The sequence below is a fragment of the Natator depressus genome, chromosome 6 (genome assembly GCF_965152275.1).
Source record: "Natator depressus isolate rNatDep1 chromosome 6, rNatDep2.hap1, whole genome shotgun sequence".
NCBI lineage: Eukaryota > Metazoa > Chordata > Testudines > Cheloniidae > Natator > Natator depressus.
The window spans coordinates 24,522,552-24,638,555 of NC_134239.1; the positions used below are offsets into that span (position 1 = coordinate 24,522,552).

The following is a 116,004-nucleotide window of genomic DNA, read 5'->3' on the forward strand; positions in this document are numbered from 1 at the left end:
TAACCGAGAACTGAATCTGGCACTATTTTTTTTATACTTAGCACATCACTGAACATGAAACTCTGTACTAGAAAAAGCTTTGGCACCCAAACGTAGCTTATTTTGCTCTGCTTCCTACTCTCCCTTTCACACACTCTCCTCATTCCAATTCTTGACTGTAGCTCTTATTTATAACCACTGGGGGGCAGATGTTTACATATAATATTAACCATTACCCAAATCATTACAATATAACATTTACAAATTTAGTCACTTATTTTCTTTCATATTACTCTCCTCTTTCTTGCAGATATCGCCATTTGTATAAAATAAAACCTAATTTCCCCCCTTTTGACTTGCTTTAGTAAATATACATAAGTGCAATGGTAAATAAAAGCCAATAAACCAAGACCCATTTGATATCTGTGAATTACACAGAAATCTCATATCAAATTATAAAATGTGCACTCAGACATGTGAGAAGCAGTGGAGTTCCACAAAATGCTACAGGCAGGTAAATTAGCATGACAACTAATCTTGTATACCGAGCATCTGATTCTGATCTCACACCGGCATAACCACAATGACTTCCACAGAGTTACTCCTGATTTACACTAGTATGAATGGCATTCAGCCCAGAACATTTTAACTGGATGTGTGTCAAACCCAGAGCTGGTTGAAAACTGGAATTTCCATTCCTGGGAAATTCTGAAGTTATGGAAAAAATTAGTTCCAGTTCTTAACAAAAAGCGGACTGGTGAGGAGCCGAGGAGCCATGGCTAAGCTGGAAGCCTCAGAGCTTGGGATCTGGGGCTCCCAGATTTCCTGCCGCAGAGCAAAGAGTCTGGAATTCTGTGAGCCAGAGCTTGAGATAGGTCTCCCAGGGCTGTCAAGTGTCAGAAGTAAGGCCCTGCAGCTGTGCCTCCTCCATCTCCTGACAACCTTAGGAGTCAGCTAGGCTGCCTGATACACCTGATTGGCTAAGGAAGCTAGCGGGCTGGTTCTTTAAGCCCCACAGAGCAGTAGCATGCTGACTACTCAATGTGCACACCCATGGACTCTCTGCTTCCCTGTGTTTGCCATACTTCAAGCTCTGCTCCAGCCTAGACCCCAACCTTCACCCAGACTAGCTCCGGCCTAGACCCTGTCCTGTCCCAGCCTTGCTCCTGCTTCTGAACCAGCTCTGCTCCTGATTCTGATTCTGATCCTTGCCTCCAATTCCTGGTTCTGTCTCAATCCTTGGCTCTGGCATGTGGACTCTGACTACAGTTTTCGCTCTCAGCCTGGTTCTAATTGTCTTGACCTTGGCTCTGGCATACAGGCTCTGACTCCAGTTCTTACACCTGGCTCTGATCACTAGACCTCACTCCTGCTCCGACCACTAGGCCTGACCACCTCTGACCTGGTCTCCTGACACCAGGTTTCTGGCTCCATGGCAAACACCCTGACAGCCCCAGCTCAAGCCATAGGAACACAGGAATTTCCAGACCAGAACAGTTCAGAGGTCCATCTAGTCCATATACAGCCTCTATAATAGTGGCCAATACCAATGCTTCAGAGGAACATAAGAACAGCCATACTGGGTCAGACCAAAGGTCCATCTAGCCCAGTATCCTGTCTTCCAACAGTGGCCAATGCCAGGTGCCCCCAAGGGAATGGAACAGAACAGGTAATCATAGAGTAATCCATCCCCTGTCGCCCATTCCCAGCTCCTGGCAAACAGAGGCCCGGGACACCATAGAATCATAGAAGATTAGGGTTGGAAGAGAACTCAGGAAGTCATCTAGTACAATCCCCTGTTCAAAAAAGGACCAACCCCAACTAAATCATCCGTGCACCATCCTGGCTAATTTATCTAGTTCTTTTTTGAACCCTGTTATAGTCTTGGCCTTCACAACGTACTCTGGCAAGGAGTTCCACAGGTTGCCTGTGCGCTGTGTGAAAAAATACTTCCTTTTGTTTGTTTTAAACCTGCTGTCTATTAATTTCATTTGGTGAAGATAAAAGAAACACCATAATAGGCAGTTATGGCATAACCTGCCATAAGGAATTTTTTCCTAATCCCCATCAGTTAGTAATGGCTTTATGCCCTGAAATATGAGATTATTTTTCCTTATGCATTTTAATGTTATCTAACTATAAGTGCTCTCATATTTTATCAGTCATCCTAATGGAAGTTTAGCCCCATTATTCAGTTACTATAGATAATAAACAGCACGTAATATCTGGTTTGTGCTGAATGGAGATAAATTTAAGTCTACACTGAATGACGTACCTTGTGACAAGGTACAGTTAAGCAATATACATATCTGTATGAGACATCTCCACAGTTCTGCCTGAACTGATCCTGAAGTTTAAGAAACCTTTGTCTTAGGAAGGAAGTTACTGGATTGATAGGTCCAACAATTAAAGACAACCCCTTTTGTCAATATTCCCATGCAGAGTTTCTAAAGCACAATAGGTAACTTTAGATTGCACTTTCTTTTCCAAGAAAGGTAATTTTTCAGCATAAACCATTCTCTATTTCTCAATGTACTTGCTGGCTTTTATAAAGGCAAAAACTTGGCAGCAGCTATGGGGTAGAATTCAAGACAAGCACAAGGATATAATGCGTCAATTTTCGAACAACTCTCCTTGCAATTTATCAAACAGCTATCCCTTCCTATCAGTGTAAAATTGGGAGCAAAGCAAAACCTTTCAAAGTTTTTCACAAAAATACACAGAATATGGACTAGGCAGGTGGCTAGGTCACTCACTTGGATTGTGAGATTCAAGTCCCTTCTCTGAATCAGCATTTCTGAATCGGAAGGGACTAGACCCTGCGTCTCCCACCTCCATGCTTAATGCCCTAACCACTCACCTACTGGCTATTTTAGGGTGGGGGGGGTGTCATAGATTGTTTTGACCAGAAAGTTCATCCCGGACCTGAGACACCTTTCCCAATTAAAGGTTTGTCTAAGCTGATACAGTCCCATAACATGTTTTGGTTTTGAGTCATCTGCATTTTCTGCTGGGAAAAAAATTCATTTGCAAATCCCCAACCAGCTCTAATCACTCAGAGTATGTCGATCCAGAGTGCCTGGTGATTGGACACTTCATAAAGGCCTGTGTCTTGGCTCCAGCAGGTCTGAACAAGAGACATCACAGAAGTAAGCTTCCTGACGTCATCCTCGCGTGGTAAAGGTGCTTACCAGAGACCTCACAGAAATCTGGCCCTTCCCATAAGCCTGGAGGTTGAGGCAATGTCACAGAGACCTCCAATAAGCCTAGACAACTAGATATGCTGAATCAATAACCTTGACATCAAGCCCATCAAGCTGCGTCTGTTAACCAGTAACTCTCAGAGGCTGATGCCTTGGCACCAAACCACATGCTAAAGTTGTATGAAGTAAGGAGCTTCACATAAGGCCAGCAAGAGTGCAGTGCCCTCACAGAGCCTGCACCTGGGCTTCTGCCCACGAAGCTACAGGTGCAAAGCCCCACAGAAATCTGTGCCTTGAAATCAACTCAGAAAATTGGAGTTGCTGAGCCAGTGACCTCATAGTGGCTTATCTCTTGGTATCGAATTTGCAAGCTAGAGGTGACTGAGCTAGTGAGCTCGTAAAGTCCTGTGCTTTGACATCAGCCCAGCACGCCAGCGCTGCTGAGCCAGTAACCTACTTGAGAATTGTAACAATGATCTGAGATTTGACATCAGCTCAGGAAACTAGATATGCTGAACCAGGAAGCTTGAGTTTAGCCCAACAAAATAAAGTTGCTGAGCTAGAGACCTCGCTGAGGGCTGTACCTTGACATCATCCCAACAACTTAGCGGGCCTGATTCATGCCACTCTGTCCCTTCACACCAGAGATGCTAGCTGGAGGTGCTGAGTTACTGAAGTGAGCTCACAAAGGCTGTTGCCTGGACAACTGAGCAAGCTAGAGGGGCTGACTTAAGCGATCTCACAAAGGCTTCGGCCTTGACGTCACCCCAGTAAGCTAGAGGTGCTGATCCAGAGAAGTCACGGACACCTGGGCTTTCGTGCAAACCCAGCAAGCTAGAGGTGTTGAGCCAGTAACCTCACAGAAGCCTATTCCTTGACATCCACTAGAAAGACGGAAGTACCTGAGTGTAGAGGGGCGGTTACCCTGCTCCTGAGATAAAAGGCATGACAGAAGCTGAGGGAGGCTGTCTGGATAGCTGGCCACAAGTGTGGCCAGCTCAATCAGGGCAAGGCTGGCCCTGATAAGAGGGCTGGGAGTAAGGAGCTGTGGGAGTCTCACTTCAGGGCTGAGAGAGACAGGGTACCTTTGACGGAGCAGTGCTGGGGAAGGGGCAGGCTGAGCTGGGGAGCTCAGGCCTGGCAGGAAGGTCTAAGGAGTTACTGGGGCTGCAGGGAGACAGCTGGGGCTAGAAAGGCAGCAGGTCCAACTCCCTTGCCAATGATGAGTGGCCATTACAGACTGCAGTTGGCCCCAGAGAAAGGGGGCTAGATGATGACTGGCAGTAGTCACTGAAGCAACGTGGGCAAAGGGGGAGGAGGGTTCCCCTGGCAGGGAAGACCCAGAGTGTGGGGGTGCTGCTGTGGGGCAGCACCCTAAGATAAGGGGGCCTGAAGTGCCTGAAGTACAGAGGTGGTGGAGATGAGGAAGCAGGTACCAGTAGGGAGAAATGGGCCAGCAGGAGGCGCTCTGAGGCTGGACTGAGCTAATTCCTTGACTGAGCAGCAGGAGACGCTGTGGCGGTGAGTGCCCGCTGTGTTACACTGAGTCAGTGAGCTCACAGAGGCCTTTGACTTTTCAGCAGCTCTGCAAGCCATTGATTCTGAGTAGGGGTTAGAGCAGTAGGGAGTGTTTAGGCAAATAGCTCCCCATCTTCTTCAGAAAGCTTTATATGAATTCAGAAGAAACCAGAGGTGACACATGAGGGAGGGGGAAGGCACACTGGGTCACATGTCCCCCGCCAGATTTCTGCCAGTGTTTATATTCCTTGCCATGAACCCCACTGCATACCACCAAAACCTTTAAATTGTGCCCCCCTCCTCCCCACTCAACAGGTACACATCGTCACTGGAAGAAACATATCTGACAGAAGAAGCTGAGAAATTCACAAGGGAGATCAGTGAGGAACAACATGCTCCAGGTGGTCGGGAAAAGGTAATTTTTTCCTTTCACTTTTTTTTTTAAAGAATGAACAGGTTAGGTATCCATGCACTACTGTACATTCGGCAAAATTGAAAACCTGCTTGTAAGTGGGAACAACTTCTATGGAAACCTCTCAGGGTCAGACTGTCTAACCATTATTGCCCCCACAGGGAATTCCTCTGCATGGATCCTCACCTTTCCCATGGAGGCAGAATTGTGTGTCATCGACCTCCATGGCACCATCCCTGACCCTACCCCACCTTTGATCTTGTGGTCTGGAGTTCGTGGTTGGGGACAGGTGGTCTGGGGACAGTAGGAGGAGAGCCAAGGACAGGGCAGATGGGCTCTCAAACATGTTGAGAAAGCCAACAGACAGACAGTTCCGCCGAGTTTGGCGGGGTCTAACGACTGCCTCTTCTGCAGAAAAGTAAATCATGGCCCCCAATAGCATGATTCAGGGAAACCTCCACTTGGAGCGCCTCATGGAGTTTCTGTTCCCTAGAATTCTGTGACATTGGCACGTCCCTAGGATTGCAAGAGTCAGGCCTCGGTAACTCTACTATAAAATCAGAGTAATTCCATTGTCACTAGCTCTGTTAGTGGAGACGCACACCAGGGTAAATGAGAGGAGAATTTTAGTCTGAGGGCTTGTCTACACCACGCAGCTTTTAACGACAAGGCTGTGTCGACAGCGTGTGTAAACATCAGTGTGTGTAAACGCTCTTTGTCAGTACTTTGTCAGCACCTTTGGCGACAAAATACTTCCAGCCCCGTGAGCGGCATTAGCTCTGTCGGCAGGAGAGCGCTCCTGCCGACAAAGCCGCATTCACACTGCCACTTGTGTCGGCAAAACTTTTGTCTTTCGCATGGGGGCTTTTTTAAGTACCTGAAAGACAAAAGTTTTGTCGACAACTTCACAGTGTAGACATACCCTGAAGGGTCAGATCATCATCATGGCAAATCCCAGAGGGATGTGACCTTTTTTGCAAATTGAGCACCACCTGGACAGATCTCTTGTAAGTTGCTTAAAATGCTCTGGCTGTATATTCAATTTATGTCCAACACTGGCAGTTTTGTCACACCACCAAAGCTTTGGACATCCACGTGACTGATGGTTGTGCAGCAGCATTCCTTGGAACACAACTTCAGAATTCATTGGTCTTCCATTCTAATAATATGTCCATACCAATAAAGTTGCTGAAACTGTACCAGTGCTGATGGAGGCAGTTGCTGGGGCCGGTTTTGGGTATTCTCATTTCTGATCTTGGTCTGCCAGTTGATATGGAGCAGATAAAGATTACAAGAATAAAAAAAAAGTCAATCCAGTGTTCTTCAGCCTTTCTCAGCACCCTTCTTGTTTCACTTCCGGTAAACAGAGTTGGTATAACCATGGTTCTATAGATCCGCAGCTTCATAACAAGCTTGATGTCACAATGACCCCACAGAAGCCATAAAGTGCCCAAAATAAGGCAGCAGCCACTGGTATATGCGTCCACAACTTTCAAACGTCCTCCAGCACTGTCCATGACACTGCCCAAATATTTGACAGCTGCCACCTGCCTGATGTCCCATCCAGACAGGTTACTATTGAGCTGGTAGTAATCTGGAGCTACAGGCTGCTTGATTATAATAACCAGGGACTTAGTTTTATCCAGATTAATAACCAGAACAATGTGCACAGCTTCATCCTGGACCATATCAGCCATCAGCTGCAGCGATTCACCAACCCGAGCCAACAAGACAATATCTGTTCCAGATCTCAAAGTGGAATGGTGTTCAGCTCAACACCACTGACAGCTGCCTTCTCAAACTTATCACCCAATCAGTGCCAATACTGAACAACAGTGCTGAGAGAACACAGCATTCTGAGGGGTCAGAAAGGAACATCAGCTAGCAGAAGGTGTAAGATAAAGAAGGCCTTCCCCAGACTCCACCATAAAGCATTAGATTACACTTTTCAGTTAATGGATTTTCATACTAGACTTACGCTAACAGTCCCTTTGGCATATGTCACACTTCTTTTGTGCACATTCTGGCCAGATCCTGGGGTTCATGCTAAAATTCCTTTGTGATGCCTTAAATGGGCAACTGAGGATTTCCCTGGCATGGGGGAGTTCTTGACTGATGAACGGCCAATGTAACCAATTCTATCTCACCCCACCCCTCTTAGCATTCCAAGCACAGAGGGCATGGCAGGGATGGGATGTGGCCTCTTTGCAAATTGAGTACCACCTGTGATCCTCAGGAGACAAAATAGCCTGTAAGAGGCTGTTATTAATCATTATAAATTCTCTCATGTACACCAGTTTTCCACTGGTGTAATTCCCTGGCCTTTAGTGGAATTGCTTCTGTATTCCACCAGCATCAGAGAGGAGAATCAGACCAGCACATGATTCAAAGTATGCATGATAATTATGCTCATTTTTAAATGCGCATGATAGCTAGATACTGCCAACTTTTTAAAGAAGGATTTTTTCATATCATTTACTAATTTTAAAAAATGTGAAATGAATATAAAAAGTGATGACTTCAGGCATTGAAGAATCCCGAAGCCTACTAGCACATTGCTTCAATCAGAGGATTATGGGTTTTAACGTTTGCTTCATGGATAAACTCACTATAATGCATTAAAAATAATTTCTCTTCTCATTTTATTTAGTCAGATGTTCCATTAAATAACAGAGAGTCAAGCCACATACTAAGCCCAGCGGCATTCTTTCAAGCTGACAGAATTGTTACAATAGCTCTGAATCAAAAGAATGAAATTGAATTAATTTATTTAAATACATTATAATAGGTAGGGCTCATGATACAAACCATTATTTTGTGGTGGGGGGGGAATAACTTTCTAGTTCCTTTAAAGACCATATTTCATTCAAAATATGACAATTACAGTTACAAATGTGCTGAAATATGCTGCAGCTAGAGACTGCAGCATTTCTCTAGGCAGCTAAATTGAATGAGGTCTTGGGATCTGATGCAAAGGCCACGGAAGTCAATGGACTACAAAACTATGGTGAAGAGGGCAATATGGAAACCTATATAGACTAGAAATAGAATTGAATGGAAAGACTCCCTTTGAGTTCACTGGGCTTTGAATTGGCTTTAGGATTATATGATTATTATTGGTTCATAAACTTTTGCAGTAAATGAATTTTAAATTCAAGAAAGCAAGTTAAATATTTTAAAGATCATGGAGGATAGGTCCATCCACGACTATTAGCCAAAACGGTCAGGTATGCAGCCTCATGCTTGGGGCAACCTAAACCTCTGTCTTCCAGAAGCTGGGCAAGGACAACCGGGGTGGCTCACTCTGACTGCCCTGTTGTGTACACTCCCCCTGAAGCTCTGGTATGGGCCACTGTTGGAGACAGGAAACTGGGGTAGATGGACCATTGGTCTGATTCAGTATGGCAGTTCTTATGTTCTAAGATGTTTTGGCCCTCTCTTTTGTGGCTATAGTTTTGATCTGAGGGAGAGTGATTTGTCTAAGAAATTCCAGGGATATGCTTCCTCAGCACTTTGGACTTTGTGTAGTCCTTATTCTTGGCATGGGGGCACGCTGGAAGTGTTCTGGGGATGGAAGAGGGCATGGCTGGAGTGCACTGTGCTCCCATGGTCCCCATTGCCCCTAAGAAACCATTACAAGCTAGAATAAGATAGGTCCTCTCTCTTTTAGGGTTTTATACTGCCACCAACTGTCACAGTATCTAAGAGCCTTCCATGTAAAATTGATAGAAATAGCAAAGTTCCTAGACTTCATGGATCCTCTGGCATCCTCCCTTTTTGGGTAAAAATCTGCTAGGGATAGGGTTTTTCCTTTTTTTTTTTTTTTAAACTTTATTCATTTCTTTTCTCCGCACCCTCCCCTTTTTTTGTTTTATTTTTTAATTGGCAGGGTTTTGTTTTGGGGGTTTTTTTGGTAAAGGGGTGCTAGTGTTACCTCCAAAGGTTTTAGTAAGATTCAAATTTATTCAGTAATTAAAGAGACCTCAGGATCAGTCAGCTTGATTTTGTTATTAATTGTTTAGTTAATTAGGCAGCACATAAGAGAAAGAGAGATACATCGCCACAATTGCGAGAACCCATTCCCCGTGGCTGGGGAAAGTGAGCTTGCACTCCTGTCTGGTTCTGTGTTTAGCTGAGACTTCAATAATCTTCAAGAGGAGCTGATTACAACTTCATCCTCAGTTTTTCTTCTTTTTCATGTACAGACACATGATCTTTTTAGCACATTTTTGGATACATTTCTAATTACACAGTCAGACATCTGTTATTTACTTGTATCTTTTCAGTAAGTCCATCAAATTGGGCTAATGTAATCATCTGTTACTTTTTTGTAAGGACATTGCTAAAAATAATATTCCTTACTTAACAATTCTTGTAAACGCTATAGCTTTCTGGTAATTCTTAGCAAGCTAGCATTTCTCTTCTTAGCATGACTCCCAAAGCATCATGGGAGTTTGGTTCACGGGTAAGCTATAGGGCCTCATGAAAGTTTGATTCATAGCTCAACACTAGTGCTATGACATTTTTATGGTGGATGCATCTTTTGGAAGAGAAAGCATATACAGCATTTCCTACAGACAGACAGATTCTGGATTCACTTAAACTCTGGAACCTTAGTTCGTACCCGGATCGCTATTACCAAGAATGCTTTGTCTCCTGCTCTCACATGTTTTGCCCATGGCTTTATGAGTTGCACTGTCCCAAAGAAGCACAGCTGTCTTGGTGGTTCATAGATTGAAATTCAGCCTTTGTTGTAGCAGAGGTTTGATCCACTAATTGCTTTGAAGATTAGTACTAAAGTTTTAAACTGGCATCAGAAGCCAAGTAGGAGTCAGCGGAAGGACTTGAGCACAGGCCTGATGTACTTATAGAGGTGTAAGTCACAGAGAAGGTAGGCAGTCACCTTCTGCACCATCTGGAGCCTGGTCATTGTCTTCACATTCAGCTTTAGACACAGTGAATTACAGTAATAAATCCTAGAGGTGACCAATGCATGGATCATTGTGGCATTTTTAGATATTGATGGTACCTGGTCATCCAAACTTAGTGGGGCATCAAACAAGACCCCGAGGCTTTGTACCAATTTGATAAATGGGACTGAATGCCTTCAATGGAAGGTGGAAACAGTGTCTCATCTAGTTCTTCAAAGTGTTTCCTTTTTCTAACCGACATCGCTTCACAGTCTTGCCTGGGTTCAGCTTGAACCAGCTGCTCTTCATCCAAGAGTTGATTTCTTGTCAGCATCCTGACATTTTGGAAGTCGTGGTGGTGGTTCCATCACTTGAGAATGAGTTATTTAGTTAACTGTCATTTGCATATTTTTGGCACCTGAGCCCATTGTGTCTCACTCTCTCTCTGAGTGGTCTAATATAGATATTGAAGAGAGGCAGGTATAATGTGAATCCTTAAGGGATTCCACAGGTGTAATTCCCTACATTAGAGAATTTTTCACAAATACAGCTACACTGGTGCACATGTTTCTAATCTGGACAGGGCTTCAGAGCAACCCTGAGGCTGCTCTAAATTACCTATCAGGTTAAGGTGCATTGGTGCAAGACCCATTTCACACCAGTGTGCTGTGTCTACATTACCATCTGTATTGGTGTCGATACATTAGTGCAAATTTCTCTAATGTAGGCAGGACCTTAAAGCAACATTGAGGCTGGTCCAAGTTGCACAGGGGGCTGAATCAGCTGCTGGCATGCCTTAGAATCGGGAGAGTACATCTAAGGCTTAAGGCAATTTTTTTCCCCTGCATAAGCAATGCTGAACTGAACTCTGCCACAGCTAAGGATCTGGGCCATAGTGTCAGTGTAAATAAATATAAGAATTATGGCTGCAAAAAAAAATAATGTTAAGAAAACAGACTCAAAGCCTATCACGAAAGACTGGATCACATCTTTAAGTGAAAAAGATTCGCATGAAAGAATAATGTATAGATTACAAGGAACATAGCAATAAGATTGTATGTGGGGACAATTCCTGCCCTGTCTTACTAAAATAGTAGTTATATTTATTCTGATACCTCTTCTCTTCTTGCAGCAATCTCTCTTTCTTTCCTTCTCTTCCTATCATTTCTTCACTTATTCTATAGTTTAGTTTTACTAATATTTTACTGAATATTATATTGCATCTTTCGTCTTGCATGATATTGACCTTCACAATTACCACTTGCACTTTTTTGAAGAAGCTGAAACCATGTGATTATAATCCCTGGAAGTATGTGTAGTTGCTTTCAATCCAATATATGAAGCTTCCTCCCCTCTATGTATTAAAACTGGTTTATTTGCCACTCAGTAGTCCCAGAAAGAGCAACTGCTTTGTTTCTTGGAATTTAAATTTGTGTTCTAAGAGAAACAAATACGGTGTTATGCTAGAGGGCTACAGACTATTTTGCTCCTTTCTCCCTAGGAATTCTGTATAATCTGGAAAATGACTCATAGATCAGAGATTCTGGTTATGCTGGATAATATACCCTGATCTATATAACCTTTTAGTATATAATACTTTAGCAGTCTTCTAGGGTTAAGATACAGTGAATTTCCCAAAAGGGAAGGGTTCCACAGAGAATGTAAAGATTTGATACCTCTTTGATTACTCTTGATAAGAGAGACTATGTTTAAAATAACAGACTTAATCTGAACTTTTACCTTATATCTTTTGCCACTAAAATCCACCCACCCTGTTCTGCCTCAGACCAAGGCAACTCATATGTTCCTAAATCAGAGCGAGTTATTTCTCAAACTTGGTTATTTGAAAAACTGGAAAAAATGAGCCAAATCCTGTATTCCACTGCTACCAGGTCACCCCACTGAAGTCAGAGGGGTTTCACTTGTGTAACTGGGACAGAACTGGTCCACAGTTTGCCTCTATAAGATAATCGGCTGCAGGAAAATGCTTCTTCCTTTAAAAATGTAAAGACAAGTTCAGCATATCCCTTAACAATCAGTTGAAAGGCTTGCCTACTCTAGGGATATTTCCACTGCTGTAGAGACCCTGATGTACTGTACTAGTGCAACTCTAAAGGGTGGACATCTAAAGGGTGGCATCTAATTGGAGTAAGCCACACTGGTTCAAGTCACTTGTCACACTAGTGCAACAAGTCCACCCTTTAGAGTTGCACTAGTACAGTAGAGCAGTGGGAAAAAACCCTGGAGTAGGCAAGCCTCTAAACTCATTGTTAAGGGATATGCAGAACTTGTCTTCAAAGGATTAAAGGAGAACGAATTTTCCTGCAGCTGATTAAGGAGTTGTACTGATGTACCTACATTAATGCAAAAAGCGTCAATGTTGACAAGACCTAAAAATGTGATCAACACAAGATCTATACACATATATATCAGTAACGCATCTGGCTCTCATGAGGGATTCATCCCAAGGGAGAACTGGCAGTGTTAGCACTGTTGCTCTGTCTCAGGGTTTCTTATGAGAGGCATCTTTAAATTCCTGCCACGGGGTTTCACAGTCACTCCCCTACAGGCAGGCACTGAGTTAGCATGGTCCTTCCAGAGTCATGCTCCCTTCCCAGCCAATGCAAGCTCCATTTTGGGACTGTGCTGATAACCTCTGGCATTAGCATTGGGAAAGTTGCAGCTACTTTGTCCTGCTGCAATCTGGTTCTTCTGTTGCAGGAGCCTCTGCCAGGGATTATGATGACATAAAACTGATGTAAGCCCTGAGTGAATTTAGCCCATACTGATGGTTGAAGTCCTAACGGGAAAAACAGCTTTACTCCAAAGTGCTCCAAAAGCAGGGAGAGTGACAGGAAACAGTCAATGTATTCCTATTAATAAATCTCCTTTTCAGCGTCAGAAAGGCTGAAATATTTAACAGGCTTCACACACACAGAATGCATGCAAAGCAAACAGTCAGACAGACCCTGCTATTGTGGACTGCCCTATATTAGCTTTCAACCTAATGTCTAACACCACACTTAAGGTGTGGCATTGGGTGTCTCCCAGCATGATACATATGCTGTCAAGACTGAGAGCTTTAATGTAGTTACTGGGAGCTAAAACAAATCCCTGTCAAAATACAACCAGCAGATGAAAAGATCACAGTATGAGTAACAGAGATGAACTGTATGCTAACCACTAGAGAGGGGCCTGGTTATCAGATCTGGAGTGGACCTAATGGGTGTGGAGCCATGGTTTTCATTTGGACACATCTCTTGTAAAGACAGAAAGCTTAATTAAAATTACTTTAGGGGAGACAATGAGTAATAAGAAGATGAATCTGTTTCCCCCACACCCAAGTCCCCTCTTAAATTGCTATTTTCCAGATTTCTGTGCCTGATTCATTAAGAATTTTTCTCATTTCTCTCTGTTGTTGGTGGTGTTTTGTTTGGTTTTCTTTTCTTTTAGAACTTGAAACCCTCCTCCTGTTTGAGTCCCTGATACAGCATAGCACTGAAGCATGTGTTTAACTTCAAGCACATGAACTTCAAGCATTGAAATCACTGGGAATATTCACATTTAAAGTCAAGATTGTGCTTAAGGCCCCAGTTCAGCAATCCACCTGTGTTCAGCAAAGCCTTTTAGACCGTACAGTACTTAACTTCAAGCATGTGTTTAAGTCTCATTGCAGTAACCATGGATATGTTTAAGCATGCACTTAAATGCTTTGCTGAACTGGGAACTAGTAGATCAGGGCTTAATTTTGCTTCCATCTCTGTTTATTGCCCTATTATTACTATTTTTAGTTATGTATTTATTGTTTTACACCAGTCACTGTCAGGATCAGGGGCCTTGTGCAAGGTGCTGTACAAATGTAAAATATGAGACAGTTCCTTGGGACAAGAGATACAAGCAGTGTAGAGTGGAGTGGAGTGGAGTAGGCAGAAGACTACAAGAGTGACATTAATAGGAATATAAGGTTTGGTCTGCTATTAGCTAAAGTACTGTGTGGCGATAACTGCCCTCTTTGAAAGTCTTTTTTGTCACTGAATGGTTCTCCAGTGGTTGGTTGCGGAACACCAGACATGGTGCCCATGGAACAGATGGTCTTCATCAAATTTTGGAGCTCAAAGGAGAAGGGTTCTGTTTATAAACAGAAATGCTTCTTAACCCTAGCAAGTATAATGGACTTATCATTTAATTAAAGGAGTCTCCAAGATACAAGGATGTCAACACACCACCTCCAAGACAAATAAAATTCACAAGCATGACGTTCTTGCCATGACTTGCCCAGAACAACAACAAAGAATAGAAATCTTTACAGAAAGGGGTTTAACTCTTTCTGTGTGTCTAATGGACAGCTTCAACTGAGGGCCCAGGGCTGCCTGGAGGTGGTTATCTAGCAAAAGGCATATGCTTTACACCACCCCACATTCACTCTCTCACTTGTACTCGATATCTATCACCAGTCTTTTACATTCTCTCAGACATTCTCTCCATTTACACACGTTTCCCTCAGACACCCCTCCTCACTATCTATTCCTCACCTGTTCTCCTTGTGTCTTCCCACTCCCCGATCCCCAAACCGCATGTTCCACTTTTCTTTCCCTTCTCCCTTCCATCACTCCATTTCCTCTCTCACCTCAGCATCAGTGGTAGGAAGAGGCTACTCAGGGCCCAGTGACAGCAGCAGCAATGAAAGTGAATGGGATGTTGAAGAGGAGGGCCATTATGTCACCACCAGTTAAGCTGGCAGCAGAAAAGAGGAAGGAGCAAGAAGTTGGTGAGACTTCAAGGCCCCAGATCCTTTACCTCAAGTTTTACCCTTGCTAGTGTTCCTCCACTGAGCAGTCACTAGGCAACCATAACCTCTTTTAGCTTAGAAAGAAATTAATGAGCTGGATGTACACATCACTCACACCAGGTCAAGCAGGCAGCCATTTATCTGATGCCTTTGTTTTACATTAACATAAACCCACACTAGCCAAGTGAACAGACTTCTCTACTGAACACTAATAAAGTGCCTTTTCTATTCCTGACCTCTTAAACCCCAAGTGCCTGGCAAAGGGAACTGTCTACACTACCGCGCTACATCAGCGCAGCTGCATGTCTGGTGAAGACATACTATGTCAATGGGAGAGCGCTTTCCCATCGGTATAATTACTCCACCTCAATGAGAGGCGGAAGTTAGGTCGGCAGGAGAATGTCTCCCACCAACACAGCACGGTGTGGACAACACTTTAAGTCAATGTAACATATGTCACTCAGCAGGGTGGCTTTTTCACACCCTTGAGCAACATAAGTTACATCTATTTAAGCAGTAGTATAGACAAGCCCTAAGTTTCTGTTTTACTTCCAGACACTGATAGGTGAATCTCGGAAAGTTCACAGGCTTGATTCATATAAGCAGCAGTCCGCAAATATTTATGCACTTATTGGAACTATCTTGGTCTCTTTGATCGGAAAAACTGGACTGGAAATCTTGTGGCAGCATTAATTGCATGGGCCATCTTAATTGTGGCAGTTCTTAACTTTTCAGTGCTTCATTTTGCAATAGTGTTTTTTTTAAACATAGGTTGTTTTGTGTGTAATTTCCTAGATTTTTAACAATGCTAACTGCAAAAACAGAAATTCCATCATATGGCATCATGTTGACACCCACGTGGAGTGTCATGAGCATGGCTGGAACTTTTAGAGTCCCCCGTCCCCAGACAATTTCCACTTGAGCTAACAGAGTAACTGACAGCAACAATAGGTTGTCAACTTCTAAGGGAACCAGCATTAGAGGGGGATGGTATATTTGCCAGTGGGTTTCACAGATATTTGCTGACAGCAGAGGAATGGTGAGACTCGGGAAGCTTGAATTCCATTCCAGGCTCTGGAGGGCAGTATCCTCTAATGGGCACACACTCTTCAAACTTTTCCATCCAAGTTTGACCTCCTTCTGTCCCATCCCCTCCAAGCTGTCCTTGTCACAGGACTTGTCTCTTCCCATCCCATGGTTCCTTGTCCAAGTCCCATTCTCCTCACCTACCCAGGCCCAGTCTTCACCCCCAGTCTTCCCACCCCAGCCGCAGTCCTTTTGCTCAGCAAGCCTTAGTCTTCCCCCTCCAGGCTCTCCATCCCAGGCTGAGTCTTCCCCCATTCCAAGTCCTTTGCCCATCCATTCCCAGTTCCCTCCCCATCCCATCGCAACCTCTAGCTTCTTGTCCTTAGGCTCCTTTCCCAGCCAGTCCCATTTCCCCCCTTCTGGCTCCTTAGTCCCATATGTGTCTCCCCATCCCACCTGACCTAGTCATCCCCCTCCCCACATCCATATTCTCTGTCCCATTCTCCCTCCCTGGTCTCCTTGACCATGTCTCTGTGTATAACCAGCCTCAGTTCTCCCCTCATACTCTGGATCCTTGTCAGATTTAGTTCCCTTCCCCCTCACCCCTACCTTCCCACCACCCCATTGGTTCCCAGTCTCTTTGCCCATCCAGACTGATTCTCCCTCCAGGGACTCACTGAATTCCAGTCCATTTCCCTCCTGGCTCCCTGTCCCAGTCACCTTACCCAGCCAATCTAGGTCTCATTTGACACCCCAGCTGCCCATACCAGTTTCCCTCTTCCCTCCCTCCACCAGGCTCCAGCCCCAGTCTCCCCAGCCAATGCCTGTCAGTTCCTCCACCCAATTCCCTCCCAAGCACCCACTATCCTTGCCCAGTTAGTTCCAGTCTCCCCCTCAGTCCAACCTCCTTTCCCAACTTATTCCAGTCTCCCTACCAGCTCCCAGTCTGTCTCCCACCAGCTCCCAGTTGCCGTCTCCTTGTCCAGTCAGTCCCAGTCTCCTACCCCAATTCCCAGCTCCAGATTCTGACAGTCTCCAGTTGCAGTCTCCCCTGCCCAAGCTCCTTATCCCAATCTACTCACACTTCCTGCCCACCCAGGTCCAGCTCTTCTCACCTCTGCATTCAAATCGGGCAGCTGCTTCTTCTACACTGCCTTGGTCCAGCAGGGGTTCATTGAGATTAGATGAGAGACAGACTCCCTACCCTCAATTTCAGTGCCTGGTCCCAGCCCGGCCTGCAAAAGCCCAGAGATGCAATTTCAGGAAAAGCCTTGTTCAGCCCTAGGCCAGAGCATCCCAGAATCTTTTGGGAATTTAGCTGCAATGCTCTAGCAAATCTCTACCGAATGTGTGTGTGAACTGTGTTTTTTCAAAGGTTTATAATATGGCCAAATTTGGGCAGATTTTCATGGGGATGCTTAAGACATTTCCTTGTCACAAAGGCCAACCCACTTTGCCAAATTTCAAGTCCGTGCTCCAAAGCATGGGAGCCCCAAGACTTTTCAAAGAAAAGGTCATCAGAATTTTTTAATATGGGCAAAATAATACATTTTTCCCCCATCCTTGTTCTTGAAAACAGCTGGACTGTTTTGGCTGAAATTTAAAAAATAAATAAAAAATCAGCCCACGGTAGACACCCAGCATAGAAATTTTTATACAAATTCTTTAAGTATGGCAAAGTTATAAGAACTGGAAACAGGTTATAATGGGCCGTGCTACCAACTCTGCCTCTGATAAAAAAAGATCTAGGAACAAACTGAGACCAGTCAGCAATGATCTATACAAAATATTACATAATTAATAGTTAGGGACAATAAATCATATCCAATATGCAGGTATGCAGTCATTTAATTCACACAGTCCTTCATTGTACATAAAGTGTACATAGGAATTTTGTTATCCATTTGAGCTGGTAAAATACTTTGCAAAAGGAATAAGTTCACCATACAAGTGTAGATCTTTAAGGGGATGATCAAACTTGCTTGACTTCCACAGAAGTCTTTCCAATGATTTCAGTGGAATTTGAATCAAGTCCTGCGTAGGGTGGACAGAATTCTTATCCAGTTGTGAAGACCAAATACCCAATGGCAGTCACCATCTGGACAGTGGAGGTGCAGATTAAATACCTTATGAATTCCTACAGTTTACCAAACTGGTACCACCCTTGAAGGGAAAAGGAAAGTTTGCATGCATCTGTCCACACCTGTGTCATCACTTTTCACTATGTGGACCACTTTGTAAGAGAAACATCCTCTTGTAGACAACTTCCTCTCCCAACCTCACAAATCTCCAGTAACTGGTTAAGAAAAAGTTTCTGTCTATGAACCACTAGGAAGGGCTCCATATATTAGCCTTTGAGAGCCAATGAGTGAAACAATTCCCTATCAGGCTTGTTTGCTTTAATGAATTTTGATGTACTCATATATATTAAAACTAACAGAATATTATGCATAAATGCACACACATTCCATTAACCTTTCATGAGCAAATATTAGCTAAAATAATGGCTGCATAATGGTTACACCCAAAAGAACAATTTTCTGGTGGTGACAGCTTCCTGACACTTTTACATTTATTTTCCCAGGTTTTTGAAATGTTCCATACAATAACTTAGGCCCTACTCACAATGGGCCAAGAACTAAGTATTGAGTAATGTTTAAACTCAATTTAAACACAGTTCCAGCAAGTTAGGTCACACTATGTTAGAATTAGAGCTTGATCATTAATTTAAAAAAAAAAATCATTCCACATTTTAAGTAAATTCACTTCTACTGTGTTCAGACCCTTCCTTTGTTTGCTCTCCATTGTGACAAGACACCTCCCTTGTCTCGCCAGAGTTAGCACTTCCCCCTCTGGCGATGGCGGGCCTGGGATAAATCAGCCCCACTCTGGGCAGTGTGCCTTCCCCCTTCTGTGCTCCCTTGGCTGTGTTTTCAGGGTAGGCTCCAGAGTCAGCCTAAGGAGTGATCCTGCACCCAACAAAAAAAGGAAACAGTCTCGTAAACCGAAAAACAAAAGGGGGATACCTTTCCCTGCCTCCTCGCTGGGGCAGGGTGTCGTCCTCTTGCTTGCCCTGGGGTGTCAGTCCTTCCCCTAGCAGGCACTTGGGCTTGGCTGTTCCCCTCTGGGAAGGACCACAGCCTCTCAGTGTGGATGATCTTGTTTCCCTGCTGCCACTAGCCTGGTAGTAGCTTCACTCTCTCTCTCTCTCTCTCCTTGCTTTCCACAGAGGAGGGGTTTTTAAAGGCCTCAGGCAACCCTTAATTGGATTCAGGTGTCCCTAATTGACCTGAGGTAACCCCTTCTCAGCTTGTAGGGAAAAGGGCCTTTAACATTCTAGGGCTATTATATCAGCATTCCAGGGCCCTCTTGCAGCCATCTGGCCTGACTTTGTCACACCACAGATATCCTAGAAAGTAAGTTTAGTGACAGCAATATTCACAGAAACGGCAAATTTTCTCGGAGCACTGGAGAGTAAACTTGTATCAGTAGTCACATTGGAAACTCAATTCTGAGGTCTTATTTCTATTTGGGATTAGCCCACCTCAGCAATCAGTGGCCAGCAAATGCTGCACATAACATAAAAACATAAGAATGGCAACACTGGTTCAGACCAACGGTCAATCTAGCCCAGTATCTCACAGTGGCCAGTGCTAGATGCTTCAGAGGGAATGAACAAAACAGGGCAATTTTGAGTGATCCATTCTGTATCATCCCCTCTAGTGCCAGGTTCTGGCAGTTGGAGATATAGAGTCACCCAAAACATGAGGTTGCATCCCTGACCATCTTAGCTGATAGTTTTTGATGATCCTGTCCTCCATTTATTTATCTAATTCTTCTTTTAACCCAGTTATACTTTTGGCCTTCACAACATCCCAAGGCAATGAATGAGTTCCACGGGATCACTGTGTGTTGTATAAAGAAGTACTTCCTTGTGTTGTCTTAAATCGGCTGCCTGCTAATTTATCAGGTGGCCCTTAGTTCTTGTGTTATGTGACGGGGGTAAATAACGCTTCCCTGTTCACTTTTCCCCACTCCATGCCTGAGTTTATAGGCTTCCAGCATATCCCCCCACGCTCACTTATTTCTTATTTCAGAGGCACAGTCCCTGTCTTTTTAATCTCTCCTCATCTGGAAGTTGTTCCCATAACCCTCATCATGTTTGCTGTCTTTCTCTGCTCCTTTTCAAATTCTAATGCATCTTTTTTGAGATGAGGTGATCTGAACTGCACGCAGTATCGAAGATGTGGTTGTAGCATGGATTTATATAGTGGAATTACGATATTTTCTGTATAATTTATCTATCCCTTTCCTAACATTCTGCTAAATTTTTCCAACTCCCACCGCACATTGAGCGGATTTTTTCAGGGAACTACCCACAATGACGCCAAGATCTCTTTCTTGAGGGATTATAGCTAATTTAGACTCCATCGTTTTGTATGTATAGTTGTGATTATTTTTTCCAATGTGCATTAACATTGAATTTCATCTGCCATTTTATTGCCCAGTCACCCAGTATTATTAGATCCTTTTGTAACTCTTCAGAGACTGCTTTGGATTTAACTATCTTGAATCATTTTGTATCCTCTGCAAATTATGCCACCTCACTGTTCACCCCTTTTTCCAGATCATTTATGAATACGTTGAACAGCACAGCTCCCAGTACAGACCCTTGGAGGATCCCACTATTTACCTAGCTCGACTGTGAAAACTAACCATTTATTCCTGCCCTTTGTTTCCTATCTTTTGATCAGTTACTGATCCATGAGAGGGCCTTACCTCTTATCCCGTGACTGTTTACTTTGCTTAAGAGCTTTTTGTGAGGGACTTTGTCTAAGGCTTTATGAAAGTCTATGTACACCATATCAACTGGATCACCCTTCTCTACATGGTTGTTGACTACCTCAAAGAATTCTAATAGATTGTAGAGGAATATTTTCCTTTTACGAAAGCCATGTTGACTCTTCCCCAACGTATGGTGTTTATCTGTGTGTCTGATGATTTTGTTCATTACTGTAGTTTCAATCAGTTTGCTTGGTACAGAAGTCAGGCTTACCGGCCTCTAATTGCCAAGATTGCCTCTGCAGCCTTTTTTAAAAATCAGCATTTTGTTAGCTACTCTCCAGTTATCTGGTACAGAAGCTGATTTAAGCAATAGGTTACATACCATGGTTAGTAGTTCTGTGGTTTCGTATTTGAATTCCTTCAGAACTCTTGGGTAAATACCACCTAGTCCTGATGATTTATTACTGTTTAATTAATCAATTTGTTCCAAAATCTTCTCTATTGCATTGGTATAGCTACAGCAATGCAAACCTCGAGTGTAGACAAGGAAAGCTATGATTTCGCAAGTTGAGTTTACCTCAGTTTCAAGCAGGGGATAAGTTCAGCCAGTGCAAACGACTGCTTTCCTTGTCTACACTTGGGGTTTGCATCAGTGCAGCTACCCTTGTTGCTGACCACTGATTGCTGAATCCCAAGTATAGACAAGATCTAAGGATAATCTTATCTGGGGACAAAAACAGGCCATCAGACATACCATTGACTTTGACATATCTAATGAAAACTACACAACACTTCTCAAATTTTGCACACAATCTACAGACCAATCATTATTCATATAAATCATTTCCACATTGTTCAGGATAATTCGCTAAATAGAAAAAATGCAAAAGTTGTTGAAGAAATTATTCTTTAGAGTTATTCCCCTTTTCCCACAATTGCTCTGTGTTTGTTTTCCACTGCCCCATTTCCATTTTATTTAACTGTTTTTTCCTTTTGCAGTTTTTTTACAGTGAACCAAATAATATTTGAGTTCAAGTCAAACTTTCAAACTGAAGGTTTTCTAATAGTTCCTAGATGAGACAAAAGCAGTTTGCCTGGTCTCAGTTCTTCTACCACAGACACACACCAGTCAGCTACACTATGCCAGAAACCAGTTTGGCTAGAACTATGTTTAAACACATTTCCAGCAGGGCCACCGATGGGGGGCAGCAACATTAAAGCAATGCCGCGGCAAAGGACCCTGCAGTGCTTTAACGTCCCTGCCACTTTTGCTCCCCCACTCACCCCCTGGCTGCTGACAGGCGGGTGAGGGGGAAAGGGAGCAGCTGCCCCAGGGCCAGCGATCTAAAAGGGCTCAGGGCTGCAGCGGCCCTTTAAATCGCCACTGAAGCCCCAGGCAGCGCAGGCCAGGCTGCCTGGAAGAGCTGGCTGGAGGATGCTGACCCACCCTGCCCCACCCCTTCCGCCAGAGGCCCCACCTCTTCCGGGTGCCAGAGCCGGCCCCAGCCCCGTACCGATAAGTGTCTGGAGTTACTTTCACCCCTGCTCATTGCCTAATGCCCATTGTGTTGTTATGGTTTATTGCTATAGTCAAAAACCCCAGCATTCCATCAGACATGCTACAGATAGGTATTGCTTGGTCAAAATCACCCAGATAGTTTTTCTTGTCCTTTATATTTACAGTAAGATATAATGGGGCAAATGGTTGTTTAGATTTCTTTGAGCCCCCTTATTAAGGAAAGGGTTTCTCTTCCACAGAATTCTAAGACAATCGTTAATTGTGCTAGGGGTTTCCTTTGCTGGATATCTCTGGACATTTGTCTGAGGTATTAATGGGATTACTTTAGCTGTGTTTGTTTGGTCAGTGTTTGTAACAGGTGTTTAATTTCATTGGTGAAGTTGGGTATTTGTCCAGGTGTCAGTGACCAATCCACATACAAAAATCTTATGTTACATCTTTTGTGCTTCATAACCTGGATTCTCAGCATGTGTGCCATGACCACCCTGCCCTTACAAAGCTGTTAAAGCACCTGATATGCAAAAGGCCACTGATTCAGATTATAGATTGGATCTATGATTAACATACTGTTGGGAGCTTTTCTTGTCTATTTAGTTCTTGTCTCTTCTGTTAGTGTTGTTAATGAACCATATATTCATAATATACCGTATGGAATCAGGATAGCATCCCATTGATAAAAGGTTTTAAAAAAAACACTCCAGTCACTTAAAAACAGCTTATCCATAAATATGCACTAAGAAAACTGTAAATGTATGGATGTCTATAATTGACTGAAGCATAAAGCAATTCTGCAAGACAATCAGAATACAAAAGGTCAATAGTGGTGCAGTGAACAACTGTAACTCTTGTTCCCCTATAAATGGTTACATTTACGTTAGGCATATAGTGCAAAACCAATAAAGAAAATGTAATTGAATATTATCCGAAGATGAATCCCTTCCTGTCTGAAAATAAATCTGGAATATTGGGTTTGCTTAGATATATATTAATATTATTAATTTTAATATTATTATTGTTATTCATGATATGTTTAGACAATTATGTTTGCCTTTCTTTGTAAAGCACTTTAAAATATACAGATAAAAAGTACTTTGTAAGAGCTAAGTATTACAATTATTATTATAAAAATGACTTCTTTGGCCCTGGCATATATACAACATTATCCAGTCAACATAGCTACAACAGCACTGCAAAACTACTATTTAGGATGTTAGCAGTTAGATTTGCAAAGGGTTAGATTCTCAGACCCATTCTGGCTGTTTTGCACCAGTGATTCTAGCCTCCTGGGGATTCTTCCAGTGTAGTGGCTTTATGCTACCCTTTTGAGTATCCCCTGTAGCATGAGAGATGTCCAGAACAGTGCTGTACTCTACCAATCCTAGCTGCCAGAATGGCCCTTTGGGGCCTGGGGCAGCTGCGGGTAGTTAGAACAGCCCTGAGACTGCTCTAAATTAAGCCAATGGCCAGACTAATCCCTGGTAGGCCCCAAGAATCAGGGAACCACATATATGTCTTACAGCCATCCTTCCCCCTCCCATCTCCTCAGCTGCACAGAGCAGACCTCAGACACAGAATTAAGCCCGCAGTGAAAAATGTGGATGCAGCCTTCCTTTCACTGTAGTGTGCAGCTACATTTGTAGTACCTGTACTCTACACACTGCCATAAATGTAGACATAGCCTGAGTGACTTTTCTAAGGTCACACAGGACAAGCAATGGAGCAGGCACCTGAATCTGAGTCTTCAGAGTCCCAGGCTAACACCCTAACTATTGGACTATCCTGCCTCCTCCAAAAGTACATTCTGGAAACTTTTATCTCAACTACACCAGTGTGGATCAAGAGTGACTGCATTTAATCTGTCCATCTAGGGTCTTATTCTGGACTCCTCAGCAGGGCATCTGAGTCCCAGTGGCTTTGATGGTATTACAATGGTATAACTGAGATCAGAATATGACTTGTGCTGATTAAGAAATAAGCAGTAGATTTTTTCTGCTCCTTTGCTATGCATTTTGGAGTCCAGAAACCAGTCAACATTGTTATTGAATTTGGCCCTAAAATATAAGACACTGCCGGATCTGGGTGAAACTTTATTGTTAAATATCTTGAGGGCTTTTCTCTCTCTGGACAATTGTTATCAGAACTAATTTCGATTTTGTTGCTCTCTGGAGATTTGCAAATAAAATTGGAGAAGCCAACCCCCCTCCCTCCACAGCGATTAGGTTCATTTGCTTTAGCAGATTGCAACGTCTTCCTTTATAGTTAAACTAATAGAATGACATTCATATGCGCACACATACACACAAAGGTTATAATAACCAAATATTAAATACAAATAATGGATGAATTACAGTTCCTCCCAAAAGCAAAGAAGTATATTTGCATGAGAGCCTGTTAATCTATTGTTCTTTTATCAGGCTTTGAAATATCATATACAGTAAGTTAATTCATTTAAACCTAGCATCCATTGCCCTATGCCTTCTTATTTGAAATATAAGGCTGGCAAAGACTTTTTAAGATAAAAATCAGCTCACATAATTACATCACTATATTATTAATTATTATTATTATCTTTGTATAGCACTTTTTATCCAAGGAGATACCAAGATCTTTGCAAATGTAAAGGGCAAGGTTGTGGCTATAGACAGAGTCCTTTGCAAGGGGTGGTGCATACATTGCACCACCAATAGTCCTGAGAGGCATCATGCCTCAGAGACACCTGTGCTTGCCTCTTGCTCCAGAAAGAAAGGAAGTTACTGTGGCCCTTGGAAGGGGCTGCTTACTTTCCCCTCACACCTACCCAGTTACTTCCGCTAGTGAGTGCGGGGGCAGCGAGCAGAATCAAGTTTCCACCCATTCCCTTTCTTCATCCCCTACTTGCTGGCAGTGAAGAGTATTTGGAGAGCAGGGACTGTGCTCAGCACCAGATCTGGACCCAAGTTCTGGGTAGATGGGCCTTATTCCTGTTTCAATAGATAGCTTTCCAACAGGGGACATGATACTGTGATAACATCCTTAACTATATAAGGGCAATGTCTAGGAAATTTGAGAACTATGCTTGATGAGAAAGAAGAGAACAGTATAGGTGGAGGTACAATACAACCTGAATGTTGTACTGTCTTGGCTCTCTCTCTCTGTTTATGCTTGAGCACTGAACATGGTATCAGAAGTGAGTCAGCGCCTCCAGATATGTGAAATCAGAAACTAAGAACACCGAAAACAAAAACAAAGGGAAAACAATAGTCAGGACAGCCTACCAGATTCCTGTTCCCGAGCAGAGGAAAATAAAAGGGACATGTTTAGCAACTGGATATTTTTTAGATCACAGTGGGAAAACTATGAAATTGCAATGGAGTGGGATAAAAAGGAAAACAAAATAACAATAGCCACACTATTACCTGTAATGTGCAAAGGCTGCCACATGCTCCAACGGCATCTAGACATGTCCGCACCACATCAGACTGAAAGGACCCATGTAAAGTCCTAGAAGTGCTCCAAAAGCATTTTCAACCCAGAAAAAATTCATATGAAAGGTATCTTTTCAGCAAATGTAATCAAGAATCTGGAGAAACAATAAATCAGCATATTGCCAAACTGTTCAAAATAGCTAACTCATACGATTGTCAAATCTTAAAAGATGAATTCGTTTATTATATATGATTAGTAGGGATGAAAGATGAAGGAGCTCAAATAAGAATGCTCAGGGAACCCACGCTAACTCTACGAAGAGCTGTGCAAAGCTAGTGAACAAGCTCACATCCAAATGCAGAGCATAAATAGCGTGGGCAAAGAAATAATTCACCAAGTAGCTCAGGAAAAGCATGAAAATATAAGGAAAATGCACAAAAAGTGTGCAAAAGCAAATGCAAAAATGCAAAATAGAGAAGAGAAATGAAATGCAAATGAATATACTGTGGAGAAAAACATGATAATGGAAAATGCCCCACATACAGAATCATATGCAATAATTGTTGCAAGCGAAATTATTATGGCACAGCTTGCCAATAAGAAAAAAAAAAGAGAAAAAATGCACTATATTGAGGAACCAAGCAATGACTCAGAGAATGAGATTTTGCATGGTTATGATATTAACGCAGTGCAAAACAGCAAAACTAAATGGCTTGTAAATCTCAGACCAGCATCAGAGGCAAAGACAAGGCAGCAGCACACAAATAAATAGGAAACTCAGTGCCAAATAAATAGAGCTGCCTCAGTAATTGTACGAAGCTACAAAGACTTCCTCAGCATTATTCAAGAGAAGAAAGTCTAATTACAACCCAGCAAAGCCAAAATAAAATTATACAATGGCACAATCCTAATACCATTAGGACAATGTAAATTACAAGCAGAATAGCAAGGAAAAGTATACCGTCTAAAATTTCAGATAGTTCAAAACCACAGAAGCCACTGCTAAAACAAGTGAATGTGCAACCACAGCGACGCTAAACCTGAGACGTACAATTCATACAAAAGACACACAAGCAAACCAAAAAAACATAATCGGAGCAGACCACGTATCGTGGCCTCCCTGCAGTGAAGCTGTTAAAACGTTACCGAAATGTTTTCAAAAGAATGAGCTATCTTCCAGGCACCTTACACCTGGAAATAGATACAAATGATTCACCAATTCAGCGTCTGCCTTGCAGAGGACCCATTGCATTAAAAGGGGGGGGGGCGGGGAATAATGAGAGCAATAAAACATATGGAAAAAAGAAGGCATCATTGCTGAAGTCCCCAAGCCATAAGTTGGATAAGCAGCCTGGTAGCTTTTGAGAAGCTAGGCAAACTGTGCATTTACATAGAACCAAGCAGTTTAAACAAAGCACTAAAAAGAGTTCACTACCAAATACCTACTTTTGAAGAAATATTTCCTGACTTGGCAAAAGCAAAAAAATATTCTTAGTACTTGATGCCAAAGATGGCTATTGGCAAGTGCTACTGTATAAGGAAAGCAGCTACCTTGCCACACTTTGGATACCACCAGATAGATACAGCTGGTTGAGAACGCCGTGTGGGATCAGACTGCAGAGTGTAAGGCTCCATGGGAGCAGAACCCAGGTCAGAGGAGCCCGGGACAGCTGATGTTTCCACACTGCCACCAGGGGGCCACATAGAGCCATATCCAAGGAGCACCGTGGAGATTAGGTGCTGCAGGAAGTACTGCCCAGACGTAGGGTTGCCAGGCGTCCGGTTTTCGACCAGAATACCCAGTCAAAAAGGGACCCTGGTGGCTCTGGTCAGCACTGCCAACTGGGCCATTAAAAGTCCGGTTGGTGGTGCTGCAGGTCTAAGGCAGGCTAGTTCCTACCTGTCCTGACACCAGGCTGTGTCCCGGAAGTGGCCAGCAAGTCTGGTTCCTAGGCGGTGGGGCCCATGGGACTCCGTGTGCTGCCCCTCCCTGCTCCGCAATCCCATTGGCCAGGAACCGCAGCCCATAGGACCTGGGGGGCGGGCCCTGCTGGCAAGAGCAGCGTGCAGAGCCTCCTGGCCCCCCCTGCCTAGGAGCTGGACCTGCTGGCTGCTTCCGGGGCACAGTGGGATGCCAGGACAGGCAGGGAGCCTGCCTTAGCCCCACTGCACCGCTGCCCGGGAGCTGCCCAAGGTAAGCTTGTGCCCAATCCCTGAACCTCAACCCCCTGCCCCAGCCCTGAGCCCCCCCCAAACCCAGAGCCCCCTCCTGCATCCCAAACACCTCAACCCCAGCCCCACCCCAGGACCTGCACCCCCACCCTAGAGCCCGTACCCCCTCCTGCACCCCAACCCCCTGCCCCATCCCAGAGCCCCTTCCCACATTCTGAACCCCTCATCTCCAGCCCCACCCCAGAGCCTGCACCCTGAGCACAGAGCCCATACCTCCTCCTACACCCCAACCCCGTACCTCAACCTGCAGCCCCCTCCCATGCCAAATCCCTTGGCTCCACCCCCCAGCCTGAAGCCCCTTCCTGCATCCCAAACCCCTCATCCCCAGCCCGACCCCAGAGCCCATACCCCCAGTTAGAGTCCTCACCCCCTCCCACACCCCAACCCCCTGCCCCAGCCCAGTGAGGATGGGGGAGAGTAAGCCACCGAGGGAGAGGGAATGTAGTGAGCAGGGGCAGGGCCTCGGGGAAGGGGCAGGGCATCTGAGAAGGGGCTGGGGACTCAGTGTTCAGTTTTATGTGATTAGGAAGTTGGCTAACCTACCCAGAGGGTCCAGAGGAACAGCACGCTGCAGCCTTCTGATTGGTCCATGCTCACTATTTAACCCCGGAGGGAGCTCCGGAAAGTTGTCTGAGCAACCACACAGACTTCTGGCCTGCTGTGACTCCAGCTGTCACCTCGCGTACTGATGTCTAGCTTCTGACCCCACCCTGACTGACCCTGTCTGATCTCCAGTCTCCAACCCCAGCCTGAGTCTAACTCTGACTCTTGCTTATCTATCCCAGCTCTAGCAATTACTCTGTCCCTGCTCATTGACTTCTGCCTCTTGGCCATACTTGACTTGACACCAGTCCAGCCATGACTGCTAGGCCAGACCTCCTACACCCCAGTCCCCTGCCCAGACCACCTTTCAACCCCATCCATGGAAGCCCCTTAGCAGGATTTGGAAGGAGTGGGTCTACCACAACCCACTGGACCCCATGGGGTACCAGAGCTGCAGGAGAGGATCACTCAGCTACAATCCCAGAACCATAGGCTGCGATCCCAAAAGGCACGGCTCCTAGCAGAAAATCAGACACTCCATGAACAGCTAGCATGCTTCCAGGAAGAGAAGCCCATGTTCCTTGCTCGGGCTGGGCAACCGCCCTCTGAATAGGGTTCCTCAGTACAGCTACCCAAACGTTTTGATGGGAACCACTGGAAGTTCAGGGGGTTCTTGAAGCAATCCAGTCTCATTTTCCTGCTCTTCCCTCCGGTGTATCCCACTGACCAGGCCAGAGTGGGAATACTGATCAGCTTGCTAGCCGGAGAAGTACCGGTTTGGGCCTCTGCCCTGAAAGAGCAGGACATCCCAGGGTTAACTGACGAATGCTTTCCTGTGAGCATTTTCTGCAATTTTTGACAACCCTCTTCACGCTCACTCAGCAGAAGCCACACTATGAAGTCTCCAGCAAGGGCAAGGGCCAGCTACCTCGTACGCTGCCCAGTTCTAGAGACTCACAGCCAACGCTGAGTGGAACGAGGCAGTCCAACTGCCCTGGCCAGCTTAGATGCTTTTATTGATCTCTTTATCTATATCAACAATTGGCTGCATGAGCAAAAAGAGGAGAGAAGGGGAATTGTGTCACCACCTCACCCATACCCCAGGCTGAAAACCCCAGGCCCAACCACCAACGGATGCAGGTTGATCTGGTCTGCCAACGATTGACCCAGGAAGAAAAGGAATGGTACCAACACAATAACTTATGTTTTTATTGTGGAGCGCCAGGATATGCCCTTGCCTCTTGTCTGTTGCAGATTTTGATCAGGAAGAAATCAAGAAACAAACAAGCCCAGGCTATATTGGGGAGAACTAGCCTGGGCACAACCAGGGCACTATACTATAAAGCTCCCCCCCACCCCAGCCCTCAAGGAAAACCTGATCCAGGACATGTATGTACATCCTGCACGTCCACGTACAAATACAGTTATGTTCCATGGGCCGAGCTGATTCTCTGTCAGTGGGCCCTGATCAATTCCAGGGCTGCTGATAATTTCATAGATGCTGAAGCCACTCAAGCCCTAAAGATCCCCCTCTGTTTAAAGCCTACATCCGTTCTCACAGAGATGATAGATGGGTGACTCCTGTCCCTGGCCTAGTGATGCAGGAAACAGTACCCCTAAGCAGCCATACTTAATGGACACTGGGAGGTGCTACAATTCAATGTGATTCATTCTGCACACTTTCCCCTGATTCTTCGCATCACCTGGCTAAAACAGCACAATCCTTGCATCTCCTGGTGCGAGAAGGGGATCAGTTTCCCCTGTGACTATTGCCAAAGGGTCTGCCTGCATGCAGGCAGCCCCAATGCTCTGGTCCTGGGCTTCTATAGCCAATCAGAAGTGACAGCATTTGTAGGGGAACCCCAGATGGCAATGGCCAGCCAAAAGGAACTGCTCTCAAACCTGAGTCCCCACCTCCTTCACAAGTATCAGGATTATACAGATGTTTTTGAAAAGAAAAATGCAGCTATAAGACCTCTGCTCGAGAACTATGACTGCCCCATATACCTGCAACTCGGGGCAAAGGACCCTTATGGATAGATCTATGCATTGTCTGAGCCGGAACTGACAGCCTGTCCTGTGTGCATTCAGGAAAACCTGGCCAAGGGCTTCATTTGGCACTTCACCTCCCCACCAGGGACTCTTGTCCTTTTCAGTAAGAAAAAAGATGGAATGCTACACCTCTGCAAAGACTATCAGGCCCTAAACCAGGTGATAGTCTAAAACCGGCATCCTCTGCCCCTAATCTCAGAGTGGCTAGACCACGTGCAGTCTGCCAGAATTTTTACCAAACTGGACCTCTAAGGGGCTTACTACCTAGTGCCCTTTATGGCAGGAGAAGATTGGAAGACTGCCTTTCAAACCTGCTCTGGGCACTTCAAATATTTAGTAATGCCATGTGGTCTGGCTAATACTTCCACAATGTTTCAACACTTCATGAACGGCGTATTTTAAGACATCTTGGACCAGTATGTAGTTATCTATCTCAGTGACATACTTATGTTTTCAGACAACCCTGAACAGCATTGTTACCACATTCGTTCCATCCTGTTGAGACTACAGAAGCGCAGACAGTATGGGAAACTGGAAAACCGTACCTTTGACCAATCCTCTCAGGAATTTTGGGTTATATTCTTACCCCAGAGGGCCTTAAGATGAACTCCCCAGAAAGTAAATGCTATCCGCAGCTGAGTAGTGCGCAGGTCCCCCTGGGAGTTACAGCACTTCCTGTGCTTTATGAATGTTTACTGACAATTCGTTCCAGGCTTCTCAGGACAAATAGAGCCCATGACTAACCTTCTCTGCAAGGCCATCGAATATGTTTGGATGCCTGAAGCGCACCATCTCTTCAAACAGCTCAAGGATGCTTTCACCTCCACTCCTGTTCTAGCATATCCAGACCCTTCCAAAGCATTCATAATGGAAGACGATGTATCCAATGTAACGGATATCCCATTGGAGCCATACTCTCCCAGAGGCATGGGCCACTGAACCTCTGCACATACTCCAGAAAACTCGCCCCTGACAAATGGAATTATGAACTATTAGATAAAGAATTGCCCACAATTAAATCAGCCTTTGACGAGTGGCATCGTCAGCTCAATGGAGCCCAATACCCAGGATCACATATGTTGATGGGCAGATATACATTCCACTGGGCGCTCCCTGCTAGAAGTGCTTCATCTCTGCCACAACATCTTGGCAGGCCATTTTGGCCACTTTAAGTCTTTCTGCACTACTTTCTGTTTCTTCTGGTGACCTCATATGTGAGCCAAAGCCCAGCACTTCATTGACTCTGTGACCTGTGTGTGTGCACGAAGACGCTTCGCGCTAAGACCCTCGGCACCCTGTGCCCTGGATATCCCATGTAGACATCGGGCCTCTGTCACACTGGATTTCATAGTGGAACTCCCCAGCTCTAACATCCACACAGTGATCTTGACCATTGTAGACCAACAGACTAAAATGGTACATTTCATCCCCTGTGACTGCCTACCCCCTGCTGAAACAATGGCTCACTTCCTGATGGTGCATGTTATCCATTTTCATGGGCTTCTGGACCATATCAATTTGGACAAAAATTCTTCCAAGCACCTTTCTACTGACCCCTGAGATGAGTACTGGACGGAGATGCAGTATGTGTATGGCTTCCTCAACACGATGTAGCTATCATACATATCAAAGATCTGTGACTGACTATTTCATCATAAAATACTACAATGCCAATGAGGAGGCAACTATGCAGTGGGGAGCCCGTGATATGGGACCTGGGGCATCACTCCAACAAAAGGGACAGCAGGTAGCTTTCACATCAAGGCCATTATCCCTAACAGAATAAAGATATGCTCAAATTGAAATGGAATTTCTTGCAATTGTCCTCACTTGTGAAAAATTCAACCAGTATGCAGAAGCACAGGAAAGCCTTTGAGTATAAAGTGGCCATAAGCCACTAGCGAACACTTTTTTAAAAAGCCACGGCTAGCAGACCCCAAACACCATCAGCTACTGAAGCTGCAATGCTCTAATTTAGATGTATGCTACCAGAAAGGGACTGAGATGTACATATCTGACTTCTTAACCAGAGCAACCTCACAGCATGAAAATACTGAAGAAGAATTTGAAATCCTCAGAAGACACAGAAAGACCTAGAAAGCATTCACTAAATTAGTTATATACTAGTTTCATGGCAGGAGCTAGAAAAGAATCCAAGAACAAACTATATATGACAAAGATGTACAGGTGCTCATGTCCAGCAATGTATCAGGATGACCGGACACAAGGGATGAATCCCCACTGGCCTCCCAGGAACACAGGAACTATCAAGATGAGATGAGCTTACAAGATAATGTCATATATAAAGCAGTTGAATCATAATACTCAGGTGACTGAGAACAGAAACTCTCTACGTTGTGCAGTTTGCAGAATGGCTCCAAACTACCTGTCAGAAACTACCACAGTGACTATCATAGACCAACCAATTATGTATTTCAACAGCCACCATATCACAAACTGTTTAACTTCAGAAAACAGACCCCAGATGACCTGCGGTGAGTTTGTGCAATTTAGCTGGCAATGGGAATTCAGTCATAGCCCATCATCACCATATAACAGTGAGTAAGGGTATCTAACCCATAGGATATCGTTCATTTTTGATATATGTAGTTGAATATTTGGTGAATACAGTACTTGTGAATACTGAATATATCAACAGAAATCAGAATCTGTTACCAAATGATTTCCAAACAGAAAAAAGGGCTACATTTGTTGGATAATTTCTTTACAATGAATAATTTTATCAGATTTACTGTCATACGTTAGCAGTGAATGTGTCAGTATCACATATAAATGTTTCATTATGGTTTATGTCAATAGTTTTATTTTAAATAAGGGTGTATATTTGTTTGAGATTTACAGTTTTAATTACAATGAGGAAGTATTCAAGGGTGGACCATGAATTGCTCATCTCTGTATGCCTGGGACACCTTATTCAGTGCAAACAAAGTTGGAGAGTCCAGGCAATACTTGGGCTAATAGTAGTTAACATCCCTAATGAAAAACCTCAGAAAAGACCTTTTGACTTTTTTTGTGGATTTGCCGACCATAGCACGGCAATTTCTAATTTTCTCTTTACAAAATGATTACATGTTTTTTTCAAAAAGCAATGTAAGAAACAGCAGCTGATTTGTGGCTGGCAGTAAGTCCTGGGAGCCAAATGATTTTCACAGCATTTGGGCAGCAACTCCCCTCTTCTCCCTCCATGATCAAACACACTGCAACGTTCACTAAGAACCCACCAAACACTGAGGATAAGAAAGAAACATAACTTTGATGTGGTTTGATTTTGCAAAATTTAAATGACTGGTTTGGGTGTTGCTAATTCAACTGGATTGAACTCAGATCCCATTTTAAATCAATTCCCTTAAGCATCTGCAAGTTCAGAAAAATAGAAGATGGTCACAAATGGAGCTGTTTTGATTTTGTGAAATGTAAACTAAGACTAAGGATTGGTTTGAATCCAAGCCCCATTTATTCAAATTTTTACATTTGAGAGGGCTTGACATTAATGGGCCTTTATCCATTCTATTTACATATGATTGTCTGAGTGAAGTAGTTATGATATACATGGTTTTAAAGGTGATATAAACACCTGAGGTGACTTTTGAACTTTTTTATTAAGTTAGTATAATCAGTGTCTTTTATCTTGTATGTTTTCAGCATAAAGAGAAAAAAATACAGTTGAATCAAGTAGGAGATAGTATGCCAGGCACTGGAACTACTGATCAGATAACAACAGATAATGTTATATTTACTGTTATACAAGCCAATGTTAATTACCAATATTTATTATTGTAGGTTTTAGAGGTTATGTTTAGATTTTAAAGTTCAAAAAAATCTGGACTCAGCTCCATTGGCTTCAATGGAGCCATGCTAATTTACACCTACCAGTGACCTGGCCCAAACTAATTTTACATTATTTTGATGATGAGAACCTCACTCTAAGGCTCTAGGTTTCTTGAAACATTAAAATGAGAAAAATGGAAAGTAGAAGGAAGAAAAAGGAAAAGTTATCATCACCTGGCTGAACAAGTAACATTCCCTTATGCAAACCACATATTTCAGTTTCACTGCCGGCAGTAATACTGGAAAGCAGCCCCTAAGAGAGGGATTCAAACAAGGTGTTGTAAAAAAACAAAGTAAACTTCTGTTACTAAAACACTTTCAACCCCGTTTTCAAGGTTTTTTCCTTGGTAATTTATTATACCATATTTATGAAGACGCCGTAAGGCCCTCCTCCCCATAGTATCTGAGCATCTTTGAGAATCTAAGATAATTTATTCTTTAACCTACAAACATCAATTTAAGTAACTATCCATTTGGCTGATAAACTTTTGTTTTGCTGCAGACTCTTTAGTTGATTTGAGGCCGTTACAATCAGTCAACTCTTACAGCCTGACAGTTTTTGCGTTTCAGTTTCCATCAGATGTAATGAATTGAAATTTCTCCACTCCCCTCAACCATGAGTAACAGGTTTCTGATTCCTCACTGCAGAGGAGACTGGAAACAAAGGTCTACACAACTGGGTAGGGTGGACATTGGAATTTCACTTGGATGTCATTATTTTATGGGAGAGCAAAGATTTCTTCTTAAATCAGCCAAAGGCACTTCATAGCTGATGACATTTTGAGCTGGCATTTACAAGGTAACATACTTGAGCACTTTATTTTTAATACACCCGCTTATGCAGAGACTAATGTGCAGCAATTTAGTGAAACCAAACAATACAGTGCACCGTAAAAGAGCACACTAAAGATTAATGTGCATTCATTTAGCCGCGAAGAGTAATGAAGAGCCAGAGCTGAAGAGGAGGTGCTGAAAAGGAAAGCGGACCACAAGATATTAATGTTCTGCCCAGCATCATCCCCAAATGACAAGCTGTGGTGGAAGGAAGCCAGACCCAATCCTATTGGGGTACCTAGTATTGTTAACACCGTTCTCATCCATGTCCTTTCCCATCTGAGCTTAGAGTGCACCCAGTGGGATTTTGGCTATCGCCTGCTCAGTGGGGGAAGGGCTCTCTGTGTCCCCACCACCCCTTCCCCACCCACTAAGACAAGATCTGTCTACAAGGGTTTAAAGTAATAGATGAATCCCACAGAAGACTATGGGCCTGATGCTGCTCTCATTTACACTGGTGTAAATGAGAGAATGGGCCCTTGTGACTGTTCTGTCTAGTGCTGACACAGTGAGCCCTACAGCCAGCATTCTTTACTTTTTTAAGCTTAGGTTTTGCCACTCTTTTGCTCCTTTGCCAAGTCATTGGGCCAGATTCTCCACTAGCCTGCATCTTGCATTGTCATTTACACCAAGCAAAATGACTGTGCAAAGTGTGTGTAAGTCATTATCACTCTTATTTCATGGCATTTTATCCCACTTTACATATACTCAGCAGCACCATAAATGACTAGACAGGGTGTAGGGCAGGGCAGAATCTTGCCCTATTGCCTGTTTCATCTTCTCACTTCTTAAGATCTCCTCACTTCTGAGCACATTTTTCACTTCTTCCCAAGGGAAACAAGGTTTTTGCTACTTCAATGTAAATACCTTTTAGTGGCACTGAACATTATTTCCTGAATAATAAGCATCTCAGCTACCCCAGTGACATCTGTGTTTGTTTGGGAATCACTGATTTCTGTGATCTTAATTAAAATCTTATGTTCATGAATATTGCCATTATAGTTTCTTACTATTTTCTTATTCTTTGACTCTTATCCCAACAGGGCATCAATGTCTGGAACCCTGTACTCCATGAAGCACTGGCAGAATCCATTTTGTTAGGATAATTTTTTTTTTTTACATGCTATGATTTGAACACAAATTGTCTCCCCGGGGTATAAAAATAGGGTTCCATGCTTAACTATGGGAAGTCGTGCTTGCATTTCCTAGCATACACTGATCACTAGATTGGCCCCAAGAAGGAGTCCTGACTCCTGGCCAGGGTGTCACAAGAGACCAAAGAGGCATCGCTTGATTTCAGCCTCAACTATAGGCCAGCTAGAGCCACAGCTGGCGTGTGCACTGAAGTGCCTAGAGCTATTTTCTATGTGTGTCTGAGTAAATTGAAAATTCTGTTCTTGCTCTGAAGTCAGTGGACTTACTCCACATTTACACCATTGTGAGTACAGTTTGGCCCTAAACATCTAACTGCAGAACAATGGTCCTGATTCTCTGCAGCCACGTACCTCGTGTAGTCATTTACAGCCAGGCAAAGCAGCTGTAAAACACTGCCCTAGTTAGAATGTATACGTGGGTGGCAGCTTTTACATCCGCTTCACACTCCCTAGGTCTGATTCACCACTATGTCCTTCCACTTTTAGCCAGTTGTAATTCCATTGGATTCAGCGGAATGATAGTGTCTTAAAACTGATGTAATGTAGTGGTGCATCTGGTCCACTTTGTAACTGTACCAATCACTGCACAAGTGGAGAATCAATCAGACACAGGACTGGCCCTAGAAACCGATCATATCAGAAGTTGCATGGGGCACCAACATGGAAGGGGGCAAACAGAACTGCCAACTCTGCCGCTTCTGAGCACACGGGGGAACACGATAGATTAACTAGAACTACATGTACCCCAGGAGCAGGATGCCCAATTTGACATACCGTAGATATCTTGTTCAAATATCTAAACAAGCCTAAAGTATATTTATCTAAAACATTTAACCGGTTTGAGCTGACACAAAAATTAGATGGTATTTGCCTTCTCCACATACAGATGTATTGACATTAATTACAGGTACTGGCACAGAGTAAATTAATGTCCTATGGGCAGGAAGTCCAGTTTTTTTTCTTTTCTTTATTCCATTTTCCAGGGCTTCTGAACCATGAAGAGGTAAACAACTTATTACCAACTCTTCAGATGTGATTTCGTCAGACATCCTGGATGTCTCGATCGGGATCATATACCGTGCGTGGTATAATAGAAAGGCTAGCATATTGATCTTATGACTAACACTTGCGCATTTGGCCACCATCTGGAATTCAGTCCAAAAATCTATTAGAATAAAGTTTGAAAGTGTAATAAAATATTCCATTAAGTGCCTCCATTAGGAACCTGTGTTCTTAACATTACATGGGACTGTTATTAAAAACAGCTGTACTAATAGCACTTAATAAAATGTAAAAGGGAGACAAGGTGCAGTGCAGTAACATGCAGAGTGTTATAACTGAGAGCAGTATGATTAGGGAGAATGTGTTTTCATTTATAATTGTAAGCAGAGATTTTGAAAAAAGCCTAAGAGAATTAGATGCCCACTTCCCACTGAAATTCAGCCCCTAACTTCCTTAGACTCCTTTGACTATCTCAGTTGTAAGAAATTACATCGAATCAATATCCCAATTGGTCAGGCAGAAAGGCTCCAGACTGGCCTGTGAGAGGTCACCAGTTTGAGTCCCTCCAGACATGCTGGAGACAATAGTTCTCCTGGAAACTTCCTCTCTCCTACAGTTTACCTGTCTTCTCGCCACTTCCATACACCCTCATCTGCATGTTTTTCCTCCAGCCACCTGCAAGCTAGACACACCCTTGTGACTTCTCCTCTCCCCCTAAACACATCACACATGTGATCTTTCAGCTGCGCCCCCCTCCCCTGCGCACTCTCTCTTCGGTGCAATAGGCCTCCCACCCCATCCCACACAATGAACGCACAAACACATGCATGCACATGGAAAGAGTTGGTACATGGTTTTGACTCCTGGCTCGGTCTGCCAGCTCCATTCTTACAAACTAGCAGGAGATTGAAAATGATAAGAATCAAGCTTGAATATGCTCTCAAAGCAGGAATATCATCAAATACACTCCTCTGCAGGCTCATAAAAACAGAGCAAACAGATACTACAGATAACTGTTGCAATGTTTATGTTATACCTGTCAGGTGTATAACCATATCTGTGATCCTGAACAACACAATGGGCAGGCTTTTGCACGTTGGCTTTTGCCTTTAAAACAGGGTTTTAAAGACTGCCAAAGCCCTAAATTTGAAGTTTGATGGGTTTTTCCCCCTAAATAAAAGGAGTAAATTTTAAAATGGAAGATTTAAAAGGCACAAAGCAGGAGCCCAGAAATGTTGGTGTTGTCTCTTTAAATATAAATTAATTCACATTTTTTAAATGATAAATTATTAATATTGGAGGTAACAACTGTGGAAAAGATTCACAGGTCCACATCTGTGATCAATACATTAACAGGTCCTGACAGATTTCTATTAACACAGAACATACAGGGCCGCAGTCAACACTCTGTTGCACCACTTTCAGCTGTTTTAATTCCAATGATGTGAAAGGAGTTAAGCTGAAGTAAAACTGGAGTAACACATTTGAGATTGAATCCCACAAACATAATCACCCTGGTTCTCCTTTCCCTTAAACTGGTGTTAGGCTGCTTGAGTTCAGTGGAATTACTCCTGATTCAGACTGGAGTAGGTGAGAGCAGATTCAGACCTAATTTCTACTTTCAAACCTTGGCAGCAGAAATCAGCCTTTGATGGGCTCTGGAAGCCTGGAAGATACATCTAGATCCACACAACTGGAAAATCTGAAGAGTGTTTGGATCCAGAGTGCAGGGTTTGGACCAATCTTCAATATAATCAGGATAAAGCATGGATAAAAACAGCTCGAATCTCCCCAGGAAGGTGCATAATGCTTGTTGTCTATGCAGCATGGAGAAGTTCTCACTCTATGTGCTCACAGAGTACCTGTCCTTTAGGGCTATAGGTCTTTTCGTATCACAAAAAAGAATATCCACATCTTGAGGCACCAAATTGTTTCTAAAGCAAGGAGGGTCCCCCGTGCTGAAATGTTGCATCCTCTTGAGGGCTAAGGAAGAACTGGTTTTCACCAGAGAGGAAACTGGTATCATTTACAGTAACTAGAAACTTATAAGGTGACCTGCCTCTCATTCAAAAAACCACCAAGGGACTCAAAAGATCTTTGACTATTTTTTCAGGATCTGCTGTTAATGGGACAGGAATTGTTCTACTGCCATTCATGTTATGTCCTTTATTAGACAGAACCTTTAGAAAAATATACTCCTCCCAAAATGCAAACATGCTTGGTCAGTCCCTGAGAAAAAAAGAGCATCCTCTGTTTATCTATGCATCTGCTAAAATCCCCAAAACCCCACCTTCTCAGTCCATGTGAAACAATCTGGGAGCAAAGCCAAAGTTTCCTGCTATATAAGACCCAGACAGTGCAGGTGAACTACTTCTCCTGACCAACATCTGACTCAGTATCCTTGTGCCAAACTCCACTCAGGATGGGGTTTGGCCAGGGGATATGGGTCTCCATATGGGCCTTTATGTTAGGTGTCTGCTGTGCCCAACAAGGTAAGAACCCATTCACGTTTCATTTTGCTCTGAGAAAAGAAAAGAAAAAGTCTAATTTAATTGGCTCTATACTGATATATTTTAAAGTTTTATTTCTTTTACTTTGCAATCCTTCTAAATGGTTGCATTTAAATGAGATTTCTTTGTGTCTTTTTATTTTTGTACCATTTCCATTAAATATTTAATGTTTGTGCCTTAACTGGACTAATTTAATCATCTTGCCTCAAGCCAATACAATTAACAACATTTGGATGAAGATAGCTTTGAAGGTCAAAACAAAATAATAACTATCCATCTCTTGAAATTTCGTGATTTCACTATCAGTTTAAAATGTTTTAAAACATTTTATTTTTGGTGAGTTTTCCACTAGGATTGTTGTAAAATCCTACATTTTTATGTAATCATAAATGTAAAAATTACCCTATACTTGATCAGACCCATGGTCCATCAATTCCAGAATCCTGTTAATCACACTCTCCAGTACCAGATGCTTCAGAGGAAGGTGCAAGAAACCCTGCAATAGACAGTCATGGGGTAACCTGCACCCAAAGAAAGTTTTCCTCCTCACTCCCAATAGTTAGAGGTGGTCTCAAGCTCTGAAACATGAGGGTTTATATCCTTTTCAAATTATTTATATGTCTGTTACTATCTGTTATTATAACTCTAGTTATTCTTGTGATCCATATAAGCTTTTGGATTCAGCGATATTGTGGTAATGAGTTCCCTCGCCTAACTGTATGTTGTTGAATTTGCCACTTTTCATCTGAGTTTCAAATTTGCAACTTATATTTGCCAATTTATATTGATTCGTCCCTTGTTTTTTTGTATAATCAGACAGGGTGAACTGAAGTACCTGATCTACCTTCTCTCTGTCATTCATTATTTTGTATGCTTTGTTATTATGATAATGTTACATTAATTAGAACTAATCCCAAAAGCCCTTACTCATGTGAGGAGTCCTATTAAATGTAAAGATTACTTGCATGAGTAATTACTTGCAGAATTGCTCCTATTCGTATATCATAATTGTTGCCACTTCTTGATAAATGTTCCCATAATCCTTTGTGCTAATGTAAATTTTCTCTTTCTTGTTTACCATTCTCTAAACACTGACAAGTGTACATATAATCATTTTCAGTAAGGCCAGGTAGCAAATTAAGCCAGGCATAAAATAGAGCAGGCAAGAATTGTACAAGCTTTCACTGAGAGTTCTGCACCTCAGCACTGATCCTTTGCTATTCTGGCCCAGGGCCTCTTCTGGGCAGAGAAACTTATTTCTACTGGATAATGATAACCTGACAGGTGGCCAGGGCCAGCCCACAACATTTTGGCACCTGAGGCGGGGAGCTCAAATGACACCCCCATGCCCCCTCGTTTGGGCCAAAACTTTGAAAGGTCTCAATTCTGCCTTCTTCCTGTTCTACTCCTCTCATGGTACTGCTCTGCTACCTACCCCAATAAAGGAGAACTAACAACTTAAAATGCCTTGTTCAAAAATTTTAACACCTAGCTTTCAAACGCCTGAACAGCAAATGTAACTTTTCTTGTCTGCATAGTAAACACTGGCATTTTTATCCGTTTGAATAATCAAAGTGGTGATTTCCATGCCTTCTTGGTTGCAAAGATTTGAACTGCTTCTTGAAGGTCCACAGTCTGGGCCAGCTCATGCTCTATTAAGATGATTGCAAGGCCAACCAGCCTGTCCTATGTCATTGTGGAGCATAGATGTGTTTTTATTAACTTCAGTTTGGAGAAACTGTGTTCTCCACTGGCAACTGTTACAGGAAGCGTTAGAAGCATGTGCAGAGCAACAAAAGCATTTGGAAAGAGGGTGGTCATCTTATTTGTGCACATATATTCCCGAACAGCCTTTGGAGTTGATCCTGCTGAAATGTATCTTGAAAGGGCTTTCAGGTCATCACCTAAATCACTTGCATCAATATTGTACATGTTATCACATGTCAACACTGTCTCTAGTGCCCTGCATTGCTGGTGTAGGTCTTCTTCAGGTATAGTGAGGAGTTTTGGAATATCATACAACATCCCAAATATACTGCTGTGTTCCTTGAGCTGCATGAAACGTTCTTCAACTGACTGTATTGCACAATCTAGCATCTGGTTAAAGAATTCAACTTGGAATTTTTGTTTGGGGTCTCTTATGGGATTATCCCATGCCTCGTAATCAAAATGTCTTCATCTTCGGTGACTCCTGTATTCTTGAATGAGTGGGAAAATAGTTTCAGTGTCAAGTTCCTCTACCAACTTCTGTGCACTCTTCAGAACGTTTTGAAATCCCTCATCTGACCGGTAAGACTGTAGGTATGATTTTGCTTTGTCCAGTTGTTCCATTGTTCCAGATATATCAGGTCAACACCTTGGAATCTCTTGCTTACAACATTTATTTCAAACAGTATGCCACAACACTAAGCCACATAGAAATTTGAAGTTATGTATGTTTCTGCTGATTCCATTTCCCTCTGCCACTGTTCTCCCATGACAATTCCTGTCATAGCATTATCCTCCATAATGACAACTATGGCATCATCTATCTTCCCAGTTTGGTGTTTGATAGGCTTTATCACCTCCACTCGACTTTCCCGTCGTGTGGCACTCAGTGCTTCCGTGTCAGAGAGGATGTTCCCAGATGTTGCTTCAAAATTTGCCATCGATGAGTTGATGCAAAGAAAAATACCCAGATGCTTTGAATTACATTAAAAAATTCAGCAGCCTCACTAGAAACTGATGCTGTATCACTGACCACCAAGTTCAATAAATGAGAACTGCATGGGACAAAAAAAAGCTTGAGGGTTTAACTCTCGGATCCATGTCTGCACTCCTCTGTTCTTTCCTCTCATGTTGGCACCATTATCGTAGCCCTGACCTCTCGTGTCAGCTATCGCAATTCCCGTATCTTCCAGCTTTTTAAGAAGCACATTTGTCATACCAGCTCCTGTAGTATCATCAATGTCAATAAATTCTAGAAAATGCTCTCTGACAGTCACCATTGCAGGGACATTTTCACTAGGTTCTGTTGTTGTTACAAAACACACCATTAAAGTCATTTGTTCCGTATGGCCGATGTCAGATGTGCAGTCCAGAATAATATCTTGCTGACTTCAGATCTGCCACAATCTTCTGTTTGACTTTTGTTGCCAGTAACTGTATGATCTTATTTTGAATTGTTTTTCCAAGGTAGTGGTGTGTGTACATTTCTTGGGTGGTGACTCTTCTTAGATGCTCCTGGAGTACAGCATCAAACTCGGCCATCAGCTTCACAATTTTAGGGAAGTTTCCATTGTTTGGCACATACAGCTGATCTGAAGTGCCACGCAGTTCTAGGTTTTGGGTAGCAAGCACTCTCACAATGGCAATGAGCCTTTTCAGAACATTTTGCCAGTAAAGGGACTTTGATGCAATCTTCTCTTGATGCTGATCATCTATGGTGGCCTTTAACCTTAGTCTCATCTCAAGCTCTTTCCACCTATGGAATGCTCTCTGGTGATTTACTGCCTTCTCATGGCATGCCAGATTTCTAGCCAGACTTTTCCAGTCCTTTGTTCCTGTAGAACCCAATGTGGCTGGAACATTAGGCTGGAAGAGTTTGCAACAAAAACAGTATGCAGCATTCTGCGTTTTTGAGTACATAAGCCATGGCCTCTCCACTTTGTCACCATTGGGGATTTCACGCCAGTAATGTGTTGGATGGAAACTTCTATTTTCATTGTCTTTGGGGAACATGAAGTTTTTCACTTGCTGTGGCCCATGCAGTACAGGGAAGTCCCTCAGGCAACTGCTCAAGTGGGTCCACAGTCTTGGATCATCTAGACTTAAGGAACTAAACTCAGCAGCAGCTGTTTTTTGCGCCTCCACCACACTCTTCTCTGATCTACGCTTTTCTTCAGGAATGTGAATGGTGACATCCATTTGAGATGGAGATGCCAGGTCATCTGCACTCTGACTAACTGGAAGATCAGGCATCTCCTCACCACTCACATCCTCACTGTGGCTAGAAGGCTCATTTGTGCTACATTTGTGTCTATGTATCTCATGAGAGCTCCTTTGTGCTTAAACAGAAAAGCTTCCTTTGCTTTCTTTCTATTTCTGAATGCTGCCCCAGAGGGGTGTTTTTTTCTTTCACTCATGACTGCTGTTCTGTGCCAGCTATAGTAGCTCTCAACACTTAGTTGAAGGAGACAAATAAGCAGCCTGGTAGCAGGGCCTGAGTGAGGGAAGATATCAGCATCTTAAGGGCCTAACTGGCTCCTACTACTTCAGTTGACTGCCTGTTCTCCTCAAGTGGGTCCAGGGAAGCAGCAGGAAACAGGAAGCTCCCTGAGAAGCTGTTGTTAATCCTCCTCCTCTCTCTCCCTGCAGCTCCTGCTGCTTTCTGTTATTCCCTCTCACCTTTTCTCCTGCCTGTCTGTTATGTCTCTTGTGCCCTCCTTCCTCCAGCACAGCACTCCACCATCTCTGTGCATCTAGAGCAGAGAGAATACATATGCACCAGCAGCAGACACAATTTTCTACACTCTGGGTCCTAGTGGCGCCCCGCCTCCGCAGTCTGGCACCTGAGGTGGCCGCCTCAGTTCACCTCATGATAAGGCCAGCCCTGCGAGGTGGTTTCGTGATATGGACAGGTGGAGACTAGGCTGAGGCCACCAAACTCCTTTTATCTTGCATCTTACTGTTATGCAAATGTCTCTTTCTCACATTCTCTGAACAGAATGACTGCAAAATAAGGGTGCAATCCTGCTTGGTTAAACAATTTTAAGGCAGGTGGATTCCTCCCACAACTACCACCCATAAACTTTCTATACTAACTGATTTTTTTTTCTTATTTGTCTGAAGCATTTACTACTAGTACTCCATCTGGAACAGTGAACTTCATCCCGCCACTGACAACAAGCCCAGTAATAACATGTAAGTTAAGCAAATAGTCTCAAAAATTCCTCCATCCTTCTGAAGTACTGATCAGAAAGTTAAAATAAACAGGGAAACAGACTGATTAAGGGGAAAAAATGGGTCGATCAGTGCTGTAAGGAACAAATAGCTGGATAAACATGACATGATGGCAGAACTATGCGTTGATTGATAGGTAGATAGGTGAGCAGACATATGATAGATAAGTAGAAACACAGAAATATAGATAGGTTGGTACATTATACATGGCAGACAGTAGATGGGTGGAGCAACAGAGATGGGTTAAATAAGTAGGTGGATAGATGGACAAATTGATTATGTCACAATTGATAAATGGACAGAAAATAAATGGAAGGGGACAGAGCAATGAATAAACTAAAGAAATGAAGGTTTGGGCAGACTGATCTAATAATATTCACGTTAAGTCAGGGAATTCTCAGTGAATTCTTACAACGAGTTTTCAATCCACAGCCTTCAACCCTGCTCACAATGGCCGCGTATGCAGTACGTGGGGCAATTTCCACTTCAAGACTTTTGATGGGGACATCTTTTACTTCCCTGGGCTCTGTAATTACATCTTTGCATCCCACTGCAATGCTGCCTATGAGGACTTCAACATCCAGATCAGGCGCACTGTGGTGGAAAATGCTCCTACAATCAACCATATCACCATGAAGCTCGATGGGGTGGTTTTTGAAATGGCAAAGAACTTTGTTGTTGTCAATGGCAACAGGTAGGTTTAGACATATCTCTGTGTGTGCTGAACATAGCTGTTTCCTCAAACCAGGCATATATTTCAGCACTTTCTTGGAAAAACTTGTATGTATTTCGATAAACCATGTAACTTTAACCATACAACCATCTCGCCGTTCTTCTGTTAAGATGTCACACTATAAAGTACTCTTTCCCTTCAGAGATGGGCCCAAACCAAAACACCAGATTAAAATGCCCCTGAGCTTTGAGGAAGCTTGAATCCAGATCCAGATCTATATTTTTTGTGTCTTGGGCCCATCTTTTCTTTAAACTGCTTTTTCTTCCACAATACTGCATTGTCGAAGAACCCACATGGACACCTGATAACACAAGCAACCTTTTCTTCTTCTTCTGCATGGCATAGAAAATACTTAACATCTCTGATGCTTTTTTTCTCCAGGGTTCAGCTGCCTTACAGCCAGTCTGGAATCATGGCTGAGAGAAGCAGCATGTATATGAAAGTGACTGCCAAAATGGGCCTGGTTTTCATGTGGAATGAAGATGACAGCATCCTGGTAAGAATAAGTTCTAGGTGCTTCAGAGAATAGGAAACAGTCTATTAAAACATTTAGACTCAAATTTTTGACTGGCTTAAGAATGTGTTTGGGCACCAATTTGCACGCACTGATTCCACACTCGTGCATACAGACAGCCATGGCATATGCAAATCAAGTAGGTAAAGGTGTACAAAAGAGAAACTGCCTAAATATTTGACCATAAGCCTAAATCTTGAGAGGTAGTATGAAGATATATGGTTAGTCCCTGGATACACTTGCCCCCAGCAGTTTGGGAGCTGCTGTTTCCCCCTGCTGATTATTTCTCCCATTACAGAGCTATGTTTGTATTCATGCACTCCTGCAGAAAGCAACTGTGGTGTGTTCCTAGTGGAAATCAGGCCTCCCAGTTAAAATGGGAAAAAGCACTTCCCTCACTTCAGTAACATAATAGCATCATTACATTAGGTGCCATTCACCTCCTCAAATTTTATTTCCCAGTAGAATTCCACTGTCATAGGACTTCAGTTTCACAGTGGATTTGATTTTCTTTCTGAAGAAACAAATAGATAGAAAAAAGGCTGGATATCATACAGATATTGAAGTGAAAACTAGGTCTGCATAAATAACGGATTCTATGAAGTCCACATTCTATGAGCCAGATTTGAATTGGTCTGCTAAAACATTTACACAACACTGATGAAAATGATTTAGGTGTAGGAGGCACAGCTGCTTTCACTGGTTTTGAAGACATTGTGGAATATGTATATTAACATCTATCAACTTTCCCCCACCATTTTAGCTGGAACTGAATGACAAATATGCCAATAATACCTGTGGGCTTTGTGGGGACTTCAATGGTATTCCAACTTACAATGAGTTCTTTTCAAACGGTAAGTATTAAAAATAATGACAGACTGTTGGTTTCTAATAGCTCCAATGTCTACCCCATCCATTTTTTGTGTTCTGTTGGCCATACCCCTTCAGCAGGCCTCTTTTCCATCCTGCTGAAAGATCTGCTGAGAACATCAGCACATTTGGATCTTCAGTAACTTGAATTATATATGTATTCGTGTATACCATTTGTCTATTTATTTCATTTGTTAGCCAGTTAGATGTGGGCGAAATACTGATTCTCAAGCATAATTAAATATAAAAATACATCCACAGACCAAAAGACAATAATAATACCATCCACAGGCCAAAAGACAATAAGCAAAGCAATCACAACAATTTCTGGTCAAGAATGTTCTATTTTAACAGACTCCAAGATGTCACCTCTAAATTATATTTATATGATTTTATATATAAACTATATTTGCAAACCCTCACACATTTTTGTCCATAATTAACATGCAAGCATCAGCACAACATCTCGAGCCTGAGTTGCCCAGTCAGCTGGCTATAGGCCTCTCTCTCTCTATCCATCTCTCTTTTCCCACTGTCAGTATCACCATTTTGTTTACAAAGCTTTTAGGCAATTTATTCAAATCTCACCTTTTCTCCTAAATTCTGTCTCACGGTAGTCTCTTCTATTCATAACCTGTCTAAAACTTTCTCTTCTGTTATCTAACTATGGTCTCCTCTAACCTGGAATGCGTTTGTCATTTTCCAATACAAATTTCAGTTTGCATGTTCCTGAATTGTTTTCTGATATAAGGATGATGTCATTCAAAGTAAATTGAGTCTATGGTGTCACAGTGTTAATTTTGTCTACATGCCAAATGTAATGTCTACATGAAAGAATTCAAAGAGAACCAACTCCATTAAAAATCCTGTATATTAATAAATTATTTATTGCAGATGCCAAGCTGACTGCCATGCAGTTTGGAAATATGCAGAAGATGGATGGGCCAACAGAAGTCTGTGAGGATCCTACATCATCCTCCCTAAACAACTGCACGGACAATTTTGTAAGGATCTTTTTTGTTTATTTATGTGTCTTTCATTTAAATGTACCCACTCTCTTCTGTTTCAGGAGGGACACGTGGAGAAAACTATGAAGGGATTGGAAGTAGAAGAAGGAGAATACAAGATGTCATTAAAGAATAATTTTAACAAATTGATAACAGTATTAAAAACTGATCCTCTCTGTTTTGAGGAATTTGTGGATTTAATAAATTGTTCTGTTTTGTTTTCTCTCTAGGATGACATTTGCCGTAAAGTATTGACTGGCCCAGCATTTTCAGAATGTAATGCTCTAGTTGAGGTTAGCGACTACATTAGGTCTTGTGAACACGACCTGTGCCGCTGTGACCCGTCTAAGAATGCCTTCTGTATTTGTAACACCTTTGGTGAATACTCCCGGCAGTGCGCCCATGCCAATGGACAACCTCTGAACTGGAGAACCCCAGAACTGTGTCGTAAGTGTCTCTAGAACTGGCCTTCATGTGTGCTTGCCAATTAATCAGAGACAGATTCCTATAGTTTGCTGGGGACTCATAGGAACTACATGTTATTAAGTACTGGATTGGTTTCCAGAGCGCTCTAATATGAATTCCATACTTCAGGCCAGATCCTGGGGTACAGCTGATCTCCCCATGGTTAAACTGTGCTCACTAATATTTATCAGTGTAAATTCTGGAGGTAAATTCTCCAGGGTATAATTGGATACTTCAGTGATTTCCACAGAACTCAAATATGTATATGCATTGGAAAATTAATGCTTCCATATTTCACTAGAAATTTAGATTCTTGAAAAGAGGGGATGGCAAAACAAATACACCAGAGTATAAGCCTCAGAGATCTATGAGGCAATTACTCATGAATCCATAGAATTCCAGACTTTAGGTCACAAGTTCAGCATCATACAGTTCTATCTGATGCACAAGTTTTTGAAAAACAAACCTAAACTACAAAATATGGATTGGGATTTTCAAAATCCAAGGGATCCCTGGACCTCGGGTTTGGTGTGGCCTCATGTCTAGTGGGGAAAGGTTGAATGAACATGCATGCTAATATGTAGCCAATAGGGATTACATTTGAATTCAGAAATCTGTCTTTGTTTAAAATTCCAGCCAAGACATGTCCTTTCAACATGCAGTACCAGGAATGTGGATCCCCCTGCACTGACACCTGCACCAACCCTGAAAGATCTCAAGTCTGTGAAGATCACTGTATGGATGGCTGCTTCTGTCCTCCAGGCAAGTTTTTATTTACTCCCATCTTTCATAGTCTCAATAAAGAGCACTAGCAGATTTATATGTAGGAGTTTAGCAGCTTTCTCAGGGGTCAGGGCTCCTACAGCTGCCCTCTTCACCGCTTCAAGTGGTAGGCCTTTACCTGTGCACAACAAGTGACAGAACACGTGACTGAATAATTCAGTTCCTGTAGATGTGCAACATCTGCAAAGTAGTGTGGAACAATCAGGGACCAAAATAGAACATAAAATGCTGCCTGTCTTATCGGAATGAGGTGGTTTTACTACAGCAATTCAGTATTATTCAGTTGAATTCATCTTACAGGGCAGGAAATCCCTTGAAAAACCAATGGGATTTTAAGACTCCAAGGGCAAGATCCTCAGCTGGTGCAATTTGGCATAGCTTCCCTGACTTCAATGGAGCTATGACCATTCATGACAGCTGAGGATCTGGCTCCAAGACTGTATTTTATATTTGTGGTCAACTATTTAAAGCAACAAAATTGCATATTGTCCATATGTGTAAAACACCTTTTTAATGCATCAGTTTCTTTCTTCATTTAGGAACTGTGCTTGATGACATTAACAATGCTGGCTGCATCCCCCTTCAGGAGTGTTCCTGTCCTTACAATGGCAACTCTTACGCTCCAGGGACATCTTTTGGAGCCCATTGCCATTCCTGGTAACTTACCTACTTTGCTGTTTCTTTTTTCATAAAATGAACTAGTTTAATGGTTTATTATACACAATTTCATCATTAACCACCTCTGGGTGCATATTACTGACTTCCCTGCAATTCTAACAGAATCTCCAAAAAAAAAAAAAAAAAGTGTTTGTCTCCTTTAGTGTCATTATTTAACAGGCTTTGCATTCTGACTCAAGTTAAGATAAGGGTTTGTGATATATAGATTTATTACCTCTCAATTAAAATTCTCTCTCTTTGTTTGCTCCTTTGAAGTATTTTGACTTTTCCAAGACAAAAGAAACTGCAGCCACTCACTTATTTGCAAACCTAGATTTCATCTGAAGAAGCCAAGAATAATATGATGGGAACATCAGTAGCAAAACAACAAAACCTTGTAACTCCTTTCCTCCAGGCTATTATCACGGGTTGTGATTAATTTCTCCACTTTCCTTCCAGTACCTGCAATGGAGGTCAGTGGAATTGCAAAGACATTCCGTGCCCTGGATCTTGTACAGTAGAGGGAGGTTCACACATCTCCACATATGATGAAAAACGTTACAATGTCCATGGAGACTGCACTTATGTTTTGTCTAAGGTAAGCACCATCAGGTTTTAATAGGTCATCCAGTCCTATGCAGTTATAAGGAGGAAGGAGTGGGAGAGCTGCCGCAGTCAGGATTAGAGAAGCCAACCACACTTAGGAAAGAACATTGGAGAGTTTTCTGTGAAAGCAGGAGAGCCCTGAATTGAGCGAGAATATACAGCAATTCATGCAAAATGTATTAACTAGCTGTGATGTTGGGAGTCTTGACATGCAAGGTAAATACTGATGTACTTCAGATTCCAGGATGTGGTAATTGTTGGTAAATGCTGAATATTTACAAGTAACTGCTGTATTTGGTCTATTCTCATAACTGTCATACAGTTCAACCCCCTTGCTGTGTGGCAACTGGTTTTGCCATGTTACTAGTCCTTGGTCATAACAGGTCAGGCAGAAAAAGATGGGGATAGAGAGTAGAGCTGAAGCAATTTTTTGGGGAGAGGTTGAATCAAAACTTTGACTCTAAACACCAGAACCAGATCCAAATTCTGTGACTAGTTCCAGTCTCTATAACTATAACACTAGTTCAAAATAGCCCTGAGTTTTGGGAAAGTTTGGACCCACCTCTACAAAATAAATATTTTTCAGACCCGGGAACAACCCTTTAAAACAATAGTTGTTGCTATTGTTTTTTCAGCTCTGTGAAAATGACACATTCACTGTTCTGGGAGAACTCCGCACCTGCGGCTTGACAGACACTGAGACATGCTTAAAGACAATAGCCCTCAGCGTTAACGGGGGACAAACTGTAAGTATCCAAAACAAGTGGTGAAAATGCTGCAGGAATATTTTATAAAAATGTAGGGAGCAAAAAGATTAAGCCAGAATGAGTCAGGTATAGAGCTTTGTTAATAACGGATTTTTCAATTCAGGTCAAAGGAAATGTTTCATTTGAGACAAAATGAAAAGTTTTGTTTCAAGTTTTTTTATCTTTTAAAAAAATTAATAACACTGAAGTTAAAAAAGTCATTTGGAGTCAACAAATCTAAACATTTCATTGTGAACATGTCAGAATGAAAGGTTTAAACTTTTTTATTTTACTGAAACTATTTAGCAAATGCAACAGGTATTTGGAAAATGTTTGTCCACTTGAATCTGCATTTCTCAGCAAAAAAAAAAAGTTTAGTCGAGAAAATTTCACCCATATCTAGTCAGGGAGTGGCATTTATCCTTCTAAGGATCTGCAAGTCTGGAAAATACATATTAGTTTTTTAAATCAAGATAAAATAAATGTATCTTTCTTTATCATAATAGTGAGGTAAGTAGTATGTTCAGCCCCATGCTAGTTCAGTCAGAAAAGAGACTTTATTCAGAAAACAGGAGAGAAGTTCTCTTTCTATTAAGTAAACAATGAGACCATGATCTTCTTGGTTTCTGCCTAAAACTACCAGCTGCATTACATGCAAGTCAGTTCAGATACAGAGGCTCTGCATCACTGCAAACTAAGATAGCCTGACCAATGATGCAGCTCTGTAAAGGACAAAGAATGATTCTTTAAAACAATTCCCTTTTAGAAGGGAAAAGGCAACCAAAGATTAAAAGGAAGGACAATTAAGATTTTAAAGGAAGGGTAAAAATCAGAAAATCAACCCTGTTTCATGAAATTCATCAGGACCTACTGGGGTATTATCATGCTTATGTTACCAATGCATGACATAATGTTCCTTTATCTTTATCTTCCTTGCCAGATCATTGTGATCAAGTCTGGAGGGGGTGTGTTTGTGAATTGGATCTACACTCAGTTGCCCTTCTCAGCAGGTATGTTTCTATCCTGAGGCCAATACATGACACTCTCAAAACTTAACCGAGACTCTTGCTTATTATTTTAAACTTCAAAGGAGTTGATGTGGTGTCAGTATAATGAAGAATCCCATAGCCTAGCATGTTCACATTAGATTCTCGCTATGATGATTCTTGACCCAAATGGTGATTCCAGCAATAGAGGTCTAAAGTCTCATGATAAATTACAACTTGTTGTCCAACTTGTTAAGATAGTAGTTTGGTTTTTGCTGTCTATCCTCATAAAGAATGATCCTTACTGAAGATTTTTATGCCACCCAGTCCCTGCTCATTCTCCTCTCCACAATGGACTTGCAATGATCAAGATACCAGATTAGAAACTAGAACAAAATGATTCTTGTTATTGCTTGATGTAATCCAATTTTTCCCTTCATTAGTCTGTGGGAAGGAGCAGACAAAAGGAGCATTCTACTCCTGTGTAACTTTAATACAAACTTCACTTGCTAGCTCCTAGGCAGTCACAAGCAAATATTGCATTGTATTTTTCATTCAACTTTAAGCATGTCTTGGCTTTACTCCACACTAGGATTCACTATAGTTGCAACAGTAATCCAAAAAGAGCCATAACAATGGGGTGGTGTCACTCTCAAGCATTTGGTCTCTTCTGAAATCTGATTATCCTGTTCTTTGTCCATAGCTAATGTCACCATTTTCAGACCCTCATCCTTCTTCATCATGGTGGAGACAAACTTTGGACTCCAGCTGGAGATCCAGCTTGTACCTGTCATGCAAGTGTTTGTGCGACTGGATCCATCTTTCAAAGGGCAGACCTGTGGTAAGTGAATGTAACAAAACGAGTGACCTGCCTGAAATCCACATTGGTCTGGTATGAGTGATTCAAACATTGTGCTTTTTCAACAGGTCTCTGTGGAAACTTCAACAATGTTGAGGCTGATGACTTCAAAGCCATAAGTGGTGTAGTGGAAGGAACAGCAGCTGCATTTGCTAATACCTGGAAAACACAAGCTTCGTGCCCTAACATCAAAAACAACTTTGAGAATCCTTGTGCCCTCAGCGTAGAAAATGGTAAATGCATTATAGAAAATTGTCCATGACATGCAGGCAATTTGAAATTAGATTTCTAGTTTTTCCTCATAGAGCTAATGGAAAATACTTGACATAAAGCAAAAATTAGAAGACATAAGAGATTTTAAACATGATAAAACATACATTTGGTATCAGAAAGACATGTTCATAGAGAAGAAAATTTGAGAGAAGGTAGGTAATCAAATAAATGCAAGAATCATGGATACTTTCCAACAATAGCAAAGAGTCCTGTGGCACCTTATAGACTAACAGACATATTGGAGCATAAGCTTTCGTGGGTGAATACCCACTTCGTCGGATTCATGCATCCGACGAAGTGGGTAATCACCCACAAAAGCTTATGCTCCAATACATCTGTTAGTCTATAAGGTGCCACAGGACTCTTTGCCGCTTTTACAGATCCAGACTAACACGGCTACCCCTCTGACACTTTCCAACAACAGTTTATCGTCACAGATTTAGGTTTAGTGAACAAGATGGCAACTTGGTGCAGAATGAGTGTACCATAGCTATATGTTTATAAGGCTTTTGTGAATTCTTTGTTCAATCCATGGTGAGAAACTGCTTTTTCATAACTTTGACTTTAACAAGTCTTTGCCAAATGTAGCAGTGAGCAAAACAATGAGGTTGCTATGGTACAATTTCAGAACTGAGTTTACGAGAGTTCATGATTCACACAAGGACACATTAGCAGTAGGTTTTTGAGCCTAATGAAATAAAAAGAGTAATATGGATTCATTTCATTTCCTCTATTCACAGAAAAGTATGCTCAGCACTGGTGTGGATTGCTGACAGACAGCACAGGACCTTTTGTCAATTGCCACTCCACAGTGAATCCAGCTGTTTACCACACGGTATTTAGCTATTTTTCTTTTTCCTTTAAAAAACAATCAAAATTGGAGCCTTAAAACCAGCTGTTTGGAAAGAAATGTCCCAAACACATCTCCCAGATTATGCTGTGTTTATATTTTAATCTGCATAATACATCACTTCTTTTTATCTATATATGTTTCTTACTTTATGTGTATATTGCTGATCCCTATTTCAGTCTGCACTCTTGGTTTCGTCATCCTGAATTGCTTTTACACTCTTTGTTAAACAAGAACAGCTATTTGCCACAGAGCAGGAAAACCAAAATGTAAACATATAAAGAGGAAGTTATATATAAAGTATATAAAATATACTAATTGTATATGAATTTTTGCTTACTAAAGTATATCATCTTCAGAATAATCCATATATTTAGGTAAAATGGGAGATTACAAAGCATACAACAGATTCTTTGGCTCTTATTTTACAATAATAACTGCCAATATTTTGGGGTCTCCATTATCGCCATATCAAAAAAATCCTAAAAGGAGGTCGGAAAATATTAAAGGTATGTTGACACTGCTCACAACTGAATGTATACGGAGAAGAAGCTGATACATAAGACCAGAAGTTAACAGGACCTCTTTTTGGATGGGCAGTTCTGTGATTATTAATTAGTTTGTTTCTGCACCCCTAGAACTGTCTGTTTGACACCTGTAACTGTGAAAAGAGTGAGGATTGTATGTGTGCTGCCCTCTCTTCCTATGTGAGAGCTTGTGCTGCCAAAGGAGTCCAGCTGGAGGGATGGAGGACTGATGTCTGTTGTAAGTGTTATAGCCACTCCCTCGGTCTTCTATCTGAAAGAACCAGTAGTAGAATTTATCAATCAATCATCATCTTATATCAATTTCTAGCCAATCCACGGCTCTCCCAGTAAATTTTGAGGGAAAGGTATTGAAAAGTAAAATTCTAGCAATAATTCCCTATTTTTTTAATAATGTAATGGAGGTTAGTTGTGGTGAATGCAAACAGACGGAAGACACAATTGTTGCTAGGAAAGAGACAACTGCTGCTGAAGTGGCTCTGACTCTCTCTGCAGAGGCTTTAAGTTAACTAGAGTTTCATCTGTCCCCAGTTGCCATGGAAATGAATGTGTCAGATCACAGAAGCAATATTAGTTCTAAACAAAATACTTCAAAAATAAAAAATGTTTAAACAAAGTGTTGTTTAAAGTCACCAAGTTGTTTTCTTTGATCCAACATGTGCAGGTGTATTTGCCTACCTCAGGAGGCCTCATGCCTCAGAGTGCACCAAAGGTTTATAGGGTTTCTGTTATAACTGCCACCCTGATGTATGGTTTCTCTTTCCAAGTCTCATTTGAAAACATATCTTTTTTCATTTGCATATATCACTTCATTTGTCCCCTATCTACTGTTACTTTTTTTTTTAATGCTGTGCATTATTTAACTCTGAAAGCATGCTGGGATACATTTTGTCTGAAAAATGTGATACACAAAAAATTGTATAGCATTGTTTTTTATCTGTTATTCATACTACATATTCCCCCTCTCTCCCCACCAAATAATATTATCTGGAACTAACAAATCTGTTGATGTCATTTTGTTTGTTTTTCCTTCTCAAGCCAAATACACAACCTCGTGTCCCAAATCCTTGACCTACAGTTATAACATCAGTTCCTGTCAACCCACTTGCCGGTCTCTGAGTGAGCCCGATGTCACATGTAACATCAGGTTCATTCCAGTTGATGGTTGCTCCTGTGAAAAAGGAACCTACATGGATGAATATGGCAAATGTGTGTCTGCTAGCAAATGTCCTTGTTATTACAAAGGATCTCCCATTCCCTCTGGGGAAGCTGTTCATGAAGATGGTCTTGTTTGGTAAGAGATTCTTTTATAAAACACTAACGCTGCATTGTATAAACTTTTTAAATATAAGAATACACCCCAGTTAAGCTTGCTGTACCCAGCCCTGCATGATTTTCAATATAATGCTCTGTCCACAGAATAGTTCTGTTAGTCTATGAGAGTAGTGCATTTTTCCAGATTTATGAGAACTATTGTATTCAGGTGCGATTCCTATTGTATTCAGTGATTTTTCCCAGCATAAAATACAAAAATACACAGCGAGGGGTTTATAGTATAATAAACATCAAACTCACAGGGAGACATTGTCTGTTACATTTTCGGTCATAATTTTTCCTGGACATCTATAGCCGAGATCATAGGGAAATACCACCAGCAGTTGGGTTGACAAGAAACTTTTTTCTGTAATCACAAGGTGGCATGTTAGAATTCCATGTCCTATTGGAAAGTTCTGAAACAGCAGAAAAGAAGCTCAGTATGCGAATCTTAGAACAGAAGGTGCTACAGTAAATGCAAAATAATAAAGAATAAATATTATTATTATTCCCTTCCATTTCTTACAGCACTTGTGCACAGGGTAAGCTGAGCTGCATTGGAGCTGTGAACCAAATGGCAGGTAAAAACCCTTCTTTAGCTTATCTTTGCTCTCTAGTCTGTCCTTGGTTTTGAGTACATTTTCTCTTGGTGCAACAGAACAAAACTGAAACACACAGGAAAGTCAATAGAGTGGAAACTGTTCTTTAATTTCATCTACTATTTTTAAAATAAAATATCAGTCTATACAGTGTGACCAGTTAAAAAAAAATAACATGAAGGTAATGCAATAAGAATTACATGTAATTTCTAAGAGATTATATAAATAAAAAACTGCTACTTCCTAGGGAATTCATAGCATCCTGTCACATAAACCCTTGCATTCTTTTTTTAATTGTACTGGATATGAAGAGCCTAGTCTCTTTATAGCAAATTGAAAACATGTTATTGCTGTGCAAACTCTGGTGCCTTTTCTCATATCTCTCATGTCATTCTCTCCCCTAGTTTGTGCTCCTCCCATGGTCTACTTTGACTGCAGAAATATCACTGCAGGCACTACTGGAGCCGAATGCCAGAAGAGCTGCCAGACTCTAGACATGCAGTGTGTAAGTATGAAGTGGCTGGACAGGATAGCCTTTGTAGAAAACTAATGTTTGTTTTTACTCCTGTATACTAGAACTATTCATGGTTCATAAATATGGTCCTGAAGCTGTAATACTGATAGTCCGTTGTTTGTGCAGTGAAACCCTGGAAGCATGTTATGAAGCATTAACAATGCAATCACTAAAGGTCAAGATCATGAGCAAATAAAAGTCAACTTTACTTGAATCTCTCACAGAGGTACTGACTGGAGATGCATCGGACTTTGTAGATCTAATTCAGATAACAATACCTAGCAAGAACTAGTTCTCAACGAAACATCCAGAAGTTTGCCATATGCACAATCCGTTCAGTAGAAAATTACTGGATGGAACCTTGATTGAAACTGTTAATATCTTTTGTGCCATGACTCACTTTTTAATAATCTCTTACACATCCAATTATATTACAAAGGCTAGGAACATGATAACAGCCTCATTGGCTATGTCATTTTATGAGACAGCATCATGTGAGATAAATGGCAATCCAACTTAATGCATCAGAAAAAATGTATGAAACAATTCTTTTTTTAACTTTCCATCCGCTCACACACAGATCAGCAGGTCTACAGGTTCATCAGTAATTCAGTACCCAATTCAATATTTTTCACACTTTCACATCCATAGACCACATGTGGAGACTGGGATACATGAAATGTTGACTTTTAACAGGTTTTATCTTCCACTAAAACTTCCTTTAGCAACCAACCATATGTTTGAGCAATCCATATTTTCCTTTGAGACATCTCTGATTTAAACTGGATGTAAATAAACAACAGTCCAGAGACAGGTTCTAAGAACCTAATCTCACTCTCTCTCTACTCAAGTAAGTAAGTTACATTTTCTGCTTGGCTTTACAGTATAGCACACAGTGTATGTCTGGCTGCATGTGCCCCTCTGGGCTAGTGTCGGATGGTAAAGGCAGCTGTATTGCTGAAGAGGAATGTCCATGTATTCACAACGAGGCTACCTACAAACCAGGGGAAAAGATCAAAGTTGACTGCAACACCTGGTATGTATTCATTGAACTGTGTGGTTCATGGAGCCACCACATTGCCCTTTCCAAATATCCATATATAAGCAGCACAATAGCAAAAAGAAATGTTCATTGTGGATTGGGTTGGCAGATGGACTTTTCAGTATATTAACCATAACAAGCCAGTTTTCTGTCATTCGAGGTAGATGGTAAAAGCAAAGAGTGGGAGCCAGGAAATCTTTGGGTTTAAGGTTTTCATAGAAACAGATTCATAGAAAAATAGGGGTGGAAGGGACCTTGATAGATTATCTAGTCCATTCCCCTGTGCTGTGGCAGGACAAGTATACCTGGACCATCCATGACAGGTGTTTGTCTAACCTGTTTTTAAAAACCTCCAAAGATGGGGATTCCACAACCTTGCTGAATAATCTATTCCAGAGTTTAACTATACTTGTAGTTAGAATGTTTTTCCTAATATCTAACCTAAATCTCCCTTGCTACAGATTAAGCCCATTACTTCTTGTCCTGTCTTCAGTGGACATGAAGAACAATTGATCGCATCCTTAACATATTTGAAGACTGTTAGCAAGTTCCCTCTCCATCTTCTTTTCTCAAGACTAAACATGCCTAGTTAAAAAAATAACCTTTCCTCACAGGTCAGCTTTTCTAAACCTTTTATCATGTTTGCTGCTCTCCTCTGTACTCTCTCCAGCTAGTCCACATCTTTCTTAAAGTGCAGCATTCAGAACTGAACACAGTACTCCAACTGAGGCCTCACCAGTGCTAAGTAGAATGGGAAAATTACATCAGTCCTGTGAATATAGCCCAGAATATTAGCCTTTTTTGCAACTGCATCACATTGTTAACTCATATTCAATTTGTGATCCATTATAATGTCCAAATCCTTTTCACCAGCACTACTGCCTAGCCACTTATTCCTCCTTTTGTAGTTGTGCATTTGATTTTTCCTTCCTTAATATAGTACTTTGCACTTGTCTTTATTGAATTTCATCAACACTTCACCAATTTGTCAGGGTCATTTTGAATTCTAATCCTGTCCTCTAAAGTGCTTGCAATTCCTCCCAGCTTGGTCCTACGGGCAAATTTTATAAGTATACTCTCTATTCTATTATCCAAGTCATTAATGAATATACTGAACAGTACCGGACCCAGGACAAACCCCTGCAGGACCCCATTAGCTACATCCCCCGAGTTTAACACCAAACCATTTATAATTACTCTTTGAATACAGTCCTTCAACCAGTTTTGCACACACCTTACAGTAATTTCATCTAGACCACATTTCCCTAGTTTTCTCATGAGAATATCATATGGGACTTTATCAAAAGCCTTTCTAAAATCAAGATATATTACATTTACAGCTTCTCCTCTATCTACTAGGCCAGTAATCCCATCAAACAAGGAAATTAGGTTGGTGTGGCATGGTTTGTTGTTGACAAAATCCCTGTTGGCTATTACTTGTTGCCCTATTATTCTCAGGGTGTTTACAAATTGATTAATAACTTGTTCCAGTATATTTCCAGGTATTAAAATCAGGCTGACAGATCTATAATTCCCCAGGTCCTCTTTGTTACACTTTTCCCTTCTTCAGTCATCTGGGACCTCACCCATCTTCCCTAAATTCTCAAAGATAATCATTAATTGTTCCAAGTTTGCCTCAATTCGTTCCTGAAGTTCCCTAGGATGAATTTCAGCAAGCCCTGCCAACTTGAATATAGCTAACTTATCTACATATTCTTTAACCTGATCTTTCCCTAGTTTAGTTTGCATTCCTTTCTCCTTGTTGTTAATATTAATAATGTTAGTTATCTGGTCACATTTACCTTTTTAATGAAGACTGAAGCAAAATAGGCATTAAACACCTCAGTCTTCTTGATAATGTCCATTATTAACTCTTCTTTCCTGCTAAGTAGAGGACCTCCTTCATCTTTCTCTTGCTCATAATGTATTTATAGAACCTCTTCTTTATTGTCTTTTATGTAACTCCATTTTGTGCCTCAGCCTTTCTGATTTTGTCCCTACATGCTTCTGCTATTCTTGTGCGCTCATTCTTAGCAATTTGCCCATGTTTTCACTTTTTGTAGGATTTTTTTATTTGTTTTGATTTTCGGTTCATTAAAGAGCCCGTGATAGAGCCATATTGGCCTTTTACTATTCTCCTATCTTTCCTTTGCATCAGGATAATTTGCTGTTGCTCCTTTAATATTGTCTCCTCGAGAAACTGACAGCAATCTTGAACTCCTTTTTCTCCTAGACTTCCTTCCCACAGGACCTTGCCTACCAGTTATCTGAGTTTGTTAAAATCTGCTATTGTCCTTATTCTGCCGTTCTCACTCCTTCCATTCTTTAGAATGAAATCTATCATGTCATGTTTCAGAGTAACAGCCGTGTTAGTCTGTATTTGCAAAAAGAAAAGGAGTACTTGTGGCACCTTAGAGACTAACCAATTTATCTGAGCATAAGCTTGTCATGTCATGATCATTTTCACCCAAATTGCCTTCACCCATCAGATTCACAACCAGTTCCTTCCCTGTTGGTCAGAATCAAATCTAAAATGGCTGTCCCCCTGGTTACTTGCTTCACCTTCTGAAACAAAAAGCTGTCACCAATGCATTCCAAGAACCTATTGGACATTTTGTGTTTTGCCATATTACTTTTTCAACAGATGTCTGGGTGGTTAAAGTCCCCCATTACTACCAGGCCTTGTGTTTTCATGCAGTATTATCTATATTCCTATTAACCCCTTCATGCTGATGATATAGAGCTTTTGCATTAATTGTTTGCTTGGAGAAATTCTAACTTTAACACAAGAGTGAATACAACATTTACCAGGACTGATACATACTGAATTAAATAAATATGTTGTGGGAATTACCTGTGCATCAAGTGAGTAATTCTATGATTAAAATACTTTCTTCTCCTTCTTAGCGTGTGTAAGAACAGGATGTGGAACTGCACCAGTGAACAATGCCTGGGTACGTGCGCTATTTATGGAGATGGGCATTACATCACATTTGATGACAAACGGTTTAGCTTCAACGGAGATTGTGAATACACATTAGTCCAGGTACTGAGCTTTTGTCTTAGCATTACTACTTGTGGAGTCACCTGTATCCTCCATATGGCAATTATCCATCTGCTAACTTCATTTCTCTCTTCAGGACCACTGTGGGAAAAACAGCACAGTCAATGGAACCTTCCGAGTTGTCACTGAAAACATCCCCTGTGGCTCCACTGGGACTACCTGCTCTAAGTCTATTAAAGTCTTCCTTGTGGTGAGTTCCTTTTTTGGTACATTTTTTAAAAGAACAGGTTTATTATGTATTCATTTGAGACTCAGGAGGAGCCCGAAGCTGATTCTTAGTCATTCTTTTGGTTTCTTTTTTCTCCCCATTTTAGGGCTATGAGTTGATACTCAGTGAGGAACACCTTGAAGTGGTAGAAAGAGAAAATGGAAGGCAAATGCCATACCAAGTCCGCTCTATGGGCATATACTTAGTTATTGAGACCAACAATGGACTGATCCTCATGTGGGATAAGAAAACCAGCATCTTCATCAAACTCAGCCCTGATTTCAAGGTAAGGCTTAAGAAGGCAGGAGTTTGCTGCCAACTATCATTGACACAAACGGTGAATTATCATCCCTCTTGAGTGAAAAAGCAATATTGATTGAAATGAAACAGAGTATGGCTGAAAGGCTTGTGTAAAATGATAGGAAGTATGTTTAACCATGTCTCAAAATACAGATGTTAAAGGTAGTGCGTGGTACTATTCTAGAGTTTGTCAACATAGCTATTGATGTGTGAGAAGGGAACTTTGGAAATGGGAACTTTGTCATCCTATTTGCATACCACACTGACTTTTCCATTAGGGAAATGTATTAGGGAGTGGTTCAGCCAGCTTCAGAAATGTATGTAGAAGTATATTCTAATGCCATGAGTTCTTTAGCTAAATAGTACACCAGAATCAAATGTATTTTTCCCACAAATATGGAATGTATTTTAGATTCATACATACAGCCTAGTATTTATGCCAGCCTTGCTAAATTTTATTTCCTCACTTGCCTAGGGTGACATTTTTTGGATGGACAAGCAAAGTATTCATTTTTATCAATGTCATTAATTTTGGTAAAGAGCAAGTGAGTAGATTTTGTGCCTGGAGTGGGCTACTCATTTTCATGACAGTTTTGTAAGGCTGTTTTATCTAAGTATGTCTATTGTATATCTGTACAACACAAGACAAACAAAAGAATATGCAATTAGCTAACTGTAGATTCATCGTCGTAACTCACCAGTGATGGGGCACAATAACCACGCAATTTTCTTATTGTTCAAATTTTTAAATAAATTACTGGGCTTATACCCCTCAGACCAGTCATCAGGTCTTTTTACTGAGGAAAAAAGCAGATTTTTTGGAAAGTATGTTATCTTAGAAAAACAGAGAGAGTTAGGTTATTACCAAACAGTTAGAGATACCATGCAAAATAGGGAATTCCAGAGGTGCTTTTAGTCTGTGATGTTGCTGAAAACTTTCTATCATCCTTTTTGTGCATGTGTGTGTGTACAGGGTCAGGTCTGTGGCCTGTGTGGGAACTACGATGGCAATAGCATTAATGACTTTACCACCAGAAGTCAGTCTGTGGTAGGAGATGTGCTGGAGTTTGGAAACAGCTGGAAAGTGTCTCTTACTTGTCCTGATGCCAATTCTGCAAAGGACCCGTGCTCTACCAACCCTTATAGGAAGTCCTGGTCACAGAGGCAGTGCAGCATTATCAACAGTGAAGTCTTTGCTGCGTGTCACTCTCAGGTATAGCAAATCCTCAGAGCAAAATTCTCCTAAATAACGATGATATTTTTGTATTCCTCAGATGCCTGTGCACTTGACATTGAGTTGTCAGTCCTTACATTCCATTGAATACAAGTGGTCTGCTAGTGTACATATCCTAGACATGGGTGTGAACAAGAGCAACTGGATCCAGCCTCACACCCCAACCTTTGGGTGTTTGGAACCAGCTCTGAATTTTACAACTAAGGCTCATCTCTAATATATACACAACATTGTTGAAGAAACCCATCCCTTTAGAAGACAGGAGTCAGAGCTAATCATGAACTAAATTTTTGACTATCCAGAAATTTCATTTGGGTCCATTTTCTCCCTATTCCAAAAGAACTATCCCCATTGAAGGTTGTTCTCATACATTCTGACACAGGTGCACAATTCATCAGCTAACATATGTTTCACCTTGAATTGTCACAGGTAAATTTCAGGCTGGATTATTCTACCCAACAGGAATGGGCACTGCACCTGTAGAACAATACAACGTTGTTTATTTTACAGGAAGCATTCTTGTTTTTCTTGTGTAAAAGAAGGATAATCTCAAGTCAGTTTGAGTTTTATTTTTAGTGTGGGTTAGTTAATATTTTCCTCGTATGACATGTACAGAACACAAGTGTTACGCCAGCAGACCCCCGTCATCGGTGGGCGGGATCAAACCGGAGTCCTGTGGAGCTTAGTGCATGAGCCTCTACTGCATGAGCTAAAAGCCAACAGGTTGTTAGCAAAGGCTGTAGAGCAAACTCATTAATCTCTCTTTCTAAGTGGTCTCGGTGCCAATAAATGGGACAGAACACCACACCCAGAAGGTATGTGGGTCACACAAGCTCTATCCCTGAGTTAATTATTAACATGCTGGAGTAGCAGGGGAAAAGAATCAGTTTAGATATCAGCAGCTGTTACTAAAGCATATGTAAAACAATGTAGCCTACCTGTGTTATTTGTGTCTTAATTCTTTCCATAGATACAAACCCTAATGTTCAAATATAGTTGTCTGTTTGAGCCCGCATTTTGGGGCTCAAATCTGCAATTGTTTGCAAATCTGCTTATGTGAATGATCAAATGTATGATTTAGACATACTGTTTCAGCATCCACATGGGAAAATTGGGCCTAGTTAGTCTAGCAATGCAAATACAAGAAAATGAAAGTTACAGATTTTGCCTTTTTGTGGCATGTTAATATTCTAGAAGCGTTACTCTGGCAAAGCAAGATGACCCCAGAAAAAGTAAAACTTACATTTACTGCTTTCTTTGTCTAACAGGTTGAACCAACTAAATATTATGAAGCATGTGTGACTGATGCTTGTGCTTGTGACAGTGGGGGAGACTGTGAATGTTTCTGTACAGCAGTAGCTGCATATGCTCAAGCATGTAGTGAATTTGGTGTCTGTGTAGCCTGGAGAACTCCATCAATCTGTCGTGAGTATTAGCCCAGGCTCAATGGAGATAGAAAGAATAATGTATCAGTTTCAAGGCAATTGTTTTGAGAATGTTATTAAATATATTATTAAATATATGACAACAATTAGTTCTCAACCCTGTGTTTCATATCAAACTGGGTTGACAGTTATGCAGTTTCAGCTCTTGATTCATGACTTTCAAGACTACCCAAATGGTATGGCAGTGGTATAATGGAGAGCTATGAAAAAACGGAGGCATTTTGTTCTGAACATGTCTTCTTTTCCTGTTTCCCCTCAGCTATGTTCTGTGATTATTACAACCCAGAAGGGGGATGCGAGTGGCACTACAAGCCTTGTGGAGCCCCCTGCATGAAGACCTGTAGGAATCCAAGTGGAAGATGCCTTCATAAGTTACCAGGTTTAGAAGGTGAAAAGAGCTATGACACAGCACGCTGCTTGCTGTAGAGTGCACAACTGGTTACCGTTTTTTTCCAGCTCAGTCATTGTTGCATCAAATTCTCCCTTCAGATACACCCCATACAATCTTATTTTCTTCAGTGGGTTGCACTGGTATAAATGAGAGCAGAGTTTGGTCTCTGGAGTTTGAAAACATTGTAGGTCTCAGTCCCTGTGGGGTCTCCTAATGGTAATAGTCTGTGCTACATGATAGAACTGTATTAGTATCTTGGTTCATAGGCTAGCATCACATCCACATCTTAGGTGTTAGGGGAGCCTTGTACGCTAAATAATAACACTGTGCCAACCAACAAAGGAGCCATTAACAAGAATCCAGAAGCAGTAGTTCCCTTTTATTTGGAAGGACTCATCATATTATAAGGAAGGCAAGCCAAAGAAAGTCAGCCAGGGGAAGGAGTACAAGTTTGGAAAGCCCTTGTGCCTGAGAAATATAGCCCAAAGTAGAAAAATAAAAAGGAATTACCTTCTGCATAAAGTTCCAGCTTAAACTCTTCCAGCTTATACTCTTTTTTTTGTGTGTGCCTCAGGCTGCTATCCAAACTGTCCAGCAAACAAGCCATATTTCAATGAGGATGAGATGACGTGTGTTGATAACTGTGGCTGTTATGATGCTGAAGGAAACTACCACAAACCAGGAGTGAGCTTCTACTCACGGGACAACTGTCAGTCATGGTAAGGTTTAATGTACAGTCTGACCATGTTAAGGAGAAAAGACCAAATCAGTGTTTGAAAGTTATGCACCGCAGTCCAACGGTGAGGTGGGTTCATGTTGCCTGTGCAAAAGTGACCTCTTATTTTCACATACCAATTTTCGTATTACTAGTGAGCAATTTTTGATTCTGTTGAATTTGTTCTCAGTATCACAGTAAATTCTTCAGCTTAGTGCCCAGAAAAAAATCTGATGTGCTTTATAACCAGGTTTGTTCTATTCTGCAGTCCTCTATCACGGTGATATTCCTATAAAGTCACTCATCACCATGATAGAAGAGTGCAGAATAAAACAAACCTGGTTATGTAATATATAATATAGATTTGTTTCTGGGGTTTATTCTACATCCACATATAATTTAGAGTTCATAACTAATACAATCCAATTATCAGACTTTTTCCTTTTCTAGCCTCCGGGCCAAAACTCATTGGAAGAATGACGAATGTGACAAGTAGCCTCCCTAAAGACTTGTTTCTGTAGTTTCCCATAGCCTTTGACTTCACTCTCACGTAGGAGCTGAGGTCTGATATCAGGGAGATGGTTGGGAAAAGAATGGCAGTCAGAGGAACTGACATGAACTGGCTATAAGGGGGATGGCATAAGAAGAGATTGGTCTAACAGTAAGGGTATGGGAAAGGAATGGACCCTCTTCTTAACCCTCCCTCTGATCCATGCTGCTTCAATGTCAGAACTGGCTTTAGGGAGGAAGAAAAAAGCAGCCTCTAAGCAGGACATGATGCAGGTACTGTGGAGAGGGAGCTGCACCTCCTCTTAACTATTCAGCTTGGAAGAGGTATTTTAATCAGAGCTGTCTATGAGAATATTAGCTGGAATCTAGACAATTACTTCTCTGAACTTCAGTCAAACCCTAATTCAGAATAATTCCGCTTTGGCTTATGATTAGTCTCTGGTATAAATTCAGTGAAAATACCATAACTGTAAAGCGAGTTCATCACCCTTCATGCATCTTCAGGCTCACATTTCTTCCCTGTTATTTCTTTCAGTACATGTACAATGGAAGGCTCAGAGTGCAAGTTTGATGCTGAAGGTAAGTTGGCAAAGAAGATTTATGAATGAAAACACATTCTTGAACTTTTGTTTCATTTGACAGGTAACTAACAATGTCATTCCACCTCTTCTGTTTTACAGCATGTTATTGCTATTATGAAGAACAAAAATATAAATATAAGGATGTCATTTATAACACCACAGATGGGATTGGAGGGTGTTTGAGTGCAACTTGTGACATCAACGGAACAATAACCAGAAAATTCTTTGAATGCAGTGGAATTACAGCTACCACCCCATTCACATTTAGTACAGTTCTACCTACGAGTGCTGCAGGTATTTCTATGCATTTCCCAAAATATCTGAAAAAATCTTGGCATACCTGGGGGGTAAGGGCCTAACTCCTTTAATTGCACATGTTTGTACTATAAGTTGGTAACTTCTACAATAACAGTCAGAAACTCAGCTGGCAGCTCCCCCCTCCCCCCCTTGAGGATTCTCTGCCCAGCTGGTGCGGAGAGATACAGCAGCAGCTTCTACAAATTCTCTCCCTTAGTCCCCACTGTTACCCTGGGTAACACCACCACCAGGTGCTCCCAGAGGAACGATAGTGTGGATAGCTCATCTTTATGCCCTGGATATCCCTGGCTGCCATGAGCATGAAGTAGAGCAGCTTTAAGGGCAGCTCCCAGAGAGCTCTAGACTGGGGGGGGCGGGGCAGGGGAGGGCATCTTTACTACTTCTCCCTATATATATGGTGGACAACAAATAACAATTTTAAAATAAACTAAGCACATTAGTGCAATCTCAAAGCTAAAAAATCCAGTTTAAGGGAACTTTCAAGGTATTTCAGAAAGTCCTTTGACACTCTTCCTGATTGCTAAAGATTTTTGTAAGCAAGCTAGTGCTTTCTTCCAAAAAGCTCATTTACTCCTGCTTGATCCTGCAGTTAATGCATCATGCTGAACATGCAAAAATGACAAATATATCCATAGCATCGTAGAGTAATATCATGAATACAACATGATGAATTCAATGTTGGATCAAGCAGAAGCAACCATTCTGTGGAGAAGATGGTGTTTATTCAACACAAATGTCTCAATAATACCAAGATGCTATAGAAACCTATGTTAAAATAAAGAGAAAAGTTCTAAATGTGACCGTCCTGATTGCCATTGACTTTTGCCTTGCATAGTCACTGTGAAGTGTGTGTACCATTCTGATTGTCTAGAAATCAATTGTAAATTATTACAAAAGAGATAATACAGTGGAAAATCAGGCCCTCTTTTCTTTATTTAAGCTCAGTACCAATGTGGACACAAGAACAAATGGATATAAACTGGCCACCAGGAAGTTTAGACTTCAAATTAGACGAAGGTTTCTAACCATCAGAGGAGTGAAGTTTTGGAATAGCCTTCCAAGGGAAGCCGTGGGGGCAAAAGATCTATCTGGCTTTAAGATTAAACTCGATAAGTTTATGGAGGAGATGGGATAACACGATTCTGGGAATTAATTAATCTTTAAATATTCATGGTAAATAGGCCTAATGGCCTGTGATGGGATGTTAGATGGGGTGGGATCTGAGTTACCCAGGAAAGAATTTTCTGTAGTATCTGGCTGGTGAATCTTACCCATATGCTCAGGGTTTAGCTGATCGCCATATTTGGGGTCGGGAAGGAAATTTTCCTCCAGGGCAGATTGGAAGAGGCCCTGGAGGTTTTTCGCCTTCCTCTGTAGCATGGGGCACGGGTCACTTGCTGGAGGGTTCTCTGTTCCTTGAAGTCTTTAAACCACGATTTGAGGACTTCAATAGCTCAGACATAGGTGAGAGGTTTTTCGCAGGAGTGGGTGGGTGAGATTCTGTGGCCTGCGTTGTGCAGGAGGTAAGACTAGATGATCATAATGGTCCCTTCTGACCTTAGTATCTATGAATCTAGTAGAAAAGAGCCTCTTAAAAATTCATAGACTCCTTTATATATTGAGACATGATACACAAGAGATAACTCTGAATATTTTTAACTGCAAAAGCAGAAAGAAACAGGTGAAGTTTTGAAAACTACACAGGTGATCAAAATTGCTCTTCCAAAACACTTTGCTGGAGGACAGAGTCCAAGATAATAAAGGTCCCCCTTGTGGCCTTAAATGAAATTCTTTGAAAGATTAATACCCTAATCTTTCCAAACACAGTAGGAATAATAAGACATTAGACAGTAATTATTAACAAGAATATTGAATCTCAGGACAAGAAACTATTTTTTTTCTTTCTATCACAGGAACAACAACTACACCATCAGTTACAACAGTGTGTGTTCACAAAGTGTGCGATTGGTCAGAATGGTATGATAGCAGCAATCCAGCACAAGGCTCCAACAATGGAGATTTGGAAACATTTGAAAATATAAGAGCTAAAGGACATAGAGTTTGCAAAACTCCAAGTGCTGTGGAATGCAGAGCACAACAATACCCGGGCATACCACTAAAAAACCTGAACCAAAATGTGACATGTAGCAAAGACATTGGACTCATATGTAATAACGAGGATCAGATTTCAACAATCTGCTACAACTATGAGATCAAAATATTATGTTGTACTTATGTACCATGTGAGTCTACACCATCTACGCCATCAGGAACAACTAGTGCACACCCAACAGTAACAGCTACCTCACTTGAGTCAAAAACGGTTTCAAATCCAACTACTTCAATAAGTTCAGAAGTGCCGATTCCATTCCCACTTCCCACCACGCTTCTACCCCCACTTTCCACTACCGTATCAGTCACCTCCACTGCTTCTCCTCCGACTCCAGGCACAGCAACAGGCTCAACCGGTGCACCACCACGGCCAACAAGCACAATCCCACCTCCGACAGGCACGCGTCCACAACCGTCATTGGGTTCTACCCTTCCTCCTTCCGGACGAACCACCACTGAAGGCACCACACTCCTCTCTACACTGCCAACATCACAGGGAAGCACCACCACGCTTCTACCCCCACTTTCCACTACCGTATCCGTCACCTCCACTGCTAGTCCTCCGACTCCAGGCACAGCAACAGGCCCAACCGGTACACCACCACGGCCAACAGGCACAATCCCACCTGCAACACGCACGCGTCCACAACCTTCACCGGGTTCCACCCTTCCTCCTCCCGGACGAACCACCACTGAAGGCACCACACTCCTCTCCACACGGCCAACATCACAGGGAAGTACCACCACGCTTCTACCCCCACTTTCCACTACCGTATCAGTCACCTCCACTGCTTCTCCTCCAACTCCAGGCACAGCAACAGGCTCAACCGGTACACCACCACGGCCAACAGGCACAATCCCACCTCTGACAGGGACACGTCCACAACCTTCACTGGGTTCCACCCTTCCTCCTCCCGGACGAACCACCACTGAAGGCACCACACTCCTCTCTACACGGCCAACATCACAGGGAAGCACCACCAAGCTTCTACCCCCAGTTTCCACTACCGTATCAGTCACCTCCACTGCTACTCCTCCAACTCCAGGCACAGCAACAGGCTCAACCGGTGCACCACCACTGCCAACAACCAGAATCCCACCTGCGACAGGCACACGTCCACAACCTTCACCGGGTTCCACCCTTCCTCCTTCCGGACGAACCACCACTGAAGGCACCACACTCCTCTCTACACGGCCAACATCACAGGGAAGCACCACCACGCTTCTACCCCCACTTTCCACTACCATATCAGTCACCTCCACTGCTTCTCCTCCAACTCCAGGCACAGCAACAGGCTCAACCGGTACACCACCACAGCCAACAGGAACAATCCCACCTCTGACAGGCACACGTCCACAACCTTCACCGGCTTCCACCCTTCCTCCTCCCGGACGAACCACCACTGAAGGCACCACACTCCTCTCTACACGGCCAACATCACAGGGAAGCACCACCACGCTTCTACCCCCACTTTCCACTACCGTATCAGTCACCTCCACTGCTACTCCTCCAACTCCAGGCACAGCAACAGGCTCAACGGGTGCACCACCACTGCCAACAACCAGAATCCCACCTGCGACAGGCACACGTCCACAACCTTCACCGGGTTCCACCCTTCCTCCTTCCGGACGAACCACCACTGAAGGCACCACACTCCTCTCTACACGGCCAACATCACAGGGAAGCACCACCACGCTTCTACCCCCACTTTCCACTACCGTATCAGTCACCTCCACTGCTTCTCCTCCGACTCCAGGCACAGCAACGGGCTCAACCGGTACACCACCACGGCCAACAGGCACAATCCCACCTCTGACAGGCACACGTCCACAACCTTCACTGGGTTCCACCCTTCCTCCTCCCGGACGAACCACCACTGAAGGCACCACACTCCTCTCTACACGGCCAACATCACAGGGAAGCACCACCACGCTTCTACCCCCAGTTTCCACTACCGTATCAGTCACCTCCACTGCTACTCCTCCAACTCCAGGCACAGCAACAGGCTCAACCGGTGCACCACCACTGCCAACAACCAGAATCCCACCTGCGACAGGCACACGTCCACAACCTTCACCGGGTTCCACCATTCCTCCTTCCGGACGAACCACCACTGAAGGCACCACACTCCTCTCTACACGGCCAACATCACAGGGAAGCACCACCATGCTTCTACCCCCACTTTCCACTACCATATCAGTCACCTCCACTGCTTCTCCTCCAACTCCAGGCACAGCAACAGGCTCAACCGGTACACCACCACAGCCAACAGGAACAATCCCACCTCTGACAGGCACACGTCCACAACCTTCACCGGCTTCCACCCTTCCTCCTCCCGGACGAACCACCACTGAAGGCACCACACTCCTCTCTACACGGCCAACATCACAGGGAAGCACCACCACGCTTCTACCCCCACTTTCCACTACCGTATCAGTCACCTCCACTGCTACTCCTCCAACTCCAGGCACAGCAACAGGCTCAACGGGTGCACCACCACTGCCAACAACCAGAATCCCACCTGCGACAGGCACACGTCCACAACCTTCACCGGGTTCCACCCTTCCTCCTTCCGGACGAACCACCACTGAAGGCACCACACTCCTCTCTACACGGCCAACATCACAGGGAAGCACCACCACGCTTCTACCCCCACTTTCCACTACCGTATCAGTCACCTCCACTGCTTCTCCTCCGACTCCAGGCACAGCAACGGGCTCAACCGGTACACCACCACGGCCAACAGGCACAATCCCACCTGCGACAGGCGCGCATCTACAACCTTCACCGGGTTCCACCCTTCCTCCTCCCAGACGAAGCACCACTGAAGGCAGCAGACTCCTCTCTACACGGCCAACATCACAGGGAAGCACCACCACGCTTCTACCCCCACTTTCCACTACCATATCAGTCACCTCCACTGCTTCTCCTCCAACTCCAGGCACAGCAACAGGCTCAACCGGTACACCACCACAGCCAACAGGAACAATCCCACCTCTGACAGGCACACGTCCACAACCTTCACCGGCTTCCACCCTTCCTCCTCCCGGACGAACCACCACTGAAGGCACCACACTCCTCTCTACACGGCCAACATCACAGGGAAGCACCACCACGCTTCTACCCCCACTTTCCACTACCGTATCAGTCACCTCCACTGCTACTCCTCCAACTCCAGGCACAGCAACAGGCTCAACGGGTGCACCACCACTGCCAACAACCAGAATCCCACCTGCGACAGGCACACGTCCACAACCTTCACCGGGTTCCACCCTTCCTCCTTCCGGACGAACCACCACTGAAGGCACCACACTCCTCTCTACACGGCCAACATCACAGGGAAGCACCACCACGCTTCTACCCCCACTTTCCACTACCGTATCAGTCACCTCCACTGCTTCTCCTCCGACTCCAGGCACAGCAACGGGCTCAACCGGTACACCACCACAGCCAACAGGCACAATCCCACCTGCGACAGGCACACGTCCAGAACCTTCACCGGGTTCCACCCTTCCTCCTCCCGGGCGAACCACCACTGAAGGCACCACACTCCTCTCTACACGGCCAACATCACAGGGAAGCACCACCACGCTTCTACCCCCACTTTCCACTACCATATCAGTCACCTCCACTGCTTCTCCTCCAACTCCAGGCACAGCAACAGGCTCAACCGGTGCACCACCACTGCCAACAACCAGAATCCCACCTGCGACAGGCACACGTCCACAACCTTCACTGGGTTCCACCCTTCCTCCTTCCGGACGAGCCACCACTGAAGGCACCACACTCCTCTCTACACAGCCAACATCACAGGGAAGCACCACCATATCAGTCACCTCCACTGCTTCTCCTCCAACTCCAGGCGGAGCAACAGGCTCAACCAGTGCACCACCACTGCCAACAGGCACAATCGCAACTGCGACAGGCACGCGTCCACAACCTTCACCGGGTTCCACCCTTCCTCCTTCCGGACAAACCACCACTGAAGGCACCACACTCCTCTCTACACGGCCAACATCACAGGGAAGCACCACCACGCTTCTACCCCCACTTTCCACTACCGTATCAGTCACCTCCACTGCTACTCCTCCAACTCCAGGCACAGCAACAGGCTCAACCGGTGCACCATCACTGCCAACAACCAGAATCCCACCTGCGACAGGCACACGTCCACAACCTTCACTGGGTTCCACCCTTCCTCCTTCCGGACGAACCACCACTGAAGGCACCACACTCCTCTCCACACAGCCAACATCACAGGGAAGCACCACCACGCTTCTACCCCCACTTTCCACTACCGTATCAGTCACCTCCACTGTTTCTCCTCCAACTCCAGGCACAGCAACAGGCTCAACCGGTACACCACCACGGCCAACAGGCACAATCCCACCTGCGACACACACGCGTCCACAACCTTCACCGGGTTCCACCCTTCCTCCTTCCGGACGAGCCACCACTGAAGGCACCACACTCCTCTCTACACAGCCAACATCACAGGGAAGCACCACCACGCTTCTACCCCCACTTTCCACTACCGTATCAGTCACCTCCACTGCTTCTCCTCCGACTCCAGGCACAGCAACGGGCTCAACCGGTACACCACCACGGCCAACAGGCACAATCCCACCTGCGACAGGCACACGTCCACAACCTTCACCGGGTTCCACCCTTCCTCCTCCCGGACAAACCACCACTGAAGGCACCACACTCCTCTCTACACGGCCAACATCACAGGGAAGCACCACCACGCTTCTACCCCCACTTTCCACTACCATATCAGTCACCTCCACTGCTTCTCCTCCAACTCCAGGCACAGCAACAGGCTCAACCGGTGCACCACCACTGCCAACAACCAGAATCCCACCTGCGACAGGCACACGTCCACAACCTTCACCGGGTTCCACCCTTCCTCCTCCCGGGCGAACCACCACTGAAGGCACCACACTCCTCTCTACACGGCCAACATCACAGGGAAGCACCACCATGCTTCTACCCCCACTTTCCACTACCGTATCAGTCACCTCCACTGCTTCTCCTCCAACTCCAGGCACAGCAACAGGCTCAACCGGTGCACCACCATTGCCAACAACCAGAATCCCACCTGCGACAGGCACACGTCCACAGCCTTCACTGGGTTCCACCCTTCCTCCTTCCGGACGAACCACCCCTGAAGGCACCACACTCCTCTCCACACGGCCAACATCACAGGGAAGCACCACCATGCTTCTACCCCCACTTTCCACTACCGTATCAGTCACCTCCACTGCTTCTCCTCCGACTCCAGGCACAGCAACGGGCTCAACCGGTACACCACCACGGCCAACAGGCACAATCCCACCTGCGACACACACGCGTCCACAACCTTCACCGGGTTCCACCCTTCCTCCTTCCGGACGAGCCACCACTGAAGGCACCACACTCCTCTCTACGCAGCCAACATCACAGGGAAGCACCACCATGCTTCTACCCCCACTTTCCACTACCGTATCAGTCACCTCCACTGCTTCTCCTCCAACTCCAGGCGGAGCAACAGGCTCAACCGGTGCACCACCACTGCCAACAACCAGAATCCCACCTGCGACAGGCACACGTCCACAACCTTCACCGGGTTCCACCCTTCCTCCTCCTGGACGAACCACCACTGAAGGCACCACACTCCTCTCTACACGGCCAACATCACAGGGAAGCTCCACCACGCTTCTACCCCCACTTTCCACTACCGTATCAGTCCACTCCACTGCTTCTCCTCCAACTCCAGGCACAGCAACAGGCTCAACCGGTGCACCACCACTGCCAACAGGCACAATCCCACCTGCGACAGGCACACGTCCACAACCTTCACCGGGTTCCACCCTTCCTCGTCCCGGACAAACCACCACTGAAGGCACCACACTCCTCTCTACACGGCCAACATCACAGGGAAGCACCACCACGCTTCTACCCCCACTTTCCACTACCGTATCAGTCACCTCCACTGCTTCTCCTCCAACTCCAGGCACAGCAACAGGCTCAACCGGTGCACCACCACTGCCAACAACCAGAATCCCACCTGCGACAGGCACACGTCCACAACCTTCACCGGGTTCCACCCTTCCTCCTCCCGGGCGAACCACCACTGAAGGCACCACACTCCTCTCCACACGGCCAACATCACAGGGAAGCACCACCACGCTTCTACCCCCACTTTCCACTACCGTATCAGTCACCTCCACTGCTTCTCCTCCGACTCCAGGCACAGCAACGGGCTCAACCGGTACACCACCACGGCCAACAAGCACAATCCCACCTCTGACAGGCACACGTCCACAACCTTCACCGGGTTCCACCCTTCCTCCTCCCGGACGAACCACCACTGAAGGCACCACACTCCTCTCTACACGGCCAACATCACAGGGAAGCACCACCACGCTTCTACCCCCACTTTCCACTACCGTATCAGTCACCTCCACTGCTACTCCTCCAACTCCAGGCACAGCAACAGGCTCAACCGGTGCACCACCACTGCCAACAACCAGAATCCCACCTGCGACAGGCACACGTCCACAACCTTCACCGGGTTCCACCCTTCCTCCTTCCGGACGAACCACCACTGAAGGCACCACACTCCTCTCTACACGGCCAACATCACAGGGAAGCACCACCACGCTTCTACCCCCACTTTCCACTACCGTATCAGTCACCTCCACTGCTTCTCCTCCGACTCCAGGCACAGCAACGGGCTCAACCGGTACACCACCACGGCCAACAGGCACAATCCCACCTGCGACAGGCACACGTCCACAACCTTCACCGGGTTCCACCCTTCCTCCTCCCGGACAAACCACCACTGAAGGCACCACACTCCTCTCTACACGGCCAACATCACAGGGAAGCACCACCATGCTTCTACCCCCACTTTCCACTACCATATCAGTCACCTCTACTGCTTCTCCTCCAACTCCAGGCACAGCAACAGGCTCAACCGGTGCACCACCACTGCCAACAACCAGAATCCCACCTGCGACAGCCACACGTCCACAACCTTCACCGGGTTCCACCCTTCCTCCTCCCGGGCAAACCACCACTGAAGGCACCACACTCCTCTCTACACGGCCAACATCACAGGGAAGCACCACCATGCTTCTACCCCCACTTTCCACTACCGTATCAGTCACCTCCACTGCTTCTCCTCCAACTCCAGGCACAGCAACAGGCTCAACCGGTGCACCACCATTGCCAACAACCAGAATCCCACCTGCGACAGGCACACGTCCACAACCTTCACTGGGTTCCACCCTTCCTCCTTCCGGACGAACCACCCCTGAAGGCACCACACTCCTCTCCACACGGCCAACATCACAGGGAAGCACCACCACGCTTCTACCCCCACTTTCCACTACCGTATCAGTCACCTCCACTACTTCTCCTCCGACTCCAGGCACAGCAACAGGCTCAACCGGTGCACCACCACTGCCAACAACCAGAATCCCACCTGCGACAGGCACACGTCCACAACCTTCACTGGGTTCCACCCTTCCTCCTCCCGGACGAACCACCACTGAAGGCACCACACTCCTCTCTACACGGCCAACATCACAGGGAAGCTCCACCACGCTTCTACCCCCACTTTCCACTACCGTATCTGTCACCTCCACTGCTTCTCCTCCAACTCCAGGCACAGCAACAGGCTCAACCGGTACACCACCACGGCCAACAGGCACAATCCCACCTGCGACACACACGCGTCCACAACCTTCACCGGTTTCCACCCTTCCTCCTTCCGGACGAGCCACCACTGAAGGCACCACACTCCTCTCTACACTGCCAACATCACAGGGAAGCACCACCACGCTTCTACCCCCACTTTCCACTACCGTATCAGTCACCTCCACTGCTACTCCTCCAACTCCAGGCACAGCAACAGGCTCAACGGGTGCACCACCACTGCCAACAACCAGAATCCCACCTGCGACAGGCACACGTCCACAACCTTCACCGGGTTCCACCCTTCCTCGTCTCGGACAAACCACCACTGAAGGCACCACACTCCTCTCTACACGGCCAACATCACAGGGAAGCACCACCACGCTTCTACCCCCACTTTCCACTACCATATCAGTCACCTCCACTGCTTCTCCTCCAACTCCAGGCACAGCAACAGGCTCAACCGGTGCACCACCACTGCCAACAACCAGAATCCCACCTGCGACAGGCACACGTCCACAACCTTCACCGGGTTCCACCCTTCCTCCTCCCGGACGAACCACCACTGAAGGCACCACACTCCTCTCTACACGGCCAACATCACAGGGAAGCACCACCACGCTTCTACCCCCACTTTCCACTACCGTATCAGTCACCTCCACTGCTTCTCCTCCAACTCCAGGCACAGCAGCTGGCTCAACCGGTGCACCACCACTGCCAACAACCAGAATCCCACCTGCGACAGGCACACGTCCACAACCGTCATCAGGTTCCACCTTTCCTCCTCCCGAACGAACCACCACTGAAGGCACCACACTCCTCTCTACACTGCCAACATCACAGGGAAGCACCACCACGCTTCTACCCCCACTTTCCACTACCGTATCCGTCACCTCCACTGCTAGTCCTCCGACTCCAGGCACAGCAACAGGCCCAACCGGTACACCACCACGGCCAACAGGCACAATCCCACCTGCAACACGCACGCGTCCACAACCTTCTTCGGGTTCCACCCTTCCTCCTCCCGGACGAACCACCACTGAAGGCACCACACTCCTGTCTACACTGCCAACATCACAGGGAAGCACCACCACGCTTCTACCCCCACTTTCCACTACCGTATCCGTCACCTCCACTGCTACTCCTCCAACTCCAGGCACAGCAACAGGCTCAACCGGTACACCACCACGGCCCACAGGCACAATCCCACCTGCGACACGCACGCGTCCACAACCTTCACCGGGTTCCACCCTTCCTCCTCCTGGACGAACCACCACTGAAGGCACCACACTGCTCTCCACACTGCCAACATCACAGGGAAGCACCAACACGCTTCTACCCCCACTTTCCACTACCGTATCAGTCACCTCCACTGCTTCTCCTCCAACTCCAGGCACAGCAACAGGCTCAACCGGTACACCACCACGGCCAACAGGCACAATCCCACCTGCGACACACACGCGTCCACAACCTTCACCGGTTTCCACCCTTCCTCCTTCCGGACGAGCCACCACTGAAGGCACCACACTCCTCTCTACACTGCCAACATCACAGGGAAGCACCACCACGCTTCTACCCCCACTTTCCACTACCGTATCAGTCACCTCCACTGCTACTCCTCCAACTCCAGGCACAGCAACAGGCTCAACCGGTGCACCACCACTGCCAACAACCAGAATCCCACCTGCGACAGGCACACGTCCACAACCTTCACCGGGTTCCACCCTTCCTCGTCCCGGACAAACCACCACTGAAGGCACCACACTCCTCTCTACACGGCCAACATCACAGGGAAGCACCACCATGCTTCTACCCCCACTTTCCACTACCGTATCAGTCACCTCCACTGCTTCTCCTCCGACTCCAGGCACAGCAACGGGCTCAACCGGTACACCACCACGGCCAACAAGCACAATCCCACCTGCGACAGGCACACGTCCACAACCTTCACCGGGTTCCACCCTTCCTCCTCCCGGACAAACCACCACTGAAGGCACCACACTCCTCTCTACACGGCCAACATCACAGGGAAGCACCACCACGCTTCTACCCCCACTTTCCACTACCGTATCAGTCACCTCCACTGCTTCTCCTCCAACTCCAGGCACAGCAGCTGGCTCAACCGGTGCACCACCACTGCCAACAACCAGAATCCCACCTGCGACAGGCACACGTCCACAACCTTCACCGGGTTCCACCCTTCCTCCTTCCGCACGAGCCACCACTGAAGGCACCACACTCCTCTCTACACAGCCAACATCACAGGGAAGCACCACCACGCTTCTACCCCCAGTTTCCACTACCGTATCAGTCACCTCCACTGCTTCTCCTCCAACTCCAGGCACAGCAACAGGCTCAACCGGTACACCACCACTGCCAACAGGCACAATCGCACCTGCGACAGGCACACGTCCACAACCGTCATCAGGTTCCACCTTTCCTCCTCCCGGACGAACCACCACTGAAGGCACCACACTCCTCTCTACACTGCCAACATCACAGGGAAGCACCACCACGCTTCTACCCCCACTTTCCACTACCGTATCCGTCACCTCCACTGCTACTCCTCCAACTCCAGGCACAGCAACAGGCTCAACCGGTACACCACCACGGCCCACAGGCACAATCCCACCTGCGACACGCACGCGTCCACAACCTTCACCGGGTTCCACCCTTCCTCCTTCTGGACGAACCACCACTGAAGGCACCACACTGCTCTCCACACTGCCAACATCACAGGGAAGCACCACCACGCTTCTACCCCCACTTTCCACTACCGTATCCGTCACCTCCACTGCTACTCCTCCAACTCCAGGCACAGCAACAGGCTCAACCGGTACACCACCACGGCCAACAGGCACAATCCCACCTACGACACGCACACGTCCACAACCTTCACCGGGTTCCACCCTTCCTCCTCCCGGGCGAACCACCACTGAAGGCACCACACTCCTCTCCACACGGCCAACATCACAGGGAAGCACCACCACGCTTCTACCCCCACTTTCCACTACCGTATCTGTCACCTCCACTGCTACTCCTCCAACTCCAGTCACAGCAACAGGCTCAACCGGTACACCACCACGGCCAACAGGCACAATCCCACCTGCGACACACACGCGTCCACAGCCTTCACCGGGTTCCACCCTTCCTCCTCCCAGACGAACCACCACTGAAGGCACCACACTCCTCTCTACACGGCCAACATCACAGGGAAGCACCACCACGCTTCTACCCCCACTTTCCACTACCGTATCAGTCACCTCTACTGCTTCTCCTCCGACTCCAGGCACAGCAACAGGCTCAACCGGTGCACCACCACTGCCAACAGGCACAATCCCACCTGTGACCGGCACACGTGGAGAAATGACAACAGGTTCAGCCTCCACGGGTATGGGATCCACCATCGCAGGGAGTACTATGCGTCTTTCCACACTCCCAGCACAGCCAACATCACAGGGAAGTACCACCACAGTTTTATCTCCAGTTTCCACGACTCTTGCCGTCTCCCCAACTTTCAGCATTATAACCCCTGCAACATCTGCTATTTCACGGCTTACTTCTTCAGTGTCTGCAACAACAGAAGGCCCCAGTACAGCCTACACATCAAGTGAAAAAATTACATCTTTCACTTCAAGCAGAGTCACACCATGTTTATGCAATGTGTCTGGTGATTTCTTTTCTCCTGGTGAGTTTATTGTTTCATGCTTTTAATAACTGAGATACAATGTTAGCATTCACCTTTTCTAAATTATATTTTACTATACAGTGTGTCTTAAAAGTGAGAATTTTTTCTGAATATAAAAATATGACGAAGACATATAAATTAAAACATTTTAATATTTTGTTTGATTTTTTTGTTGAACATTTTGCTCATTCCTTTTATTTCATTTGTGTTATTAATTTTGTTTCATAGGTGAAGTTATATACAACAGAACAGATAGCACTGGTTGTAGTTTTTATGCACTTTGCAGTAAAAGATGCGAAATTGAACGATTCCAGGGGCCATGTCCTACAACAACTCCTGTTTCATTAATCTCATCATCTACAATACCAAGTTTATCAACCACAATGACTATATCTTCTTCAGTGCCCGCAACTCCAGAAACAGCTAAACCTACTCCAGTAGCAGGTTGCCCTGATGCTGACCCACCACGAAAGGTAATCCAATTATCTATTTTCTTTTTCTACATCACCACCATTCCCAAAATTGACCCAAATTCTGCCATCAGATTGACCCACATCCAACTTTCATTAATTTTACTAGGAGTTGCTCATGTATATGTCTGGGCAGGATTTGGCTATTTGAAAATAATCTGGTATAATGTAATTTTTTGTGAACTTGTGCTGTCAACTTTTCCTGTTTGCAAATTGTCCACAGACTGACTTGCAATTTTTACAAATTTGTTCAATATTCAGAATTTCTCAATATTTTATGCAAATAAATTCCATCCTAAAGATTGTTTACAAAGTGTTCTTTGTAAGCATTCCTTGTGTATTTGATATACAAACTGTATGATTGATCACTGAAGTCATATAACATAGTTGTCATTCCCTAACTGGATGACCTAACTTTTATACTGCTACCCTATTCACCCAAAGTGTGTTTGTTTTTTGGGTGAAGCAAAATTCTATTATGGAAGTCAAGAAAATGTCCATGAATAACTTTTTCTCAGTATTCATTCTGCTCTAAACCCAGACGTGTCAAGGCAGTCACTCATAGTCAGCTTCTTCTTCAGATACGTGACCAACTTTCTTTGAATTCCATTCTTGCTAGTCCCCATAGACAATCTTACTTGAAACAACCTGAATCCCAAAGATTGATTATTATATTATTGTAAGATAGAAATCTAAATTCTGCCTCAACCCAAACCATCTGTACAAGAATTTCCTTGTCTCTTCTAGAGGAATGAATCCTGGATGTTAAACAATTGCACTATGGCAACTTGTGAGGGAGACAACAGAATTGTTCTAGTGCTTCCTCCAGCTGTAGAGACGATTACTTGTGCAAGTGGACTCCCACCAATAAAAGTCTATGATGAGGATGGCTGCAACTACCACTATGAGTGTGACTGTAAGGGAACCAAGAAACAAGCAAAGCACTAATGATGCACAATATACTTTAATATTGCAGAAAAAGAGGTTTTCAGAATGTCTTGATTCATGTAGTGTTGTACTATTGTGGGCTTTACTCACCAAATTATAGTTTACAAATGTATAATATTGTTATGATGAGTCAATGCTTTAGGCACTCTATTTTTCTCAGAAGATAGGAACATGCTAAAATAGTTGAATTACAAGAGTATATCATTAAATTATAGATTCTTCTATCTAGCTTGGTATTTATTATACATCCATTGTAGTAGCATCTGACTCTAAGTAAGAGTTTAATAAGCCAGATCATCAGCTAAACTAAAGCTAGATATATAGACAGAAAAACAGATATGGATAACTTAACGCCAGCTAAATTCTGCTTCTAGAATCTTTATTTTTCCAGATGCCATACAAGGGAGAAAGCTTGTAGTTTAAATATGATATATCATCTTCAGTTTCAGTACCAGCAACCAATCTTTCTTTGACTGGTAGCTTAAGGAAATTTGCTATTTTTAGCTTTTGATTATAAACACATATTTTTCTTTTCTTTTCTTCCTGATAGGTGTTTGCAGCGGCTGGAGCAATTCTCACTACTTGACTTTTGATGGCACTCACTACACATTCCATGACAACTGCACATATGTGCTGATGAAACAGATTGTGCCCAAATACAATTTCAGCATCCTTGTTGACAATGACTTCTGTGATGTGGCTGATGGATTCTCCTGCCCCAGATCTATCATTGTGAATTACAACTCCATGGAAATAGTGCTGAGCAGTCAGATATACCAGGGGAAGAGAAATAACAAGGTAAACCTTAATGGATTTTCACATTTTATAAATTGCTTCAATAAAAACATTTTAATAATAAGAGAAAGCATTTTTAATAACACCTTATAAAACCAGCTGAAGATTATAAACACAACGTTAGATATGTGGTAATTATATTTAATTCCATAAGAACTCCATAGTGTGGGTGTATGTGTGTGTGTGATTATTTTGTAATCTCTCTCTCTTATGCCTCTTTTTTTCATGAGGAACATAATGGGGATCTTCAGATCTACAGAGAGGAACTCTGCTCTTTCTTAACTCCTAACACTGCCATCATGTGTTCAAAGACTTGTCTCCCTGCCTAAGTCATAAACTAAACCTGTGCTTTCGCTGCTTTTATTTTGTTGGTTTTTAGATTCTTGTCAACAAGGAGCCAATCAATGGAGGCTTCAGCAGAGATGGCATTTCAGTTGCCAATGGTGGAACAGACATGGTTGTTGAAATCCCGGACATCAAGTCTTACATCTCCTTCAGTGGACTCACCTTCACAGTGAAAATGCCATTCAGGATGTTTAGAAACAACACTGAAGGCCAGTGTGGTAAGCAGAGTGGTTTAATCCCCTCTTTTCCATCAGGCAATTCTCAGGAGAGTGTTTTCCTTATTTATGCTATGGTAAGGTGCACTTTAGCTGATCATTTAAGTTTCTAGGTGCTACAGCACATTAAATAAAATAACTCAATGGGATTATGGCGTATATCACTTTTTCACTATTTCCAGTCTCAGCATCACCTCAAAATGCAATTTACATTAACAAGAATATTTCTAATTTCAGTCTTTCATAAAGTATTAGGACCAAGGAAGATTAGCGGTATTGTGGTAACCTGAAAATCAGATAAAGCCAGCCCCTCAGTGTGATTGTTACAGTCAGAGTGGACATTCCCTCTTGTACTTACCATGCCATGCTGAGTTTCTCTATTGCCAGTGCTTCCATACCTTTCAGACGCCGTTCCATCTGTTTTCTTCTAGGCACGTGTTCAAATGACAAGGTGGACGAATGCCGCATGCCAAGTGGAGAAGTAGTTTCCTCTTGTTCAGAGATGGCTGCCGCTTGGCAGGTTCAGGATGAAAATAAGCCCAGTTGTGAAGGGCCCCCAACACCACCTGTCACGCCAACAACTCCACCTGTGCCCTGCAATTCTACTTCTCCTCTTTGTGAGCTGATTTTGAGCGAGTAAGTTAAATTCAGGCTTAGGGTACATTTGAATCTTGTGTACTGAAAAGCAAAAAAAGTGTCTTGGAAGCCTTAATAATGGTCTTTGAAGGGGCCTTTAGTCACAAAAATATACACTGCATTATTGATTGTAATCATAGCAAAGTAGTCTCGATTTGTTTTTTAAGAATACAGAATAGCTGTGTAGTTTGTTGTTGCTGTTACCAAAGCTCCTTCTCTGGGCATCACTTTAGTCTCTTTTAGAGTTATGCTATCTAGAAACCCAGTCTGCCTTTGAAGAATTCTCATTAAATATAAACTGTGTCCCACCAAGTGCTATTATTATATTATCAATAAAACACTCACCTGGGACTAATATCGTATTTTAACCCTAAAAGGCCATCTAGGCAGTTCATTACCCTTTAATTATTTCATTCTGACAAGTCTAGATTTTTATAGTGATTGTGCACCGCAGCTCAAATTTCTCTTCCATTGTATTTAAAGTCTCTTTGCAGAGTGTCATAAGATTCTGACTCCCAGCACATTCTATGAGAGTTGCATCTTTGATTCATGCCACGTTACCAATGAAGCTATACCATGCTTCCATTTGGAAACGTATGCCTCCCTCTGCTCTGCTAAAGGTGCCTGCGCCGACTGGAGAAGCAAGACCCAAGGACAATGCCGTAAGCAGCATTAAGAAATGCTTTGCCTTGGATCTATGACGTGCCTATTACAAATTTATTCTGAAAATGTAAACTTCTTCCATTATTTTGGGGGTGGAGGAATAGATACGTATATCTAAACTTTAATTTCATTCATGTGGAGATGGGTGAACTAGTTCCGAAAAAATATAAACAACCCTGAACCTTTGCTGTTCTCTCAGATTCAACCAAAGCAACATCTTTTGTGAGGTTCAAAGTCATTCAGTAGCCATTGCAATATTTTAGATATTTGTGCTTTTGTATTTCCTGATCCAAAGAGTTTATGAAGTGAGAGCACCAATGGTTGTTACCCCTCCACGTACATAAAATTAAAAGCAATTGGAAAGCATCATCTCTGCTTCTTTACCTTCATACAATGTTTCATTTTCATATTAATTTTATTTTTGCTCCCACACAGCATACAACTGTCCTCAAGGCAAGGTGTATGATGCGTGTGGCCCTCTTAACCCTGTCACTTGTAATTCCGGGTAAGGCTAAACGAAATAATTAGCTTTACATTAGTTTAATGTCACTGTGTACAACTGTGTCTGTGTTTGGATGGGAGACCTCTTAGTAAATACCAACTGCTTGAGGACAGGGTGGCATTGATGATTGAGTAAATCCTCTGAGTGGTGACAAGGGACAATGTGTTGTTACTAGAGATGTCATCTTTTATTTGTGGCATTAAAACTGAAGTCCTGACTCCTTTGATTATTAAAAATCCCATGGCACTTTTCACATGAGTAGGAAGGCCCGCATTTAGGGCCTCGCCAATTTCCTCTTTGACTAATTACATTGTGCTACCTAAATTCCCTCTGCAATTTCAAATGGATGCTGTATTTTCACTTCCTGCTATTTCCTGAAAGTACAGCATTGCTGTCAGCTGTTAGGTAGATGTAGTGCTCCACTTCAGAGTTGGCTATATTTCAGAAAAATGATTCACATACATAGATCATTTCTGAATGTTTACAAAGTGTTTTGTCATATTTGGGGATAAGGATTACCATACTGTATAAATGTGCATTTTTATATACAGGAAACCTTACTTGATTGTTTAGAGAAATTCTTCTTTATGCCTCAATTATGTTAGTGCTGTAAAAAGTTATTGATCAGATAATGCTGGGAAAATGTACTTTAATAGCCATTCCTTTCTTCCTTGTAGAACTGTTAACCACATAAGTGAATATCTGGCTGAAGGATGCTTCTGCCCCAGGGGTTCGATTCTCTTCAATTCATACACTGACGTCTGTGTGTCAGAATGCGGTAAGTTTGGGGGAACGGGAAGGAGAAAGGGTTGGAGGGGGGTGTAAATAATGTGAATGTTAGTGTTGAGGAAAGAAAGAGATGGACAGGACAACCTAGTTCTAGGTGTTGCATGAAAAGATGCTATGGAAGCTTCTATCACAAAGCGCTGCTCATGGACTCAGTTTTACCAATTGCCATTCTGCTTCTTGAATATCGAAATTCTGCTAGCTGAACCGGTCTGACTGGTGGTTTTGTAATTTTGACAAATTCACACAATGGACTAAAACTACTGACCGTGTTTCACTTATAATATATCACATGTAAAGCCTGATCCCTCATAGTTTAAGATTAGCATATTAAACTCATTACTTTAGCCTCCTCCCCATTTTATATTACATGCCTAGAATCTGGTGAACCGGCATAATATTTACACTGCCAGTGGAAAGTCCCTTAGTCTGTTTTCAGACTCAGCCTAATAGCAGATTTTAGTGTTGCACCATCATCATCATGAGTAAATACACCAGCCACTTAACATGTGAATGCTGAGTGCCAGAACTGACTGCCCTTGAGAACGGCTAGTTATTTCCATTTCCCTTTTTTAGAAAGTGACCGGTAAGTGGCATTAGCATCTGTGTCTACTTGTTGAAAAAATGGGTCTGAGCTGACTCATGAGACAAGATGAAGGTTTAAAAGTAAATCCTTTGTGGATAAAGTGTGTAGCGATAATAATATCTGAAAAGTGCCTTGACGAACCCTTAATTAAAAGGGTAAGTGAGATTCATTTGTATAGCACATGGATCATCAGAATGGCATCCATGTCAATCTTTATCCTTTCATTCCCCTCAGTTTGCGTGGGACCAGATGGAATGCCCAAACTGGTGAGTATTTCAATCAGCACTTTCTCCAAGGCATCTTTCCCAGAAAGGTCTCCCAAATACAGCTGCTTCCAGGCTTTCAGCATATCACTGCATTTTCCCACCTCTTACTTCTCCTTTTGTTATGAAATGTGCAAGGTTGTGGCAGGTTAAATTCTTAGCAGAAATAAAATGGAAGGAGATGACGGTAAGGACTTGATTACAGCCAATGCCTTTTGTATTCTGTGGTCAACTGCACCCCGTTGGTTTTTTTTTTTTTAATCACATTTTAAACCCCCGAAATGCCCCCAAAAGAATGAATATGAATTGTGTGTAACAGCTTCAAACTGCACAATGGTGGGTCTGTATTGCTTCAGATAAATTGCTAGTACCTCGGTTCCAGTGATGTATCGTTCCATTGCCAAGTATTGGACATGATATTTATTTATGGGTCTCCTACCTTGGGAAATTGAAAGCAGTCTGTTGTTAGGGGGCTTATTCCTTCACCCACTCACTTCCCTGGTCCTTCTCGCATGAACAGAGAGCAACAATACCCGAAGTCCAAAGGTGCAAACAATTCGATGTTTGTTGGGGTGAACTTCCAGCAAGCATGATTCCAGTTTCCTTCCTTAGTGTCCCCCTTCCCAGCTCTGACACCACAGAGCCTTACACCTGTGTCCCTGTTCCCATTCCTGCCCTTAGCCAAACATGATTCCAATTTCCCCACCCCCATTCCCCTGTTCCCATTTCCCCCTTTAGCAAAACATGATTCCAATTTCCCCACCCCATTCCCTGTTCCCATTTCCCCCACCCCTCCCCACACACACTTCCTGATTGACTGCAGACTATATAGTAAAACTTGAGTTCTGCTTAGCTATACCTTAACCAACCATTTTACTGAAATTTAACTAACCAATCCTAACATATTGTAACATGATTATTTAACCAATTATATCCCACCACCTTAATTAGCTTACACCCAGCAAAATTAATTATACAGCAGACAGAAACAATCACAGAACCAGACAGAGATTATACAGACAAACAATAGCAAAGTGGGAACTATAATGACAAAACAATACAGAAGTGAGGATTTCACATCCCAGCTATTGATAAGTGAGTTCTTGCCAGACAGGATGCTATCAGACTAAGTTTCCTTTTATATCTTCTAGGCACTTCCCTTTCTCTGGAGGTGATAGGCATTATCAGGACAGGACTGTATTCCTAACAGCCCCATAGCACCTTATTTCAATGTGACTAGTTTGGAATGTGAGGATCTGACCGTTCGCTTCCCAGCTTATGGCTGCCTCTGCTGCTTAGCCAAAGGCCTTAGCCTAAGCACAGGGCCTCAGACTGTCACAGTAAGAGAAGGACCTTACGCTGGCAGACAGTGACTTTGATTCTTTCTTTAATACCTCTATAACTAGCTAAGTGATAAGAATACACCTAAATTCTTAGAGTATAGGCCTTTACAGACAGGCCTGAATATCTATATCCTAACACATGTCTGAAGATTTTCAACCTGCTCTTTGAGCCAGATTCAAACCCATTGAAATCAATGGGCTTGGGATCAGATCCCATGAACAGTCTATCTTACTATCCACTTTGAGGCCTTCATCTAAGTGAACCCTGAAAAAATACCTATGATCAAGAGCATCAGAGAACAGTTAAGATAAAATATTTTTATATTTTTACAGCCTGGAGACATTTGGAAGAGTAACTGCCAGGAGTGTGTCTGTGACCCATTCTCTGTTACTGTACAATGTAAGTCACTTACATGTCAAACACCCGAGACACGCGTGTGTGAGAAAGAAGGATTCGTATCTGTCCCAGTGTTGACACCAGAAGACCCATGCTGTCCTGAAACTGAATGCAGTAAGTACCGGCTACTATCTTTTACAGCCAGCTCATAAAAATATACTGGGCCAAATATTGTCCTTGGTTACACCTGCACATCTCTCACTAGCTAATCTAATCTAGTTAAGGTTTTCATGTAGCAACTGTCACTGTAATATCTAAGGGCTCTTAAAATTAAGCGTTATTCCTTGATTGATTCAAAACTGTACCTAGGTACCAAAAGTTGATTTCTGAGTTACAGTTAGAGGTACATTTTTAGTTGGTAAAAAAAATCTTTTTGGTGTGTGTATGTTGCAGAAGAGGGCAAGAAGAGAGGTAAAAAGTTTTTCTGAGTCTTAAAGTAGCTGATAAATTAGCTCCTTATTTGTGGGTTATACAGTGTTTATACACAGATTTTACGTTGCAGAATGGCAATATTAACTTAAGTAGAGCTAAACAGATGAACAAACACTAAAGCACAAGCCAGTAGCTGTATGTGATATAGTTCTAGCTGTTTAGAGATTTTTTTTTAATTACTGATATAACGAAGTCAAAAGGGAGAATGTGCCCACAGTTTATTAGCCTGGAACTAAACAAATGAGCAATTGAGGGCTAAGCTTGAAGTGGTCCTGTGAAAAATGGGAATGGGATGTGAGATGCTACCAAATGATTTGATTATGATGGTGTGGCATATTTATTTCCTTTGAGGATCAGTCTTCCATCCAGGCCACATGCAGACAGGTTGCAGAAGACTCAATAGTGGAACAGAGGTGTCTTTTGAATGTATCACACTGCTGTGGTTATAGAGTAAGATGAATTGCTTTAACTTGAGGAGGAGCTTGATAGCAGTAGGGAAAGAGAGGGCTTTCTCAGGCTTCCATTCTAGTTCTAGGCAATTTATCCTCTTACATCTTCTCTCCCCCTTCAGGGATACATCCCTCCAACTTCTTCAAGCTTCAGCCATATGCTAGATTGTAACTCGAGCTTTATGCACATCAAGGTTTTAAAAGAAGTTATCAATAATCTGTCTGTGCCAGAAGCTGGGAATGGGTGACAGGGGATGGCTCACTTGATGATTACCTGTTCTGTTCATTCCCTCTGGGGCACCGTCGGAAGACAGGATACTGGGGTAGATGGACCTTTGGTCTGACCCAGTATGGCCGTTCTTATGTTCTCTGCCCTTCTTTGTGTTAGGCTCTCCACGTGTTCATGGAGCCGAAGCACCAATTACTTCTAAGCAGGAAAACAAAGACTCATATTGCTCACTTTCTCTTCTGTCTTATTCCACAGGATGCAATACAAGCACCTGTTCCCGGGCCAAGACAACTTGTGAGCCAGGGTATCGGCTCATCACAATCCTTTCAGAAGGAGACTGCTGTGTCAATTATACATGTGGTAAGTTACTGTGCTTCTTCTGACCTCTGGGTTATAAAAGGCTCTAATTTCAATTTCAAAGGAGATATGGAGTTAAGAAAAAAATGAATGAGAAGTGAAGAAAGTAAGTTGAGTGTACATTAAATAATAATAATTAAAAAAACCCACTTACCCTCACTGAACTATATCCAGGGGGGAAACTGAACTTTTTTGTGCATTTAGACTCTGGCCGTTTTAAATATTTTTTTTTCATTTCATTTTTTTAAAATAATTGATTCTTTTTTTCAGAACCAATACCAGATGTCTGTGTGCTTAATGGAACTATTTACCAGGTAAGAACAGTAGTACTACACCAAACATACTAACATATACTGATATTTCAGTAGCTCTCTGATATAAACCCTGATACAGAGCATCTCACTAGGAGTTTCCATGAGGGAGTGCTTTATCTCCTGCATATTAAAGAACTTTTGTACCATATTTGCTCCTTGGTCACCAACCCAGATCTGAAATAGATTTTTAACAAGGAGCAAAGTAAAAACTTAACTGGTTTTATCGAGGGGGTGAATCAGTTCTTTATCCGTTCCAGATGTGGGCGATATAACTTTCTGATGGAGCAGAATTTTGAAAGTCTTTTTTGTGGGGCAAAAGAACTGAAGTCCCTCAAAAAATAAATCTAGAACTTTGGCCTAGACCTCCAAGCTGAGACCTTAACTTCTCAGTCAAGGTTTTCTCCTTAAGATCACAGTTGCCATCTTGGAATGTGATATTGGGTCAAATTTTCAAAAGAGGCCTGAAGTTCATGTGTAAAGAATGTGTACATATTTATGCTCATGCAATTGGATACACCAATGGGTAGATGTTTTAATATCCATTTGCAAGAGATGACTGCTTCACCAGCTCTGAAAACAATTCATAATGGAAAGCTTCTTTTGCGATAAGTGGTGTATTGATGAGTTTGCAAAATACGGAGGCAGCTCAAAGCAGTTTTACCTAGTACCCAAACTCAGCATGTTCCTTTGATCTTTCCTGGTACATTCTTGCCATCTCTTTACTATCCTAAGTATTTTGCATAATTTCAATTAGCTTGTTCCTATACTTGCTTTCTGCTCTGGCCCCACATTTTCCTGTATTATGTGCTTCACAATTGCTTTATGCTGTCCACTGCGTAACTCAATTTCACTTGTGTATCAGCATCTTTTATGTTCACATAATTGCTTTAAATTATCTCCATATGGTATGAGGTAATAAACAGTAGATTTCCTTTAAATAATGAGATTTGCTGAGACGGAATGTTCTCTCTTTGGCTTCTCCCAGCCTGGAATGTCTGTTCCAATGGACTCTTGTAAGACGTGTATCTGCAGTTCTGAAGCAGATCCAGCCTCCAACAGAAACCTTCTGCATTGTGAGCCAGTCCAGTGTGACACCACTTGCCCCCTGGTGAGCTCCATTTTTTATTTCACCTCCCCATTAGTTTCTAAACTGGCGAAAATGGAAGTCTCCCTTATTGACTCAATGTATTTTCTCTCCCACTTCTTGAACAGGGTTATGAATACACAATGAAAGATGGAGAGTGCTGCGGAAAGTGTGTCCAGGTGGCTTGCACAATCAAGCTGACTAACAACACTGTCCAGGTGCTCAAGGTAACTATTTCCATTGATTCTCATTACACTTTGTTTTAGCCCACGACAGGGGATAAGTGTTGACAGAAGCAAGAGACAGCTCTCTACCAACTTATGTCCATTCTTAGTTACAACAGGGTATTTTCTACATTTATTCTAGCTGGACACATGTTTGGATAACTAAATCACACATTTAGATGCTCAAATGGACTGGGGAGGGGGGGCAAAAATATCCATTTTAGGCATCTAACTACAGACCTGAGAGTGCAGGTCTAGGATTTAGGCTCCCCATCTAGGCAGTGAAGTTTGAAAATTTGGCTCCCCACGTTTAGTGTTTCAGAGGAAGTTAAGAGGGTACAGATGAGTTCCTTCTAGGTGAGAGCATGAAATTGCTCATCAGAAAATCCTACGCCAGTCTTTGTCAGAGTAATCACACTGCGCATATCATAATTACATCATTGATCACATCAGAAAAGCAATACTGCTAAATTTGTTTTATTCCTAATGCCAGCCTGGTGATATCTGGAAGCCTGAAGATAATCCATGCAGCTATTACAAATGTGAAGAAGCTGAAGATCAGCTTATTTCAGTCACTGTTCTGAGAACATGTCCTGCCTTTGACCCAGAGGACTGCAAGCCTGTAAGTTTCAATCAGTCCTTTATTGTTTGCTATTTGTCGAATGCTACTACACAGAACAAGGGGCAAAGGATACAAGACAAGACAACATAGAACCGGTATCTCTAGTTATTAACAGCTCCCACTGTGTAAACAGCCATTTATCAGGAATGGTTTGAGAGTGAACTCAATCTTGTCACAGTGTCAGTTGTAACGGACAATCCCCCCAGAACAGCCCTGTTCTCCCACTTAATAGTCTGCTACCTCTTATTTTTGGATATGTGGATTCAAGAACTATATGGAACCAAGCTGGCAAGATAGCCTTCTTCAGGGTCCACCAGCCATGGTTTCACTCAATATCCACTGCACAGCCCACCTCCCGTTAATGGTAAAAATGCTAGCCAGTGCTAGAAAGCTCGTGACTTGTCATTCATACACTAATTCTGATTGCTCTCTCTTTGTTCCTGCACTGAAGGATGAAGTACACCTGACTCCTGACGGCTGCTGCAAAACTTGTACCGCTAAATGTAAGTAAAGCTATTTTCTTATGTTCTGCCGCCAATAGGTTAGGTATGATTATGGTATTTCTAACTATTTTTGTGTGGGATAGGAAAGTAGAAGTTTCCTCCAGGATCTCCATACAGGTTTTCTTTAGTTCTCATTGTCAAAGGCTCCACGTTACACTGACTCATCCTTCCAAAGAAAAAGAGAAAACATGGTTGCTTGACAGCATCAAGATACTCCCCATCCCATCCAAGATCTGTTTATACTGCCTCAGCAGTGCTCTCTGCTACCAATGGCCTAAGGTTGAAAGATTAAGACTGGGACTTAAACTTAAATCCCCAACTAAAGTACTTGTGTGTTTCCTAGCTATGGCATGATATGCATGAATCCTGCATAATCAAACATCTTCCTCTCAGAACAGCTTTAAGCATTCGCTTAGCTGTGAATATGAAGAGACGTGAACCATTTCTATTTATTTTTTCCTCTTTCTTAAGCAACAGACTGCAAGGTTTACAAGAACTCAACTGTGATCCGCCACAATGAATGTGAATCTTCTGAGCCTGTTGAACTGACATACTGCGAAGGTGTTTGTGCCAGCTCCTCAATGTAAGTGGCAACAAATACATTATATCCTCTCTTTGTATCTATTTCTCTTTGTGGCCTCTTTTCATCCAACTGTTCAAGTGGGATTGAGCATGGAATCACCTATGCACTTTCAATTAATTTAATATACACTTGAATAGCAAGTGTTTCCATTGAGTGTGATGGCTTGTATATCTGAAGTGTGTTTCAATATTCGGGGGAGCGGGAGAGTGCTTACACTATACCACAGCCGTTATCTCCCATCACTTTGCCTGCCAGACAATATAACATGACGTTCCCAATGTTAAACAGCCAGACACACAGATGGAAAAACCTTGTTCAAGTCACAAAGCAGAGTATTGAGTATCTGACAGCAAAGCACCCATTGGAACAACAGTGAGGAAGATGCACATTGTGGTTCTGATTTGCCTCCGACTTACATTCATTGCCATCAGTAGAGTCACACCTGATATATCACAGTGGCTAAAGAGAATCAGATCCTGTATTCAGAAATAAGCCATTATTGCTATTTGGCAAATAGAGTACATCACATATAAATTGGCCCAGCCTTCCTATCAGTTGTTCTTTAGACCGCCTTGATTTCTCTCTCTCTGTCTCGTACATGCTCAGAACTAACTGCCATTAAATAATGATGAAAGTCAGTGGAGAGACTAGAAAACTCAGACTAACACCACAAAATTTGGTCTTCCTGTTTATATTGAGCTAAACACACAGAGCTCAGTGGAAACAGGTACAGGCCCTCTATCAAATAGATATGTTTTTTTATAAGTGTGCAATATTTAGCAGAGTGTGTGTGCTAGATGAAGACTTGTACAGAGGGATATAATTTCTTTTCTTTATCTGGCCGGGCAGGTATTCCTCTGAAGCACAGCAGATGCAACACAAATGTAACTGCTGCCAGGAACTCAAGAGCCACAAGAGAGAGGTGACCCTGACGTGCCGCAATGGAACAAGCATGAATTATGACTATGTCTATGTAGAACAGTGCCAATGCATAAGTGGATGCATTATGGAAACCACAACCACACAACAGTTCCAGCAGGAAGAAGAGCAGAGAAGAACAAGATGATCTTAGGAAAAAAGAACCCAAGAAGTCTAAAGCAGTTAAAATCAAAAGCAACATACATAAAATAACCTGTGCATCGTCTTAAAACGCCGTTTCTTACTTATTTCAGTTTCCACTATCACCATTTTTCTCTTCTTAAATGTGAGACTATTCAGAAGCCAAATAACTAAGTCTTCCTATGTATTTTCATTTCTAAACAATACAGCTTTTGAGGGGGGAAAAGGATGAACAAAATTATAACTTGCATTGTTCTTCCTGATTTAAGCCAAAAAGTACTTTCCTTTACCATTTCCCCTGTGAAGGTTGTAGACCATTTAGTTCTATCCTTTTCGCCAATTTTTTTCTTTTTAGTATTTTCATTGTTTCAGTGGGTCACCCATTATGGTTATTTGTGTGCACGTGTATATATGAAAACAACTGAAGACCCCTGGAAAATAGCCTTTGTTTACATCATGGGCATTTGCAATTATTCCAGTCAACTGTTTACAACATTAACATTTCGGCAAGAAGTAGTAGGATGACTCTTTAAAACAAAAATAATGGTGATAGTGAGGTAATGTTTTACATAGAAAACTGAATTTTGTAGTTACGTTGCACGGTCCTTGGCTATTTGTTTGTGAGTAGAGAAATAATTTTATTGGGGGGGGTCACTGTCTATGGATTTAAGGTTTTGTATGGGGTTAACAGGCAGTCTTTTCCTGTTCATTTTGTTCTTACATGATTAATAAAGCTTTCAGCATTTTTCAACTTCGGTGACTTTGCTGCTTTCTCTTGCTGAAACCTAGCCTGACCATGTATCTGATCACTTTGGCTGCAATGTATCCAGCACCACCACTCAGGAGGGTTCATGCCTCAGATAACTACAAATCCACTCCTTAGTTGCACGGAGGCAGGGAAGCAAGTCTTTTGTGAAAACCCTATTCAAGGGCAGCATACTCCCTGCACACAGCCAGCCAGCTCTGTTGACTGGCATGTAGGATGGGCAGAGTTATGGTTTTGTTCACTCTCAGTCCACCAGCTCCTGAGATGGAGGGGCGGCATACAGGGCCTCAGCTCCTGCTTTCCACATGCCCGGAGCTGTGATCTAGAAGGTCACAGGATTGGGAGAACCTGACTCCCTGCTACTCTCCTGCATTACCATGTTAGAGCAGGGAACAATCTAGCTCCTGAGAATTAACTGCTGCTCCTTATCATTGATACAATAATTACATATTTAGACACCTTTACATGTCTGAAGGATTTTTAAATATTTTTTCCTTTGCTAACAAACAAAATGTTTATGAATGGTGAAGCGTGCACTCTTGGTTTTTAAAGATACAAAATGCTATTTAGGATCCCAAACATATTGGTAACTTTGAATGCACAGATAGCTCCATAGTTTACAACTAAATGCCCCATTTCCAACTCATTTTCTTTCTTCACTTACCTGCCAAATCTTGACTTCCAAGGACTTACACCAGGAAAGAATTTGGCTGCATTTCCCCTCACCAATATTTGCCAGCACTGTTTTGGGTGGCTGCTGTATCAGCAGCTGTTACAGCTTACACACAGAAACCTGAACTAAGGATTTTGCAGGAAAGTAAAGGCAGAACTGACTTTTCAAATAATCGTATTCAGGTACAAATTTTAAACACATATAAGCAGAGGGCCAAATTCAGACCCTGAATAAGGTCAATCGCATTATACCCTTTGGCCCAGAGAGTATTAATGATATGGGATCTTGTGTGGTATTTTTTTTCTTGGGGGGAGGAATTTAAACTCTTCAGTTTACTGTCACAAAATTTTATACTGACAGTTTCTTGAGGTAAATCAAGGTTACTTAACCGAAAAATTGTAAATACATTGGGAGAGGAAGTATCTCAAATGTTTCACTAAAGAAGTTTAAACTCCTAAGTGTACGTCTGTAATGTAATCTGGAATAGTACTTGAGCTCCACTCTATCTTAAGAGAGGAGTTATAGAGATGATGTCTTGGCCCTGTGCTATTTAGCATTTAAAACCTGAAAGAAAACAAAATCATCACCGACAAAGTTTGGAGAGGACATAAAAAACTGGGACAGTGGTAAAAATGAAGAGGACAGGTCACTGATACAGAGCGATCTGGAACTCTTGGTAAGCTGGGTCCAAGCAAACAATATGCATTTTAATGTGGCTAAATGTAAATGTACATATCTAGGAACAAAGAACATAGGCTATACTTACAGGATATGGGGCTGGGAAGCAGTGACTCTGAAAAAGATTTGGGGGTCATGGTGAACAATCAGCTGAACGCAAGCTCCCAGTGTGACTCTGTGGCCAGAAGGGCTAATGCAATGCTTGGATGCATAAACAGGGGACTCATGAATAGGAGTAGAGAGGTTATTTTACCTCTGTATTTGGCACTGGTGTGGCTGCTGCTGGAATACTGTGTCTAGTTCTGGTGCCCACAGTTCAAGAAGGGTATTGATAAATTGGAGAGGGTTCAGAGCCAAAAGATTGATTGAAGGATTTGAAAACATGCCTTATAGGGATGGAATTCCTTGATTCTCTCTCTCTAGTTCAATAGAGCAGGTTATGGGCTTTTCAATCTAGCACAGAAAGGTATGACATGATCCAATGGCTGGAAGTTGAAACTAGACAAATTCAGACCGGAAGTAAGGTGTAAAATTTTAACAGTGAGAGTTATTAACCATTGGAACAATTTTCTAAGTGTTGTATGCAAACCAACAAGGAAGTTTTTACAGTGTCTCCCTGATAACAGGGTGAGTCTCCAGCCCAGAAGTGAAGTCAGTCCTCAAAGTAAGCCACGGGTGCCAACTTTTGTCGGCGCCAGTGAGTGCTCACGCCCTGCCCCCCCCCAACTCCGCCCCTATTGGATCCCTCCCCAAATCCCCGCCCCGGCCCTGCCTCCTCCCCAGGCATGCTGCGTTCCTCCTCCTCCATCCTCCCTCCCTCCCTCCCAGGCTTGCCAAGTGAAACAGCTGTTTGGCAGCGCAAACACTGGGAGGGAGGGAGAATCAGGATCCAGCGGCGCGCTCAGGGGAGGAGGGGGAGCGGGGCGGGGAGCTGCCGGTGGGTGCAGAGCACCCATCAATTTTTCCCCGTGGGTGCTCCAGCCCCGGAGCACCCATGCAGTTGGTGCCTATGAGGTAAGCTTAAAAAGAGGGGTCCCAACAGAAGTGACTCTCTATCCAAAGTTGGAGGGGGACCAGTGAGCTCCCACACCAGAATAATCCTCTATTCCTTCCCCCCAAGAAAAGAAGCAGCCATAAAAAATGCTAGCCCAAGGAGTTCATCTAACAAATCTCATCCCATTTCTATACTATTAGTGTACGAAATAGGGTTAACCTGCCTCAGCAGTTCTCAAACTTCATTGCACTGCAACCCCCTTCTGACAACAAAAAATTACTACACGACCCCGGGAGGAGCCGAGCTTGGAACCCCGCTGCCCCAGGCTTCAGCCTTTGGGCTTCGGCTTCAGCCTAGGGTAGCGGGATTCAGGCTTCAGCTTCAGAGTCTAATGCTGGCCCTGGTGACCCCATTAAAATGGGGTCCCAACCCACAGTTTGAGAGCCTCTGGGTTGGTAGGGGAAGTGGCTGCTTGTCCACAAAGACCAAAAGAACATTACTGAGATCAGTTCCCCCAAACTACACACAAAAGAGATTATGGTAGAAATAAAGCAAAATATGTGAACAATTCTAGCAGTGGCTTGATTTTTAGTAGTGCTGAGCAAACTCAGCTCCCACTGAAATCCATGGAATCTGCAGGTTCTTATCACCTTTAAAAATTGGGCCAAAAGTTTGGGTGTTTTTGTGAGATTATTTGGTCCCCTAAATTCTGATTATTTACTCATGTGCTCACCAGTTACAAAGACTACAAAACAGGTTATCTGGTTTGTTGGCTTCACTTACAATTATTTTAGACACTTTATAAAATGTTCTGTTTAGTACTTACACTTCAAACGTTGCTCAGCTGCCCTCTAGTGATGATTAGGGGTTTCAGTCCACAGAGTACTGTATTCCTATAAGATCATCCAATACAAATGTTAGTACAGGTGAGACTTATTTACTCACCAATCTCAAGGGGGCGGGGTTTGAAATCCTACAGTACATACATTACAAAATTTAAATACAATAGACAAAGGGAGACTGGATGGCTCAAGGGATTGATAATGAAATATAGATCTTTTCTCCTTTGTCACTATTGAAAAGTATTATTTATTATTTTACAGGGTCCGAAGTGTGGTGGGTGCTTACCCAACTTCGGTTAGTAGTGACCAAAGCTAATTGCTCTCAGTTGGCTGCTCAGTGGCATGTGAAATGAACTTCATTATCCCAGTGCAGTCCTCAGTGGACATGTTGCAACATCATTAAAAAAACTCCCTACTTGTCTGTGAAGTGCCTACTACACTTTTTTATATAAATAATGACTGTAAAAAAATAAAAAAGAACTGATGTAAAGAGGGACCCAGGCTCCTTTCCCCGCAAAACCTAATAAGTGAAAAAACTAGTCCCTGCATTTCCTAATTAAGGAGTTTCCACACTCTTCCCCAGCTAAACTGAGAGTCCAGGATAGAGGGGAAAGCTGCTAGAGCTGGTCAGGAAATGCTGATTCCTCAAATCCAAAGCGTTTCACAGACAGGTATCTTGTTTGACAAACTTCCAAAGAACTGCAGCAGGTTTCCATTGCAAATCTCCCTGATTGGCTGCTGGGACCCTGGGATTCCAGGGTCTGCAGTTCCAGGGCAGCCCTGCCATGCAGACTGCCCTATGACCAGGGAGCTCAGGGCTTCCAGGCTTTCAGGCCAGCTGGCTCCACAGGCTGCCTGACTCCCATAGACTCTAAAAGACAGCTGTCCAAAATGTCTGGCAGCCTGGGGAACCAGCTGGCCTAGGAGCCTGGAAACTGTGGGATGCCTGGCCCTGGTATAGTCTGTATGGCAGGCCTGCCCAGGAGCCACAGAACCTGGAATCTCTTGGGTCTCCGGCCCCAGGACAGACCACATGGTGGGGTCTCCCCAGAGCTGTGGACCCTGGAAGCCCTGTTAGTGTCAGTCAGATGGTGGGCAGTACAAGACTGACAAGAATCATGTCAATTACAGTCAGGAGCTGCTGGGGTCATGGAGAACAAATTTTGTTTTGGAAACACCAGCGCAAAACGAAGATTTGACAGAATTTCCAGCTTGTGGGAAATTTTCCACAAACTGGAATATCTGAGATTAGGCCAGTTGTAAAAACTACAGTCTCTCAGAAACAATTGCTACAGAATGATCACTGCAAAAGATCAATAGCTAGGAATCTCTGAGAAAGAGTGAGAATCTGAGACACAGATCTATCAATAACTGCATAAAAATAACATGAAGATACAAACTTGTGGTTGACAAAGTGATCATTGTTTTTTGCTAAGACAACATATATATCCAGCTACCATGTCTCCTTTTAATCTAGTTAATCAGAACAAGAAACCTAACTCTTGAAGTACAGTTAAACAAATACTATGTATTTCTCAGTCTCGCAGCTAAATTCTTGAAAAAAGTTAATTGTGTATTCATGCTATAAATCAATGCAGTTACAGACTAGTGAGGATACTGCATTTGAAAAGTGAACAGTAGTATATCAGATAAAATCAGCACTGGACAACTTTGCTAACCATTGTTACAATATACTAGATAAGTTTAGAAAATGTGCACTTCGACCTTCCATAAAGATGAGGTGATGTCCTGATATTTCATTAGAAACCGTCAATGAATGGCACTTGTCTTCAACAAAAAATGGGGTGTTAGGATGTTTATCTAATCAAATGGCTAAATTCAAGTGCTTTGGGGTACTGTTATTAGGAATGGCCATGTTGTAAAATATGCACATAGATGCTTCTATTACCCAGTTGGGTGCAGTTAATTGGTCTCTCTGCACAAGGTTTGTTTTGCCTGTTCCTTTATGTAAACAACTCTGTAAGCTGACTCTTAATATGGTATCAAGTGTTTGTCCAAAAACAGCCGCCTACTTTACAGCAAATTTACAGTTTTTTGCAGTTCCTTATCTAAACAATCCATTGAAAATGTCAAGGTTAATTTTTTCTCTTTTTTAAACCTCTGTGTTTACTTGGTGAATTGTAGCGCTTATGAAGGTGAGAGAAGCTGGTGCTACTGAACAAAGGAAGGCAGTGGGTGGGGGATGTTTGCACAGTTTTCCCACAGCTCATCGCAATCCTGATGTGCTGCATGTCTCATTGTGCCCGCCCTGGCTTCTTCTGTGAGCTGTAGCTCACGAAAGCTTATGCTCAGATAAATTGGTTAGTCTCTGAGGTGCCACTAGTCCTCCTTTTCTTTCTTCTGAGTAGGAGCTGCCAATCATACCCAACTTGCCAGTGGCTTGGGAAGTCATAGACTAACCAAATTAGTTTCATTTTGAACAGAAGATGGAACCAATCCCCCCTAAACACTAAGAAAATAGGGGTCTGAATTTTTCAGCTTGGGCTCACTCTCTATTTTTCAATCTTCCCCCACTCTCCCACCCTTTTTTTTAAAATTAATGTAATCAGGCAGCATTTGATGCCAAGAGAAATATATTGTCATCTTCCCCTCCCTCCCTCTCCTACTCCCCCTTCTCTCTCTTTCCCCTTTATCATTCATTCTCATTTTTTCCCTTAGTTTGCCTATCAATAAATTCAGGGTTTCGCTATCCTGCCTCCTTTGGGATACTGAATTGATACTACTCGAAACAGTTCCTTCTATTGGGGATTAGTCCGAATCCCTCTTTGATCCTGGTCACAGAATTCCACTCAGCACCACTTTCTTCACTAGGATGTGGTGGCTGTTTCCCATGGTAAGAATTTTTTGTCCATATCCTTGAATGGAAGATCATCATGGCTAAGAGAATTCTACTAGCTACAGTTGTTCACCTCTTCTACCCTCCCCCCTCTCCCTGTGCAAAGATGTGTGGGATTTTTATATTGTTAGTTTTACCATCATACAAGTGCTTTTCATGGTGGAATTTCAGTCTGATGAGACAGTTATATGGATACTTAAGACCAAGTTATGACGCTCTGGGAGTTCACCTGGACTAGTTCTGTCACCACTTGCCCTGTAACAGTGGCTGCTTCGGTGCTGTGCACCTGTACCTTTGGCTCAGAGCCCTGATATCAGCAACATGCTCACAGCACAATGGCCTCACCGTGGTTTCCATCAACTGGGTTACTCGTTTCAGAGTGACACCAACAGCCTTTCCAGTCCTGTATCTTCCTAAAACCATCTCCCCTCCAGTGTCCAGTCCCTCTCACTGGATATTCACACTGAAGTTAAGTTCACTGCCTCCAAAGAGACAGAATACACCAGCCTGTTACTTTAGCTGAGGATTTCACCCTTCAGTTTAATACACAACACTGAGTTGGTTTTGTAATAAAGAAAGAGTAAGTTTATTAAGGAAAAACAGAGATTTAAGTGCTTTCAAGCAAGGGTGGAAGAGATATGAAAGAGTTACAAACAAAACAAAACTAACACGCTTTCTAGTGTCTAAAACTTCATTCTAGAAGTGTTCTTTTCTGTCTGCATGAAACACACACAACAGTCAGATTTTTAACAGGATGGACAATTCCATTAAGATACCTAGAGGTGTCCCCTTTTAGACACTTGGCCCACCCTCTTCAGTCAAACAAAACAAAATATCTGTTTTGAAGGACGGTGCAAAGGATACACAATCCCAAATTAACCAGTCCTGCAGTCTTTAGTCCACTGACAAATACAAGAATATACTCTGGAGAGGGAAGAGAAAGAAAGACAGAAAACTTTGAGGGCTAAATTCATGCCTGGGGTAAGCACATTAACTTCAGTGAATGCTGGCCCTTTATAATAGGCACATGGTTGATCATAAAACTTTTCAGTCAGATTATTTAGTGAGAAAAGGCTTCTAGGGAGACAAAGGGTGTTGAATTCAATATGCTTCATATGGTCATTTATCTCCCTCCCCTCATTGCTGTGTGCAAAGAACAATCCACAGCGATTCCTAGGGCAGGTCTACACTACAGCCTAATTTGATATCATTTAAGTCATTCAGGGGTGTGAAAAAGCCCCTTCCCCCTCCCCCCCCACAAGCGACACAGGTTTTGCGCTGTCCACACGAGCGCTATGTCGGTGGGAGACACTCTCTTGCCAACATAGCTTCCGCTTCTCGCCGAGGTGGAGTAATTATGCCGACATGAGAGCGCTCTGTGCCAGTGTAGCGCTGGCGTGTAGCCTTGGCCCTAGTTCCAGAGCTCTGTGACCATGTAAAGAAACAGCACGCAAGGGGCTTATTGCAACATAGGGGAGACCCTGTGTCCCAACAGGAGAGACTCATCAAACCAGTCCCCGAAAAGAGGCAAGCCTAGGCAGCTCTGTAACTTTCGACCCCAGCCTCTGCTCCTCTGGAGGCTCCTACCTCCTGAATGTGCCCCGCACAGCAGCTCACAAGCAACAAGAGTGCGTGCAGGGCAAGGAGGGGTTCTCAGATCCCTGTGGCACGTTGCAAGTAGCACCCACACTGCCTCCTGCTCGCCTGGGCTGGTTCTATGCCCCTCCTTGTTTACCCGCCACATGGAGGAGCTGAACTACAGCAAGGAGGAGCCCAGCCACCAGCACCACTGACCACCTCACAGCATTAGCTCCACCATCGTGTTGCCCTCCTCCAGCCCCAGGCAGGCATGATCCTCAGCAGCAATCAGGCCAAACTTAAGCAGTCCTGTGATGCCATGCACCAGGCAGACTGACCAAGTACCCTGGCATTTTTATGCAGGGGATAACATTATTAAATCGGGCCCTGGGAATTTTTTGGTGTTAAAGGGAAGTGTCCCTGACATACCAGCTACTTGGTCAGTCTGGTCTCCAGTGCTATATACAGAGATAAAATCACCTCACTACTCCACTGTATACACCCAAGGACCAAATTCACCCTTTTTGCCACAGCATTGCACTTGGAGCTCATGTTGAGTTGCTAGTCGAGTGTGCTGTACTCCCCTACATTTTATGGTCCCTAAACAGCAGAGCACTACCTGGTACATTGCAGGTATTTCAGAGGTTCTCAGAGCATCATGAAATTCCTCCATTCTAACTCTCTCCTTAAGTGCTCCTCTACACCTGCCCTGTACACAACACGTACTCAAAGTATAGGAGTTATTTTTAAGCATAACATACCTAACCAGCTCTCTCACACACAAAAACTCACTTCCTTTTCCACCCATCGAGGGATGGATAGTCTCCTTTAAATTCCTTTTTAATAATACACACACATCATCTTCTCACAAAGAGGACATTTTTATTTTAAGATTCTTCCTTAGTTATGTGACACGTAAATAAACTAAGTAGTGCCCTTTTAAATACTTTAGCAACCCTTTTGTAGCCTCACTGTCTCTGTTCCAGAATCTAGCAATATCTATAGGTAGCTAGGCCTTGCATATCATACACAGGTATTGAGACCTCACTATGCCTGTGTGGTTCCTTCATATTACATATGTTGTGTAAAGAGTAAAAGACAACCTGACACTGTCACAGTAGGTTGAGTCTATTCAGATGAGCAGCAACACTGGTTCACAGAATCCGTGGGGGTGGAGGGGTCCTAATCTGTGGGCCATCTTTACCCTTTGCTAAAATATTGGATTTGATGTGGGGGAAGAAATCATACAGCGGAACTCATGGAATCAATAACAAACTCTACTCATTATCTCTTTAGCAGAGATTGCATAATCACATACTTCATTTTAGTTATTTCTTCTCCTTAAATGCAGAGATTAGAGCTGGTTAGAATTATTCAACCATTTTATTTTATGGAAAAGTATAGTTTTGGCCAAAACAAAATGTTTCACAAAATGTTTGATGATAAAGTTTATTTTTCCATGAAAATTCAAAAGGAAAATTTTTTTTCACTTCAAATATTTCATCCATAATCCAACTTTTTCCTCAAATTTTTCAAACAAATCATTTTGTTTGAAAATTTTCAAAGAAATTAGATTTTTTTTAACCAGTCTGAGGAGAGAAAGACCAAAACTAAATCCATAAATCCAATATCCTAGAAAATTAAAAATGTATATCTCAAAATCCATCCTGAGGATAGCCTATATCTAGACAACACGCTTTCTCCTAAATCAGGTACAGGGAAAGACCAAACTTCCTAGCAGGAAGGGATTCAGGGTTCACCCCTGATATAAGCTTCATTTTTCTCTCTCACTCCCTCCTATATTATAGCACAAATGAGCATTCTCATTTAAAATATAAAAGCAGTACAAAGAAACAAAGATGCTGTGTTCTAATGTCTTGTATCAGAGCAACTGTGCGGGTGTTTTTATGCAGATATAGTCACAATGCAGTCCTTATGCTCATGCTACTTGCAGACAACCACCTGTGTTGCTACACTAAATTAATTAAGCTCCCCTGATTTTCCCAGCTGCTATGGGTATTTTGGGTATGGATATTGTATCTGCTGAAACGAGGTCATAGAAATGTGTCTTCAGTTTGAAAACATGACACTGGCGCTCACGCTGAGCTGAATTGTTTCTGATGTGCACTGAATATAACAGAGGCATGAAAGTGAGACAATGTGCTTTTGTTTTAATTTCTGCAGGATCATATATACGCAGCAACAAGGCTCCCTCCTGACCTTATGGGACCTACATCCCACGCGTAAGCCCTGAGGCCAGCCAGGAGGTACTTAGCTTTCTTGCTTCCATGCTGTGCGACTATGTCAAAGCCCTGAAAAGCAACATAAATCATCCTTCCTTTTTCTCTAAAGTAAAATGCACCCCACAGAGAAGTTAGTAGGGGAAATGTTTAACTGACTTTCTACATTACGAGCTGTTTCAAACAATGGAGTAAAAATGACAAGCATTTAGAACTAAATTTAAAGTTACCCCCCACAGGATTTCATTGTCATAAAGAAGATTTATCACCATGATTTTGGCACCAGCATGCTGAGTGTTTTTGAGATATGCACCCATGGTTTTATCATTTGGAGATGGACTGTTTAGGATTAATAAGAATATTATCTGCAGTTCCAGAAGCGAGGATAAAAATTACAAGGGCTATCAATCCTCATGGTTCAGGGGATTAGCTGATTACTAAATTCAGTGGGCAGAACATCCTCTACCACCATGGGGAAAAATCCCACAGGTGCATTATGGTTTTTTTTCACCCATGTCAAAGTCATCAGCTATAGACTACTGGCTGAGGCAGGATAACAGACAAGACAGACCTTTGGCCTGTTCTCGTCTGGCAATTCTTTTCTTTCTATGTTAGTAAGATTCAAAGCTGATGTTAAAAAACCTAACTAGATCCAATACCTGCACACATCTAGGCAACTTGACCTACCTGATAGCCAAAAGATGCAGCTTGAAGAGGATAAATGGTAAGAGATCTAAATATTTCAAATATCCACTAATTCACACCCTCTACTGTGCTCACCTCTTGAACTGCAAAATCCAATATAGAGCCTGATTCAAAGCCCATTGAAATCAATAGAAAGATTCCCCTGGCCTTTGGATCAGACTAATAGCCCCTTATCTCTGTTTTCCCATTGCCCTTCACTCTTTATAAAAAAAAGAAATGAATTGTTTAAATAGCTCTAAACACATAGAATTCCAAAAAAGTTCTGTGGGTGAATGAACCGTGCATAGACAAAGATGCTATAAAAACTCTTTTTAAAAAAAAAACAAAAAAAAACATGATGGCAAAGTGTTAACCTGATGGATTCTGGCAATGTGTTTGGTTGTTGTGTTGGGGCTCCCCACTGAATTGATTTCAGGTCTCTTAAATCAACAAATATTTTATAAAATGAAAAGGTGTAAGTCTACACTACCTAACTGGTCAGCATCAAGTCATAGGTGCTTTGGCTGCAAAATACTTAAAAGCCTAGTTTATAGCATTTCACAACATAATTTAAAAAACCAGGTGTTGTTTGGAGTGGGTGGGGAAGGTTGTGTTTTGTTTGCTTTTAATTTTAAAATCAATCAAAGGGTTCAATAAAACAACAAGGAAAAGGGGTGATTGATTACTAAAAGCAGCAGTGTTACTTTGAGTCTCCTGCACCCTACAGCAATTGCTAACTCCAGTGGCGGCTACTTCTCTCTATTGTTATTGGAAGCAAACAACTTACTTAACTATTAAAGACTTTATTGGGCACGAAAAAATCAATGAATTTTCTTCTGCTTAATTTTTCCGTTAAGAAAAACAGGAATATTGATACTTACCTACCACATAGCCCTGTGAAGTTTAAAGTTTCCATTTGGCCCAAAATTTAAATTTTGCAAAAATCAATGCTTTTATAAAACCTCAGGCCAATCAAAATATTCCTACAAATTTGAAGTTGTTTCAAAAAATTTTTTGTCTGTGTTTGAAACCCAGACATTACAGGCCTAAGGATCTGGAAGCCAAACAGACACTATATTTTTAAGTGTAGCCATCCCTAAAACAGTGTGACCTGAAAATCGTGTAAATTATTTGAACAGAACAGGGGCAAAACACCTAAAATGCTAACTTCTGTGCTGGCCCTGCCCTATCTCCTTCTCAACCAATGATAGGGACACCATCAGGTCCATGTAGGGTTCATATTTAGAATTTATAAAAATAACCCTTTAAAAAGTCAAATATGAGTGCCTCCGTGATTTTTAAAGACTCTAGAAAAAGGATTTTTTTAAATGAAAACTAAGTTTCTCTGTTACGTTTGCATCCCAAACATTGCAGCATTGCATTACTGTGTGAGAAGCTTGACGTGAAAGTGATCAAAAACAAATGGCGAAATGTAAATTTTTAAATAATTTCTCTTGCTTTTAACATTATTTGTAAGTTGTTGTGGGTTTAGAAAGGATTTTTCTTTTTTAAAAATCTGACATTAATCCTCTAAAATACAGATGCGCAATGGGTACTGAATATCTAGTGTGAAGAACACTAGTACAATCTCGTACTCTAGTCAGCAACTGTTGTCGAGAAATCTGTTCAATCTCCAGAATGAGAACGTTGCTCACCCTGTGCAGTAACTGAAGTTCTTCAAGATGGTTGTTGCAGGCGCAGGGATGCAGATTCATCTAAAGTGGAGCACCCACAAGGACACACCTCAAAGAAGAAGGATCAGTTTTAAAATGCTGTACATAGCTACTGTTACCATAAAATTTCAAATGGACATTTTTGAATTTGAGTAGCCAAAGTCTGACATTTAAAGCAATATTTATGCACCTAAAAAAAAATTAAAGATATCTCAATTATCGGATGTGCTGAGCACCTGCATTTTCCACTGTCTTCACTGGGATTTGTGGGTGCTTAGCACTTCTGAAAAACAAGATCACTTTTAAATAGGTAAGAATATAAGAATGCCCCTAATGAGTCAGACCAATGGTCCATCTAGCCCAGTATCCTATCTTCCAATAAAAAGAAAAGGAGGACTTGTGGCACCTTAGAGACTAACAAATTTATTTAAGCATAAGCTTTCGTGAGCTACAGCTCACTGCATCGGATGCATTCAGTGGAAAATACAGTGTGGAGATTTATATACATAGAGAACATGAAACAATGGGTGTTACCATACACACTGTAACGAGAGTGATCAGGTAAGGTGAGCTATTACCAGCAGGAGAACGGGGGGGGGGGGGGGGGAGGGGGAGAGAGACACCTTTTGTAGTGATAATCAAGGTAGGCCATTTCCAGCAGTTGACAAGAACGTCTGAGGAACAGTGGTGGGGGGGGGGGGGTGAAATAAACATGGGGAAATAGTTTTACTTTGTGTAATGACCCATCCACTCCTAGTCTTTGTTCCAGCCTAAGTTAATTGTATCCAGTTTGCAAATTAATTCCAATTCAGCAGTCTCTCATTGGAGTCTGTTTTTGAAGTTTTTTTGTTGAAGAATTGCCACTTTTAGGTCTGTAATCGAGTGACCAGAGAGATTGAAGTGTTCTCCAACTGGTTTTTGAAGGTTATAATTCTTGATGTCTGATTTGTGTCCATTTATTCTTTTACGTAGAGACTGTCCAGTATGACCAATGTACATGGCAGAGGGGCATTGCTGGCACATGATGGCATGTATCACATTGGTAGATGTGCAGGTGAACGAGCCTCTGATAGTGTGGCTGATGTGATTAGGCCCTGTGATGGTGTCTCCTGAATAGATATGTGGACACAGTTGGCACCGGGCTTTGTTGCAAGGATAGGTTCCTGGGTTAGTGGTTCTGTTGTGTGGTGTGTGGTTGCTGGTGAGTATTTGCTTCAGGTTGGGGGGCTGTCTGTAAGCAAGGACTGGCCTGTCTCCCAAGATCTGTGAGCGTGATGGGTCGTCCTTCAGGATAGGTTGTAGATCCTTGATGATGCGTTGGAGAGGTTTTAGTTGGGGGTTGAAGGTGACGGCTAGTGGCGTTCTGTTATTTTCTTTGTTGGGCCTGTCCTGTAGTAGGTGACTTCTGGGTACTCTTCTGGCTCTGTCAATCTGTTTCTTCACTTCAGCAGGTGGGTATTGTAGTTGTAAGAATGCTTGATAGAGATCTTGTAGGTGTTTGTCCCTGTGTGAGGGGTTGGAGCAAATGCAGTTGTATCGTAGAGCTTGGCTGTAGACAATGGATCGTGTGGTGTGGTCTGGATGAAAGCTGGAGGCATGTAGGTAGGCATAGCGGTCAGTAGGTTTCCAGTATAGGGTGGTGTTTATGTGACCATCGCTTATTAGCACCATAGTGTCCAGGAAGTGGATCTTTGTGTAGACTGGCTCAGGCTGAGGTTGATGGTGGGATGGAAATTGTTGAAATCACGGTGGAATTCCTCAAGGGCTTCTTTTCCATGGGTCCAGATGATGAAGATGTCATCAGTGTAGCGCAAGTAGAGTAGGGGCATTAGGGAACGAGAGCTGAGGAAGCGTTGTTCTAAGTCAGCCATAAAAATGTTGGCATACTGCGGGGCCAATACATACAGTCTCTACTTAAAAGAATAAATGGACACAAATCAGACATCAAGAATTATAACCTTCAAAAGCCACTCGGAGAACACTTCAGTCTCTTTGGTCACTCGATTACAGACCTAAAAGTGGCAATTCTTCAACAAAAAAACTTCAAAAACAGGCTCCAACGAGAGACTGCTGAATTGGAATTAATTTGCAAACTGGATACAATTAACTTAGGCTTGAATAAAGCCTGGGAGTGGATGGGTCATTACACAAAATAAAACTATTTCCCCATGTTTATTTCACACACACACCCCCCAGCTGTTCCTCAGACGTTCTTGTCAACTGCTGGAAATGGCCTACCTTGATTATCACTACAAAAGTTTTCTTCCCTCTCCCCCTTCCCCCCCTCCCCCCCCCCCCGTTCTCCTGCTGGTAATAGCTCACCTTACCTGATCACTCTGGTTACAGTGTGTATGGTAACACCCATTGTTTCATGTTCTCTGTGTATATAAATCTCCCCACTGTATTTTCCACTGAATGCATCCGATGAAGTGAGCTGTAGCTCACGAAAGCTTATGCTCAAATAAATTTGCTAGTCTCTAAGGTGCCACAAGTCCTCCTTCTCTTTTTGCGGATACAGACTAACACGGCCACTACTCTGAAACCTATCTTCCAACAGTGGCCAGTGCCAGATGCTTCAGCAGAAATGAACAAAATGAGGCAATTTATTGAGTGATCCACCCTCTGTCATCCAGCTTCTGGCAGTCAGAGGTTTCAGACACCCAGAGCATAGGGTTGTGTCCTTTGCACATGGATTCAGCAGCATAAATTTGGGCACCCATTTATGAAAATATTGGTTTAGATCTATCGTGGTTCTGCCTCCCTCTACCTCCAGCAACATTAAAAAACCCAACTTCTTATAAGAAGAATTCTTACACTTGTACTTGGAGTATTCAGTATTACAGTGACAACCTTTTCTGTCTAAAAGAGAAGCAAACAAAGCAGTTTCTGCCATTTGTTCTCAAATCTTGAAAACGCACTGTGTATTCCTCTACTTGAAACACTTCAGGCTTGATTTCAGCGAAGTGATCCAGATCAGGGGCTTAGCAGAGTGGAGGAGGAAAGAATTTTCATCCTTTTGCAAAGAGTTGTTAAGTATCAGTGAAATGCTCTGCATCTCTACCCTGAGCTGTTTATGATGGAAACATCACAGAGAACGTGTGTCCTAGCATCCGATGAAGTGAGCTGTAGCTCACGAAAGCTTATGCTCAAATAAATTGGTTAGTCTCTAAAGTGCCACAAGTACTCCTTTTCTTTTTGTGAATACAGACTAACACGGCTGCTACTCTGAAACCTGTCCTAGGACAGAATACCCCCATCTCCAGCTCTTAAACCCTTGGTTACTCATACAAACACAACCTGCATTTGTAAGTAAAAATAACAGGGCTATTTTTCTTTGAGCCATTAACATCCAAAGTGGCCATGTAGAATTTAAAAGATGTATCAATTGATCACCAGTTTACATCAAACTCTTCATATCAATCACCTTTGTGAAAGTATAAGAAAGGAAAGATTTGTCCTGAGCTTTGATTTAAGTGACATGACTTGAGGGAGCATGGTCCTAGCACACAAAGAAGATGGGCTACCTTACTAGTCCATACAAATGAAGTTATCTGGAGTAGCATACACCTGGCTTAGAATTGTAAGGAGCCAAAAGACTCCAAATGTAGCAAACATCTTCACAGCACTAAGATAAAATACATTCACTATGATGGATCACAAGTGTGTTGCTTTGCCTAGTTTTAACCGTGACCATTGAGCTATGACCAATATTGAGACTGGTCCAATATGGGCACGTCAGGACACTCAGAGTAAACTGCAGACTGCATCACTGTTGAGCAACTTGTGCTTCCATGACAAAGTAGTGTTTTACAGTGGACCAGATTGGAGATGGATGTGGGTGCGTGAGGTAAGATACAGGCACTATCCCCTAATAAATAGCTTGGATCAGTGATGCAGCCACATTTGCTACCATGAGACTTGGGAGAGTGGTGTAAGTGTTCTTAAGCACCTCTTTGCATCAAATTTTGATGAGTGTTCCAGCCCTAGGAGATACTGTCAATCTTCTTTGCTGCAACTGGAATGCAGCTACTACTTATTAGAGAGGGGATAGGGAGTTTGAGCCTAGTATTGCTCAATGATAGACCATATCAACTATTCATCATGACCAAATAATTTCCAGGGTTTCACCACTTTGGGAACAGTGACAATGCCTTTGAGCCGCACTCAGGTCAAGCGAGTAAAAGGGGAAGGTCGTGCTTTGGGGCTTCCAAACAGCAAGCTTTAGTTCAGCCTATAACGTACCTGGGATCCAAAAACAAGTTTGTTGTTTGGAACAAGGGCCATTCCACATTCATGGCTTGTATATGGTGGGAAAAAACAAGAGTTAAATGACAAAAGTTCATTAAAATTTCTAAAATAGATGCACACATCACACACAGCCACTTCCAGTGACTACATCTATGATGAGGTTTCTTCATTCATGATCCTACTGATGATTAAATAAGATATTTTGCAATTAAAGTATCAGAACTCTCCACAAATCAGGTAATAAATTACACCAAACCTATTTAGAATGTTTGATAATACACCCACACTGCTCAAAGTGACGGTGTTCTTACGATTCAAAGAATTCAGTCTGTTTACTTCATCTAAAAGAAGGTTGAGAAGTGACTTCATTATACTATATCTATACCTTCATAAGGAGAAAATGTCAGGTACTAAAGGATCTTGAATTAGGCAGAGAAAGGCATAAGAACCACCAATGGCCAGAAACTGAAGCCAGGTAATTTCACATTAGAAATTAGGCATAATTTTAATTTTTTTTTCAAAAATGGTGTTAGAATGGTTAATCGCTCTCAAACTAGCAAGGCAAGTGGTGGACACTCTCTCTTTATGCCTTTGAATCAAGACTAGATGACTTTCTGAAAGATCTACTGTACCCAAACACAAGTTATGCATCAGTTGAACTAGTTATCGAATTCAGTACAGGGCTGCCTATCTCTTCTTGGGACTCCCAGCCATGAAGCTCTTCTCTTGGAGTTAGGTGCCTAAGCCAAGTTAGTTCTTTCTCACTAAAAATGAAGATGTGGCATCCTTTTCCCACCTACCTTCCCCACCCCCATACTCTACTGGTTAAAGCACTCACCTAGGATATCGGAGACCCAGAATCAAATCCACACTCTGTCTGAGTTGGAGCAGGGACTTGAACCCAGGTCTCCGAGCTCCCAGTTGAGTGCTCTAACAGCAGGGCTATAGGGTAGGGGCAGCACTACCACCTGTTGTGTTTTGTGCAGGCCCCAGACCAGTTGGCCACCTCTGAAAATGCCTACCAGATGGTGCCCTGCAGGTGAGATAGGCAGGGCAATGCCTAATTTGAGAATTCATATGTGGCTTAGGTGCTAAGCAACTTGGCAGCATCAAGACTTGGTGGCTTTGCACATGCTCGCTAGCAGAAATGTAAGTACATGGGGCACTTTGCCAGCAGAAGCGTAGTCACCTCCAGGTTCAGCTGGCAGCTGAAGAGGGTTTTGAGGATCTAAATTTTGAATTCAGGTGCCTAAAGTGTGACTAACTCTGACTCATGAACTGCAAGAAGCCCTTCCTCTGGGCCGTGGGATGTAGTCAAGCTGCTACATTTTTATAAGAATTTCGCAGGTCTGGCCCAATGGTACACCAGCATGCAAGAGACTGGCTCAGTTTCCGGTGCTGAGCTTTGACACCAAGAAGGTCAGCAAGCATTACAGAAAGCAAACAAAATGCCTACCTCACACACCACTCCATGTCAGCTCCTTTAGACTAATTCAGTTTTTAGTGGGGGAAACTGCACAACAAAGTTTCAAGTTTGAGGGCATATATAAATTAAGAAATACAGGGATTCTCACAGCTCTGAAACAGGCCCCCATAAAATTCCCCTTTGGATTTGTGGGTTGGGACTGGAGAAAAATAGTAAAGAAACAAAGGAAATAAGATGAAGGCTTCTTAGGCCATGTGTATACTACAGAATTAAGTCGACTTAAGTTACATCAGCGATCATAAACTGCTGTAATTACACAGCTGGTGCATGTTTACATGACCCACCTTGTATCAACTAGGGTTTTTTTACTCAAATAGAGTTGGACCTTGCAAAGGGAATTAAAACCAATAGTAAAAGGTTGTATAGTCATATAAATAAGAAGAAAACAAAGAAAGAAGAAGTGGGACCGCTAAACACCGAGGATGGAGTGGAGGTCAAGGATAATCTAGGCATGGCCCAATATCTAAACAAATACTTTGCCTCAGTCTTTAATAAGACTAAAGAGGATCTTAGGGATAATGGTAGCATGACAAATGGGAATGAGATATGGAGGTAGATATTACCATATTTGAGGTAGAAGCGAAACTCAAACAGCTTAATGGGACTAAATCGGGGGGCCCAGATAATCTTCATCCAAGAAAATTAAAGGAATTGGCACATGAAATTGCAAGCCCATTAGCAAGAATTTTTAACGAATCTGTAAACTCAGGAGTTGTACTGTATGATTGGAGAATTGCTAACATAGTTCCTATTTTTAAGAAAGGGGGAAAAAGTTATCCGGGTAACTATAGGCCTGTTAGTTTGACATCTGTAGTATGCAAGGTCTTGGAAAAAATTTTGAAGGCGAAGGTAGTTAAGGACATTGAAGTCAATGGTAAATGGGACAAAATACAACATGGTTTTACAAAAGGTAGATCGTGCCAAACCAACCTGATCTCCTTCTTTGAGAAAGTAACAGATTTTTTAGACAAAGGAAACGCAGTGGATCTAATTTACCTAGATTTTAGTAAGGCATTTGATACCGTGCCACATGGGGAATTATTAGTTAAATTGGATAAGATGGGGATCAATAGGAAAATTGAAAGGTGGATAAGGAATTGGTTAAAGGGGAGACTACAACGGGTCCTACTGAAAGGTGAACTGTCAGGCTGGAGGGAGGTTACCAGTGGAGTTCCTCAAGGCTAGGTTTTGGGACCAATCTTATTTAATCTTTTTATTACTGACCTCGGAACAAAAAGTGTGCTAATAAAGTTTGCGGATGTTACAAAGCTGGGAGTTATTGCCAATTTAGAGAAGGACCGGGATATCCTACAGGAGGATCTGGATGACCTTGTAAACTGGAGTAATAGTAATAGGATGAAATTTAATAGTGAGAAGTGTAAGGTCATGCATTTAGGGATTAATAACAAGAATTTTAGTTATAAGCTAGGGACGCATCAATTAGAAGGAACGGAGGAGGAAAAGGACCTTGGAGTATTGGTTGATCATAGGATGACTATGAGCTGCCAATGTGATATGGCCGTGAAAAAAGCTAATGCGGTCTTGGGATGCATCAGGAGAGGTATTTCCAGTAGGGATAAGGAGGTTTAAGTACCGTTATACAAGGCACTGGTGAGACCTCACCTGGAATACTGTGTGCAGTTCTGGTCTCCCATGTTTAAGAAGGATGAATTCAAACTGTAACAGGTACAGAGAAGGGCTACTAGAATGATCTGAGGAATGGAAAACTTGTCTTATGAAAGGAGACTCAAGGAGCTTGGCTTGTTTAGCCTAACTAAAAGAAGGTTGAGGGGAGATATGATTGCTCTCTATAAATATATCAGAGGGATAAATACCAGAGAGGGAGAGGAATTATTTAAGCTCAGTACCAATGTGGACACAAGAACAAATGGATATAAACTGGCCACCAGGAAATTTAGACTAGAAATTAGATGAAGGTTTTTAACCATCAGAGGAGTGAAGTTTTGGAATAGTCTTCCAAGGGAAGCAGTGGGGGCAAAAGATCTATCTGGCTTTAAGATTAAACTCGATAAGTTTATGAAGGAGATGGGATGATGGGATAACATGATTTTCGGAATTAAATATTCATGGTAAATAGGTCCAATGGCCTGTGATGGGATATTAGATGGGGTGGGATCCGAGTTACCCAGGAAAGAATTTTCTGTAGTATCTGGCTGACGAATCTTGCCCATATGCTCAGGGCTTAGCTGATCGCCATATTTGGGGTCGGGAAAGAATTTTCCTCCAGGGCAAATTGGAAGAGGCCCTGGAGGTTTTTCGCCTTCCTCTGTAGCATGGGGCACGGGTCACTTGCTGGAGGATTCTCTGCTCCTTGAAGTCTTTAAACTATGATTTGAGGACTTCAATAGCATAGATATAGGTGTGAGGTTTTTTGCAGGAGTGGTGGGTGAAATTCTGTGGCCTGTGTTGTGCAGGAGGTCAGACTAGATGATCATAATGACCTAAATATCTATGAATCTATGAATCAGCAGAGCGAGTCCACAGTTGGTGCTCTAGCACCAACAGAGCAGTGCACTGTGGGTAGCTATCCCTCTATAGAAATCTCCATCTTCTCCAGCTAGGAGTTCTGGGAATGGATCACAGTGCATCACAGGGGCGGGATCATTGCCCCATGATGCATTTTTTTCCGTCCCATAATTCCAAGGGCTTCAGACTATGTTTCATGCCATTTTTCAGTTGCCCCTGGAAACTTTGCACCCGCCATCTCTGCCTGAAAGCATGGATCCTGCACTGCTCACCAGTCTTGCGATAAGTGTCATGAACACACCCCCGGCTGATCCTGCAGTATTTCATGAGTTGTGAATCTGAACAGAAATCCATGGTACCAGCCTTGCTGAGTGCCAGGGAAAGAAAATTCAAGATTGATGTTGGCATTCACGGAGCAGCTGCACATGGTGGAACATCGCTACTGGGCTCGGGAAACAAGTGCTGAGTGGTGGGATCGGACTGACAAGCAGCAGTTGCAGAACTTTCATATGGGCAAAGTCACCTTCCTTAAACTCTGTGCAGAGCTCGCCCCCACCCTGTGGTGCAAGGACACCAAAATGAGAGCTACCCTAATGGTGGAAAAGAATGTGGAGGTTGCTGTGTGGAAGCTAACAACTCCAGACTGCTACTGGTCAGTTACAAATTCATTTGGAGTTGGAAAGTCCACCATGGGGTTGCAGTAATGCAAACATCCAG

General features: G+C 43.1%; 1 protein-coding gene across 1 annotated transcript; it reads left to right on the top strand.

Moving 5' to 3' along the window:
* The first annotated feature begins 14,702 nt into the window (after positions 1-14,702).
* LOC141989737 (uncharacterized) lies at positions 14,703-94,708 on the top strand. Its single transcript, XM_074956663.1, has 55 exons — positions 14,703-14,790; positions 44,553-44,624; positions 45,096-45,357; positions 45,778-45,892; positions 46,674-46,764; positions 47,675-47,784; positions 48,018-48,234; positions 48,889-49,014; positions 49,575-49,692; positions 50,152-50,290; positions 50,934-51,044; positions 51,985-52,054; positions 52,734-52,871; positions 52,958-53,122; positions 53,903-53,997; positions 54,651-54,777; positions 55,596-55,851; positions 56,400-56,452; positions 56,875-56,975; positions 57,869-58,020; positions 60,934-61,072; positions 61,167-61,280; positions 61,405-61,584; positions 62,572-62,811; positions 64,101-64,257; positions 64,537-64,665; positions 65,243-65,387; positions 66,429-66,472; positions 66,574-66,768; positions 68,706-70,208; positions 70,425-71,198; positions 71,719-71,867; positions 72,518-73,262; positions 73,953-75,200; positions 76,086-77,528; positions 77,745-80,276; positions 80,505-80,645; positions 80,700-80,749; positions 81,494-81,662; positions 82,245-82,492; positions 82,869-83,052; positions 83,481-83,685; positions 84,169-84,347; positions 84,784-84,853; positions 85,528-85,628; positions 86,457-86,488; positions 88,162-88,339; positions 89,591-89,695; positions 89,963-90,006; positions 90,992-91,114; positions 91,219-91,317; positions 91,808-91,936; positions 92,388-92,439; positions 92,911-93,022; positions 93,872-94,708. The coding sequence occupies exons 1-55, from the start codon at positions 14,703-14,705 to the stop codon at positions 94,086-94,088; spliced, it is 14,781 nt and encodes a 4,926-aa protein (XP_074812764.1). The 3' UTR covers positions 94,089-94,708.
* The last annotated feature ends 21,296 nt before the right edge of the window (positions 94,709-116,004 follow it).

Coding starts and splice junctions, on each gene's coding strand:
- LOC141989737 (XM_074956663.1), top strand. CDS start 14,703: ATGAAAGTGAATGGGATGTTGAAGAGGAGGGCCATTATGTCACCACCA. Junction 49,693..50,151: donor GGAGCCCATTGCCATTCCTG/GTAACTTACCTA, acceptor CTTTCCTTCCAG/TACCTGCAATGGAGGTCAGT. Junction 51,045..51,984: donor GCGTTAACGGGGGACAAACT/GTAAGTATCCAA, acceptor CTTCCTTGCCAG/ATCATTGTGATCAAGTCTGG.